This window comes from Eretmochelys imbricata, chromosome 14 (assembly GCF_965152235.1).
Source record: "Eretmochelys imbricata isolate rEreImb1 chromosome 14, rEreImb1.hap1, whole genome shotgun sequence".
NCBI lineage: Eukaryota > Metazoa > Chordata > Testudines > Cheloniidae > Eretmochelys > Eretmochelys imbricata.
Window position 1 is genome coordinate 16851520 of NC_135585.1, and position 119568 is coordinate 16971087.

The 119568-nt window shown below is 47.6% G+C and overlaps 2 protein-coding genes, 2 long non-coding RNA genes and 2 other non-coding genes across 8 annotated transcripts; 3 read left to right on the forward strand and 3 right to left on the reverse strand.

Annotated features, from left to right (window-relative positions):
• Nucleotides 1–11628: 11628 nt before the first annotated feature.
• Nucleotides 11629–19340, forward strand: LOC144274835 (uncharacterized). 2 transcript variants are annotated; one of them, XR_013347966.1, is made up of 6 exons: nucleotides 11629–11695; nucleotides 12135–12210; nucleotides 14525–14668; nucleotides 16316–16401; nucleotides 18179–18321; nucleotides 19270–19340. It is a non-coding gene; the product is annotated as an uncharacterized LOC144274835 (long non-coding RNA). The 2 variants fall into 2 exon arrangements; XR_013347967.1 differs by having other exon boundaries at nucleotides 19273–19340.
• Nucleotides 14352–14429, forward strand: LOC144275340 (small nucleolar RNA R38). Its single transcript, XR_013348019.1, has one exon. It is a non-coding gene; the product is annotated as a small nucleolar RNA R38 (small nucleolar RNA).
• On the forward strand, nucleotides 16141–16217 carry LOC144275339 (small nucleolar RNA R38). Its single transcript, XR_013348018.1, has one exon. It is a non-coding gene; the product is annotated as a small nucleolar RNA R38 (small nucleolar RNA).
• Nucleotides 19341–21750: 2410 nt separating the features above from the next.
• ST6GALNAC2 (ST6 N-acetylgalactosaminide alpha-2,6-sialyltransferase 2) lies at nucleotides 21751–49457 on the reverse strand. The gene is made up of 10 exons (XM_077834315.1): nucleotides 49348–49457; nucleotides 31830–31922; nucleotides 29511–29568; nucleotides 27669–27843; nucleotides 25500–25665; nucleotides 24375–24513; nucleotides 23836–23939; nucleotides 22872–22955; nucleotides 22343–22442; nucleotides 21751–21918 (listed from the first exon to the last, which is right to left on the reverse strand). Exons 1-10 carry the CDS (start codon nucleotides 49455–49457, stop codon nucleotides 21751–21753), a joined length of 1197 nt encoding a protein of 398 aa, XP_077690441.1.
• Nucleotides 49458–66492: 17035 nt separating this feature from the next.
• Nucleotides 66493–83160, reverse strand: ST6GALNAC1 (ST6 N-acetylgalactosaminide alpha-2,6-sialyltransferase 1). 2 transcript variants are annotated; one of them, XR_013347957.1, is made up of 9 exons: nucleotides 82616–83160; nucleotides 77030–77198; nucleotides 76105–76276; nucleotides 75337–75472; nucleotides 73616–73719; nucleotides 72510–72599; nucleotides 69888–69987; nucleotides 68186–68859; nucleotides 66493–66550 (listed from the first exon to the last, which is right to left on the reverse strand). XR_013347957.1 is itself a non-coding variant. In XM_077833887.1 (8 exons), exons 1-8 carry the CDS (start codon nucleotides 83132–83134, stop codon nucleotides 68689–68691), a joined length of 1461 nt encoding a protein of 486 aa, XP_077690013.1. In that variant the 5' UTR covers nucleotides 83135–83160; the 3' UTR covers nucleotides 67594–68688. The 2 variants fall into 2 exon arrangements, 1 of the variants encoding a protein (XP_077690013.1); XM_077833887.1 differs by lacking the exon at nucleotides 66493–66550 and having other exon boundaries at nucleotides 67594–68859.
• Nucleotides 83161–102612: 19452 nt separating this feature from the next.
• On the reverse strand, nucleotides 102613–112107 carry LOC144274480 (uncharacterized). The gene is made up of 2 exons (XR_013347886.1): nucleotides 111647–112107; nucleotides 102613–110346 (listed from the first exon to the last, which is right to left on the reverse strand). It is a non-coding gene; the product is annotated as an uncharacterized LOC144274480 (long non-coding RNA).
• Nucleotides 112108–119568: the final 7461 nt, after the last annotated feature.

Genomic DNA, 119568 nt, shown 5'->3' on the forward strand with positions numbered 1-119568 from the left:
TTTGCTGCATAACTGTGATCTTTCCAGCACAGGCTAGGCATTGAGACTGCTAAACCCATTTCATCCTGGGGCTTAATCAAGATTTGAACCAGGTCCTTGAAAGTAAAAAGCCAAGTGAGTTAAATTATGGTGCTTCCACCACTTTGCATCCTGTGGTTTACCTATATGATTATTATGTGTATAACCACAGCATCTAGGAGCCAGGACCCCATTGTGCTAGGCGCTGTACAAACACACAAGAAAAGACAGTTCTTGCCCCAAATTGTATCTGTTAGTAGCTCAGGTGTACACAAATGTGCATTGGCAGTTCTGAGCCACTACCTGGTGGGGCGTGCAGGCTGGAACCAAAACCTGTTTTGGTGACGCTGAAATGTCAATGTTGTTTTCCTTTCAAAGTGTTCAAAATGGCCTCTCTTTTTAAATTTTTTGTGCTTTCTCTAATTGTTGAAAAATGTATAGCAAAAAGTATCGAAATTGTTTAATGTTTGAAAAATATTTTAAAACTGCACATTTTCCCCCTCAAAATGAAAATAATTCAAAATTTTCATTAAAAATTTCAATTAAAAAAAGCCCACCTTTTTCTCTCGCAAAAAAATCCTTGTTGTTGGGTTGCTGTTTCTTTGTAAGGGGCTCAGGCAGTGCTGTGATGATCACGGATGCAGAGATTATAACTTGAGGGAGTATGAAGTTCTGGGAGGTAAATTCCCATGCAGATCAGGTACACGTGTCCACAAACGCTTGTCCCAGCTGAACCTTTTAGCTGGAGTCTCTCCCAATGTATGGATTTTCTACATGCAGTCTGGGCATTTACCAGCTTGTAATCCCTTCTTTATATTACTGTGGGGCACTCAAATCAATCTGCAGCTTCTCCCACAGTTTAAAAACACCTTAACTCAGCAGCACTGTGGTCTTGTGGAAGTGTAAGGCAGCACAGTCAATGGCTGGGATACTAAACTAACATGCAGGCTAGCTGCAGCCTGTTCCTGACTCTGCTACTGAGTTACTGTGAGCCTTGGGCAAGTCCCTTAATTTCTCCCTGCCTCATTTTCCCTTATTGTAAAGTGGATACAGCAATTCTGACTTCTCTTAACAAAATGCTGTGAGAGCTGAGATGAAAAGTGCTTAAGTGCTACTAATAATAAATACTTTGTTCTTCTTTAGCTCCTTTCACCTGAGGATCTCAACATACTTTAAAACCATTAGCTAATGGTTCACAGCTCTCTGTCCTACAAGGTACATAAAGTAGCATAATCCTCATTTTACTGATGGGGAAGCAGAAGTGAAGTGACTCCCATAAAGCCACGCAGCAAGTCAGCGGCAGCATCTGGAAGAGAGCAAGGGCTGAGAAACCCAGCATGAAGTGTACTGTCTACATCAAGAACACATGCTGAGTGATGATTGTTAGGGACATTATCTCCCTGAGTGAGGAGAGGAGGATGCCACTTCTGAGTTATCCCCTCTCTCCTCACAAGTAAACACGACTGCCATAAAAGATCAACCATCTCGCATAATATATGTGTTCCTCTCCCATCTTCCTTCAGCAGAGAGACTGTTTTAGAGCCAGCTTTTTTGGGGGGGGGGGGGGGGAGGAGAGTGCTTGCAATGTGCAGCTACAAAGGCATCTGAAGACTGTTCAGCCTTTAGCAATGTCAGAGTTATTAGATCAACAAGAAAACAACAATAAATGTGTTTGTAGTTCAGTTGGAAAGAGAAGCACCTGAACTGTCCTGGGCAAACCTCCGTGGATTTGCAGCCCAAGTTTGGTTCATATGTTTTCAGCTGAAATCTGGAAAGAGACGGAGAGCTACTGAGGCATGGAGGCTGTTTCATATTGCAAAAGCTGCAGAGGAGAAGGCTCTTGCACAATTGCTAAGTCCGAGTAAAAGGACAGAGAGGAGACGGGTGAGCAGTGAGTGGTGGAAGCAGGAAGAGAGACAGAGACTCCATTTATGAGATAAGCTGTAGGTGAGTGCAGGGAAGTCTTTAAAGGCAAGGAGGGCGGTTTTGAAGTGGAGCCTTCCCAATGAACAGGAAACCAGTGGTGTGTAAGGATGAGAATGGAACACTTTGTCTGGTCTGCACATGACAGAGTCTGGAGAACTGGGACTTGGGGAGGCCAAAGAGGAGCAATTTGAAGTAATGACCTGGAAAATCCGCCTCCATGTTCCTTACCAGGATAAAACAAACCACCCCCAAATGCCCCCTGCCCACTTTGGCAGAGGCTCTAGGGAAGGCTGGGACAAGGGGTGGGTGTTTCAAGCCTGTGCAGACATCCAGTCCAAGTGGATGTTTGCACTAAACCTGCCAACTCCTGACATCCGCACTGAATTTTTAGTCTCTATTAATTCCAGGCTCCACCATCTGGGGCAAAACCTGTCATGGGTTCATTCTCACTGCCAGCCACTCTCACTGCAAACTAGGCCCATTTACAGTCCCACGTGGCATTGGCTCATTGGGCAGAGCCCGTCACAGCTGCAGCATGCTGGGGAGCAGAGAGGTGCTTTCCTGCAATGCCATAGCTGAGCCATTATGTAGGGGTGTTGGGGGAGGGCTCTCTGCCTCCCTTGATCCCTGCTAGACCCAACGTGCGGGAGAAGGGTTGAGAAAAGATGTCCCACATTCAGACCTGGTGTAACCAAATGTAATGTCTATGGAGTTTCCCCCATTTACACCTGGCCTGAGTTTGGCCCATTCAGACCAGGCTTAGGAGGTGGTGACAAATCCCATCCTTACACCTCAGAGATTAAACTGGGCCATGCCCCAGGGATCATATTGCTTTAGTGGCCACTGTTGATTTATATAGGGCTAGATTATGCCTTTCAACACAGGGCTGAGAAGGAGTGATACATAAGAAATACTCCCCAGAAAACATGCTTCGGAAACACCTCTGTCAATTACAATTCCTCCTTGCCCGAGGGGGAAAATTGTGTGTGTGTGGGAAGTAGTAATTAGCACCTGCCCTATTCCAGTAATAATGCCCCCTACTGCAGTTGCACTGGCCATAAAGTTTGTGCATGGGGTGGGGGGAGGAGGGAGGGAGACCCTGGGTCCATCCATTCCCTTCCCACCTGCCCCCAGAAAGGGGTAAACTGGCACTTCATACCAGGTACTCCCAGGGGCCCAAAGCCTGCATGGCCTGCATAGGTGTGTCATGTCAGGGTGTTTTTTACACCCTGACTCAGGCCCATCGTCCCACTCCCAGTGTAGCCCAGAATATGGGCTGCATGAGCTGACTCTGGCCATCGGGCAGGCGTATGGACCCGAGCACCGAGCGCTCCCCCTGGGAGGCTGAAGAAAGACAAAATAGAATTCAAACCGCTTAGGTTGGACGGGGGATGGGGTGGAGAGAGCAGGCTGGCCTCCCCCACTGGCAGCCTCCGTTCTTGTTTTCCTCTTTTTAGATGTCTGTTCCGAGTACAAAGGGAATTAGAACTTGGCCGATTCACTTTAATTATCTGACTGGCTGCAAATCTCTGTTTGTTTGTTTGAAATCGCTTCCAGGCCCTGACAGGAAAGAATTCCTGCACATTTGAGATAAAGGATGCTGAGATGCAGAGGAGGCGTTTCAGGGTCAACAGACGAAAAGCCAGCCAGTAAACTGAACTGCTGCTGCTTCTCTTTATTATCATTACTGCTATTATTCAGTGCCATTGACGTTGCCGTGGCCTGACACGAAACATGACATGGATGCTAATGATGGATAGCGTGAAATGGACAGAAAGCAGCCTGGGTTTCAAGGGCCAGCCCAGCCCTGACCAGCGTCTTCAGTCTGTGTGGCAAGATGCAATGTATTAATATATTATGCTCCCTGTTTTTTTATTACTCCTTTTCATTGCGTCATGGCTAAAAGGAGATTGTACGCACATCTGGGCAGGTATTGAGCCATCTTGTTTGTTCTGCACAACACCTAGCACACTATGGGCTCTCTAAGATAATTGCTATTTGCGAATAAACTTAGGGCCAAGGTCAAGTTAGGCCAAGGGCCTAACTCCAATTGAAAGCAGTGGGAGTTAGGCACCTAAAGACCTTTAAAAATCTAGCTCTTAGCTTTTAGATAACACTTTCCATCTGTAGAGCTCAAAACAATTGACAAAGAGAAGGGAAGTACACAGATGGGGAAACTGAGGCACAGAGCTGCACCATGACTTTGCCGAAGCTACACAGTGAGTCAATGGCAGAGATGGGGATAGAATGTGGATCTCCCAACTCCCTTGTCAAGTGCCTTCTCCAGGCTGCTTCCCTCCTTGGTGCTGTGCAATACGTACACTTGAATGCTCTGGTCTAACAGCAAGTAGCAGGCCAGGTCAGTGAGTCTCAGAGCCTGGGTCTAGAGCAGCAGGCTGCTGCTTGTCATATAGATGTACCCTGAGATGACAGGGCACACAGGGAAATCAGAGAGAGGAACTTGGTGGTATGGGGGTTTATGTAGCATCCTTCTTGTGGAGAGCCCATCAGCTGTGACTCTGCAGGAGGGATGGGGCGGGGAAGGTGTCAGATGCATTAGGGAGATGTGGGAGAAGAAGGTGTCTGGGCCACAGACACTGGCTTGGATGTGATGGGATGTTATAAGGCACAAGGCCTGAAATGTCATCTGGCAAGGAATCATGTGATGGGTGGAAATTTTGTTTACATCCCTTGCCCATGGAAAACCTGGATCCCTAGTGTTATTGTCCAACAAGTACACATGGGTGTCCCCACTATGTGTATTTATTTTTGTAATCGGAATGATTTATTTGGGATACGTGTCATAATTTACTCCTTCAAAGACAAGCTGCTGTTACAATCTGACCGATATTGAAACCCTGGCTGCCTGGACTGACTGGAACATCCTACATGAAGCTGAAAATTCAAGTGGTCTCTGGCTTCAGGTTGTATCTCAATGCCTCTGTGTGAGCTCGATACAGCCAACAGTGCATTCAGAGGAGACTGCATTCAGGACTAGCCTATGCACTCTTCCCAAAACACAGGGTGGATGCGCAAATGGCTGAGTGGAGCCGCAGCGGGAAGAAGTCAGCAAAATAATAGGCTGGCTGGGTGAATCATCCATTTCTTCTGCTATCTGGTGGCATTTACATGTGATGTGAGGCAGGAGGTCAGTTTCCAGTCTCAGGCTAGGTCTACACTACAGACCTACATAGGTATAACGAATTGTGAAAAAAATCCGCCCCCCCGGAGCATCATAATCATACCGACCTAACTCCCTGTGTAGACAGGGCTATGTTGGTGGGAGCGCTTCTCCCACTGACATAGCTACTGCCTCTCAGGGAAGTGGACTAGCTACGCTGACAGGAGAAGCTCTCCTACTGGTGTAGGAGCAGCTTTGCTATAGTGGCTGCAATGGTGCAGCTGTAGCGTTGTATAAACTCTCCGTAGTGAAGGGCCCAAATCAAAGCCCTGAACACACGCTGCTTTTTGAATCTGTATCTGAAGTTTGCAGCCCAGGCCCTTACTAATATTCCACCTTGAGACAAAGGGGTCCATCAGTCAGTGCACCCAGTTCTCAGCTGAATTCTGTCCTCAGTCAGGCCCCAATTCACATACACACGTGTTTAAAGTTTAACAAGTGCTTAAGTGACTTGATCAAGAGGGATGGATTTAAGTGTGTACTTAAAATTGTTTGTATTTAAGCGCTTTGTTGAACTGGGGCCTGTCTGGTTCCAGGGTGCAATCCAGACCAGTGAGAGGTTGAGTCACCATCTGCCCAGTAACCCTGGGTGCCTCAGAATGCTTTGCTGTTGTAGCTCCCAACCTGGGCCACTTACAAACAACTTAAGAGCATGCAGGTAAGAGCCTGAGTAAGTGTATATAGACACAGCCCTGGCCCAACAGCTCTGACCACAGCAGCCTGTCAGCAGCACTCCAGTCACACACTGGCTTCCACCAGCCTTGCAGGGTGACCCCAACATACCCTCAAAATGTGTGTTCTGCACTGACCCACTCCTGAGCAGTTCAGATCTCAGCAGTCTGTTGCCCCTGTAAGGGGTCAATATGCAACAGTTGGCTACTTTAATTGGAGTTACCCAAACAACACTGAATTAGTTTAATTAAAAAAATAAAACAAGTTTATTTAACTGCAAAGAGAGATATTTTAAGTGAGTACAAGTATACGGCATTAAAGTCAGAAATGGTTACAAGAGAAATAAAAATAAAATACTTTCTAGTAGCTAAAACTTAATAAGCTAGCAATGTTGCTGACCAAAATCTCAAGTCAGGATCCCCTCAAAGTCAAAGGGCTGATTCTTTTGACTTTGCGGGGATGGGGAGGAAGAGAGAGATGGGAAGAGAGAGAAAGAGAGAGATAGGGACAGAGATCAGGAGAGATCCCTTGAGGTGCTTTTTGTCTTTCACTTTTATAGTCCAGTCACCCTTCGAAGTGGATTCTTCTGGGGATTACCCCTCAAAGCAAAGTTTATGCAAACAATAACAAAGGCGACTTTGTAGAGTCTGGTGGTGAAGGTGGCTCCTTGCTCTTTCTTCTCCCCTGTGTATGCTGAAATGCAGATTTGCCTTGTCTCCCACCGTTTCCCCCCCCCTTGCAGTCTCAAGAACTCTGTTTACTACTTATATGTAAACTGAGATAAACACATGTGCTCGTGTCTCTTCCAACCCTAATATTCTATGATTCTAGGAAAGATCTGTTAAACAACCTTTGCTTAGTCAGAGTTGTGTGGGTTTGAACATGTGCTAACAACATCATACCAGGGAAATTCATAACTTTACATAGACTGTTGCTGCACACATTTCACCATGATATTATTGACCAGCAAGTTATTAGTTTTCAAATGAGACCTTACAAGGCGTATTTTGTACAAAGGTTATTACAATGATGTGTAGGATGTGAATATGGGAGTGCTTTCGGTCACAGAGCCTTAGTTTGCAGTATGCCTTGTCCTGTGCTGGTGGGGTATAATTTCTGTCCATTGTGCTCTGGGTTTTGTTTTGTTTTGTTTTTTGTTTTTTTTTGGGGGGGGGGAGTGGCACTTCTTTGTACCACTTGGAACTGATTTGAACCTCCAGAGAATTAGATTTGAGTGCCTCATCTTATGCTTTCTTTAGTACAACTGGGGAACATAAAGGTCTTTCCTCCTCACAGTCTAAGAATTCCTGAATTACAGGGATCTGGCCCCCAGTCATATATCTAAGGCCAACCTGACATGTACAGCAGTAGGCTGAAATCTGAGGACACAAAGAGCAGAGGTAACAAACTAGACTTCCAGTCTGTTCAGCTACGCTGCTTCCCACTTTGTTTCATAGACTCCATTTGTGGATGGCTGCCCACAGGAAACATTTAGTAATGGGGGGCTTTTTTAAAATAAATCCAAATATCCTTTTTCCTAGCCATATATTTAAGCAGGTCACTGCAGTGGCTGGTCTCAAATCAAAATCATGCACTGCTTTTCCTAGCCTCACATACCCATGGCGTTTGCTGCTCGGCAAGATTGTGATGGGCAGGGCTCCGAGATGGAAAGTGAGCAGCATAATTCAATTGATACATTTAGTAAGTAAGCAGAGTTCCCCAGGTGGAAATGCTTTTTATGCTAAAAGAGTGGGGTCAAGTGACAATATTGGAAAGGCAACCTTACCCTGCAATTCTGGGGTGGAATCCTGGACCCATTGAAATCAATGGAGGTTTTCCCCTTGTTTTCAGTGGAGACAGGATTTTATTTTACCCCTGGGATCGAACGATCAATCATCCCTCATATACCTTGCTCATCACCCTGGAATCTGAGCTGGGGATCAGCAGTATCACAGAAATATTGTACCCCAAACTAGAGCTCAAACAGCTTTGTAAACAGTGAGGACTGCTATTAATTTGTATGACTGATCCAGGAGAACCCATTACTTATCTGTTGAAATTGATTAATTTTTGTTTTTTCACAGCACCTAATTAACCTGAAGAACTCATTTGCACAAAATCTTCCAGTGGCCAAGAGCTTATTAGCATTCAGAATAGAGTTAGATATTTACAGTGATGATGACATCCACCGTTGCATGAGACAGGATAGAATTGTGTAACAGATATAAATCCCAATGCTCCGGGGCATAAGCCAACTCCTAACTGACAGAGGTTAGGGAAAATCTTCCCCAATGCGCAGATTAGTCTATAATTGTTCTTTATGGGGTGTCTTGCCCTTCCTATGCAACATCTGGTACTGGCTATTATAGAGTTTTTTAAGCAGGGATAGAATTCTCTATTCAGTTCTATAGAATGGTTCATAAAGCCTACAGAAGGACTGTCATTTTCTATTGAATTCTATGGGGCTTTTCCATACACTGCAATAGTAAGGCAAAGTTCTACCACTGAAGATTTGTTTGACATGTGCGCCCCCTAGAGATGAAGGGAGAGTCAGCATTCTCAAGCAGACAAGTCTTTGCAGATAAGCAATGAAACCTGTAAGATACCTAATGGGTGATGTGCTTAGTGGAAACTCGTTAATTCTAACTTTGTTAAGCCACAAACTCCACTGCTCACACAAAAAAAAAGCTTTCTCTGTCACCCAGCAAAGATTTAAGAGTGGAAGCACTGTTGTAACCAGAGACTTTCTCATTTCTACAAAATAGCCCCTGGAACATTTTCTGCTTCAGTGTGAGTGTAGGAGCTTAAATAATTACCATGAACTACACTCATCTCAGATAAAGGACCTAAGTACATATTGTGGCACTTATTTATTGTGTTGGTTTGCTTACTTGCTATTTAGCAAAATTAATTCATTTGCTATGGGTATCTAGCGATCTATCCTAGGCTTTTACTGCTGCCCATGACTGTAGTATCTGAATGCCTTCCATACAAAATCTATAGCAATAGCAAAATCCCTAATGTGTCTTTGACTCGTCTCTCTTTTCAGGGTCTAAGTTCTTCATGGGGTAGGCTTTTAGTTTTTTTGGCTTTTAAAATTTTTTTATTAATTCACCTTTATTGTTTTTTATGATTGGTTTATTAAGGGTTTTTGTTTGGTTGGCCAGTTTAGGGTTTTTGAGGTGTTGTAATAACTGGGCTGACAAATGTACCCTAATTGTGGGAAAGTGGATAAAAGTTTACAGAATGTTTCAATCACCTATAACGATATATGATGATGGGAAAAGGGGAGACAGAGAGACTGAGTGGTGGGTTTCAGTCCAGCACCTAATAGGCCGGTGCCACATCACACAAAGCACCACTCAGCTGGCACTAGCTGGCACCCTCTGCAGAGAGGTTGAGCATTGAATGGACATGGAGACTGAACTCCAGTCTTATCCCTGGAAATGGTTTCTCCAGGTCAGGTCATTGGTGAGGGTGGGGGGCACTGGAGGGTAAGGGTGAATGGCTGGTGCCCATGCTGTGCCAGGCCTCTGGTTAGACAGAGGGTGACATCCAGAGGCAGTACAGTCATGTGATTTAGTGAAATGGTCTGTGAGACCTGGATTCTATTTACACATCTACCATTCACCTTCTGTGTGACCTCGACTGACTTCACCTCCATTTCCCCTCCCATGCTTTATCTCTCTCAGTCTCTTTGGAGCAGGGACTCTCCCCCCGCCCCAGGGTGTTCGTACGGTACCCAGCACACTACACTATTGTAACATTAGTAATAATTAGGAGGTCACTCATGAGGGCTTTCACCAGCACTATGCTTTCTGGGGGGATGGAGGAGGGGGAAGAATCCTGAGAAAAGCGGGGGGAAACCTCTGATTTCTAATGTAGGGAAGATGCTCAGGGTTTTTCCTGTGTTATAGATTATACACCTGCAGGTTAAAGATAACATCTACACATGAGCAGATAAACCCCAGAGGTTTAGAAATGGATACTTTGTATACTTGCTACTTTTGCTTTTGTTCCGTCTGTTTCTTTTAGAGCAGTATACATTTTGGCTATTTAAATTTTGTTACAATTCATGGGTTGAGTAGGGCCCTAATAATTTTACAGCATCTTTTAATAATAAATGATAATCAGACCACTTATAGAATGTATTACATATTCAAAGTATTATACACACACTTATTAATTAATCTCTAATTAATCCAAAACCTCTAGCTAATTAGCCATTTAAAGTTAAGGCTGGTACTGCCTGTTGGAGATGCAGAGCTCTGTATCAATGCTAAGTATGATCATATTTTTATTATTAATTGTGAAGATTCAACAAACGCCATTAATGACCAGTAATGCTAATACTGTGTTCACTGAGGCACTAGTGCCTGATTCTGAACTCACATCTGTGTAAATCAGGAGAAACTCACTGACATCTAATGAAATCTGTCCATCTATCTATAGTGTACTATTGCTGTGGTTTCTGTGCAGCTGGAGTGGAGTTATACCAATGTGACAGCTGTACCTGTGAGATCAGAACCAAGCCCAGGATCTGAATGTGTCGCATTCTTTATTATTATTTTATTTGTTCTTTGTTAAGTGCCAACAGGAAGCCTGGCTCTGTTCTAAATCCAAAATAAGACAATCCTTATCACAAAAGTGTAGAGAAGACAAGATGTAGTGGGGAATTTACAGAAGGGCGTAAAGAGAATTATTTATTTATGTTATTAGCTTCTTCACAAAAGGGATGAGGCTTTGGGTCTTTCATCATTTAGTCTCACCTTAGCTATCATCTTGTATATGGTATAGTGCTCCACCACTGATGCCAACCTTTAATGCCCATTAGTCAAATTTCCAACAAGCACCAGTGTACTTGCCATCATGGAAAGAGCTCTCCATAATAAAACCACAAAGTCACTACACTGTCCTTCAAATGTTGTCTTAAAACTCACCTCCGCTCTGGTACCTACAAAACACTTGACAGTGGCTAGGCAGCAAGCATGATGTGATCACTCTTTATGACACTAATGAAAATCATATCACTGATGCCTTAAGTTTCCCCGTCTATTTGTTGTAGCCACCTGTTTGTCTTTCATCATATAGACATAAAGTGCAAGATCTTTGCAACACAGACTTTTATTATGTGTTTGTACAATGCCTAGTCCAGTGGTGCCTGTTCCCTCTGGCACTGTGGGTGTACAAAGAGGAATAATAATAATTTTAGAAAGGGCTTGAATGGAGATATGGAGGCAGCTTTGTGAACTCTGCTAGATGGGGCATTTAGCACGGAAGAAAGCACCAAGACAGGAGTCGGAGAAAGAAATTAACCAAGTTCTGCTCTGATTTGTATCCACATTGCTTCTGACTGCCCAGGCCGGGGCAATCCTGGGCAGAATTTGGCCTTCCCATCATGCAAGCTCATTGTTAACAAAGTTAGCAGCTTGCCCCAGGGATCAGTAGCATATAAAACACCCGGGAGACCCAAGTGGGCTGTATGATGGAAACACCGCCATTCCTTCCCTCTCGCCCCCAAGACTCAGCCTCCCTCCTGATGATCACTTTAGATAAGCTATTACCAGCAGGACAGTGGGGTGGGAGGAGGTATTGTTTCATATTCTCTGTGTATATATAAAGTCTGCTGCAGTTTCCACGGTATGCATCCGATGAAGTGAGCTGTAGCTCACGAAAGCTCATGCTCAAATAAATTGGTTAGTCTCTAAGGTGCCACAAGTACTCCTTTCCTCCCTCCAAAGAAACCTCAGAGGGGCCAGACGAAACAACTACATTTCCCACAACCCCCTCTCAGGCTCGCGAGAGGTGAAACGAGACTTGCCCTGGATAGGGCGGGACACTTTCGGCTGTTGCGGTCTGTTCCGCTCGCTGCGGGCCGGCGTGGTGGCTGTGTTGGTGGTGAGTAGATTCGGAGTGTGGCAGGATCCGATGCCATCCTCGGTAACGGTGTCTTGTAGGCAGATACGGTCTCGTGATATGTGAGCGGGTGGCGATTGTGCCTCGTCCCGGCGATGTATCAGTTGGGTTGGTGCCCGGTTAGCGTGTCGCTTTGGTGGTGTAAGGGCTGCCCCGCTCCCCATCAGCCTGTGCAGAGGATGCTTGGCCGCAAGTCCCATGGCTGCTTTTAGCTTGTTCTCTTCCCGCCCCCGATGGTGGAGTGACTAGGGCCCGGGTGCCCCTGTGTCAGTTGGCGCTGTTCCCTCTGAAGCCACTGGCCCAGCTGGGTATGGGGAAGGTGCTGGGCCAGTAGCTTCAGAGGGAACAACGCCAACTGACTGTTGGCTCTGGGCTGGTGATAAGATGCCCTAGTTAACCCCACTGGTTTCTCCTATTGCAGGTCCCTGCCAAAATCATGCACGAGGGAGGAAAGCCCAGCTCCAGCCGGAGAAGCCAGCAGCACCCTGCTGATCCTGGTAAGCGTGCGGCTTAAATGACAGTGCAGGCGCAGGGGAAAGCTGGCAGCTCCCCCTTCCCTGCCTCCGGAAAGCTGCGTTCAAGACTGGGCTGAGGCGCACACAGTCTCCCTGTAATTCAGGTTTAAAACCCACCCCTACTAGATCACAGTGACTTGCTGGGCCTTTGAGTTGTCTCTTAAAAAAGTTTCTCAACCTTTTTCTTTCTGAGCCCCCCCAACATGCTATAAAAACTCCATGGCCCACCTGTGCCACAGCAGCTGTGTTTCTGCATATAAAAGCCAGGGCGGCATGCCACAGGGAGCACTGATAAGTTGCTCAGGCTTTGACTTCAGCTCAGGGCCCCCGGCTGCAGTTTTGTGCTGGGATGGGGGCTTTGGCTTTCTGCCCTGGGCGATAGGGAGTCTAACACCAGCCATGCTTGATGGACCCCCTAAAACCTGCTCATGGCCCCCTAGTTGAGAACCACTGCCTTAAACTACTGTAGGGTTGGTTCTCTGTATAATATGCACTCATAATGGTTCCTGATTCTACCCACTGGGCATTGCTAATGACCTCTGCTAAATGTGTCTGGGGTGCATATATGTCACATGAATGTTAAGTTTCAGAGTAACAGCCGTGTTAGTCTGTATTCGCAATAAACTGGTTAGTCTCTAAGGTGCCACAAGTACTCCTTTTCTTTTTATGAATGTTAAGGTTTGTGATTTAAAGGGACACCACCTATTCAGATACGCTGTTCCAATGACTCCTGTATATTATTGCATACTTTGAAGGGAGAGCTTGAATCCTGCTTTTGTTGCTGAAATCATTTACTTTTGTCTGTAAACTGAAAAGCACTTCTGGTCTTGGTAGCTCATGGGAAGTGTCTGAGAATTTTCACTTCTAAAGGGAATGGTTTTCCCAAGGAACAGAGACTGAGTCTGTTTTCTTCCTTGCTCAGACTTAAGCATTTTATGCACTTCTTTGACACTTTAACAGGAAGTCAAGGTAGGTGAAGTAATATCCTTTCATTGGACCAATTTCTGTTGGTGGAAGGGACAGGCTTTTGGATTGCATGGTGTTCTTAAGGTCTCTTTTGGGTTCCCTTAACAGGGAACGGTCAGTGGGAAATCCAGTCAATATAACAAAGCTAAGTCATGCCAGGTTCTGCTGACTGCTCATGCTAACTACTGTTATACAAAACATGAACATGTAATTGTATATGGCGTGTTTCTCTCCTGCTATGTGGGAGAACTGCACAAACAGGGAAAACCAAGAGATTTTGGAAGAGTTCTTTAAAGTCTATAGGGATCTTTTCATTCACGTCAGTAAGGTTTCAACCATTGCCCTAACTGATTTGGGTTAACAGTAAAGCTAATGATACAATATGCTGCATGTATCTATGATGGACAAAGTAAGCTTTTTAAAAGGTAAAGTCGAACCCAGTTATGAACACCGTAGTTACGAACTGAACAGTCAATCACACACCTCATTTGGAATTGGAAGGACACAATCAGGCAGTAGCAAAGATTTAAAAAAAAGCAAATGCAGTGCAGTACAGTACTGCGTTAAACATAAAATTTCAAAGCTGTATTAAATTTGTTCAACTGTAAACTTTTAAAAAAACAATCATGTTTTGTTCAGCGTTACAAACATTTCAGAGTTATGAACAGCCTCCATTCCCAAGGTGTTTGTATGCTGAGGTTCTACTGTAAATAAACTTTGCCTTCACTCTTTTCATTCCAGCTAATCTTAGGGGGTTCTGGTAATGGTGACACTTCTTCAGAAAGAAGTGATTGATTTCTTTTTAAGCTGACTTTCCCATCAACATGAAGTGTTTCTCTAAGCAGTTCTGGTGTGAATTCTACTACAAAAGCAATACTCTGATACAAGAAAGGTTTGTTTTTGGAGCGAGTGATGAGTTTGGCTAATAAACAGCCTTCATGCTGAACTTGCATTGCCTTTGCACAACACAACCTCCAACTGAAATGTCCAAAATAGAAAATGAATAATATTGAAGCTGCATACTGCTGATGCCACCAGGTGTCGTCGTCACATGGGGTGGAGAGCATGGTAATCAAAGGAACAGATACAGTTAGAGCAGAACCTTTGGCTTTGCATGCGCCAACTTTTCCAGGTACAGGTCTTAACTGTTTTGAAAGCTGAGCAGGTGATGATACAAAGTTATCCCTGTCTGAAAAAGATCTTTTCACTTGTGGAATTGTGATTCTGAAGCTCAGCACTGCAAAGTTGATTTAAGGAAACCCAGAAATGAAAGTTTGTCTGATCATATGTGACTAACCCTAACCCTGTGACCCTGTTCTTAAATTCCCAGGGTGCCGCACCTCTTTCTATTTGGAAATCAAGGATGAGGCTTTTGGATGAGATTATCCCTCCCACTAACTGCCCCCATGAGTCTCTAAGGAAGGAGGTGAAAATTCCTTTCATCAGCCTTGTTTGTCTGCTCATCTGCACAATGGTGAGGCATATTAGCATTTGTCTTCTGCAGTCAAAAAACTAGGTGCCTTTCATTGTTGTTGGGAAATGGAGGCAAGGCTGCTCTATTTAGTGGTTTTGGATGACTATGTTGTGATCCCTATGGCTAATGAGTGCAGATATAAAAGCTCAATAGCTTGATTATTGTAATTACTCCGTCTCTCTCTCCCACCAGTCATGGCTGCTGCTGTGGTGCAGTAGACTCTTGAGTGCAAACCCCTTTGCTTTCAAAGACCACAAGATGAAAGGTAGTGTTCTGTGAATGGGGATTTAAATCTGTCAGTGTGCTAGGCTGGACAGCTGGGTGTTGTGACCGTAAAAGGTGAGTTGGAGAATGGAATATGAAGGGATTAGGTAACACTTCGTGATGGAGACACTTGATGCAGCTCATCCCACAAATATATTTGTTACAAGAATAGAGCTAGTGAAAGAGTAATTAGTTTGTGAATTGATCCAGACTTACACTGAAGCCTTTTTAAGCTTTCTTTGGCTGGAGGGGAGGCATAGATCAGAATCACCAAGTGATGACTCAACAGGGAATATAAAAGCTAAAGGCACCTCCAAAGGATGTGTTAATAGTTTATTTTCCGTATGTCCAAGTGTATTTCATGTAATAAGCCCTCAAATGTCTTACAGAAAGTGCTGGTGGATTCTTCCTGTATGTGTGAGTCCGGGGGGGTTACAACATTTCCACATAACGATTGCCAGAAGCTGGGAATGGGCGACGGGATAGATCACTTGATTACCTGCTCTGTTCAGTCCCACTGGAGCACCTGGCACTGGCCACTGCTGGAAGACAGGATAGTGGGTAGATGGACCTTTGGTCTGACCCAGTAGGGCCGTTCTTATGTTATGTTCTTATGTAGCGCAGGGTGGTCCAACTGGTGTCCCCCAAACGTGTCCACTCCACAGCAGACCTGCTCTAGAAAATGGTGTCCGCGGTGCAGCATGACCTTGCATGCACTGTATGTGACGACACATTGTGTGGAGGACATTGGTTTGTAGAGCACATATTTCTGTGTGTGTCTGGTGGAGGTGCCCCAAAGCTAGCATCCAGCCATGAGCACTGAAAAGGTTGAACCAAGAAGGATGCTGTTGGCTTGAAATATAGTAAATAAAAATGAATGTTAAAGTAGCTTCAGATAATGGACCGTCCCCTTCTTGTCCCTGTCAGTGGGTGGTTTTACAGCCTTGTCTCTCATGCAGGGGAAACTGACTCTAATCACCCAATGTTGATTGTACAAAGGGCCCAAATTGGGAGGGGGTTGGGGAAGTGGTAGACTTTTTTTTCATTTTCGTAACTACAGGTAACACTTTAAGTTGGTGTCCCAGAAAGCAAGGATTTATAATGAGAAATCTTGGGGTGTGGATGCCTACTCTTGAGTGGGTGACAAGTAAACAGCTACAAAAAGAAAGTCCTTTGGCCTCCTGCTGGGCAGGTCTCTAGCCTGAGCGCTGAGCTGGTGATGATGAGTTATCCCTGTCTGAAAAAGAAACCTTCCTTTGTGGAATTCTGACTCTCTGAGGCTCAGCACTTTCACATCTGCTTTAATGAAACTAGAGGATCAAAGTTTACTTTAAGGACTACTATGATGAATCTTTAACATGTGGCTTGTACTTGCATTCACAGGATGCAATGTGTCTTCCACCCACTGATCCTGCACTAAAGAAAGTGCCTGTCTCAAGCCAGGGGCTGGTAACTTTGACTGCAAGCTGGTAAGGAATTGCTAGAGAAATGTTTGCCTCGGTGCCTTGTGAGAAATCCAAAGGCTTTCTGGTCAGCAGGGGTGGGTCATGGTGTGCAGAGTGCTGATTTCTTGAACCTATTCCTTGCCAGGGAAGCATAGGAATGTAGTGGGTGATCCTTAGTGTGTTCAGCTGTTGCCCTCCTGAGCAGATTGAATCCTGTCTCTTAGCAGGCTATAACCTGACATTTTGAATAACAAAGGGCTGAGGAAATGATGGTCCAAGTGTTGTCGAAAGGAGCAGAACTCAACTTGATGTTGATCATACTTTGAGTCTAGTTTTCCACACATTCCTCCTCCCTGCCAGTTGCTTAATCTTAATGATCATATCTGCGTTATACCTGCAGTGGGAAAGGCTGAAACACTCTGCAGAGCTCTTCAAGTGTATCCTAACTAGGTTTTCAGTCTGCTTTTCTGTCCCTTGAAGCCTATAAGCCAGTGATGTGAGTTATCCCTGTCTGAAAACTCAGCTGTGAGGGGAAAAACAAATATTCTGAGGCTTTTGAACTCCCCCCCCCCCCCGGCAGTTTATTTTCTTACCTTGGTGACCTTTGTAGAAGATTAAAATCTGAAAGACAAGATAAAGGATAGGCTGTCCTTTTAGTGTCCCATGTGTCTGTGCTGAATCCTATGGGGCAACCATCACAGCTTTGTTCTTGGTGAAATCCTATAGAACGTGCACTCCGTGACATTTTCCAGGAACCACCCTTTTTTGACATAATGGATAAATGGAACCCTTAAAAATAGGCATTGCCCAGTTTAGTGTATTCTGTAAAATCTTTGGCAAAAAAAGAAAAAATTGGTTGTGGATTTCATGTGTGACAAAGGGTTTTTTAGAGACACTCATGTTGCTTGTCCTGGCTAGTGGGAGAATTTGAGACACGTTTGTGCTTAACTTGAGTGACCAACCTTCTGTTAACCTACAGTCTGGTTTTTGCTGGTTACCTTGACCCTGCAATAACACTGTCATTGTTTCTGGCCAAACGAGCTTTGAAGCTTGTTCTGTTGGCAAAATGCTGATTTAACTAATTCTAACAGGTGGGGAGACGTATAGGTAAAACAATGGCTATAATAACTGGATCGTGCCTTCTGTGGTGTGTCTCTTCCTATGGTGTCAGTGAAATCATGATTTGATGGGACATCAGAGGAATGTACTCCTGGAAGCCAGGATTTGGATCAGTCCTTAACTACTTGTTTATCTATGTGCTGTACCACTAGCATGTCAGAGCAAAACCAGTGTTCTACCTCCCCCCTACACTTGGGCCAATAATTACTTCCTATCCCAAAGCAATAGTCAGCAGCCAGATTTGGGATAGTGTTTGTTTCAAGTGCATCGCATAATGCTCTCTTCAGTACGCTGCCCTGTTCAGTGCAAGATGCAAAGTCATTGCTTTCTCCACAGGGAACACAAGAGCCCTACTGTCCTTTGGTGACACTTTATTTCTCCATCCCCAAATAACACCTTGATTCTTTTATGAAAACAATAAGAGTAATAGTGTTGAGAGCAAGAGGATTTTCTTGCTCTCGAGGCTAGAGCAAGAGACTGGATATCAAATCAAAGATTTGCATTCTATTTCTGACTCTGTTACTGACTTGCAGCTTGACCATGGTCAAGTCACTTAATTTCTGTAGCCCATGTCACAATGAGGAAAGAGGAGAACTCATACAGACCTTTTTAAGCACTCTGAGATCTTGGATTTAAAAAAAAGAGTTTTCAAATGACTGACAATTAACTGTGTTCTTTCTAGCAACACACCGTAATCTAAACTTCAACAGGATTTGAATGTGTGATCGATTTTGCCGGAGGTCCTTGTAACACGTGCATGGTTCCCAGATCTGAAATGAATTGGACAATGGATCCAAAGATAACAGAACTCCTCTAGGCTTGGAGGTTGGTATATGGGATGGGGAGGAATATAGTAGAAAAGCAGTGCATTTGTTTTAAGTGTTTGGTGTTTGATATGCGGTAGATTTGCAGTGAATTCCTGTACAAAACTTTCTGTTCTGTCATGTGGATTTTTAATGTCACACTTTGGCACAATGTCAGCATTTGTTTAATTAGAAGGCATAATTTATTGGGTAAGAGAAACTGGAGCTGTCTGCTCCCAGGTTGCAAGTAAAACAAAAAGAAGAGAGGGGCTAGAAATAGAAAATTTTAGAAAAGTAAACAATGTTCAGTACTTGTGGAGATTCAGGAACTGGTTCAATGCAAATCTTATTTGCTGTATCTAGGTAGCAGCTGTTTTTTGCAGACTTTGCATGTCAGTTGACTTTAAGTCTCTAACTTCAGGATGCTGCTGCAAAAGAGGGAGAATGATCTGAAGCAAGGTCTCAGTCTGTCTCGATATAGTCCTTGTTGATCATTAGTTCTCATTTGGTACCTGATATGTGCTAGTGAAGTCACCTGTGGGCAACTGCAAGATTTCCTTTTTGCTGTTGAGTTTAACATAGCTCCATGGTGTCTGTTAAGGTGGGAATGGGTCTTAGACTTGAGTGCTGCTGAAAAGGGATGATTGCTTGGGGTGACAGGAACATGGCTCCAGGGAGGCTAGCTGTGACGTTAATAGATGCAAGGCTATTCCTGTCAAAGTGCAGGTCTTTTATCATGCCAGTCAGAACTGGCCTGTCCATCATTTCAGTTAAGTCTTGCCAACCTCCTCAAACAATCATCTTTGTATTCCTGGTAAAATAAAGATGGAAGTCTCTTTTGTATCCTTGGCGCTTGGCCACCTTCCCTACTCTGATTTTTTTTACAATAGATTTGACAGTACAGAAGAAAAGGGCTTGTTAATGTCTCTCTCCTTACTGACTAGATCCTGTTCTGTTTTTTTTCCCCCAGCAGGGCTGGCTGGAGAGAAAGAGAGCTGTCGACCAAGGAGGTTTTATCTTTCAGAAATAAATAATAAAAAATATCCAGTGTCTGAGTTTTGGTGATGCTCTAAACTCAAAGATAAGTGAGTCCAAACAGCCCTTTCACCTGTGATATGTCAGACTCCAGTCTATACTATGACTGCAAGGTGAAGGGCGAGTCCCTCATTACTAAAAGAGGCTACATCACTAGGCTATAGAAAAAGCAAGTACCATGCAGCACTTTACAGGGTTTTGAGAATGTAAGACCCTCCACACTGGGGCTTATGGCTGGAACAGTTTTCAGACTTGGTTACTGCTTTCCATGACTAGCCTACACCTGCAGAAGGCAAGAGACCTGCTTGCACCAGTAGGGTATAGTAGAACTGTTCCCTAACTGAGCTAAAGTTCTAGATCATCCACAGTGGGCACTGAGGTGGACTTGGACAATTCACATCTGTCTCAGTTCCCCCATCTGTTCATAGAACCATAGAATATCAGGGTTGGAAGGGACCTCAGGAGGTCATCTAGTCCAACCCCCTGCTCAAAGCAGGACCAATCCCCAGTTTTTGCCCCAGATCCCTAACTGGCCCCCTCAAGGATTGAACTCTCAACCCTGGGTTTAGCAAGCCAATGCTCAAACTACTGAGCTATAACATGTATGTGCTTTATAGGTATGGAATGAGTCAGTGTGAACACTGCTATTTTCTGTATTTTACAATACAGAAAATCAAACCTGAGACCAGACCCAGTGGCACAGCTAGGTTGAGTTTCTGGGTATCCTGACACTTAGTCTTGTACCCTAGCTGTTCTCCTTTACAGTCTGCAGTGCTGAGTGCTGTTCTACAAGGATGACTTGGCCAAACCAGGACTAAACTATTTTTAAATGTTAATTCTTAGGCTCAGAGCAAAGCAAGTGAGTGCTGAGCCCCTGGCTGTATGTGTTAGGATCACTTCCCTCAGCCCTTGCCACTCACAGAGTTCAGAACTGTTCATCCTCCCCTCCCATATAGAAATTCACAGCAGCAGTACTCCCAGGTCAGACCCCTCCCTCTGAACCCTGTGATCCTCTGCTGTCCATTCACACTGTATTGCTGCTCTGCTTTCTGTGCCAGCCTCTGCCAGTCATATTCTACCCCCTTCCTTCACCCCAAGCGAAAACAAAAGAAAACATAAAAGATCATTCAACATTTATGCAATTATACAAAGTGGGAAAATGTTTCAAATTACACTCCTCCACTGTGCTTTAGCATCCATCCATCACTAGTCATTACAACCTCCCTGTAGAACAAAACCAACCTGTTGCTGATCTACTCTTTCTAGTTACATGTAATTAACTTACAAAATGTAGCTTCAGGGTAAAGAACTTTCCCTCCTCACTGCAGGCTAGTTGGGCTTTTTATTTAGGTTGATGAGGATTTAGTTTTAAGTAATGGAGTGGTGGGTTCCATCCACCTGTACTAGGGCTGGGGGCCTTCCTCTGAATGTACACAGGCCCCCTAGGTTTGCAATGCAAAAAATGCCCAGGGTCCCATCTGATCAGGTCCACCTGCCCCCAGATTGCTGCAGGGGCCTAATTAAGCTGTGGCAACCCCACTTCCATCTGTTTGAGACCCTCTGTTGACATCACAATGTGGAGTGAAAACCCAAGGAGTGTGGCTGAAGCACAGGTGGGAGAGGGCAATCAGCCTCTGCTGTATTCTGCTAGCGATGGGAGCTCTGTCTGGAAAGTAGAGTGTTTATATGCATGTGGTGGCTGCATAGGCCTTCATACAGTTATGGCTGCCCCCCCCAGGTCTATTGAGGAGCAATGTCAACAAGCTCCATCCAGGTCTCTTCAGCTATAGGATTGTGGCTGTGATGTGTCCCATCATGAATGAGTTTGAACACAGAACAAATTAGGCTTTTCAGGGTTGTGGCAGACCCTTGTGATGGAAAGGTGGAAACAGCAGGCGGGGTATTTTTCACACCCAAGCTCTGTGCTCAGCATGTAACACTTGAAGGCGATGGGAAGCTGGAATTTGCTGGTGAGCGAGCATCTTCTCAGGGCCATCACACCCCTTTGAGAGACACACATTGAACATTCGGGCTTATTGCTGCTGAAATCCCCTTTTCATTTCCCAGTGTCAGAAGTTGCTCCCCACAGGTCTCTTATTTGATGGGAGGAACTGGGGTGTGTCTGGGGTCTGTTGTCTTGAGCCAATCAGCAGGTTCCCTAGAAAGAGACCTCACCACACTTGCTTTGCCATCTCAGCAACACCTGAGCAGAATCCTCAAGGCAGCACCCTCGGCTCGCAGAAGGCAGCCTTGCAATTCACGCAATCTCCAGCTTGTAAGGCTGGTTTTGGGTGAGCTCTCCGTTTGCCACCTTTGCCCATGAATTCTGGACGGCCCCTGCCAGGGAGAAGGGAGCCCTTGGGGAAGAGGAGAAGGACTACTTTTGTTACAGCAAGAAGGGACATGCCACCCAGCCTCACCGCTGATACAGCTTCATGATGCCTGCCCTGTGCAGGCTCTTCCACAGCTCCGCCTCCAGCAGCATGTCATGGTTGGCATAGAACACCAGAGGCTTCTTCTCCCGCTCGTAGTAGTGGTCTGAAAACTTTCGGTAATTGTCCGTGATAAATCCATAAGCACTGACCTGCAGACAGGGGGAAAAGGGTAACAGAACAGTTGGGAGGTGGGATCAGTGCCCAGCCTGTCCTAGGCAGACCGGACCCCGGGCTTCGGATAAGGAGTTACCTGGTCAGTCAGACGTTGCTGGAGTAGCTGTGTGGGGCACAGTGCTGCCCCATGTACCTGGTACAGCCTCAGTGCTATGTCCTAAATGGTACATCCTGGAAGCCATGTGGCACACTGGAGCAGGCACCATCAGTGAAATAATTCATACCAGGTTGGGGCTCATGTGAGCTCTACCCAAATATTTCTGGGTCCTACAACAGGAGGGTTAAGAACCAAGCCAGGAACATGCTTTAACTCCACCCCACACTCATTCCATCAGCCTTTATTCATGCTGACCAGCAGAGTACTAGGCACTGAAGAAAGGTAGCCCTGAAGGCTCTTACCTGGTCACAGGTATGTAGAGCTGTCAGTAGCATGAGGGCACCAGTACTGGGCATGTACAGATACCCATACTGAGTATTTATTATTTCAGATCTCAGAAATCTGTAACCAAAGAGGGATTATAAGAGGTGAGATCAGTGAAACAGAGAGAGATGGGCTGCACTGAATCCCAGTGAACAAGGTGGGTTGCCGAGGAAAGGATGAGACTACATGACAGTGAATGGAAACACAGTGGCCTGCAAGAAACTGGATTGGCTTGCAATGAATAGGAGCACGTGGGCATAAATCCAAGATGGATCACAGTGGGTTGGGCTCCAGTGACGGGGATGTAATGCACTGAGTGGGACTTGACTGCATTTCAGACTGAGTGGGGGAAGACTGCAGTGAACAGGTGGGATTGAGGTTGGAGGGGTTTGATTGTGGGGCAGGCTTCAGTGAACAGAACTGGGGCAGTTCCAGAGCTATTTGCCGAATAAGCTGAAGTGTTTTGAGACAATGTTTTCCTCAAAGGTGGTGCCTGGTTTTTCTTACCTCGCTGTTAGATAATGTATGAAATCTGGGTGCAGCAGCTTGAACTTTTTTGCAGATGTCTCTGGTCCAAAATATGTCCGCGGGCTGTGGTGGGAAGATCAAAAGGAATAGTTTCATTTCAAGTCAGTATTTAGACAGCTCAGTGTTTATATTACAACCTGAAAAGAATCTGAATATTTAGACTGACCAGTGGTGCCGGTTGTCAGCAGCAGAGGTATCAGACAGAGAAAATATTAAACAAAGAAAAAAAATACAACTCCCTGGAGCGCAGAGTTAACACTTTTCCTCTGAGGCAGAAACTCAGAGAGACACTGAAGAGCTTTCATTTTTATTATGGACTTAAGGTTGCAGCCAGATGTACAGTGTAAGCCTTGTTTTGATTCTGCTCCCCTCTAACTTTGCTTACAAATGAAGGGTGCTTGTGAAAAATGATTGTCATTAATAGAAGGAGGAGAATAATTTGTGTGCAGAGATTTTCTGCATTAAACTACTTCTGGGTTGGGCGCTGGGGAGGTCTGGGCGATACTTTCAGAGCTGCTTCAATCAGGGTTGTGAAAATGAGGTGTTGCTGAGGCCTGAAGACAGAGCAGAGAGAGGAAAGATGGTCCAGTGTTTAGGGGACGAGCCTGAGATGTGGGAGACCTATGTCCCTGCTCTGCCACAGCCTTCCTGTGGGACCTTAGTCAAGTCACTTAAGTCTCTGTACTCTAATCTGTATAATGGCCCTTCTCTCAAAAGGGTGTCGTGAGGATGAATACATATAGACAGTGAGGCACTCAGATACTGTTGTAATGTGGGCCACATAAGTACCTTAGAGAGGGCTGAGACACCTTTGCAGAAGGCAGTATGCACTAATGCTGTCTATGCTGTAACCACCCTGCAGCTGGAGGACATCCATTGCCCAGTAGCATTATGCCTGAGATGGCTCAGGGTGGGCAGAAAGCAGGTTGGAAGCATTACTCACTCATCGCCTCTGTCGTACCCCTCTTGGACACGGCTGCCCAGTATGGCTGACTTCAGCATGACGTAATCGCGTATGTCCGAGGGGATGAAAATATACCGCAGGTCCTGCAGCAGGGCGGGAGGCACAAAATACATACAATGCTTTGGTGTAGCAGGTGCTACAATGTGACATCCTGTCACACCCTCAGCCCCACTTAGATGCAAGAGCCTCATTCACAAACGCAGGGCAACTAAACATACACATGTTCTTTGGCGGTAAGATTGAGTGTGGAGAGTCATGGACACCCAGCGCTTCTCAAACATGGAGGAGGTTTCTGGTGGAGCTGAAAGGAACCAGGGAGACCTCACAGGAAGAGTCACGGATTGATGGTCTCAGGGTCTCCTGCACTTTATGTGGGTTCTAAGGTGGTATGTGTCAGTGGCCAGCAAGGCCAAGATGGTCAGCAAAGCTCCATCCCTCAGCGGGTGTTGCCACGGCCTGCATGACTCTCCAGGTCCAATCAAATATTTGCACAACACCTCCCAGCCCTGATGGCTTACCTTGGACTGGGGTATCTGGGTGAAGCCATACTCTCCGTAGGCGATCAGGGAATTCTTCATTGTGTTCACCGTGAAACCATAGAAGGATATCTTGGTCCCGACGTCATCTTCAAAGCCTTTGATCACAGCCCCATTTAGCCTGTGGGTGGAGAAAGGAGAAGACAAAGGCTCTGATTAAGGACTGGTCTTTCACCACAGAGCACTAAGTATGATTCTCCCCCATTGATGCTGCTACTAATTGGGGTTGTGTGCCAGTTTACAGCTGTAGGGTTGTTACCTAAAGTCCCTCACACCTTATTACACAGGGATAGCACAGAGGGCCACACATGCAGTTTGAAAGGCCTAGAGTCCTGGTTCAAGTTCCCAGCAGGGATGACTCATCCCTCATCCTTCTGAGGTAGCCATGCTGGGTACCATGCAGTTATTGTATGAGGAGAGACGGGAGCGTCACTCAGATGGGATGCTACAAACTGAGGTCTCTCTCGCTTGGGCAATAAATATCTCACAGCCCCTTTACAGCACCAAGGATTTGCTCTGGTGTCCTTGGTGTACATTTCCTCTCCCCTCACTGGTGTGCAGAGTGCTATACTGATGTCTTCCCTTTGGCCGAAGTGCAGGTGCAGTCTTGGAAGCACCGACAGCGGTTACACCTTCCTCCTAATTGCACAAACCCTACCCTGTGGGCAGATAATCCCACAGGATGAGGCTGTGCTGGTACAAAGTGACTGGAACGTGCCTTACAATGGGGCATCCAGGAAAGACCAAAGCAGCCTGAAAGGGGAACTGTGGGATAGGGATTTGCCATATGGTCTCTGTTAATGTCAAATAATCTGTTGGAGCATCGGGGCCACATGACAAGCTATCAAGCAGCATTGCCCACAATGGGCAGCAGTAATAACCATGGCTGCAAGAGGGCATGAAATGTACAGCCGGAGTTGCCCTACTAAGAATGCCCTGGGACCCCATTAGACCTGCCCACTGTTAATACACAAGATCTTTAAGCAGGATCTTCTGCTAGTTAAGGAGCAAAACAGCCCCAATGACCCGGTCCCTGTCAAAGGTAAGTGCCCCTGGTTTCCTCAAACTACAGCTCCCAGGATGTGTGGGCTGCTGAGCTCTCCATACCTGAAAACAAAGTCATGGGCATCTATCTCCTTGCCTTGCCGGGATCCATTGAGAATCCCTCCATTCCCGACCACGGCGCAGCGGATGCAGCCTTCAGGGAACCTGGCTTTGTCGAACAGCCAGCTGTTGGCAGAGTCGTTGAGCAGATGCAAGGCGGAAGCAATGGCTGCAGATCCAGGTAAGAAAGAGGCTAGTCAGCACCAGCCTCGTATTGCAAGAGCAGAGGTGCAGGTGTCTACAAGGTCTAAACTGGGCCCAGCTCAGAGCTCAGCAGCCCCGACTTCCACCGGCTCCCCGGCCCTCCCTGGGTGTGTCTGGCTGGCTTGGGAGCAGTGTAATGGTTACCGTCGGAGTCATGGCTCTTTGCGGTTGGGGCGTATGGAGCTCTCTGCTCTCATTGCCCTACTAGGGGTGCTGAGACAGAAGCAACCCTGTCCTGTCCCTTTCAGGCACAACTCTTCGCAGCTGGTGCTGCCCACACAGCCCCCAAATGCCTCCGTTGTCACCTCACCATTGAGGCAGTCGTGCTGCTGGCGGCTGGAGAGGTGCAGAGGGTGGGTGTGGGGTAGGAAGGGAAACAATTCCCAGCAGCCAGTCGCCAGCAACAATGGAGCATGTTGTTTGAGAGCCTTGTGGTTTGAGTTAATCATTGCACAGACACTGGGACCTTTTATTCAGGAAAATGTCACAAGATGTTGATTTCAGCATTTCCTAACAGTCCCCTCCTGCTCCATGAGCTCTGACTCCCCGGGGAGGAGGGGCTTTAGTTGAAAGGTATTTAATTCTCTGGTTACACAGCAGGCGTTTTAATCAAGGCCTAGGCTGTAGGATGATCTCTACCCAGCCATGCCCATACATGCCCCTCTGGCTAATCTCTCTGTCTATGTGGCAAAGAAGTTCGTAGAACAACCAGTGCCCAGCATTTCCAGCCTGACCTGAGCCTCTTGTCAGAGATCACGCTTTACCCTCAGAGGTGGTTTGCCCAACCTCCCCCACTCCCCTCAGGCACAGGATGAGATGGCTGCTCTACAGAGACGCAGGGAGGAGGGGAAATCTTAGTGTAACCACTTGGTTTGTAAATCTGCTGCCTCGCCCCACTCGTCTCATCCCATTCGCCCACCCCAGCTGCCCTGCTCCCCTCCCCCATTGCATCCCGCTCTTCCAACCCAGCTGCCCTGCTCCCCCCTCCCATCCCACTCCCCCACTCCAGCTGCCCTGCTCCCCTCCCCCATCCCATCCCACTCCTCCAACCCAGCTGCCCTGCTCCCCCCTCCCATCCCGCTCCCCTACCCCAGCTGCCCTGCTCCCCTCCCCCATCCCATCCCGCTCCTCCAACCCAGCTGCTCTGCTCCCCACTCCCATCCCATCCCGCTCCCCGGCCCAGCTGCCCTGCTCCCCTCCCCCGATCCCTCCCCCCATCCCAGCTGCCCCGCTCCCCCTTCCCAATCCACTCATCCACTCCAGCTGCCCTGCTCCCCTCCGCCATCCCACTCATCTACTCCAGCTGCCCTGCTCCCCACCCATCCCGCTTGCCCACCCCAGCTGGCCTGCTCCCCCACACCCCAGCTGCCCCACCCCCTCCTCCCATCCCACATAGCCACCCAACTCAAAACAGGAAGCAAGTGCTGGTGGAAGGTGCCTGTCCCAATGCTGGAGGAGCAGTTCTCCCAAAAGCTGCAGCATGGGCAGCTTCCCTGCCCATGCGTCTCCATAGCAGGAGCCACTCCTCGAGGTGAGCAGGGAGCTCATGCTCCGTGGCCATGTTCACTCCTTGGCCTCTCTGCCAGTCAGAGCTCATTAGTTTGGAGGCTTCTATGATATGGGCGTCTGCTAGGAAGCTTGCAGGGGTAGCACTGGGATATAGGGTTATGCTGACACAACTAGAACTGAGCTAGGAATTATAGATGGAAAGCAGGGGACAGACGGCTAAGAGAACTGGTGATGAGATCCATAATCTTCCATCTCTACATCACTTTCCTTTCGTTCTTTTATCCAGCCTATTGTATTTATAATGGACCCAACACAATGGAGGTACCAGTCCCAGCCTCGGTTGGCCTCAAGGGAATGTTGTCCCCCACAGATGGCTGTTGGGTAGACTATTCCTGGGACCAGGAATGGGGTGTCTGGCATGTCACAAAGGGGTTTGCAGTGCATCATCACTCCCATTACCTGTGTCGGACAAGCCCTGCCAGCCATATGGGACGCTGCGCTCCTTCAGTCTGTTCCGGGTCTCCTGGGTGACGTGCCGTGCCCACATCAGCACTGGGATGTGGAATCGAAAGAGCTTCCCAAACCTGGGGTCCGCCTTCACTTTTGACGTCAGTGACTGGGGGCATGAGCTGGCCTGAAAGAAGAATGAACCACATTTCGGTCTTGAAATCATCCCACACTTCTCCTTAACACCTCCATTCCTTACCAGGTGCCAGGGAGGTGTGAAAGGGATGCACTCACCTATAGACATCTGCTAACCCCACAGGGAAGTTTTTGTATTTCTCTTCAGCACCTGCAGCTGTTTGAATTATTCGTTATTATTGCGAGCCCTAATCATGGACCAGGAAGGTCCCATTGCACTAGGTGCTGTACAAACACAGAACAAAAGGATGGACCCTCTCCCAAGGAGCTTCTATACATATTGGTCTGAGCATAGGACTGTGAGCTGGGAACTCCTAGATCCTGTCCCTGGCTCTGCCACTGACCTGCTGTGTGACCATCGGCAAGTCACTTCCCTGCTCTCTGCCTCAGTTTCCCCATCTGTAAAAGAAGCATGGTGATACCCAATTCACAAGGGGTGTTGGTAGAATCAGTTAATCAAAGCTCACAAATCACTTAGAGATGAAGAGTGCTCTATAAACAGTAGCAGTATTGTCTCCTCCACAGACTTAGAGGCTTCCAATACCTTATTAATGATCCCTCATCACAGCTCAAATGTACTTTCTTGGCTGATTTTAAAGCTTGAAGTCGTAGCCAGACCAAGCATGTCCATGGAAAGCATGAATACAGGGTTGAGGAGCTGAGCACTAGATAGATCCCATCTACAGTGGCCAGGCGAGCCAGTGTGAAAGCCATGCAAAAGCAGAATTCTAAATGGGGTTTTGCCACAGCTTGGCAAGCCAGTGGAGACGGGTAGAACAGTGGGCCCAATGGTAAGCAAGAGCTGCAGGACTAGGTACTGTGGACCAGATCCGACTCCCACTGACTTCAAATGGCACTGGAGCAAGCTCCTGCCTTGGTAGAACACTGATGTTCCACCACTGTTCTACCATAGTTTGGCTGGTATGAACAGTACAGACCTGGGCTTAGCACTTCCACACGTGCTGCTTAACACTCCTCCTCTTCCACCCACCAGCTATGACTTCTTGCTTATTTATTTTCACTGGGAAGGTGCAGAGAAGGCCAGCTCCTTGCCAGTCACATCCTGGGCAAAACATAATACAGCTCACATTCAACTCCTGCACTAGTTCAGTGCCACCACGCAGGCTGTCACTGGTATAGCTGTTTGGATTAAAGAAGAGGTTCCCCCACCTTCACCCCATACTACAGCTCTTCTGAGGTTCAGAAGAGTTTGGCTTGCTTTTTTATTCATATCTTTCATGTTCTCGCTTCCTTGGGTTCCACCCAGAGCTGGGTTCTCAGGCACAAACATGCCGTGAGGAAAGTCATTGGCATCCAAAACCAAATGCCTGTCTCTTGAGAGTCCCAATCCAGTTTGGCAGGCCCGGGAGGTCTGGAGAGAGCTAATGAGTGGCTGAAACTCTGTCTGCTTCTCTAAACCAAACCTCTAACCTTTTCAGAATTGCCTATCCTTCCTGCAAATCTAGGATGACTCAGTCTCTTAGGAGAAGTGCCATGGGGTGTGTGGGTGAGTAAGTCAAATACCTTTCAAATAAACAGACCTTATTTTCAGAGAACATTTTCCCTTCCTTTCTTTTCCCAGACCCCAAACTGACTAAAAACTTTGGAAAGACAAGGACAAAGTGATGAGAATGACAGCGCTAAGCATATGCTTATTACCTGTTCCTTGGTGGGTTTAGCCTTGCCAGGCTCAGAAGAATATTTAGATGGCTTCCCTCTGGAAAAAAAGAAGAGAAGAGCTAAATATTCCTTTTGCACTGAATTTCACTTGTGTGCATTTCTCTTTCATGTGCGGGGAAATCATAAGAAGATCCAACAGCTTCTGCTGTAGCTCTTCCTATCCCTCATACTGGGATTCCTGATGGTCTAATGGTTAGTGAATCGGAGGCTGGGAGTCAGGAGACCCGGGGTTTAGTCCCAATTGCAATACTGGGTCAGTGTGTGACCTTGAGCTAGTCACTTTGCTCTAAGCGTTCAAATCTATGCACTAATTTTGCGCGCCTTGGGTTTTGGGAGCCTAGTTTGAGATGCTCAGCGATTCAGAGGTGAGCCCTTGTGACTCCATTTGCAGTCAATAAGGAAGAAGATTGGTCCTCTGGTTAAGGCAGTGCTTAATTTGTAATGAAAGAGGTGCTGGGGCTCAAGCCATTGTTTTGTTTTTGTTTTTGTTTTTTTCCATAACTGATGTGGCAAGCCCAGGCACAAATTAAGCACTAGCTTAAGGCACTAGACTGACACTGTGATGGCAGCCCACCTTTATCCCATAGCATGGCCCTTTAAACTTTTGGCCACCAGGCAGATGTATGCAGAGACCTAGGAATAGGAGACATAGGGGGATGGAGTCCCAGGAATAAGTAGTGTCTGTGGGGCAAACTTGTTATTATTTCTTTAAGGGCCTGGGACCAGAAGCCTTGCAGAGTGGGTGAGACAAGGCTCCTCTCCCTCCCAGCCAATTGGGATGAGCTTTGGGAAGGGGACCAGCATATATTCTGCTGCCTCCCGCAGAGCGGGGGCAGATGAGGCATTAGCTGGAGCCTTTCCACCCCTCCCTCCCACACACACACAAAGGTGAAAGGGCAGATGAGGGGGGAAAAGGGACAACTGAAGGAGAAGCCGGCTGAGGACCTACAGCTGGCTTGAATGAGAACCTAGCTCTAGGAGAAGAGCTAAGGGGAGAGCTATTAAATGCCTGAGGCATAACCCAGCTGCCAGGGAGTGGACTTGAGGGAGCATCTCAGCGGATGGCTGGGAAGAAGACACATGAGGAAACTGAACTACAGACAGAGCAGGGGCAGTGGAGTCTGCAGCCTTGTGAGAGAGGCTGACAAACAAGGCAAAGGCAAGAGTAGCGGTGAGGGATTATAAAGAGCAGCGTTTAGCTGCCCCACGCGGGTCCCTCGGCTGGAACCCAGAGGGGCAGGTGGGCTGGGTTCCCTCCCCAAACAAGAGAGGGAAGTACAAGCCTCGGCACCAGGAGTCCCAGATGGGGACGGAAGGCTGGGCATCATGGCCTGGAGACTCTGGGTTTGTTTTGTTTGGACTTTTCCCTTACCCCTGGAAAGGGCCAGAAATGGAAAGGGGACCTGGCTGGAGGGCTGAGCCATGGAATCTGCCCAGCAGCAAGGGGCATGACAGTAAAAAACCCCTGCCACACTGTGGCCTGGCACAAGGGGGGGATGGTGAGCGTGCTCTGGCACAGGCACTCAGGAGTTATGGATTTTGTTACTGCCTCGGCCGACTGCCCGCCGTTACTGTGGGCAAGTCCCTTAATTGTTCTCTGCCCCGGTTCCCGCTGTAACTTGGGGGTGACAGCCCCTGTCCATTTAGGCTGAAAACTCTGTGGGGCATCGGTAATGTACAGGCCTGGTGCGGGCTCTCTCCTGGAGGTCAATGCACCAGGGGGAGGGGTGAAGGTGAGATGGGCAGCACAGCCTGGGGGAAGAGCAGCCCTTCCCCCCTCACCAAGGAGTTAGATGAATGGAAAGAAATAAACCACGCGGTGGCCAGTTCCCATCCAGATAGCACGGAAGGCTGTCACCAGGTGCCTGGGGTCCCTTGTGAGCTGAGGTGCTGACCTCCTTCCAGTCCAATCACGGGAAAGCAGTTGGGAGTAAGCAAGCCCCTGGCTGGCAGTCTCAGCACAGAGGCAGGGGACTAAACTTCCATCCCATCCTACAGATGGGCCTTCGAGGGCTGGGTTGGGGGCATTGGCAAGACAAGGTAGAAGCTGGTCCTGTTGCTGCCTGGTCTGGGGATACCTAGAGGGCTTTGCTGTGCAGAGCTGTCAGCCCAGTGCCTTCCCCTTGCATAACCTTCACCTGGGAAGGAAAACAACAAAACCCAGCGGTCTGATGCTGATGGAACCATCCCCTGTCTAGAAGGCCACAGTAACTCCCCTGCCCCTCCAATGAGAACAATCAGCAGGGAAAAAACATGAGAGATGGCAACTAATTTCCTCCTTATCCCAGCACTACTCACCTGACCATGCTGCTTTCTCCTCTCAGGTCATGGCTCCCAGTATGTCGGGACATCCCTCCAGGCACCAACAGCAGTGACTCTTGCTGCAGCAGGCTAGAACAGACCACACAGAGAGAGCCTCAGGGGGGAAGAGAGGTGCAGCCAAACCATCACCTCCCGTGTTTATCAGGCCTCCCCGTCCCCTTCAAGTGAGAACAACTGAGCACAGGAGTACCAGCAGCAGCATAGACCAGTTGTGTAACAACCGGATTCATGAGACAACCTGAGATCTGATACATCTGAACACGGCCTGGATGGGCCAAAAGGTAAGGGTCTGAACAACCCCAACAGTGTCTGTTTCAGGTAGAGGGGCACTAGACCTGCAAAAGCTGGGGGGCCCTATGGAAAATTCAGGGGCCACTGGCTTGGACAGGCTCCCTGTGACTTGGGTGCTACATCAAACCAGGGGTTTTCCCTCTTCAGTGCTGGGCCCTCAACAGTTTTGCCCATTGTGACATGTACATCTTCTAACATGAGACATGCAGGGAACCAATCTATCCTATAGCACTGTACAATACACCCAAGTGAGGAACTCCAGGCATGCCAGAGGAGCATGAAAGGTGTATAGTATTTTACACCATTAGCCGAGCATTTAGCACCTTTTATGTCTCCAGCACTTCACCAACATTAACTAATACCAAATTGATGAGACCAATGACGGAAGTTGGGGCAATCTGGGAAATTCAAGGGGTCAGATTTGATTGTTTTATTGGAAAAAGTGGGGACACTGGACCATCCTGCAGGTTCCTAAGGAGCCATTCACCTCCGGGAATAAGTCCTTAGTAGAGCTGGTTAAAATTTGGAATTTCCATCGTAGGGGAAACTCCAAGATTCCAAAACTTGGTTTTGTCCCGATCTTGGACAAAAAGTCTCTCAAAGAACTTTTTGCAAAATGAAATATTCTGAAAATATTTCACTCTGATCTTATCAAAATGCTTCTTTTAATATGATATCAAAGTCAAAACAGCACAAACAAAACACATTTTGATAACTTCCCAGGAAACATTAGACCAAATTGGAACATTCCCAGGAAACAGTTTGATCTTTGTCCAATCAGCATATTCCGATAAAACTGTTCTAATCAGGCAATTTCCGACCAGCTGTAGTCATTGGCATCTGATGGCTATTTCACGGCCCACACGAAATGAGTGGGTGGGTCTCAGAAGAGTTCCTAGTGGGCACATGTCCACATCTGAGAAACTACCCATTCAATTTGCCCAAAGTGGGCATTCTCAGAAGAGAGGCTAAGCTGTTAATGGAGAGGCCAATGGAAACTGAACTCCCCTCCTGCCCCTAGTGGGGTCCCCACACGCAGGAGCACTGACAGTGTGGCACAGGGGAAGCTTGTACCGCTGCTGTCCATGCTGTAACTGTCCTGTGGGCAGACAGCAAACCTCAGCTTTCATGGCTGACACCCTTCACAAGCAGAAACGCCCCCTTAAAAAGAGAGGCCACAATTCCAGAGAACCAGTCTAGGTTTTTCTGTCTTTTTTGGTAGCTGAGAACAGAAGCAAGTGGGCTAGGACAGTGTCCTGCCTTTGCCCATGGCTGTGTCTGCTGGGGGTGAGTCTGAAGAGGAGGTTCAGGAAGATGAGGTCATGGTGTTTGGAGTCAGAGGCTGAGGAAAGGAGAGGCGTTTTAGGCTGGGATTCAGCGAGCCAGCTTCGTGACCGGTATTTATCATTCAGCAAAAAATGTCCCTGTTTAAACATTAACTGTGGCCCATCAAGACAGTGATGCAGGGAATGAGAGACAACCCAACCCCCAAAGGGCACACAACAGGCCAGCCCAGGGTGGGGTGGGGTTAATCTGGCCTTAGCCAGTGCTAACCAGCAGAGAAGCCCCTGGTGTTCCCTCAATATGCTCTCCCTGGAGCAGCGAGAGAAACGGGCCTGCTGGCGTTTCATTGACCCTCAAAGGCACAGTAATGGGCCTGAGTGGGGCTCAGACATGCAGCTTTGCTCCGGCCCTGCATCCCCGGCTGCATCTACACTGGCAAATTTAAGATCCGTAATTACCACCAGTGCAGCTGTAGTGTAGACAGGGCTCCTGTGTATTTAGCATCGTGGCATTAACCATGTTCTGAGCAGGTCTAGATTCTAGATGACAGAACAGTAAAGATGCTAGCTCCTGGGCTGCACTAGTGCTCTTGCTGCTCCATCTGGGCTAGCAATGGAGCTGGTGCCAGACCAATTCCCAGTTTACACAAGGGCCCTGGAGACCTGGGTTCAAGCCCTGGCTTGGGATGTTAGTGAGGCTTGTTTGTGGTCTCTGCACCACGTTGCTTACGACCTGGGACTCTGATCCTGTGAGAGACTGGGCCCCTTCCACTGAAGTCATCATGCTAAACCCAGGGAGGTACTGAGGACTCATGGCTCCCACTGAAGCCCACGGGAGTGGAGCGTGCTCTCACCCGCTCAGGATTTAGCCCACTAGAAGTCTCTGTTATTCTGTGCAGGCACAAAGGGCAATGGGCTCACTGCCAGGTGGGTCGAGATGCCATTGTCCTGGAGTTCAAAGAAGCAGTGACTAAAGTCAACAGTAAATGCAGATCCAAATCTGCCCCTGTGCTCTGGAGAGATGCGTGGCAGTGAAATGGAAGCTCCATGCCAGCAGCTGGGTGCAGTGAGCTGGAAGTCTGACTTTCCTAGGCCCTTCTTTCTATCCCTTCATTCTGTCCTCAGGCCTGAAAGGTGAGGGGAGTGGTGAGGGATTATCTCCCTGACTCTGCCCCACTGAGAAGGGGCAGCAGCAATAGGTGGGAGTGGCGCCCCCTACAGGTTCATAGAATCATAGAATATCAGGGTTGGAAGGGACCTCAGGAGGTCATCTAGTCCAATCCCCTGCTCAAAGCAGGACCAATCCCCAACTAAATCATCCCAGCCAGGGCTTTGTCAAGCCTGACCTTAAAAATATCTAAGGAAGGAGATTCCATCACCTCCCTAGGTAACGCATTCCAGTGTTTCACCACCCTCCTAGTGAAAAAGTTTTTCCTAATATCCAACCTAAACCTCCCCCACTGCAACTTGAGACCATTACTCCTTGTTCTGTCATCAGCTACCACTGAGAACAGTCTAGATCCATCCTCTTTGGAACCCCTTTCGGGTAGTTGAAAGCAGCTATCAAATCCCCCCTCATTCTTCTCTTCCACAGACTAAACAATCCCAGTTCCCTCAGCCTCTCCTCATAACTCATGTGTTCCAATCCCCTAATCATTTTTGTTGCCCTCCGCTGGACTCTTTCCAATTTTTCCACATCCTTCTTGTAGTGTGGGGCCCAAAACTGGACACAGTACTCCAGATGAGGCCTCACCAATGTCGAATAGAGGGGAACGATCACGTCCCTCCATCTGCTGGCAATGCCCCTACCTATACATCCTAAAATGCCATTGGCTTTCTTGGCAACAAGGGCACACTGTTGACTCATATCCAGCTTCTCGTCCACTGTAACCCCAGGTCCTTTTCTGCAGAACTGCTGCCGAGCCATTCGGTCCCTAGTCTGTAGCGGTGCGTGGGATTCTTCCATCCTAAGTGCAGGACTCTGCACTTGTCCTTGTTGAATCTCATCAGATTTCTTTTGGCCCAATCCTCTAATATGTCTAGGTCCCTCTGTATCCTATCCCTACCCTCCAGTGTATCTACCTCTCCTCCCAGTTTAGTGTCATCTGCAAACTTGCTGAGGGTGCAATCCACACCATCTTCCAGATCATTTATGAAGATATTGAACAAAACCGGCCCCAGGACCGACCCTTGGGGCACTCCACTTGATACCGGCTGCCAACTAGACATGGAGCCATTGATTATTACCCGTTGAGCCCAACAATCTAGCCAACTTTCTATCCACCTTATAGTCCATTCATCCAGCCCATACTTCTTTAACTTGCTGGCAAGAATACTGTGGGAGACCGTGTCAAAAGCGTTACTAAAGTCAAGGAACAACACGTCCACCGCTTTCCCCTCATCCACAGAGCCAGTTATCTCATCATAGAAGGCAATTAGATTAGTCAGGCATGACTTGCCCTTGGTGAATCCATGCTGACTGTTCCTGATCACTTTCCTCTCCTCTAAGTGCTTCAGAATTGATTCCTTGAGGACCTGCTCCATGATTTTTTCAGGGACTGAGGTGTGGCTGACTGGTCTGTAGTTCCCAGGATCCTCCTTCTTCCCTTTTTTAAAGATGGGCACTACATTAGCCTTTTTCCAGTCGTCCGGCACTTCCCCGGATCGCCATGAGTTTTCAAAGATAATGGCCAATGGCTCTGCAATCACATCCGCCAACTCCTTTAGCACTCTCGGATGCAGCGCATCCGGCCCCATGGACTTGTGCTCTTCCAGTTTTTCTAAATAGTCCCGAACCACTTCTTTCTCCGCAGAGGGCTGGTCACCTCCTCCCCATGCTGTGCTGCCCAGTGCAGCAGTCTGGGAGCTGACCTTGTTCGTGAAGACAGAGGCAAAAAAGCATTGAGTACATTAGCTTTTTCCACATTCTCTGTCACTAGGTTGCCTCCCTCATTCAGTAAGGGGCCCACACTTTCCTTGACTTTCTTCTTGTTGCTAATATCCCTGAAGAAACCCTTCTTGTTACTCTTAACATCTCTTGCTAGCTGCAACTCCAGTTGTGATTTGGCCTTCCTGATTTCACTCCTGCATGCCCGAGCAATATTTTTATACTCTTCCCTGGTCATTTGTCCAATCTTCCACTTCTTGTAAGCTTCTTTTTTGTGTTCAAGATCAGCAAGGATTTCACTGTTAAGCCAAGCTGGTCGCCTGCCATATTTACTATTCTTTCTACACATCGGGATGGTTTGTCCCTGTAATCTCAATCAGGATTCTTTAAAATACAGCCAGCTCTCCTGGACTCCTTTCCTGCTCGTGTTATTCTCCCAGGGGATCCTGCCCATCAGTTCTCTGAGGGAGTCAAAGTCTGCTTTTCTGAAGTCCAGGGTCCGTATTCTGCTGCTCTCCTTTCTTCCCTGTGTCAGGATCCTGAACTCGACCATCTCATGGTCACTGCCTCCCAGGTTCCCATCCACTTTTGCTTCCCCTACTAATTCTTCCCGGTTTGTGAGCAGCAGGTCAAGAAGAGCTCTGCCCCTAGTTGGTTCCTCCAGCACTTGCACCAGGAAATTGTCCCCTACACTTTCCAAAAACTTCCTGGATTGTCTCTGCACCGTTGTATTGCTCTCCCAGCAGATATCAGGGTGATTGAAGTCTCCCATGAGAACCAGGGCTTGCGATCTAGTAACTTCCGTGAGTTGCCGGAAGAAAGCCACGTCCACCTCATCCCCCTGGTCCGGTGGTCTATAGCAGACTCCCACCACGACATCACCCTTGTTGCTCACACTTCTAAACTTAATCCTGAGACCCTCAGGTTTTTCTGCAGTTTCATACTTGCACTCTGAGCAGTCATACTGCTCCCTTACATACAGTGCAACTCCCCCACCTTTTCTGCCCTGCCTGTCCTTCCTGAACAGTTTATACCCATCCATGACAGTACTCCAGTCATGTGAGATATCCCACCAAGTCTTTGTTATTCCAATCACATCATAATTCCTTGACTGTGCCAGGACTTCCAGTTCTCCCTGCTTGTTTCCCAGGCTTCTTGCATTTGTGTATAGGCACTTGAGATAACTCGCTGATATCCCTCTTTCTCAGTATGAGGCAGGACCCCTGCCCTCTCGCGTGCTCCTGCTCGTGCTTCCTCCCGGTATCCCACTTTCCCACTTACCTCAGGGCTTTGGTCTCCTTCCCCCGGTGAACCTAGTTTAAAGCCCTCCTCACTAGGTTAGCCAGCCTGCTAGCAAAGATGCTCTTCCCTCTCTTCGTAAGATGGAGCCCGTCTCTGCCCAGCACTCCTCCTTCATGGAACACCATCCCATGGTCAAAGAATCCAAAGCCTTCTCTCCGACACCACCTGCGTAGGTTGGATATCCAGTCTCTTTGGAACGACAGTGCTCACGGCAGTGATTTTCAGTCCAGGAGAACCACACGGGGAAAATTGGGTTTATTCACATTTGCCGAAGGGAATCCCACCCCCTTCCAGAAACATATGCTTCCTGGCATGGCACGAGGAGATCCAAGCTCGGATAGTTCTGGCCCTCCATACCAGCCCTCTGACTTAACATGGCTCCCAAAGTCACCATGGTAACACGACCCAGAGCAGAATGGGAGGTCACTGAGGGGAGGGTGCAGCCTTGGGGTTCCTTTCTTTAAACTACCTACTGTTCCCCTTGGGGTGAGAGGTCACCTGTCAGTAGATCACTTTATGGCAGGAAGCCAGTTGTCACCTGCTCACTGGGGCTGCCCTCTCTGAGCAAGGAGAATTTCTCTGCAAACAATAGTCTCTTTTAGTCACCAGCTCCTGGCCTACTGGATTATTTTCTTTACTCCTTTGCAATTTGAAAAAGACTCATGTTCCTGCTGAGTTTTTTTTTAAATAAACAAACCAAAGAAAGGCCCAGGCCAAATCCCTGGATAGAAACACACTCAAAAGTGGGAAGAGTTCAGTCAGATCCAATATTGAAATCCATGGCTGGCTCCTACATCTATAATGGGCTGAAACTAAGCCTTGGTGTGGACAGCATCCAACTTGAACTTCTCAGCCTCTCCAGTATCTTTTTCTTCCTTAAGCCTCTCTTGGGAGTGATCAGAACAACTCAGGATTAGCTATGACACATCTGCACATCAGCCCACGGAATCCAGCAGCCAGTTCCCGCCACTGGCCAATCCCTCATGTTTCCGATGGAGATAAAAAACACACTTGGGCAACTGTGCAATGCTGTGCCATTTGGGAGGATTCCTACCCTGGAAGCACAACAGTTAACCATCTGTACCACACGCTCAGGTTGCAGATCTACTCATCAAGCCTCCCAGACCTTTTCAAAATGGAGCCTACGTATGTGACTCGCTGACTCCCTGTGAGAATGAATTCCAAAGGCTGAATCTAGGCTGCTGTTCTGCAGGCTCCAGCTAGACTGACTGCATGGGTCCCGCAGGGTGTTGGTACATAGCTGCTGCCAAGAAAGAACCACAGACCTTTGATAGGAGGAGCAAAGGGCATATGCCCTCCCAACCGCCCCATCTCCACCACTCTGTCCACAATGACACCTGTCAGTATATCAGGATCACCTTCAAAACAAACTAAGCCTCAAAGCTGATCAAGGCTGTGCAACAGAGTTGGGGTAATGCCCAGACTGCTCTGAGCAACTGCTTTGACTTCCATGGAAAACCGCCCTCATCCTGAAACCTCTCCGTAGGAAATCGGAGGGCTTACAGTACCAGGTGCTCAGATTGTGTGCGCTGTGTGCAAGAGAGCGATGGATCTAGTGGATGAGAGCTTGCCTTCCCGAGGCTGCAGGCCACCTGCGTACTTGTACTTTCAGAGGCAGGAGAGATAAGTTTACAGCAGCTCCACATTCCAGCCTGCCAGCTGGGACCCCTAAGAAAGGGGAGAAGAGGTTCCTATTCATCAGCAAACAGAAGGTTCACTTCAAAGCGACTCCCGTGGCAGTCTCTGTTCTGGATGAAGGGGGCCATCTGGGGAGGGGATGCGTATCATGAGGTGCCTATATTAAAATGCCTTACTGTGGACGAGACAAGAAGCATGCTGTTAGAGACATTGTCTGAGGAGCCTGGGACAGGTAGAGGCAGGCGGATAATGTAGCCTGCCTCCTGGCCCTTCTTCCCAGGTTTCTGTATGAAAAATGCCAGAGCTCACTCCCGGATTGGGTTTCCAGATAGCTCCACCAGGTTCCCAGGATGTACGCCATTCCCCAGTGCCCTCTGCCTACTTACCGTGAGACCTGGGGTGGGTTCTTGTGTGCCAAACAGAGCTGAATGCACAGCTGCAACCACTGGGGAGCAAAGGGATGTGGCCCCCTCCTTTTGGCCTGCTGAGGGGTCCTCCTTAAACACTGTAATGATAGGGTTGCCTGTAGTGTCACTAAGGATGTCACTTTCGCAGTGGCCTCCTTCCTCGGAGTGAAATCCCTCTTTGTTTTCTAACATACAATACAGGCTGTCTATCTCCTGTGATATCTAGGCGCTGTTTCAGGCTGGGAAAACTTCTGATTTAACTGCTGATCAAACCAAGTGCATGTTTTCCTTTAACCAATGCTCCAGTTGGTGAGGAAGCAAAGATGCTAATTACTGAGCAGCACAAACATAGATCTTACCAGCATTGCCAACACTGTCCTTTCCCCGCCCTTTTCCCCTGTCTCCCCCTTCAAAGAAATCTGCTTTGTCTGCAGTTTGAGCTTCTTTCTGGGCTGAATCTCAGCGAACCTGGTCTCAGCCAGCCACGAGGAACATGGCTCATTCCTGTCTTTTTACCAGCTTAGCTGTTTCCCCCGGCTCCCCCATCGCCACCTTCTGAGCTGCTACTTTTCACTAACGTTCCAGTGGGCTCATGACAGATGGTTGTGCTCTAGGAATTACTCTGGGGGAGTTCTCTGGCCTGTGCTATACAGGAGGTCAGACTAGATGATCTGCGGATTGGTCTGGTACAGCTGGCCTGAATGGCTCTGAACTGGAGGGAAGGAGGAGTGAGTTCTAGTCCCAGCTCTGCTGCTAACCTGCCGTTTGACCGAGGGCAACTTTCTTTCTCTTTCTCCTCCTCTCCCTGCGTTGTCTAATTACATTGTGAACTCTTCAGGGCAGGGATGGTGCCTAACTGTGTATTCGCACAGCACTTTGCACAATGAGGCCTGCAGACACTACTGTCATCTGAATAAACTAATGGTGGACCTGTGTTTCGCTTGATACCTGGCAGTTCAGCAGGCGTTTTTGATTCCCTAACAAATACAGTAATGGTGAGTTGCCTTTTTCCCCAGTATGCCTGGCAGGGGTTGAGGACTGCAGCCCCCTTTTAGCTGAAGTTCCCAGCACTTCTGCAGACCTGAAGCAGCAATGAAATGATTGTGATGCTTTCAAGGAGGTGGAAGATGTCCACAGCTGGCATAGTGGGTTGCAGGGTTGCAAAGTGGGCAGCAGAGAACAATCTACCGCTTTGGGTATTTTGGGAGGAGAAAATGACACAGAGTGGAGGTTTGGATTTGAAAGGTAGCCCTTGTACATAGACAGTAACCCCTTTTCATAAAGATTTCTTGTCCTACATACTAGCCTGCTCTTTCTAACTCCCTACGTGCATATTTACACATTCTGAAGGACTCTGGATTGCTGAACAGAGATTGGAGAGAATGGAATGGGCTATGCAAACAGGCTGGTACATGGTGGGAGGAAGGGAAAAAAAAAGACTTCTGATAAGCTACAGGGGAGGCTAGGGTGGAGGAGAGATTGAGATGAGGTCCCAAGTAGGGGTGCTCTAGCAGTGGCCTCTGAGGAGTTCTGGGTCTCTCATCGCCCAGTGGTGAAGATTAGTTTATGACATGAGCGGCCAACGTGAGCCTGAGAAGGAGCCAGAATTTACCAATGTACATTGCCAAAGAGCCACAGTAATATGTCAGCAGCCTATCAGCTCCCCCCGACTCCAACCTGCAGCGCCTTCTGCCCGCCAGCAGCTCCACCAATCAGTGCCTACCACTCCCTCCCCATGTCTCCTGCAATCAGCTGTTCCACGGTATGCAGGAGGCTCTGGTGGGGAGGGGGGAAGAGCGAGGGCATGGCAGAGCAGGGGGTTGAGCACTCCCTGGCACATTGGAAAGTTAGCATCTATAGCTCCAGCCCCGGAGTCAGCACTTATACAAGGAGCCGCATATTAACCCATGAAGAGCCGCATGCAGCTCCAGAGCCACAGGTTGGCCACCCCTGGTTTATGACATTACAGGGCTTTGGTCTGCCCAATCCAGACCCACTACAGGCTCTGGATATTTTTGGCTGACCCAGCGCACGTTCACCCTTGTACGGAAGGAGATTCCTGAGAGAAAGTTTGCCACCTTCAGGCAAAACCTGGAGAAAACCCAACCTGAGCCCCTGCCACCTTCTTCCTCAAGCCTCACCCCTCTGAGACACAGCTCACCCCTGACTCCTCTGCTTGGCCTTTCCTGATGTACTCAGGCTCTCTGGCAAGGCCTCAGCTTCAGGCCAGGTGTAGGCACTGCGACTACATCCGCACTTCAAGCATATAATTTTCAGTTCAAGGAGATAGACTGGTACTAGCTCTGATTGAACGAAAAATAGAGCACGGCCCCGGCAAGTAGGGCTAGCAAACCTGAGTAACTGTATCTGAGTACCCGTCCGAGAGCCTGGATACACACTCAGAACAGCTAGCCACTCTCACTGCTGGAGCGGCCGTGGCTATGCTCTATTTTTAGCACGCTGGCTTGATTGGAGCTACACCGGGTACGTGTCCTTGAACTGAGAACAGCCCCCCAACTCGAAGGGCAGATACCCCCTGGCGCCTTTTGTGCGGCATGCACCAGGACTTACACTCATGGTGCTGGATTCTTTCCGATTCAGTGATGTGGACCAGATGAGAAACAGGTGCCAAAGACGCTGCTGCCTAGCAACCCGATGTGGGGGATGCCGTCAGCTCCAAGATGTCACCTGCTGGTGACCACATCAAGATGGCAGCTGCTACTGGCAAGCATGGAGGGGCAGGGGTCCCTCAGGACACATAGGAACAGGTCTGAACACTCAAAAATTAGTTATCCTGGTTAGAAACTGTCACAACACGTAGCAGGGTTAAAGTGGCTCTATCCACTTCAAGCCCATGCCTGAATCAATGCCACATAAAGTTAAGCATGAATTGAAAGGCCTTGCTCATGCAGAGCCTTCAGTTGATGCCATCCTCCTCGTGGCTGAAGTACAGAGAGGATAAGAGACCTGCTACTGGTAGCAGCTATGGGAGCTCGCTGTGAAGAGGCAGAGAGCTTTTGGAGCTACAGGAAGCATTCTAGTCTCAGCTCCCCACGTGTGGGTATGTGATCCAGAAAGCAAACTAAATAAATCTACCCTGCCCAAAGAGGTTTGCTCGTTCCAAACTGTCTGGGAAACCAAATTATACCTGTATAGTTTGTTCATAGTGAGGTGTCCATTGCAAAGGGTGCTCAGAGGCTAAAGTGCAGGGCAGCTGTCCAGCTACTGCTGTCCTTACACAGCAGGCTGCTCACTGGTACCATGCTTCCTCAAAGTGCAAGCACTGCGGGCCCATCAAAGCAGGGGTCATTGGTGGAATGAGTTTGGAAGTCTTGGGCCGGCAGCAGTATGTTTTTGTTTGCTGAACGGGATATGCAGCGGCAAACCACAAGGTGGGTCTTGGTTGTATTTTAATCAAGCACATGAGGCCCCCAGTGGCTGCAGCGTCCACCGCTAGCCAATCGATGGAGCACCTTCGATGGGTTCTGGAGGGAGCCCAGCTCTCCACTGTGACTCCAAGGGGAAAAGGGAGAAATTCACAGTGCTTTCTGGGGGTGATCCATCTAGTTCCCCACATGGTGAACTATCCAATACCCAACATAATTTTTAAAAAATTCCCCATGCTCTATAGAAAGTGGCTGATAACCCCTGTCAGTCATCCCTGCCTGTGTTATAGGAGCACAGGGATGGTAGCCAGAGCTGCTCTGCTCTGCTTTGAAGTTCTCACCCCCGAGCTGCTCCTGGGACAATGCCCTGAGACCACAGAGAGGTTGGGCCCAACAGCAAGGCTTTCCTCAGGTTCTGTATTGTCAGCCAGTCCACTGGAGGTTATACGCTTACATTTAAGCATGTACTTAAGTCCCATTGAAGTCACAGGGATGCTTCTTTGAACTGCGACCATTCCTAAGATCTGTCCACTCCCAGTCTCTGAATGATCCATCAGACACAGGTAGTCAAGTCACCAGTGCTTAGAAATAGTGTGTCTACCCCAACCCTGCCAAACTGTGATCAGATATTGTCTGGGAGGCCTGGGAAAGGGAATTTAGTTTATCTGAGACTCCCCACCCTTCTTTCTCACACTCTTTGTTTGCAGAGATGATAAGATCTGAATCTCTGAGGCATATGTCTGTGAAACAATTGAGTGGCACAGAATATTTTGTTCCCTTTCTCCAAGAAAGGTCCTGACTAAAAAGAAAGATCGTCCCCTCCCCTCTCCAGACATCGCATTCCAGGGACCTTACAGTATGTGGAGTTATAAAGAGCTTTAAATTCTGTACAGACCATTCCTGCTAAAATAAGGCTTAAGGCATATATGTACATCTGACTGGGACGCTACTGCAAAATGCAATCAGCTAAAAAGTAGAGTCAGAGGAGCAGAGTCGTGACATTCAGAGCCGGAATCAGATCTGCAGTCGACTGTTCTCAAAGCTGAAGAGCCCTGGTCTGGGCCTATCTCTGATCAAAAACTTACATGTTTCAAGAGAAAGGCTGGAAAAATCAAAACAGGTGGAAAAACTTGCAATCTGCCAACAAACCAAGTAACACATGTCTCTCTCCCTCTACTTACCTAGTGTAGGATTTTCGCAAGCACTCAGCATTGGCCTTGATGTCAATGGCAGCAGAGTTAGGCCAATCGTTTTTGGAAATCCCACCCCTATGATTTTTCTAAGGCTCCTGGCACTGGGAGATCTAAGCACTCCCAGTGGTGATTAAGCACTATATGGTGTCAAACCAGCAGTTTAAACTCACTGGGCCCAATTCATCCCTTTGCTTGCACAGGCACCGGTGCAGGGACCAAGGGAGAGAGAACTTGTGCCTGGCCTTTTAGGGGATCACAAGGGCATGTACAGGCCCCAGTGCTATTTAGAACAACTCTTTACCAGCTGCCCTACTTTGCATGCCCCCTCCCCTCCCTCCCATAATGGTCACTATGGCCCATGGCAGGGGTGCAGAAGTGCCCAGGTGCAGACCTGCCCCAGTCATACCAGTTCATGCTCCAGGACACTCCAGCACCCAGGGCTGGTGCAGAGGCTCCCTGCAGTAGGGGGGAATTCCCTGAAGTGTAGGGGAATTTACACCTGGCCTTCAGCCCCTCTGCCACAAGGAGCTGTGGCCCAATTTTAACTGGGGCCCACTCCCTCCAGAAAGTTATTTTTCCTTTAATGGGCTCTCCCCCCCCCCCACAGGCTTCCATAGGTAAGTAACTGTTGTCATGACTGTCAAAGGGCTTTGCAGACAGGAGTCGCTCCAGCTTCAAGCTGACTTGTGAGTGACTTCTCTGTCCAGGCCCGGGGCACAGCTTTGCAAGGGACTTCCACCCCATCAAAGGAAGGTTGTTCCCATCTGTTCTGCCTTCCACTGAACCCTCCCCTAATTCCTAGCATTCCTGCAGCAGGGACAGTGGAAGACAGATTAGCAAGAGGTGGTGGCTGCAGTGTTAAAACATCTGTGTTAAAACACCCCTAAGTGGCAGCTTAGGAAGGAGTCATCCCATCCCCCCCTTGGGGTTGCTACTACCCCAAAAGCTGTGGGTCAATCCTGAACCTGGGTCCTTCATCTCTAGCTGGAGCAACAGAGCCCTCCCACATACCAGCTAAGACCTGATTCTTAGAACAGACCCTGCCCCCTCCCTCAGGCGAGGAACCGCACCCACTTCGCTGCAAGAGCATGGGGAGGGGTTACTCAATCAGGGCCTAAGCTGAAGGCTACTGAAGTCAATCGGAGCCTTTCCACTGTCTTCAGTGGGCTTTGGATCAGGCCCCTGGTGCATTCCTGGAAAGACAGGTGGTTCTGGGCCACTTTAAATTCAAGGTATTTACTGGTGGAGTAGCCGTTTGTTAAAATGCTGCCCCCAATAAGAAGAGTAGGTTTGGCAGGGGCAGTGAGGCTGCCTAGGGAATTAGGAACCTGACTCTCACTGAATTCCAGTGGGATTTGGGGGCCTTAGGCTTGTTTGAAAATCTCAGCCTCAAGCCCGATGTATTTTATTCAGAGCTTGTCAAACCCTGAGGCATTCCAGGATCTCCTCAGGCCCTGTATTGCCAGGGTGCCTTCCTGTGTGATGTGATGCCTCACATGCACGCACACCTCTGCCGGCAGGTCACTTCCTTGCACGTTGCTGCTGAGCTAAATGATCATGGGGGGAGGCCATGACCTAAAGCAGTAACATCAGGGCCTTGCAAGGCCTGCCAGGAGCTGCGGCCACTCCAGATTCCCTGTCAGGGCATCACGTTGAAAAGTCATGACGTCACCACGTGATGCACCGAAACACTACTCTGACCTTGCGTCTGCTGGCAACCCTTCCTGGGACCCTTCAGTGTCCCCAAAGCATGCAGGTGGGTTGTCTTAATAGCTCTGGAATCTAAAAAGATGGCATTTCCTATGGCTCATTTCCCCATCGCATTCCCTGTAGATAACTCACTTGTGAGCCCGCAGTGGAACTCCGCTGCCTTAAGCACACACTCAGGGGCTAAGCAAATCCACAGGAGAGGGAGCCGAAGCAGGGCCTTCTGGAAAAGCCCTTGCTCTGCAAAGTGCTGAGCACCTGCTGTGAGATGTGGCACTCCCTCCGACGGCTGCCCACCCCTTACAGGATCAAACTGGTGGAAAAGGGCAGGCGGAGCTATGGAAATGTCAACCATCTTTTCCTATGTGCTAATAATTAATGACAAGGTTAATCATTCCCATCCTGCCAACACCGGACATTTCTAAGTACATCATTTGGAAAAAAAATTAGGAGCCAGGCCTTTATGTTCCATGAACTCCTACGGACTTCGGCATATGAGATTCTGCACTGCTTTACACCCTGTGCAACTGTCACCCATGGGTGAGTGAGTGAGTGTGTGTTACAGGTCCCCCTCCATGCCAAGCCAGAGGATTGCACCTGTAACAAGTAGTCAAGGAGCTTGAGCTCAAGAAGTAGAGGCACTATCATATTTGGATAGTGTGGCATTTTACATCCACTTTGCACAGGTGTGATCAGCTGTGCAAAAGCACTGGAGAATCAGACTCATGGAGCGGAAGTGGGCATGTACATAGGTACGGCTTACATGTATGGAGCACTCTTACCTGGAAGGGTCCCAAACTACACACTAAACATGAGACAACAGTGAAATTCAGCTACCTATAAAATGAAGCAAGGCAGCAAGCTCATCTCCCAATCTTGTAGGTAGTGCAGGAACAGCATGCTTGCTTTAAACTGGGATTGAGTTCTGTGGGCCTGGCGCTTGGCTGTACAGACCGAACAAACACAACACAGCCCCTGGTTATAGAAATGGCCTTGAGGTCAGATACAGATTGACTTAGATTCATGATTCAAGGGAAGTAATTACAATCCAATGGAGTGCACAGAGATAAGGAATTTGGTTCCATGTCTCTGATTGTATCGTTTGAATTTAGGGTTAGGGCTTTTGATTTAATATGGGGTGGCAGGTGTTGCTGTTTTGTTTAGAACGTATGGGGGTTAATGACCCAGGCTGGCACTTTGAACCTTGTTTTGGGATTAGGATTTTGATTTCACTAATATATTCCTCCTTTTTAGCATCCCCACTGCCCCCCGGAAGCAGCTCTGTCCAGTGGCTATGGCTCTGGACTGGGGGTCAGGAGTCTTGATTTCTCTTCCCAGCTCTGACACTGATCCTGCTATGTGGGATCTTGGGCAAATCACTTCACCTCGCTATGCCTCTGTTTCCCCATCCATAAAATGGGGACAATAACACTTTCTACAGCACTCTGTAGGATGAAAAGCTCTATACGAGAGCCAAGTTTTCTCCTTCTTGCCTCCTGATTACTAGATGTTGTTGTTCAGCACAGACACAGGAAGTGTGCGGCCGCCCCACAACTTGTTCACTGCTGCTTGACCGTTAAACAGGGCTGCAGAGAGCAGCAGAGGCAAAGAGGTTTCCAGCTCTGCCACTTCCCAGCAGGAGAAGGATTCGCAGGAGTAGAAATGCATATTAGGGACGGAGAATTTAGCAGAGCTTTGCTAGACGACGGCTAGAAAGGAGGGAGGGTGTGGATCATGTCTGAGATCCTCTGTAATATCCAAATGAATCCCCAGTCCCTACAGCTGGGCGATTCCCACTGTCTTTACATCAGGGGGTAACCGTGTTAGACTGTATCCACAAAAACAAATAAATGCCCAAATAAATCTGTTAGTCTTTAAGGTGCTATTGGACTCCTTGTTGTTACTGTATTTACATATAGCACAGAAAGATGCTGGCACTAGTACCAATCACAGACTCACTTTGCAGGATGATACAGTAAAAACCATCACCCTGAGTTGCTTGTTACATCCACGCTCTTTACATCCATCTACTTGACCTAAGGCTGCGTGGTACAGAGGTGAGCAATGCTCCCAAAGGTAAATGCAAGTGCAAATACTGCGCAAGCTTTGTGATCCTCCCAGCAAAGCAGGATGGATTATGCCCCTGGAAGCAAAATGCCCTGCAGTGAAACTCGCCTCCCACATGCATGGCCACTACATTACAAGCTACATTTTCACAATCTGGGTTGGCAGTGGATGGAACCCTCCTAGGGTCCTTTCAGGGCCTGGCGGCTGAGCAGGGTTGATCCCAGGAGATTAGGAAATGGTGTCCATGAAGTTTTGCAGGTGCTGGGAATCACTGCAGGTCAGTGATCACAAGGTGCCATAGTGCTGGGGGCCAGGCCTCCAGTGGGTGTATAGCAGCACTGCTCTATTGAATTCAGAGGCCTGCATCTCCAGCTGGGATAAATCAGCCTCAGCCCATTGAAGTCCAGGGTCCAGATCTGCAGCTGGGGTAAGTCAATCCGTGTAGCTCTAGTCTAGGTCACCGGAGCTATGCTGATTTACACCCGCTGAAGCTCTACGCTGTGTGCATGTGGGGCTCAATCATGTAAACCAATGTAAATGGAGGGCTCTCCGCACCTTGCAGGTTTGGGCCCAGAGAGAGACCTCTGTGCAGCACGTTACACAGCCCTTGGCCAAAACATCCTGAGGCTTGACAGAAAGCTAAGGGCAGCCAGAAGCTTGGCTTATCCCTATGCACTTAACATTCCCTGTCTTTTTTACTCCCAGCCCCTTGAGGCCCAGATTAAAATGCCCCTCTTCTCTCCTGCCCTTTGCTGCCTGCCTCACTCTCCAGGGTGGTGTTTTCCACTCTGTTGTCTCCATGTGTGCCCTTTGCTCTCTGTGTGTCCCTCCTTTGCTCCATGTGTGTGTCCTTAGCTGTGTGTGTCTGTCTTTCTCTCCCTGTGCGTGTCTATCTGTCCTTCACTGTGTCTGTCTGTCCTTACTCCTTTGCTGTGTCTGTCCTTCACTGTGTCTGTCTGTCTGTCCTTTGCTCTGTGTGTGTGTGTGTGTCTGTCTGTCCTTACTCCTTTGCTGTGTCTGTCCTTCACTGTGTCTGTCTGTCCTTTGCTCTGTGTGTGTCTGTCCTTCATTATATGTATCTGTCTGTCCTCCCTTCGCTCCATGTGTGTGTTCTTTGCTGTGTGTGTCCGTCTGTCTGTCTGTCCTTCGCTCTGCGTGCAAGTCCGCTGCCCCGGCCCCGCCGCAGAGCATGTGTTGCGCGGCTGCCTACCGCAGGACACGATGTTGTAGCCAGAAGTTCTCCGGAACTGTCTCTTCCCGTCCGCTGTGAGCTCCAACCCCCCCGCCGCCGCCGCCTTCGCCTTCGCCTTACCTGGGCTTCGGGGGAGCCTGCGTGTCTCGGTCGTGCCCACACAGGAGCACCCACAGCGTTACCGCCGCCAGGAGCAGGAGGCAGAGCCGCGCCCAGCGCGGAGCCCCCATCCCGGGGCGAGCAGCCTGGGGCGCCGGGCAGAGCCGCGCCGCGCCGCCGAGCCTCGCCCCCAGCCCCCGGAGCGCAAACTCCGGCCCCCGGCGGGCGTGGAGCGAGGCGGGCACCCGAACGCGCCCAGCTCCCGGGCGGCTGCTTCTCCCGGTGCGCGCCCAGCCCGGCCGCTCGCTTCGGCCCCGCCCCGGCCCCTCCTGCCCTGCCGCTCTCGGGGTCCCTCCGGCGGGGGAGGCGGCACGGCGCGGCGGCGCGGGGCTCGCTGAGCCATGAAAGCGCTTCGAATTGGGAGCCAGGCGGTCAGCGGGTCCGGAGGGAGGGAGGAGATGCCATTTTCGGCCCCCCCCCGAGGCTGCTTCTTACAACTGTGCAGCAAATCCAGCAGCCTCTCGAGCCTACGCCAAGGCACACCAGGGTTGCACTCTCGGGCCCGGGCGCAGGGCCAGACGGATCTCCCGGACACTCAGAGTAACCCCGCTACTCCCAGCTCCCCGAGCCAATCCTTGGAAGTGGGCGCTGGGGTCGGTGAGCTCAGAATCTGGCCTGGCAGGTGCCCAGTGTCGCCTACCCAGGCTCACCCACTCAGGGGTGTCTCTAGTGTAGACATAGACAGAGAGAGACAGGATGGGTGAGGTAAGATCTTTTCTTGGACCGACTTCTGTGGATGAGAGAGAGAAGCTTTGGAGCTACACAGAGCTCTTCTCCAGGTCTGGGAAAAGTACTAAGCCCTGGTCTACACTGCAGACTTATATCGGTAAGCGTTCACGTCACACTCCCCATCAGTAGCCAGGCTGGGGAAGCTAATGATCCAACCAGCAGACCAAATTCGGTGATGAATCCTGGTGACGTGCCAGCTGAGGCATGTTGCACATATGCTAAGAAGAAGGGGTGCAGAAAATCCACACCCCTGAGCAACATAGTTAGACCAGCCTAACCCCCAGTGTAGACAGCACTATGTCGATCGGGGGGCTTCTCTTGTGGACATAGCTACTGCCTCTCCAGGAGGTGGAGTACCTACACCGACAGGAGAAGTTCTCCCATTGGCATAGGTAGCGTCTTCACTAAGCGCTACAGAGGCACAGCTGCACCGGTGCAGTGTTGTAAGTGTAGACAAGCCCTAAGAGCATCACAGAGAAATACAAGATTGAACAGATTGTTTAGCATAAGTAGTTAGCACATATTCTAAGGGACAATTTGAGGTGAAGTGGCCCATTAACACCCCTGTAGTCATAGGACAAAAAGAGGAGTTAGTGGATTACAGATTGTTGTAATAAACCATAAATCCAGTGTTTTTTAAGACCATGATTTTTAGTCTTATGGATTTAAGCTCCCAGGCTTATAGGTGCCGGCTCCGCACCCACAGAGAAAAATTAGGGGGTGATAAGCACCGGCAGCCAAGCTTCCCCTGCCCACCAGCATCTCTCACCTGCCCATGGCTCTGTTGACCAACTCCTCCCCCTCCCTCCCAGCGCCTCCCGCCCGCTGTGAACAGGAGCCGCTGTTTCATGGCTTGTAGGTAGCTCTGGGAGGGAGGGGGAAGAGCAGGGATGGGGCACGCTCAGAGGAGGAGGCAGGGAAGAGGCAGGACAGGGTGGGAAGGGCCGGGGGGGCTTGGAGGAAGGGGTGGTGTGGGGGCGGGGCCTGGTGTGAAGGTGGGGTCGAGCACCCCTCGACTAGAGGGGAAGTCGGTGCGTATGCCCAGGCTGATCTTTTGAAAGTGGTGTGCAGGTTTCCTTTGAGGAAGAGGCATAATAAGGCAGATAGAGAGATCGCTTTGTGACAAGTATTAACCCACAGGTGACAGGGTGTTTTATCATTTTCCTCCGTGAGTTCATTTGAAAGTGTTGTGATTGTCTCGTTTCACCTACGTAGTTGTTATTGGGGCATTTAGTGCACTGGATAAGGTACACCCCATGTTGTGATAGGCAGATATAGGACCCAGGGATGAGGGATCTTGCAAGGTATGCTGTGGGGAGTGTTGATCATTGTAATAGTGGAGATGTCTGCAGGTTTTGCATCCGTTGTTCTGGCAGAGTCTGGTGCCTCTTTGAGTTGGTGTGTCCTGATCCGTGGGGAGATTGCTTCTGATGATAAGGTTGGGGGGGGGTTGTTTGTAGGCCAGAAGAGAGGGTTCAGGAAAGATTTATTTCAGGATGGGGTCCCCATCGAGTATGGGTTGTAGTTGTTTGATGATACTCCATATGGATTCAGTGTGGTAGGTGTGGTGGTAGGTAACAAGTAGTGGGTTGAGGTCAGACGGGGTTTTATTTCTGTATTGAAGCAGGTTCTCTTGGGGTATTTGGGTGGCCTGTTCCATGATGTGATGTACTCCTCTGGTGGAATGTCCTTGTTTGGTGAGGGCAATTTTGAGTGCACTATAGTTTATTTCCCCCACTTTTTCCTCAGAGCATATCCTGTAGTATCTGTGTGCCTGGCTGTCGATAACAGATTTCTTGGTGTGTTTAGGGTGGTTACTGGATCTATGAAGGTAGGTGAGGTGATCCATGAATATCATTGTTTGTAGCGTTCCTTTGTTGAAGCTGATTATGGTGTCCAGGAAGTTGATGCTGGTTTGGGAGTTTTCCAGAGAGAGTTTAATGGATGAGTGCTGGTTGTTGACGTTGTGGTGGAAATCTATGAGGCAGTTGAAGTCGTCTGTCCAGAGGATGGAAATATCATCGATGTATCTCAGGTATATCATTGGTTTCATTGTGCATTTTTCCAGAAATTCTTCTTCAGGGAGGCCTATTTAGAAGTTGGCATGTGGGGGAGCCATCCTAGCACTCATGGCTGGTCCCATGGTTTGGACAAAGGTGTTTGTTGTTTGAATGTAAAAAAATGTAAAAAAACGTAAAAAATTAATGGGTGAGGATGAAGTGGATGAGTTTGGCGATGTGTTTGGGGTGATGATATCTGAGGGTTGTCCATTGTCTTTAACTATTTGAGGCAGGCAGCTATGTCATCATTGTTTATACATTTACACAGATGCATATAAACACACTGACACCTGAGGAAGTTGGCTGATGTGATTGCAGAGCCATTGGCCATTATCTTTCAAAGTTTGTGGCGATCAGGGGAGGTCACGGATGATTGGAAAAAGACAAATATAGTGCCCATATTTAAAAAACGGAAGAAAGAGAACCCGGGGAACTACAGACCGGTTAGCCTCACTTCAGTCCCCGGCAAAATCATGGAGCAGGTCCTCAAGGAATCCATTTTGAAGCACCTGGAGGAGAGGAAGATGATCAGGAGCAGTCAACATGGATTCACCAAGGACAAGTCATGCCTGACCAACCTGATTGTCTTCTATGAAGAGATAACTGGCTCTGAGGATATGGGGAAAGTGGTGGTTGTGATATATCTTGATTTTAGCAAAGCTTTTGATACAGTATCCCATAGTATTCTTGCAGGCAAGTTAAAGAAGTATGGATTGGATGAACGGACTATAAGGTGGATAGAAAGCTGGCTAGGTTGTCAGGCTCAGTGGGTAGTGATCCAGGGCTCGATGTCTAGTTGGACTGCCCCAGGGGTCAGTCCTGGGGCTGGTTTTGTTCAACATCTTTATTAATGATCTGGATGTTGGGATGAATTACACCCTCAGCAAGTTCGCAGATGACACTAAGCTGGGGGGATAGGGTCCAGAGTGACCTTGACAAATTGGAGGATTGGGCCAAAAGAAATCTGATGAGGTTCAACAAGGACAAGTGCAGAGTCCTGCAATTAGGAAGGAAGAATCCCATGCACTGCTACAGGCTGGGGACCAACTGGCTAAGCAGCAGTTCTGCAGAAAAGGACTTGAGGATTACAGTGGATGAGAAGCTGGATATGAGTCAACAGTGTGCCCTTGTTGCCAAGAAGGCCAATGGCATATTGGGCTGTATTAGTAGGAGCATTGCCAGCAGATCGAGGGAAGTGATTATTCCCCTCTATTGGGCACTGGTGAGGCCACACCTGGAGTATTGTGTCCAGTTTTGGTCCCTCCACTATAGAAGGGGTGTGAACAGATTGAAGAGAGTCCAGCGGAGGGTAACCAAAATGATTAGGGGGTTGGGGCACATGACTTAGAAGGAGAGGCTGAGGGAACTGGGGTTATTTAGTCTGCAGAAGAGAAGAGTGAGGGGGGATTTGATAGCAGCCTTTAACTACCTGAAGGGGGGTTCCAAAGAGCATGGAGCTAGACTGTTCTCAGTGGTGGCAGGTGACAGAACAAGAAGCAACGATCTCAAGTTGCAGTGGGGGAGGTCTAGGTTGGATATTAGGAAACACTGTTTCACTAGGAGGGTGGTGAAGCACTAGAATGGGTTACCTAGGGAGATGGTGGAATCTCCATCCTTAGAGGTTTTTAAGGCCCGGCTTGACAAAACCCTGGCTGGGATGATTTAGTTGGTGTTGGTCCTGCTTTGAGCAGGGGATTGGACTCGATGACCTCCTGAGGTCTCTTCCAACCCTAATCTTCTATGATTCTATGACCTGTGCACACATCCTAAATTTTGTCTTTGCCACTCATCACCTGCTTCAGAGTAGCAGCCGTGTTAGTCTGTATCCATAAAAAGGAAAGGAGTTAGTCTCTAAGGTGCCACAAGTACTCCTTTTCTCATCACCTGCTGTTATTTAAACCTAGAAACACCCACAAACGCTCATAGAGACTTTCTCCCAAATGCACCTGCAGTCTTTCTCATGCATATGAATAGGTGCTGGAACTAAGGTTGTGTGGGGTTCTGCAGCACCCCCTGACTTGAAATGGTTTACATTATATACAGGTTTTAGTTTAGTTTTAGTGGCTCACAGCACCCCCACTACAAAAATTGTTCCAGCAGCCCCGTGCATATGCACTCTCCATGTGCATGCTGGTATTTAAAACACACTAAAAGGTAGAGCTTCATATTCACACTTTTTCTGAGACACATACACTCTTCTCACAAATTTACATAAGCCATTTCCCACATACACGGATCTAGGAACAGCAACCGAAACTCTCCTTGACACTCATACACATACCTGCAAATATACACATCCACAGAAACTTCCTCAATGCACAACACACATTCACATCCTCATGCTCTGATTAAAGCTAGTCAAAATATGAAAAATAAAGTCAAGAAAAATGTTTAAATACTTTTTCATTTTTCAAAATTTTTTGTATCCAAAAATATATCACGATTTTTGTCATAAATTTTTATCAAATCAAACATTTTCATTTATAATTTGTTGGTTTCCATTGTCAAAATAAGAAATATCTTACAAGTGAATTTTTTGGCCACGGTGGAATTTAATTTTTCAATTATACAAATCCAATTTTGACAATGACTTATTTTGAAAATGGGAAACGATAAACAATCAATGAAAAATGTCAACAAAAATAAAAGCAACAACAATTATTTTGCAAAAATAAAAGTCACGGTCTTCAAAAAGATCGGGTGCCCCACTTGGTAAGGCAACTCCCATCTTTTCATGTGCTGTGTATTTATACCTCCCTACTGTATTTTCCACTCCATGTATCTGATGAAGTGGGTTTTAGCCCAAGAAAGCTTATGCCCAAATAAATTTGTTAGTCTCTAAGGTGCCACAAGGACTCCTCGTTGTTTTTTAGTAAACATACAGATACTCCACAAACTCTCCAGAAACATTCAATCCATGCGCTACCATCCATAACACAAGCAACCACACTGAACATCCCAATACGCACATGTACACACTTACCTCTTTGTTGCACACAATCATTGACACATGGTCACACACACTCACCCTCATCCATTCACTACTGGTGATATAGCAGCTGCATCATGATGTTGCTTTGCTTTGTTGACTACGTGAGAGCTTTGCACAGCACGGATGGGCAGCTTTATGGAGAGTCACAAGATGCTACTGCGTTCCTGAGAAACCAAGAGTTGAGGGAGCAGAGAAGCCTTACAAAGGGGCTAGATGCCATATGAGACTTATGCAGCAGAGAAATTACCCAGATGTTTGTATGCATGCCTGGGAGATGACAAAGAGGCAGATTCAAGCCCTATACTTAGAATGGTGCCTCGATATCTGATGGAACACTCATAAAAAGTTATGTAGAGCTTGTGTTTGCTGATGTTTTTGAACTTATGAGAAGGAGTTCATACAGAGCAACGAGAATGCAGCAATCCATTGAAGGCAGAGTGCATCACTCTGAAACGTGGAGGAAAATTACAGGGATTAAGGAATACCTTGCATAGTTAATTATATATTTTCTAGATGGGTATATGGTCCGATTCTCCTTTCCGTTATGCAAGAATAAATCAGGATGTCAATGGAGTTACATCAGTATAAAGCAGGTGTGCCAGGAGAATCAGGCCCGTCGTATAAGAGGTGCATTTTCAATAGAGTTTCTAGCAATCCCTGACAGCCTTTCATGATCCCCATAGCTGTGATCAGTTCTCTCAGTAGATAGTATCATTTTACTAAAAAGAAAAGGAGTACTCGTGGCACCTTAGAGACTAACCAATTTAGTCTCTAAGGTGCCACGAGTACTCCTTTTCTTTTTGCGAATACAGACTAACATGGCTGTTACTCTGAAACCTATCATTTTACTGATACTTCCCAGCAGGAGCTCCAGTCAGAGGGAATCCAGCTCCCACTTGAATGCACAGGAAGAGGGCGATTGCAAGTTGTTGCACAGTGTATCCTGATATTCTTTGAAAACAAGTTTTGGTTAATTGAATATTGGAGACTGTTACATTTTTAAACAACTGAGCTGTAGCTCACGAAAGCTTATGCTCAAATAAACTGGTTACGCTCTAAGGTGCCACAAGTACTCCTTTTCTTAATGTACCTTGAAGCAGTTTGGAACCCCCTATTTTCATGTGTCTGCAAATGGGACATTCGTTCCTTGAGCCCTACGCGCTCTCGTCAGATTGTCAATCTGGCAGCTCCCTGTTTGTTTGTTAACAGAGCTTGGTTTATGCAGCCTGTTCCAAGTAATTGTGTGGACTTTGTTAGGACTTAGATCTAGGAAATGACATAGCCTTGGGTAAAAATGATACTCGCTGTTTTTCTTCTGGATTACTACTTCTTTTGGGCTAGGATGCATTATGCCAGTGTCCAGAAATTAAGTGATGTTTATCTAGGAGCTGAATAAGTGTAAAATTTTGAGCACTAGTCTCTTAATACTGAAGTTGCCACATAAAAATTAATCCAGGAAGAAGAAATCGAGATAAAAAATAGAGAGTCTCGTTTTTGTCCATGACTTTTTATTGGAAACAAAGCCAGTGACGTTGCTAGAGAGAGAAAAACAAGAACATTTTGCATCTTGTGGCTGTTGGTAGCAAATTGCTGCTGGAAAGCTCTGAATTCGCATGCTGCACGGTGACGCGTCATCACACTGGGGGAAGGTGATCTCCATACATCACCCAGAGGACTGTGTGTGGATCCAGTTTGTTCAGCAGAGACAAGAGGTGCATTCAGCCAACTGCAGAAAATTTGGTATGAGGAAATCTCCCTCCAGATCAAAATCTGGAGCGATGGAGCTTGTGTTCTGTCAACCTTGCTGTAGAAAGCAGAGCATATGGTGCTCATGAAGGCAATGCTGCAGCATACTGACAGATTCGATAGCAGATGTCCCGGGAGGCTTATGCAAGGCCCCTCAATAGCACACATGAGGAGCACAAACAGGGGAAGATGTGTCTAACAGCCCATTGCCAGCTCACCCACCAGAAAAGGGGCATGCATTTATGGGTGGAAGCATCCTGCAAAACACCAGCCGGAACTGAAAGCTAGTTGGGAGGGAGTGGATTTCAGGGCTCCATTCCATCTCAGCTGGGGCTTTCGGTGTTACTGCAAGATGAATAATAATGAAGAGATGATTATGGGTCACAGAGATCTGGCAGTCATCAGCACATGTAAAACGCTGACTGCTAATAAGAGCTCCCATGTGTTCCAAGGACCTGTACTGATTGCTGGCCTTTTGGCTGGATGAAACATCAAGTCTGTGTTTGGGTTGGTTCCCTAGCTTTCTGGGGTGGATTTTTACCAAAGTGACCAGACATTATGGATTCAGGGACACACTGAGCATGAAGATCATTAGTCCCAAGTGACACTATTGTAGTGACAGTGGACATAAAGGGGAGCAAGACCTAATATGCAGGACCTGAGCTGCTCAGGACAGTGCTGGACTGCTCACAGGCTGCATTAAAAGCATAAGAGCAATAATAATACTTTGCATTTCAACAGTGACTTTCATCTGAAGATTTCAAAATAACATAACAGCATTAATGAAGAACCCCTCCTGAGTTGGTAGGTATATTTTTATTATCCCATGTTATAGATGGAGAAAAAGGCTTGGAGCAGTAAACCTGGTGAGTCAGTGGCAGAATGGGAATAGAACCCAGGAGTCCTGACCCCCCCGGCTCCTACTCTTCCGTCTGACCTCCAATCTAGACAAAACACCCTCCACACTAAAGAAGACGGCTGGTCCGGCAGTGTAGACCTGGGGATGGGAAGTCCTAATCTTGTCCTGGGTCTTATACTGACTCCTTGGGGAAGTCATTGAACATTTCTCAGTTTCCCTATCTATCGAATGAAGCTAATATTCCCTACCGTGCTGAGGGCTTGGGAGGCTTAGTTAATCTGTGATCATATGCTGAGTGCGCCAGCTGTACTAACGCCCTGTGAGTACTGAAAAAAAGGGTTAATGTTTGAGGAGGAATGTTTTCTCTCTCTGACCATTCAGCCAGCCTCGGAGCCAGAAGAAAACAAGGTGCCCATGATCCAAAGGTGTTTTGTACTAGGGCTGTCGCACAGAGAATGTTATTTACTTCAAAACACCCCCAGTGGATGGTTAGATACAATTCACACTTCCAGTGCACAAGGCCTGAGGCAAGGCAATGGAGGTGGCTCTTTCTGAGAAGGCTGGTGAGAGGCTGCTAATTGCACCCATTACCATAGCATCTGAGCATCTCTCAATCCATTGGTCCTCAACGCCCATGTGAGGGAGGGAAATCCATTGGAGAGTAGTGCACTCAGGCCCAGAGAGTCGGTGTGTCTTGCCCAACATCGCACACCAAGTCTGTGGCAGAGCAGGAACTGGAACCCAGATCTTCCGGCGCCTAGGCTGGGGCCCCCAGCACTGGACCATCCTTCCTCTCTCCTGGGTGTCCAATTTCCATTGAATTTCAGCGGGGCTTGGGCACCTCACCCCTTACACTGAACATCCCAGCCTTGTTAGATAAATAGAGGTTGTCGGGGCTCTTTCGCTTCCTAGGTGGTTCATGTCTCCGAGACATTTGGGTAAGAAACATCCATTAACCCTTTCCTTTGTGAATTATCCCGGAGCTGCTGGACAGCAGTGGGCTGCGGTGATGTTGTTCTGAAGCACAGAGGTTCCAGGGATGCATGGTGTCCAGGAGACGTGGGGGCATCTGCCTGAGGCTCCTGCATCCCTGGTGTGCTTGGCAGCACACAAGTGGTTAACAGCTGTGTCAAACTACATGTACAGGGGCTGTGCCCTTAGCTCACACCAGCGTGAAATGCTGACAGAGCCATGGGAGGTTAAGTATAGATGGGCAGCTGGGGGCCTTAATGCTGAATTTCCTGTCTTTTGTTGGCTTGTGTCACAGGCTGCCCAGAGAATCCCTCCAAACACTCCCATCCCAGATGGTACTGGGCACAATGCACCACATGAGGAATTACTATAACCCACATCTGTGGGCCCTTTGACCCTCAAATAAGCTAAACACACAGCCTCAGGGCCACTCCTCAGGCAGAGACATCCGGGAAGAGATGGGCTGTGCCCTAGAGGGCAGGAGGCTCGGGGGATGTCTCCTTCAACAGCACCTTGACTGCCCTGCACTGCAGAGCTGTAGATCCACTGGGGGTTCCCCTGCTCTGCCCCAGGTCACAGCAAGGACTCAGGAGGACACGACAGGGCTCTTTTATGGAGCCCAACAGCCCCGCTCACTGCTTCTGACAGTAGTTGCTCTTGACCCCCATGAGGCACTTTGTTGCCGACCCAAGAGGGGCTGGGAATACTGGCTTAGCACCACCCAGGGGTGGGGAGTGCTGCATAGCTGGAATGGTGTGTGCTGACTGGCTGGTTTCACCCCATCCGCACTCCCCAACCCAGATTCCCCTCCAGTAGACGTGTCCTGATGCTCCTCTCCATGGCATGGTGCAGAGGGGAGCAGGATGGGGCCAGCTCCCTCCCCCGCCAAGGACTGCAGAAGGGGGAGCTGCACCTCTAGAATACCCTATTCCCCCCCCCCCAAGTACTGGAGAAGAGAGTGGGAGCGAGGGGATGCATGGGCCCTGCCCACCAGGCCTCTCAGCAAGGCGGGTAGGGCACAGAAGCTAAAGCCAGTGGCAGCATGGGCCTGTTAGCAGGAAGGAAGGACACCCAGCCATCCACACAGGGGTCATCCATGGGCACAAGCCAGAGTCTGTAGGGTTTTCCCAGCCCCACCTGTTCCATGCTGCCCCCAGCCCCCCCGGGACATGGGCTTTTAATTCTGCGAATTAGACCTGGAACAGCTTTGGTCACATGCCTCTCCCTCCCACACGATTCCCCGTGGGTTGGCAGCCCGTGGCCTTGGATGAATGCTACCACGTCGGCGAGCCAGAGACGGCAGTGTGCTATTTAAAGGCCTGACAGGGAGGAATGCAGATCCTTCCCCATGGCTGTGAGAAATGCTGCCAGCAGGGAGTAGAAGGCTGTGCACTGTGGTGTGCGTGGCACCCATGCCAAGGGGCAGGAGCAAAGCAAGGGCAGCCCACTCGCCATTGCAGAGCAGTGAGGGGTCTTCACTTTCCTAGCCAGGAATCAGTGCGTGGTGACTGGCAGTATGGAGCTTTCAGCACTGACAGAGCCCGGGAACCAACACGGGGCCTCCTCCAAAGCTGCCACCTACAGTGGACTCTTGTCTTCCCAAGTGTAGTGATACCTCCGACAGCAGAAAGAAGCTTTCTCTGGCATCCACAGTGCAGTGGGACATCTCAGGGCCAGGACACAGCGGGAGCTTACCTGTCTAAGGTCCCTATTGCTGTGGTATCTGAGCGCCTCCCAACCTCTGGGGTATTTATTCTGACAGCACCTCTGTGGGGAGGGCAGGGCTGTTAACAGGGCTATTAACAGCACTGACGGGGAACTGAGGCACAGGGAGGCTAAGTGACTTGCCCAAGGTGACACAGGAAGTCTGTGGCAGAGCAGGGCATCGAACGTAGGTCTCTCATGCCCCAGGCTAGAGCCCTAACCACCAGGCCATCCGTCCTCTCTGAGAGCTTAGCAGTCCAGGCCCTGGGCAGTTCTGCAGCAGAGAATGGGGATTTCCAAAATGGGCTTTCCACCTGCTGTGCATCTCAGGTGCAAAAACAGCTCACGTCGCCTGCCCCCACTCCCAGTATTACCTGCCCGTTATACCCCAGAGGGACATTTTCAGGGGGATATTAACTCAGTGGGCCAAATTCATCCCCAGTGGACTTATGCCAGAGATGAATTTTGCCCAGTGTGTGAGACGTCAGAGTGATAGATGCATAGCTACAGCCTAGTTAGCTACCTAGGTATAAATCACCCATTTTACAGAAGGCACAGAGGCTTAAGCCAAGGTCACACAGCAAGTGAGCAGTACAGCTGGGAACAGAACCCAGGAATCCTGATGCCTGGTCTCCTGTGCTAACTCTAAAATATTAGACATACACCCATTGGATTGGAAGCTCTTTGGGGCAGGGACCAGCTGCCTGTCCTGTGTTTGTACAGCACCTCGGACAATATACATACTAAATATTATTTAACATGTATTAATTATTTGTCGTGTGTGTTGCAGAAGAACCTCAGTGCCCTACAACCGGCCCAGGGCCCCACTGCACTAGGTGCTGGATAAACATAGACCAAATAGCTGGGCCCTGCCCAAAGATCGAACAAATAATAAACAGAGGCTTCCCTGGTGGTCACATTCAAACTAGAAAGATACCAAGCATCCTGGGGTGGGGAAAGTTCTCCTACAGCAGGGGAACCTACCGAAATCTGCACTAGGATCTGACCAGTGCAGGGAATAGTCAGAGGCTGTTAATTCCCTGGGCATAATTCCATGAGGGAGGAGTCTCTGAATTAACCTAAAAAATGCACTCTGGACCCTCACAAAGAAGTGCTTGCATTACATGTTTCAGAGTAAAAGCCATGTTAGTCTGTATTCGCAAAAAGAAAAGCAGTACTTGTGGCACCTTAGAGACTAACCAATTTATTTGAGCATAAGCTTTCGTGAGCTACAGCTCACTTCATCGGATGCATATATCCGATGAAGTGAGCTGTAGCTCACGAAAGCTTATGCTCAAATAAATTGGTTAATCTCTAAGGTGCCACAAGTACTCCTTTTCTTCTTGCATTACATGGTGCTGCAGCCTAGTACCATAGACTCATGGACATGTAGGGCTGGATGGGAATACACGAGGCCCTCTAGTTTCTGGTCCATTCCACCCCCATCACACTGAGGCAGGACCTCGTCCACCCCTGACAGCTAATCGGGTCTTAAAAGTACCCACTGACCGGGCTTATCTGGCCCTGGGGTGCCGTACTGTGGTGTATCTTGGGGTATCACATTGCACTGTCGTACTGGCCAATGCTATCATCAGTCATATTACTACAGTGCTGTTGAGAGCTGCTGCCACGGACTGTCTCACCATATTATCGCAGCCCTGTCAACCCTGCGTGGAGACAGACCTGAGGAAGATTTTCTGACTGGAGCTCACTCATACTGGGCTGACCCTGGGCACAGAGTAAGGCCATGTCGACACTAGCAAGCTTACGTGACACAGCTGTGCCGATGCAGATCGCGTATGTAGCCATGCTAGGCCAACGGGCGAGCGCGCGCGCCCATCGACATCATTAAACCACCCCCCCCACGAGCGGCGAGAGCTATGTCACGCTGGCCACACGGGCGTGACGGTCGGTGGAACGTATGCCGCTCAGAGAGGTGTTTTTTCACACCCCTGAGTGTAGGGCCGGCTCCAGCTTTTTTTTGCTGCCCCAAGCGGCGAAGAAACGAAACAAAATAACCCGATTGAGCTGCTGCCGAATTGCCGCCAAAGACCCGGACGTGCCGCCCCCAACAACGGACGGAGTGCCGCCCCTTTCTATTGGCCGCCCCGGGCACCGGCTTCCTTCGCTGGTGCCTGAAGCTGGCCCTGCCTGAGTGACATGAGGCCTATTGACGAAAGCGCGCATGCAGCCATAGCCTTAGCTTGCGTCACAGAGTGGCGCATTGCACCGCACTGTGCTAGCCAGTCCACCACAACGCACCGTTATGCTGCGTAACAGCAGACCAGGTTGAGCGGCACATGCTGGCCGGTGGGCCTGATCCCTGGCTGCCTGGCACCTTGTGTTGCCATATGGGCCGTCACTGTGCCAAGTAGGTGTAGGTGTGCAGTGCAACCTGCCGGCTCTCACTCTGTTTTACTCTCACTTTCCACGATGAGAAGGGTGTTAGGCCATAGCGGAGCTACTCGGTATTTATTGCTAATTTAGCCTCTTTGTTGCCTAGTGAATCATTCACAAGTGGATCCTGCAGCCTTTCAAATGGGTTGTTTGTTTGTAACCAGTCACCGAATCCTTTGGACAAATCAGTTCCGCCCAGCCAATTGTGTGTTTGAGAAATGGTCACTTCACATCCTCTCTGCTGCCCTTCCCCCACCCTACTCCCTAGCTCTGCTCCCCGTGCCTGCTGGACTCTGCCCCTGTCCAGCCTCCTGTCCTGAAGAAAGCGTAGCTGATGGTCTCCAAGGAGCTGGCAGATTCTAGTGTCTGATCTGAGTGATTTTTTTCAGATGAGGTCAGGCCGCACATCTTCAGTATGTGTGCTAGCCTCAAACACACGGCTTCACCCCTGCACAGTTCAGGACGGGGGTAGCAGGTGGGGCTGCAGGTCAGGCGTGGGATGCGTTGGCAGAGCTGTGTGGGGTACGCGGGACCGGAATAGCTGCGCTCACTGCAGGGGGGGCTCGGGGTGCATTGGCAGAGCTATGTGGGGTTTCAGGACTGGAATAGCGGGGGTCACTGCAGGTGAGGATCGGGATGCGTTGGCAGAGCTGTGTGGGGCATGCAGGACTGGAATAGCTGAGGGCACTGCAGGTGAGGTGTCATAAATATAAAGGGAAGGGTAACCACCTTTCTGTATACAGTGCTATAAAATCCCTCCTGGCCAGAGGCAACATCCTGTTACCTGTAAAGGGTTAAGAAGCTCAGCTAAGCTGACTGGCACCTGACCCAAAGGACCAATAAGGAGACAAGATACTTTCAAATCTTGAGGTGGGGAAGGGTTTTGTTTGTGCTCTTTGTTTACGTGGTTGATCTCTCTTGGGACTGAGAGAGGCCAGACAGAAATCCATCTTCTCCAACCCATCCTAATCTAAGTCTCCAAAATTGCAACCAGTATAGGTAAGCCAGGCAAAGCGGATTAGTTTATCTTTTGTTTTATGTGAATTTTCCCTGTGTTAAGAGGGAGGTTTAATCCTGTTTTCTGTAACTTTAAGGTTTTGCCCAGAGGGGGATCCTCTGTGTTTTGAATCTGATTACCCTGTAAAGTATTTTCCATCCTGATTTTACAGAGGTGATTCTTTTACCTTTTCTTTAATTAAAATTCTTCTTTTAAGAACCTGATTGATTTTTCATTGTTCTTAAGATCCAAGGGTTTGGGTCTGTGTTCACCTGTACCAATTGGTGAGGATTTTTATCAAGCCTTCCCCAGGAAAAGGGGTGTAGGGCTTGGGGGGATATTTTGGGGGAAGACGTCTCCAAGTGGGCTCTTTCCCTGTTCTTTTTTTAAAATGCTTGGTGGTGGCAGTATAGGGTTCAAGGCCAAGGCAAAGTCTGTACCTTGGGGAAGTTTTTAACCTAAGCTGGTAAGAATAAGCTTAGGGGGTCTTTCATGTGGGTCCCCACAACTGTACCCTAGAGTTCAGAGTGGGGAAGGAATCCTGACATGAGGATTGGGGTGGGGCACCTAGGACTGGAATGTCTGGGGTCACTGCAGGTGAGGATTGGGGTGTGTTGGCAGAGCTGTGTGGGGTTTCAGGACTGCAATGTCTGGGGTCACTGCAGGTGAGGATTGGGGTGCATTGGCAGAGCTGTGTGGGGCACCCAGAACTGGAATAGCTGGGGTCACTGCAGGTGAGGATTGGGGTGCGTTGGCAGAGCTGTGTGGGGCACCCAGAACTGGAATGGCTGGGGTCACTGCAGGTGAGGATTGGGGTATGTTGGCAGAGCTGTGTGGGGCACCCAGGACTGCAATAGCTGGGGTCACTGCAGGTGAGGATTGAGGTGCGTTGACAGAGCTGTGTGGGGTTTCAGGACTGGAATGGCACCTTAGCCCTGCACTGTGTGGCCAGAGCTATGCGGGGTCCAGACCAGGAGGGGTGCAGGTTGGAGCCTCCGTTGGCAGAGCCTTGTGGACTGGCTCGCGGGGGAGCTTACACTTACGTCCTTCCCCATCCAGCTCTGTCTGTCTCTCATGTGTTAAGGCTCCTCGTGCTCATCCATCTTCTCCCCACCATAGCCACAGTGTACCCCACATTAGCTATGGCGAGGAGACACGGGCTGATGTGAGCCTTGTTGGGGAGGACGGGGGTCAGGTGGTGAGCTGTAAAAAGGGAGGATTCCTGTCTTGTGCCTGCTGAGAAGGGTGCCTGAGGCCCAGTGTTGGAAAGGCCCCTGGGCACCAGCCGTTTGCAGTGTTCCTAGCCCGGTGCCCTGGATTGCCCTTGACTCAGGCTGGGCCTTGTGGCTAATGCTTTTCTGGCCCTCATTGGTGACTGTACCCCTCCTCCCCTCACATACCCTAATCCCCTCTTGCCAGCAGAGAAAAGAAAGGAGGGAAGAGAAGAGGAGGAGGGGAGGGCAGGCGACAGAGAAACTTCTTCCAACTTCTTGGGAATAAAAAGGCCCTATTCACTTTGAAGAATAACAGCGCAGAGACGGTCACCTAGCAACCTGGAGCAATTCGGCATGGCCCAGACACTGCCGGTAAGGAACAATGATTCCTTGCCACCCTCCTGAGAGCTCAAAGTCTGGGGGGCCTTCCCAAGAAGAGTGGGGCGGGCTGCCGGGGCTGGGAAAGCCAGGCGTGTTCAGCATGAGAATGGGCTTCCTTTGAGAATGGAAGATGAGATTGTCCCAATCAGCGTGCAGGGGTGGGGGGTCAGGCCGAATTCTGATACTGATGTAAATCAGGGACAACTCCACTGGAGCTATACTGGGTATAAGAGAAGAGAGTCAGACCTGCGGGTCTAGTGGTATGCTGGCATCTTTGGAGCGATATCGTCTGTCCTCACCTGCGCCCTACACAGCCCTATTTCAGCCTCATCTACAGGGGGGAGGGATTTAAACCTTCTCTTCCCTCCTTCTGAATACACACCTGGACTATGGCGGCTGATCTGGACTCCCTGCGCTGAGAAAGGAAACACCTTTAAACCACTTTGCCATCAGCACATGGTAAAGTCCTGCGTGGTACAAGCAAAGCCTTGATTTGCACTGGTGGAACTTACCCCTGCCTACGCTTGGCTCGAGGGTGGGCTAATCCCAATGTAGACAAGGCCAGTACATTTCCCCCACGCCCAGGGTAGATCCAGACAACTGAGGGATTACTGACAAACAGGACCCAGTCACAGTACCCTAGAAGGGCTAAAGGCATGATCCAAAGCTCATTGAAATCAATAGAAGTCTTTCCATTAACTCTAGTGGGCTCTGGATCAGACCTTTAAAGGGTCAAGCTGGATAGGTGCAGCTTTGGTGTGCCGAGAATTGTCTCCTTAGAGCAGCTTTGGGGGCTGTGCAAAACATTCACAACAGCTGACACTGCACGTTTCATCGCAACTCCAATGGGGATCCCAAGGGTAGCTGAGAAGCCCCAGGGAGCCGCCAGCAGAGGCCACACCCAGCCTTCATAAACACGAATAAATGGTTTGACAGACCAAGGTGTGAAGCTGGTCACCCTTTGTAAAGCATATGTATAAAAATAGTGAAACAACTCTGGGTCGAGCTGGCCAGATGACGGTGACAATTTGCGTTGCCAAACAGATCTGAAATTCCTCCCCTTAGAACTCAGGTGCTTCCCTCAGTGGCATTTCCGTGGTCCTGCAGAACGGCCTGGTAAAGGAAAGTCATGTCACTCGCAGCCAGAGTGTTAATAGGAACGTCCCCACATCCCTGCCCCTCCCCCCACCAATTTCTGCAGAGCATTAAAGTGGTTGGGTTTGCTGGAGCGTGCGTGTGGGTGAGTGAAATAAACACGTTTCTCTTGAGGTTGCAATGAGCAAAAGCCTCCCTAGCCAAAACACAGCTGCGTCGTTCGGCTGCAAACCCCGTCTAGCGTATAGCAGGTCCCAGCTTTGCCGTCTCTATATGACACTCAGCGATGAGCGGTGGGGCAAGGAATTACCACAATCGTTTGCCTTGAAATATCTGGGAGGTGCTAACTTCTGTGAGTGCCTGATCCTAGGAGATCCTGAGCGTGTCTGACAAGGTGCTGAGCACCTCAACCGCCCATTAGAACAGGACTGGGCCCCAAACGAGTGAGGACGATTCATCAGATGGGGCCCACTGACTGCAGCAAGAACAGATCATCTTACCCCGCGCACCATTCACCGGCGTAATTAAGCCACCCCCAATGAGCAGCGGTAGCTATGCCGGTGGGAGAGCATCTCCCACCAACATAGCACTGTGCAAACGAGTGCTTTTGCTGGCAAAGCCTATGTCGCTCACAGGGGTGCCTTTTTCACACCTCTGAGAGACAAAAGTCTTGCTGACATAAGTGCTAATGTAGATGTGGCCTAAACGTCTAGAGCTAAGAGTATTATATTGATAATACAGCGTCATTCTCTAGGATCTTCTGCCAGAGGAGCTCCCAGAGCTATTCTGCTAGTTCAGCCTCGTAAGTAGAGCTGGGCAAAATCTTTGGGCTGAAACTTTTCTTTGCTAAAAAAAAAATGCAGGTTTAGGTCAACTGAAACATTTCGCGAATTCGTGTCAAACTCACCAAATTGTTTTGGTCTAAAAAAGCAAAAACAAACAAAAAAATCCCCCAAAACAGAAACAGATTTTTTCAGTTCAAAACAACTTTTCATTTAGAATTTTACTTCATGTTTTTAAAGGTTAAACTCAAAAATGAAACACAATATTTATTGCTGGGTTGATGGGAACATTTTTTCAACCTGAAATAAAATGTTTTTTTTTCACTTTTTTCAGTTTGCTGAAAAAAATATTTTTGTTTCAGGTCAAACCAAAACAATTTTCGGCCAGCAAGCCAAAAAGCCAGTTATTGATGCAGCCCTAGTCACAAGTCCCTTAAGAAAGAAAACCTTTTTATACCCATTTTACTGACTATAAACCAAGGCAAAGAAAGGATATGTGACTTTCTCAAGATCACAAGGCAGAATCAGGAATTGAACCCTGGAGTCCTGGTGCCAAATTCCCAAGCACTAACCATTAGACCACATTGGTAACCGCCTGGAAAAAAACTAGCCCCATTTCGATGGGAGCAGTCTAATTGCACACAGGCAAAAAAGAGCTAAACCAGAGTGGGACAATCAGGGCTGGATCGACTTGGGCTGAGCTCAGGAACAAATCCCCCTCCCCAAAACAATCTCCCACCAATTACTCAGAGGGATGGATGGGGACACATGAGCTTCAGCAGAAGAGTGGGGAGCAGGGCAATGGTTATTCTGTGGGCTCAAGCAGGGGTGTTAAATGGGACTCTTGATGCACCATGCAATTGGGGCTCACCACAGCAGTCCAAGCAGACTCCCTGTCCTCAATGACTGCTGCACCTCTCCCAAGAAACCCAGCTGAATGCCAGTTCCGAACTCCATTGATATGTCTGCTGCTAGCAAAAGGCTTCTAGATGGAAACATTCAAGATCCCTCCAACTTGGAATCCTCTCTCCCAATGACAGCGCTGCAAACCAAAGAACTGACAATGACTTTTGTAGCCCCTAGAGTAACAATCAGCCCTGCACCGGCTACATGTGTGGTCTGAGATGGGAAGGTCCTTGCTGTTTGCTTAGTGCTTCTTTCCTGGCCTGTTGCCGAGGTGCATGGGGTGCATATTACTGGAACCAACGCCCTGAGACAGAAGATTTCCGTGCCAAAGAATTAACATACCTTCATGAAAAGAAGTAGAATATGACTTGAAGTCAGGACGCACCCCTGCCTTTCAAGTTTCTTTCCCATATGACCCTTTTGCCAGAGAGGGTCAAACTCTCCAACCAATGTCCCTTTGGCCCCAGGTCAGGATCGCTGGTAGAGTTTCATGACATTTGCATCGTGGAGTTTTTTCCACACCCTTCGCTCCAGATCGAAGTCATGATTGGTGTAGAAGATCAGACGTTTCCGCTCCTTGTCATAATAGTGATCCGAATACTTCTGGTAGCCATCTGTGATGAAGCCATAGGCGCTCACCTGGAAAAGCCAGAAGAGTCCAATGGGTTAGAGGGCTTCAGAAATGTGGAAGTCCGGGGCTGGAGGGGTGGGGGAAACAGAGCTTGGAGGGCATGGCTATCAGAGAGGGGAGCTGCTTCCAAATGGAGAGGTAAGTGTGGGGTCCCTGTAGCTGGGGCAAGGGGCAGTTTGCCTCCCAGATTGTTGTATGTAGGGTTCCAGCCAGACCAAGCTAGGAACTTTCACTCCAAAGATTGTCCTTCTGCTCTCACACCAATGCCTTGGAAGTCAGGGGAGTTACGCTCCCAGCCGCACAAGTGGAGGATCAGGTCAGGTCTTCTTAACCCATAGGGGTGTTTTTGCCATTTGTCTTGTCCCCAAGTCACTGGGACACTTAGACTGTCTGCCACCAGGTCAGTCTGCAATGTAGTTCCTTAACTGGCCAACCCAGGTGCTGATGCATGACTCGTACCATGCCCCTTCATCCCATTCCTTCCCCCGTCCTTGAGCATACCCAGAGGCTGAGTGCCTTTCCCATGGGTCTTTCAGGAATATGATCTTCCTGAGACAATATAATCAGGAGACTTAAATCTTCAAGGAGTAAAATCCTAGGTTTGACAGACAGGTCTGTTTTGCAAGAAGCACCTATCCCATACATTTTTATTATTAGGCCCCATTGTGAGTTCCTCACTCAGTTTTCACAGAGTCCAAACTCTCATTGTTTATGAAGCTTATAATACATTTTTCAGATGGAGAAATGGCAAAGTTAAGGGCCCCTGATTTTCCTTAGTGCTGAGCACTCACAACCCCAAAGGAAGCCCACAGGAGTTGCAGGTGCTCAGTGCTTTTGAAAATCAGGCCCTAAATGACTAACCCAAGCCCAGAGAAGAATTCGGTGGCAGAGCTGGATTAGAATGGAGTTCCTGGCTACCAGCCCCATGCTCAATCCACCATACAAGCTCCCTCTCACCAGCTAGGGACTACGGGACACTGCCTTTTGCCCATCCCAGGCAGTGTGGTGGGGATCAGTAGCCCTCTGGAGCCCTTACCCGGTCACAGAGATGGAGGGCAGTCAGCAGTAAGAAGGCCCCTGTGGTGGGTCTGTATAGTGCCCAGTAGGACTTATCCAGACTTTCGGATCTCAGAAACCTGCAGCAGGACATAAGAAGGAGGAGCATGGTCTCCAGGTGTGATGGCTTGATTGGGGAGGCAGCCTGTCCCTCCCCCTGTGTCTGATTCATGATGCACACATTCTGAAGGCCAGTGCTGCCCACAGTATGTTGAGCATTTCAACATTGAGATAAGGGTCAGCCAACCTTTGATTCAGGTTTGGTCCAGTGCTTAATTTGTGCCAGGGCTTGCCAGGGCTGAGCCTTGGCACATCTAGGCTTGGCAGTTCATAGCCCCGGCACCTCTGGGCTTGCCGCTTCAGTTATGAAAGTACAAAAATTGCTTGAGCCCCAGGACTTCTTTCATTACAAATTAAGCACTGATTTGGTCCAACCACAAAATCAGGCCAGACAGCTGGAAAGTTGGGGGGTCTCTCTCACCCACATGCACCTCCACCCCTCTGAGATGCTGCACTCCCAGAGGCAGATTACGGTTTCCTGGGGCCCTGAGGCAGAGTAAGTGGGTGGCCCTCTCCCCACCCCTTCCACCTACAGTCCCCCCCCATGACCCCCACCCTTTTGTGCCTCTTCCCCTGGGCCCCATCCCTGTCCCACCCAGCGTCCCCCGGATTCTGCCCCCCCCCCACACTGTGGCCCCCAACCCGTTTACTCCTTTTTGCCCTCCCCATCACGTGGCCCCAAGACCAGAGAAGCTCTGTCCCTGTGCCACATCAGGGCCTCAGCAGGAAGAGTGAAAGCTCCTCCAGTCCCAGGGCCGCAGCAAGGATCCGGATGCTGGGGCTTCCCCCTCCACTCCCCGTGCTTCTGCGGGGGGACCAGGGTTGGGGCACTGTGGCTTCTCCTGCCCCACCTGCCTGGCGCTTCTGCTGGAGTGTGGGTCGGGCATGGGAGTTTCCCCTGCCGCCCTGTTGCTTCTGCCAGGGACAAACTCGGGGGCGGGGTGTGCGGGTACTGGGTCTTCCCCTGCTGTCCCACACCTGCTACCAGGGATGGGGTCGGAGTGGGGTGTGCTGGGTCTTCCTGCATCCCGCGGCTTCTGCTGGGGAGCAGGGTCAGGACATGGGGGCTTCCCCACCTGCCTGGCCGCCCAAGTTCTGGGCAGTGGATTTTTTCTGGGAGCCCCCAGTTGACCAGTGCCCCTGAGCATGGGCCCTGTGATTAATTTGCCACTGTGCACTCCAACAAGCCTTGACTCATCCTGACTCTGGGCTCACTATGTGCTTCTATAGAGCTCAGAATTACTCCCCCAGTTGCCTAACAGGACTTACCGTCCTTTCCCCGCACAGAGGGGTGGGGTGTTTGTCCTGAAGATTGGGTGAATGAATAGCTCCATGATGCATGGAGTCCCATCAGGAAGTACCACCTCTGAAAACAACATGGGACTGCCACACATGGCTGCAACAATGGTGCCCCATCCATCAGAAATACTGGCTTTGTGGGGCTGGTGTCTAAAGTTGATCTCATCCATGACGGTATGATGCACACACACACATAGGGAGTCTCCTGGATAGCATTTACGGGGCGTTGCACTGGTCAGGTATCCCATGATCCTATCCACTTGTAGGACGCAAAGAGCAGTTGTAGAAGAGGCTCAGAGAAGGGGAATGAAAGCTGTTGGGGGCCCTGTGTGTTTTGTGTAATGATGCATTGATCAGAGACACGAGATAGGAAACAATAAAGTTCTAGCACTCTTTAGCTTGGAAAGGAGCAGAGTCAGAGGAGCTATGGCTGATGTCTGTAACATAAAGGATGGTCCATTTGGGCTGCAGTTTGCCTTCCCAGGATCTAAGCACAGGTGGGCACTCAAAGGAATTGAAAGGCAACATGTTTTGAAGGGGGGGGCAAAGGAAGTAGTTTTTCCTACACATGGAACCTGCTACGTGTGGACGTTACCACGGCAAATCACTCTGTAGGTTTCTAAAAAAGATTAGACAATTATAAAAGAATAGCAGTGGCAATCACACTAGTTAGCGTAGTAATAAAAAATTATCCATCCTCATCCTTCAAGACATAGAATGCTGGCAGGGTCAGGAAGAAAGTTCATTTTAGGGGGTTTATGGTTTCTATTGAAATATCTAGCACTGGCCTCTGTCAAAAGCAGGACACCAGACAATTTGGCCCTGATCCTGCAATTTGACTTCAGAGGAACTCTGCGTGGATGCAGGGGTTCCACCTACACTAATCCATTGGCAGGATCAGGGCATTAATTTGTTCTGATGGGCCAAATTCAATACTCTTTTCTCTTGTATGTTGAAAAGCAAACTGCCCTGTAGTCATTCCGTCTCCGTCTCTCAGCTTCTTATGGGTGAAATCCACTCCTTGGTAGAGGGCCAGCATGAGTGCTAGACGACACTGAAGTTCTGCTTAAGTATTACTTGTGTTTGCTCTCTGTATGTGAGTCAATTTCACCCACTATATGATTGGGATTGTGAGGCAGAGGGCGGGGATGAAAGAATGAAGAAGACAGAATCCAGCAAGCAGCCTTTCAGAGACAGTCTGACAAATGGCACTCGCCATGGCAAATAACCCCCTGCTACTGACCTGTTTTTCGTGTATCTGAGGAAATCAGGGTGAATGACCAGATAATTGTCCAGATTGAAATCCTTACTGAATCTGTCCCGTGGTCTGTGCCTAGGGAAGGGAATGGAAATAGGTGAGTGCTCTAACCACACATTTCACTTTGTGAAAATAATCAGGCCCCATCATGCACGCTGCTAAGAGATGAAACAGACAGAAATTATGCTAACTTATTCTGGAGCATTTCCCAGAACAGCGCAAAATCTTCACCTTCTTGTAGCTTTATAATATAAGCAATTTGGGGCAGGGGCCATCTTTTCATGGCATGTGTGTACAGGAATTAAAACAATGGGGCCCTGATCCCTCAATGGGGGATAAAGGAAAAAATAACAACAATAAAGATGTGCCCATAATGGGTTTTTCATGTCACCGGCAGCTCTGAAAAGCTCAAAGAAAAAATTCAGATAGTGTCAAACTGAAACTGAATTTGTTTTAGAATTTTCAATGCATCAAAAAATTTATAAAAATACTAGTTTGGGGTTGAATAAAATGTGTAGATTGACCCAGAAGGAAATGGTTCATGTTGATGTTGAGATATTTTCCCCCTTTAAGTTAAAATAAATAAATGAATATGGTTAAAGGTGAATTCAAATCAAAAAGTCAAAACGTTTCATTTTGAAAATGTCAAAAAACATGAAATAAATGTTTCCACGTTTTCAGATTTTTCCTTTTTTGGTTTTTCCTCAACCAAAACAATTTGCCCAAATCTGCACAAACTTGGGAAATATTTTGGTTGACCCAAATCTGCAGTTTTTTTGCTGGAAAAAAGTTTCAGTTGAAAAACTTCACGCAGCTCTAAACAGCACATTTCATTCAGGAGAATCACAAAGTCTTTTACAAGCTACTGATGTACAGGCTGCAGCATTCAGACACCCATCACTGACATGCAGCCACTTCAGGGGCAGCATGTGACGGCCGTTCCTGCAGCAATGCACAAAGGAGCAGATGGGAAGTCTGACTTCTCCAAATGAAATTACAAGGGGAATTTTTCATGCAGCTCTGCACAAAGGGAGGTGAGGCTGCAGCAAGCTTCACTATTCAAGGACAGGGTATATGGCAGCCTGTTTTACCCATACTCATCCAAAAATCCCTTCCTGACGTTCTTGTTCAGCAGGAGAGCCTTCAGCCACTCAAAATCCCTGGTGCCCTCCAGGAAGTGAAGGTACTTGATCTCCTAGAAAACCCACCAAGGAAGAGTTAGTGGCTGACATGAGAGGGAGATGAGCATTAACAATTAATAGCAAACAAGAGCCCGGATTCGCTATGATTCTTGGGCACAGAGCCAAGGTCACCTGTTGCTAATTATATCCCCTGGAAACATATTAAAACAATGTTTCATTTAGAAATGTAGCTAGATTTATTATAAAGAACAAACAAACAAAAAACAGTAAAAACCACCCCAAGAGAAAATGAACAAAAATTGTTTCAGGTCGACCTGAAACTAGTTTTTGGGGAGATTTTTCAGTTTGGCCACAGAACTGAAAAATCAATTGTTTACTCAGCTCCAGTCATGACCCTGATGTCTGTTCCCAACCCCCAGACTGACAACCTCTCAAGTCAGTTAGAAAAAATTAGATTCGATTGAACTGAAAAGTGATCCAAGGCCAACTTCCACCCCACAGCTTCCACTGGATTTTCCCCAGTAACCCAGACATCGGAGCAAAATTCAGTAATGTGATCTCACACCTGTATGGCATATTTCACCTCGAAGGTGCCCAAACCGCTATACAGTGATCAGCTATGAACACAGATCACATCATCCACCTCTGGGATTAATTACAGTAGCTGTTTAGCAGCCTACAACAACACTGCCTAGTGCTTTAGAATAGGAAGTGAAGAACACTATTTCAAACTGAAATTGCAGGTGGGTGGATAAGTAGATGAAACATAATCCGGGCATGACACTGGGATTAGTGCCTAGCTCTTGCCAAAATAAATGTAAATAGATGTTTAATGACCACAGATGGTCAGGGCCTCAGTATGATGTCTCCTCCCAAAGAGGCACATCCAGTATCGCATGGCACCCTACCACCATGCCAGGTCATGGCTGACTCAGACAGAAGAGCGATCCAACATAGCTTCTCTACAGCACTTGAGCGTTCCATGAAGACTTGCCATCCAAGTATTGACCCAACCCATCTCCACTCAGCTAAGGGAGCTGACAAAAATCACAGCACAAGGTGGCTGCAAGCCAAAAGCCTCTAACTTGGAGTGATATAGGGCAGAATGGAGTTGCATTAATGCCAACAGCTGGAACAGGTCACGGTCTTGAGTTGGATCCATGCCGTGCTACCGGCCGGGACAGAGGCCATGGAAGTGAGGAGCGTAGCAAGCCGGGGGTGCTTTGCTTTACTGTGTTGGCTGGCTCAGAGCATTTCCACAGCACACTGCAAAACAACTAGAGCAACACAGCTTAGTGCAGTGCTCAGAACCCTGGGCTACCCCCCCAGCACTCCTAAGCCCAGCTCCTCCAAGGTGCCTCACTCAGTGGGAGTTAGGACCCTAAATACCTTTGTAGATCTGTACCCTCACACCTAAGTTGGGCTAGTGCAGCACCAGTTTGGCCATAGCTACTTGGAATGACTCAAGTGTCCCTTGCCAGTGTGGACACTTGACTGGGCTAACTCGGGTTCCCAGACCCAGGCGTCCAGACCTGGGCTAACTCTGCTGTGACCTCAGATGCTACCTCTGCCCTGTTGCCCTTCACATGGGTCAGGATCAGAAACGCAGGCCACAGGCAAAGCAGCACCTTGCCAAGGGCACGTGTACACACGTCACGTGCCTGACTTACTTTTCCCATTGGGATCTTGCTGAATTTGCTCCCCAGCGTCACAATAGAGGCCACCAAGGAGAAGGCTGTGAATCCATAGAAGGACGTTTTTGTTCCCACGTCTTTTTCGTAACCTTTGATCACGGCCCCACTCACCCTGGGCCAGAAAAATCAAACAGAATTGCAAAGTCAGCAGCGTATTGGTTGAATCACTGGGCTGGCATTCACAGCAGGACTGGGGGAACTGGTTTGGCCAAAATAACCTTGAGCCAAAACTACCATTGAACCTGAGCCACCTAGGAACCACCTCACACTCTGGGGTGGACAGCCACAGCGGGAAATGAATCCAGATGGAACCTTCCCTGAGGCTCAGAAACATGCTGTTCGCACTTTGTTTTGGACTCCCACCCCCATTTTCACTTGCAATCTCTGCACTTGTGGGTCCCAGTGTGGCACTGGAAGTGACACAATACCACAGCCACAGCTATACTTTTTTGTCCCAGCCAGAAATAAGACGACCTGGGAATAGCATAATAAAGCCCGTCCCTATGAGATTTCCAGTCTGAACTACAGACCAGGGAGGTTTGAATAAGGTTGAGCACAAAGGTTATTTAGCCTTGGACTTTGCAGGCCAGTAGCAATGATTTGGAAACATGGTTAAAACATGGCTCTGGAGTTTTTTTGTGGGATCATCTCTGTAAAGGCAGTAGACGGGTGTAGAAGGAAGTGGGGGGATAAAGAAAAGTGCATGATGGAGAAAGGAAAGTAACAGGAAGCTGCATCTCTTACCGGAACACGTAGTCATGGGAGTCGATCTCCTGGCCCATTCCAGAGTTGTTTAATATCCCACCGTTCCCCACCACGGCACAGCTGATACAGGTCGGCCTCTGCCTGGTGTTGTTGGCCAGGAGGACCTGCTGGTAGGGGTTGGGTGGCAGCATCGTTATGACCTCCTTCACCACTGAAACACAGACAGGTGGTTTTCCATCAAGGAGGATGAGTGAATGGGGCATTTTGGGAGAGCTCTCAGGCTGGGAAGGGATCACAGAGAAAGTGCCATATGTGAACCAGCCTGTGGGCTGTCTAGCTTGTTATCCTGTCTCTAACAGCGGCCACATGGGATGCTCCAGAGGCAACACCTCCACATCTTTGGAAGGCAACAATACACCATGGAGGGAAATTCCTTCCTGACCCCAACTGGCAATCAGTTTATGGCCTGGAGCATGAGGGCTGACAGCTCACCTAACTGTTATCCTAACTAGCATGGCTGCTGCTGCCTTGCCTATTGGCATACTTGCCCATACCTTCTTGGATACTAAATACACTATTTACTTCAAGAGTCCCTCAACTAAAGGAGCCATCAAAAAAACACCATAGTCTTTGCAATTCACCACTGCATTGCTCTTGTTTGACTTCAGTGAAATGCCATGACTTCAGTGGGGTTATATGGGCGTAATGCAGTGGTGAATTAGGGCCCATGCCTCAGAATCAGCACAAAATTGGGAGCTGATGGAGGGGACTAGCCTGCTCCAGGAACTGACAAAGAAGTGGAAGATACCTCCCTGTCCCAGCAGGAGGAACCAGTGTTTGCCCAATGAGGGTGTGTCTCAGCTCGGAAGTTCTGTCCCTGCACTTCAAGTGGGGAGAGGGCACCTTGTGAGCATCAGGGAGGGAGCAGGCCCAGCCCAGCCCACCATCCCCCTGCCGGACTCACATGAGTAATTCATCTCCATAAAGCCGAACGGTGGTTTGAAATGCTCCAGACGTTCCCACTCGCTGTGATTGAAGTGTCTCCTGTCTATGAAGAGTGTGATGTTGGGCAGGAAAAGGTCCCTCAGCCAGGCAGACTTGGTGGCTTTGGCCCTCACGGCATCGGGGCAGCGCTGGAAGCACAGAAGACAGGGTTGCAAGGAAGCAGACTAGGGTTACATGATGGCCACCATCTTGGCCGCCACATCAGGGACTGAGCTAGGGCCTTCATGCTGCAGCAGCTAAGAGCCAAAGTCTTCCAGACGCAGGGTGAGCTAGAATACCCACCCACCCAGGGGCACTTGTGCTTGTCTCGGAAAAATGCCATTATGGTTTTATGATGCAGTGGCTGACCAGGTCTTGCTGAATGGGCTTGCTGCCCCCTGCCCTGAATGAGGCCTCCATGGCCTTATGCTCCTCGACACAGAGCTCATGCCATGCACAGCTGGACGTCCCCTTGCACGAGCTCTCAATGTGCATATCTTCCCAGGCCCTAACCACACCTCCTTTCCTTGGAGCCACTCCCCACTTCAGCCTCCCAGTCAGTCACCGTGGTGCACATCCCTTTACGGCTGCTTCCACTGGGTTACATGCCTCCCTGCTTTCTGCATCTCTTCCCACAGTGCAGGCAGCTGTCAGCTCTGAATTAACCCGTTTTAAAAACTGAAGATAAAAGCATCACTCCCTTCAGTGTGCTTCTACTTGCAATGACCAGGAGTCACCTGTTTGCGTGCAGTAGCAACAGAACCCTGCACCTGATCAATTCAATCCTCCCCTACTGTTACAGGCAAAGAGCAGCTGTGGCCTGGCTGATCTTGAGCACAAGCTGACTATATGGCTGTTTGCAGCACTGCTCTTTCAGAAGTTGCATCTCATGCAACTTGCAGGCCAGCCCTTCCTTATGTAACCCACACACCTCCTGAGTGTGATGTTGGGTCCCCTCTAGTGGCACCGAGACCACTTACAGATTAATGAGTCTGCTCTACAGCCTTAGCTAAGGGCCACGTGGTTTTTAGCTCATGCAGTAGAGGCTCATGCATTTAGCTTCAGTAGGGTTGCCATACGTCTGTATTTTCCCGGACATGTCCAGCTTTTTGGTTCTTAAATTGCCGTCCGGGAGGAATTTTTAAATATCTAAAAACGTCCAGGATTTTGCCATTATTATTTTTCCCCAAAGAAGAGTTGATCATTCAAGAAAGAGAGTGAATGTTGATCATTCGAGAAAGAAAGTGAATGTTGATCACTTGAGAGAGTGCCCGCTTTTCCCCCTAGCTCCCAGTGCTTGCACCGCGAAACAGCTGTTTTGCATGGCTGGGAGGGTGGAGGGAGGAGGGGGAACGCAGTGCACTCAGGGGAGGAGGTGGGGCCGGGGCGGGGATTTGGGGAAGGGGGTCCAATGGGCAGGGAGGGGGCGGAGTTGGAGTGGGGACTTTAGGGAAGGGGTTGGAATGGGGGCGGGGAAGGAGTGGCGTTAGGGTGGGGCTGGGGGGAGTGTCCTCATTTTTGAATGTTCAAATATGGTAACCCTAAGCTTCAGCGGTTCCCTGGTTTGATTCCGCCTACACCCAGCTCAATTCCTCCTTTCCAGCAAGTTAGGGCCCTGGGCTTAGGAGGCTGCCTTAGGCCGGCATTGTAGCAAATCTCACAAGCCACATCAGCCCTTCAGGCTGCACTTTGGGCAGCTCAGCAAAGTGAGTGCTGATTGGCAGGAAGAAACTTCCCAAAATCTAGTTACTTCCTGCAGCAAGTTGGCTTTAAGCCCCAAGCTTCCGTGTGCAGCTCCACATCCCTGAAGCTTTACAGCCTAGTCAAGGATTACTGCAGTACACAGTGGGTTGAGTTCTGAGGCTATAGCATTGACTGGAAGAGTAACTAAACTCTGCACAAGGCAGTGCGCTAGTTAAAGGCACCTTAATGCTTGTAGGGCAGCTGCTCAAGCCTCCCCTGCATTCATGCTCATCGGCACTTTTCAGCTACGCAGGGAAATCATTGCGACATACCCTTGACTGTGAACGCTGCAGGCGTTCTTTGGAAAGCTCATGGAGGGGCCACAGACGCTCACAGCCAGACGCTCACAGCCCGTCGCCTTCGGATCCATGAGACTCCCACCTCTGCCACCCAGCGGCAGGTCAACAAACCACAAGGGAGATGTGTTGAGTCTAATCCATGGGTTGGCTGGAGTTACACGTCCCCTTTTGTGGCCCCTCCACACAGAATGTGAGTCTGTTACTCAACCATCACATGAACATAGGGAAAAAACTGGATTGGGTGGCTGCCTGGAGAGTTCTGTGTCTGTGAGATTTTCACCCCTGGTTCTGCACGCTGACAGCATCTACTGTCCAAGGCTCCTCAGATAATTTCACTAGCACTATGGCCTCACTCCGCTAATGTGAGTTATTGTTATTTGTATTAAGGTAGCACCTAGAGATCAGTGCCACTAACACACAATCAGGCAACCGCTGACCCCAAAGAGCTTACAATCTAACTAGTCAAGATAGCCAAGAGTGGGAGAAAGGAAGAATTATTATCCCCATTTTACCGATGAGAAAGAGAGGTGAAGTGACTTGCCCAAGGTAACACTGAAAGTCTGTGGCAAAGCTAGGCATAGAACACAGGGCTTCTGAGCGCTACCCTCATTTAATGGCTATAATCACCAGAGCCTCCTTCTTCTTGAGTTAGATGAGTATTAAGTCATGTTACAGGTGGGGAAACAGAGACATTGAACCAGTATGAGCTGGACTTTCAGTGGTGCTAAGCACCCACAGCTCCCATTGATTTCAGCTGTACATTCTGAGAAACTCCACTGCCTTCCACTGAGATCAGACTCCAGCCTGGTGAATACTGAAGGCAATGGGGACAACCACGGTGTGTGCCAGTGTAACACCGACAGACCCCAGTCGGCGGCGGGATCGAACGTGGGGCCTTGGGAGCTTAGTGCATGAGCCTCTACCGCATGAGCTAAAAGCTAACTCACTCTTAGCTAAGGCTGTAGAGCCGACTCATGTGATCTCTCTCTTTAAATGGTCTCGGTGCCACTAGATGAGACAACACCACAAGCAGAAGGTGTGTGGGTTCCAGCAGGTTCCAGCTACTAGCCGCCTCTGTGCACAGGTGGATTTCCTGAATAGCTTTGAAAGCTGCAAATGAAGACTAATGGTCTGGCAGAGGCCTGGAAGGCATCCGCAACCCTCTGAGCCCAGCAATAGCAAAGCAGGAAGGACGGAGGGCAAAGCCCCACTTGACGCTGCTTCGCCAACAGAGGAAACTCTGCGCTGTGTGGGCAAGCGCTGCCAGTCTCCTCTCTTGTGCTAACGAGGACACACCTAATTCTATTTGCTCGGTTTTTATGAGTGCAGCGAAGAGAACGGTGCAGGATGTTCCTATAGGCCTGCTGCCATTCATACAAATACTGTATCAACAGCAAAGTGTTGTTTAACCTCTAGCAGTTTGGCCTCTAGCGACTCAGGTCTTTCCTTCTTTGCCGGCAGCTTCATTACACTGCTCTAGCTTTAGAGCTTGTCACAGCTCCTAAATTCACACAGGGCCAGTGTGGCATAATAGGTGGGTGGATGATTTCTAGGGGAAAACCCAGTGAAGCAAGATGTGCAGGAGATGGTGAGTCAGTAACAAGCACTGCTTCTCCCCTGAGACTCACTATCGGAATCTATACATCCTTAGGGGCTGAGTGATGGATCATATTTTGGGTAAAAATGACGAGCAGTCCTTGTGGCACCTCAGAGACTAACAAATTTATTTGGGCATAAGCTTTCGTGGGCTAGAACCCACTTGAAATCTAAAATTTGAGGTCCCGACATGTGTTCATTAAAGATCCCCTGACACTTTTTGTAAAAGACTCTAGGGATGTCATCCCCCCTGTGCTGGCCAAAATCCAACGTGAGCAATTAAGTTCTGCCTAGTGAAATTTTGTGTAGTTTTAGCTGAATAAAGTGTCCTTAACTTCCTGTCATAACCTGCTACCCAGTGTCACTTTGTGCTGGTCTGCCAGCCGCTGCTCTCCACCCCAGAGGGGGCTGTATTGGAGCAGTGGGCACCGTGATTTCTATGGGGACAAAGTTAATACTTTCATTTGGGGATCCATTTGTAATCCAAGAATCCCTTAATAACAACTGGCAAGGCGGGTTACAGGATCCTGATTCTGGTATGTTCATTCTGGTTCCCCAAAGAATGTCATGGGAGTTCTTACTGGTCATTCATATCATTGTGACATGTATGTACAGATACTGTTGGAGTTATGTACATGTACTGAAAATATGTTTTAAAGTCTGGATCAAGGCGGAGCTGACAAGCAGGCTTTTTGTCAGACAAGGGATGTTTATTCACTGGGTTCGCTGTTGAAAAGTAAATTAAGTACTGTCTCATTCACAGTGGGTCTCCCATCCCCTGTCTATGTTGAAAGATTATAAGAATTTCAGAAAGGAAAACACAGTGCGGGAAGAGAACCTTATATGGAGATATGCTTCAAAGGTTTGCTGGACTATATTTGGGGAACAAAAAAGACACCCCAGCATCCTGCACCTAGAAAGTAAATGGGCAGTGTATTTACATTCATGAAAATGTGATCACAACCAGATTTGGTTGGAAACATTGCAGTAGACTTTGGGTGAGATAAGACTTCTTTAGACAGGAGGTTAGCCTGTTAAGTTTTGTCTCTATGATTTTGTTTTATGTGTAACCTTTTGTTTCCCTCATCCAGAGGTGAAAGTAAGTCGATATGGTCCAGTATGGTGTGCCGGACCGGACCGGCTTCCCCAGGCTGGCGATTTAAAGGGCCCAGGGCTCCCTGCAGTGGCCGGAGCCCCGGGCCCTGTAAAGCACCACCCTAGCCCTGCCACCGCTACCCCGGGGCTCCGGCAGCCAGGCTTGGGCAGCAATTTAAAGGACCCGGGGCTCCTGCCGCTGCAGGGAGGATTTAAAGGGCCCAGGGCTCCAGCCGCCACCACCACAGCAGCAGAGCTCCGGGCCCTTTAAATCTCCGCTGAGCCCCAGGACTCCCAGCCGCCTCTGCAGCTGGGAGCTCCGGGGGTGATTTAAAGGCCCCGGGGCTCCCAGCCGCAGCCGGAGTGGGAAAACAGGGATCCACCAGGCAGTACGCTGGGGCAGAGGGATTTATTTCTGGTGGGATAGAAGAGGGATGGGGGGGAAGGATTTCTTTCTCTCTCTTTTTTTTTTTGCAGCAAAATAAGGACTGCCCCTCCTAAATATATACAATTGGCCTGTGTCAGAGGCTAATCCCAGGGTTGGGCTGGCAAGATGTGTTAAGGTGATATATATATCTCAAAAGTTATATATTAAGCTTCATTGTTTTGAATGAAAGGCCAAATTCCGTCCTGCCTTACAATCCACACATGCCTCCTTCATTTGAGCTCGGGGCAGCTCCTCTGCATGTAGCTACCTGTCCATGCCAGAGGCTAATCAAGAAATCCATGAAAATAGGTGACTTGGAAAAACTAATGTGGAGGCTAACAAGGAGGTAGATTTATAGGAGACCATCCAGCTGTATACGTGGCCAGAACACATAGTAATCGCTTACCGACTGTGGGGCTGAACTGTCCAAGATATAGCGGTCCTCAAAATCCCACCGAGGCTCGGACTTGAAATCGGCAATCCTCAGCCTTCTCTTTTCTGCCACTGTAGGAGCCTGAGTCGTGACATTCTGCATTGTGGGAGGGGCTACGTTCTGCATCGGGAGGCTGGGATGAACCTTGCCTTTTGTAGTGGGTCTCAGCGCACCAGGCTTAGTTGACACAGGGGCCTTTTTTGGTTTTGGTTTTGCTTGGTCTTGGGCTATGGTCTTTGCATTGGCTTCCTTCCCCTTGGGTGCTGGTGGGGCACTCTTATCCTGAGTTTGCATCTTATTGGATGCTGATATTACATTCTTATCCTCTGCTTGCTCCTCCGTGGCCTCTCCTTTATCTGATGCCATTCTCTTAACCATATCTTGCTCCAGCCTATTGCTGTCTGTGCCCAGTATCACATTTAGCTGGCTCGAGGAATCCCCTTCAGCGGGCACAGTGTGGAGCTTGCTCTGTTGGATGTCCCTTTCTGGCATTTCTTTGGCATGTTGCAAATAAATGAGTGGCCTAAATGTAATAAAAAAAAGGCAAATATACCACTATACCAGTCGAATGAAGCCCCCTCTATCCCCTCCACCACATTAATGGCTATCTTACCCTCCAAGCATTTTATGACACTAGTGAGTACAGCAATTGCCCTCTCTAGGGCTCCACTTTTTTAACCTTCATTGAGTTTCCGCAGGGAATTGTCATTATGCTTTGCTCAAAGGACACCTGCCTGAACTTGATCTTGTTTGTGATTTAGCCATAAAATGGTTATTCAGCATCTTGGACCCATCAGACATGAAATCATGTGATTTGCCCCCCTCCGCCTGTGAAATCAATCATACGTAATTCAGACTATTACACAGGTGGTTTTTGAAATATTAATGACCGTAGCTGGAAATCAATGTAGAGGAAGGGAGGAACCTATTTGCAGCTAGGCACAATCCATGACAATCATCCTAGGACACTGACACATCCCATATGAAAGAGACAGGACTATGGTGTAGTAAGCAGAGCAAAACCTTTATTCAGGATACTGGACAAACACTATATCTGCAGCCCACTTGCTCTCCAGCTCGCATTCTCGCTGAGTAATGTTGATGCACCTCACAATTCCCGGCCAGAATGGGTCTGACTCCTGGTCCAGATTTGGCATCCATGGACTAGATTGCTCACTATACTGCAGGCACCGCAGCTTTTCAATACTTAGAAGAACAAGCACGATGTTGGGAAGAGGTCGTCTGATGTCTAGAAAGACTTCTGTGCGGGCTGCAGGGATACTAGCTACACACCGCTTGACCGAACAAGGTGCAAATGTGGGGGACACTATGGCCCAATTCTGCAACGCTGGATGTCCCCTACTCATACTGAAGTCAATAGGAGGGGACGGTGCTTAAGACATGGCAGGATGAAGCTCCATGTGTGACCCAGAGCCAAAATCAGGGACACAAGGAAGTGATTCGAGTAAGGTAAGGTCAGAATGAGGTGAGATTTGTTCCTGTAGTTTAAACGTCACTTTCTATGCAGTCTGCATTTCCGAAGTATGGAACGCACAGCAGTCTGATTCAGAGAACAGGGACTGCTCCTTCCTTGCAGACTGCAGTGACTAGGGACCTCTACTGAGCTGGTGCAGAGCACAGATAAATGCTTGTTTTAAAGAGAATCATCAGTAGAGCCAAAATGTATATTCGCATGCGATCCGCAAACAAGGTACACGGATGCGGATAGCCCCCGATTTGCAGGGCTCTAGCAATCAGTCCCAATGTGACCAGGTACATCCCAGCCTCCCAGTGAGCTCAATGGAATGTTAGTGGGCAATAGCAGCAAGGCAGAAGGAAAACAACAAAAGGGGATGAAGACCCAGCACCAAATCCTGCCCTTTGGGGATTACAAGTGAAAACCCGTCTTGCATGTGTACTACAAATGCTGTGCCAGCCCAGGGCAGGGAGTAGCAGCAGCTGGATGGGCTTGTCATACAAGGGATCTCCAGCCACCTGCAAGCAATGGGGCAAAGCAGCTTCAAAGTCACAAAGCTTCATCTTTCACACAAATGGGCTTCAGGCTGCTGGCTCCACAGCATGGGTCTGCCTCTTCCTGCAGTTTCAGTTTCACTCCAGGTTGACTGTCACAGCCGGCTCATGGACAGCCAGACCTAGTGGTCAGAGCCAGGGTCCACAGTCATGAGACAGGAGTCAACAGTTGGTCATGTCAGGATACTGGGATATCAGAAGCAGGAGACAAAGTTGAGATCAGAACCATGAATCGGTAACCAGAGTCAGGCTGGGTCAGAGGCAGGAGGCAAACTGAGATCGGAACCACAAGTCAGACACCAGGAGTCAAGCCACGTTGGAATGCCAGGAAGCCAAGCCACGGGAGCAGGAGCGGGAGGCACCCAATCCAGAATAGGGTGACTCTCAGCTGCATGGACAACTTCCTGTTCCTGTGCTGGGTTTATGTAGAACCTGTGGACCAGCCAGGACCTCCAGCATTCTGCCAGTCAAGTTCCAGGCCTGGAGTCCTCTGGCAGGGTTCAGCTTTGGCCCTAGCCACTGTTAGCAGGTCCCTGGGAAGCAGGTTGGAACTTACTGGCATCTAGAGTCTAAGAAGACCCGCAGTTCCTGATGCTGACCAATGAATGGCCTGAAGTCCTACGGACTTAGCAGCATCGAGGCAGCTGAGCGGGTGGATGTAAAGATAGCAGGCCACGTTTTCAGCTCATGTGAATTGGCAAAGCTCCACTGACTTCCTGGGGGAAACCCAATGCGCCTCAGAGGTGTAACGCCTCCTGTAGCTACCCACCGTGCAGAGGCGCTTGCCTACTGCACCCTCCTGCAGGAAGGCAGCCAGAGTGCATGGTGTGCTCATCTGTCATTTACCAGCACACACTGGAACTGCAGTATGCAATAAAAAAACCCCATAGCAGTTAGCTACATATACCGCACATTACAGTACCCTGCAACAGGGCACATGGCTGGCATCCTGGGAGGAAGGCAGAGATGGACTCTAACAAGGTCACTTTGGCACAACCCACATCAAGTTTGCATTAGGGCAGTGGTCAGGGGCGCTGGAACAATTTGTACTGTGGGGGTGCTGAGTGGCATTGAACCAAACTGGAAACCCTGTTGATGATGGAAACCACTTGAAGTCAGGGGTCCTTTTGTGGTTTTTGAAGAAAAATTATCAAAATAAAAATTTGTGGGTTTTTAAAAATGCATAACAGTTTTCGTTTTTATTTTTGGAAGATTCCCTCACAGTTAACAGTGTTACTTTCTCACACATTTTTATTCCCCACCCCTTTTAAGTGGAAAAAAAAGTGAGGGTTCTCCCCCCACACACGTTCTCTAAAACCCCCTCCTCCCTCGAGATCCTTAAAAACCCTTAAAAAGCCAAAACATTTTTTTTTTTGCACAAATGAAAAGTAAACAGGAAAACCAACAAATAAAACAAAAATGACTTTCTGTTTTTTGACCATCCGAGATTTTTGCAACGTGTTTGCAAAGTGCTTTGAGCTCCTGAAATGGAAGATTAAAATGGGGCTAATCCTGGCCCCCACAATGCAGGACTACAAGGCTCAGAAAGCTAAGTTACCATGGTAGTTCCACGGTTCACATGGGGTGTCATGTCACGGAGAGGCTATGCAGGGGGACTCCACAACATCTGTGCAGAGCACTGATCCATTGATCTCTGCACTGGTGCGGACATGGGATTTGCAAACTATACACTGACATTTGCTTTTAAAGATATATTGATTTTAAGGAAACATTGTTCCATGAGGCTTTACTGTATACAGGTAATAACTACCTGGGTTGTATGTCAGATACTAGTGCAGAATGCTTCTGTCTTTTGGCTCGTCAATCCAATGGCTTCATACACACGTCATTTGACATGCAACAGGGAAAGGGACACATCAGCAAGTCCCCAGGAATTTTAGAGGGGTTACATTTTTTAAAGGTTTGAAATACATGGTATTAAATGCCTACATTTTCAGAAATAGCCTCCAATACAGTGTGAGCATAATTACATCCATTTGGAAGCCCCACTGCCTGATTTACAGATACAACCAGGTAATTAGGTCTTTAAATGGATACAGCTGTAAGTGCCATTATTTCCACCTGCAGTAATGGAGGCTGGGGTGATGCCCAGCCAAAAAATCAGAGCCAAAATGTTTAAGTTTTTCTTTAGAAAATCCACTGTTGTCTGCATGCTTTCGAAAGTGACAGACAAGCCTTGTCCACATAGGAAAGTTTTTTGGTATAAACTAAGGTGTGAACTGAAATCAATATAATTTTACCAGTATAACTTCCATGAGGATACAGTTGTTCCAACATAAACCATCTGTTTGATAGGAGAGTTGGAGAGGGCTGAGGGTTTGCATCCCATAGGGATGCAGGGGTGGAAAGGAGTTTCAGGCGGTGACTGTGGGGTTGATTTCCTGTTGGGATGATTATTTTAATGCTGCTAAGATTATATTTGGCAGCTTGAGCCCTTGGACAGGAGTCTTTTTATCATCTGAAATCTAAAGAAAAGAAATAAAAGTGGGTTTTTTTGGTTTAGTTTATCTTGCTTATGGGTTTTAAGGTAAACCAAACAAAGCCATACTTACTCTGGAATAAGAGTGTCCACATGGAGGGTTATAATGAGGTCAGTTTAAATTCACACCTTAGGTTATACTGAACAAACTTCCTAGCCCCGTCATTGAACTTAACCCAATACCTCTTCACTTCCACAGTGAGGACAGATCTTGGTGGGTTAAGCTGCATGGAACAGTTCCTTTGGGAAGGATCCTACAACTGTACTGCTGGGTTACTTTCTATAATATCATTATTTGCATTATATGAGTGCCTTGATTCTGAATCATACTTTCCTTTGTTTGTTTGTTTGTTTGAGAGATTACCAGTATAATTTTGGCTCAAACTCCAAATCAAATCAGTTTGCAGAGCAAATGTTATGATTCAGCTGCCCCAAACCTAAAGGGGCTCTTTGCATCTCATTCTGCACAGAGGCAGGGTTCTTCCCCTGGCTCCCGAAAAGAACTGAATTTGGAGAGTGGCAGAGTTGGCTTGGATGGTACTTTAGCCCTTGAAATGTAGTCTGCATGCTTGTTTAGATTAAGGAAATTTGCACTACCTGTATATTGATTCCCTACTTTGCATGAGTGCAAAGTGTTTGCATTAAGGGTTTGCTTTGATGCAAATTTCCCTAGATTAGACAAGTCCTGAATTAGAGGTTTTAGAAAACATTAAATATATTTTATGCATAAATAACAATTGTATTAATGGAATATCTGCAGTATTTTTGATATAAATAATGTTTTAATTTAATATTTAGATATCTATAGTCAAGAGACATGATGATATACATAATGTACCATCTTTCTTGTACCGATATTACTCAGATCTTGCTTTCTAGCGCAAGGTTTTGGGTGTGTACACACACACATCAGTATACAAAAGAAAAGGAGGACTTGTGGCACCTTAGAGACTAACAAATTTATTTGAGCATAAGCTTTTGTGAGCTACAGCTCACTTCATCGGATGCAAGAGCTGTAGCTCACGAAAGCTTATGCTCTAATAAATTTGTTAGTCTCTAAGGTGTCACAAGTACTCCTTTTCTTTTTGCGAATACAGACTAACATGGCTGCTACTCTGAAACCTGTCAGTATATAAAAGATTTCACACTTAGAGCTAGAGAGATTGGAGAGAGTACACTACCTGGATAGTTTGTCTTAGAAGGAGCTGGATCTCTTACCTGTGAAGACATTTTTCTGAAAAGCCGAAGAAGGAGCTAAAAGAGACAACGAGGAACAGAAAGACTGTCACAAAAATGGGCCAGAAGATCAACCGGGGCACCTTCACAAATCTCCTTCGGAGAGATCGCATGGCCTCGCTTTAGGCAGGACTGGAGCTGTTCCCCTTCCCTGCTACAGGTGTACTGCACAATGAACAAGCAGGCCGTGTGACTCCTTAGATATCCCTGGCTGGTAGGTGCACACCCCCTGTCCCAGCATGCAGGGATGGTAATAAATTCTGCATGCTGAGCTTTCTCTGCCAGAACAGAAGGCTGGGTGTTGGTTTTTTGGTTTTTGTTTTTTCCATGCCAACACTGTAGCAGCCTTGTGAGGATTCTGTGGGCTTGGCCGGTCCGTGGGCAAACACCTATTGTTCAAACTTGCTTTGCCAATGTTTCTTGATGGTTGATGTAAAATAAATACCCCCTTTCAATCTGTTTCAGGCAAAAACAGGAGCAAATAAAAGCTCATGTGAATGACGAGGTTAACCATAGCTACACTTAGAGACTATTTTTCAGAACAGCACCTAGCTGTGGGTTTGGTCAGTCCTAGTGATGTCTATATTATTACACTAGTGCTTGGAAGCGCCAACCACGATCAGGCCCCTGTTGTACCAAACACTAAACAGACACATAGTAAGAGACCATCCTTGCCCCCCAAAGCTCAATCACTAGATACATAGATGCCAAGGCCATAGGTCTGACCTCTTTATAACCCAGGCCATAGTTTTAAACATGATCCAAAATGACTCATAAGCAAGTCCAAAGTTAAATCCATTATAAGGCATCAGAAATTTGATTGTTAAAGTGAATTTAGTACTTGGGTAAAGTGCCACATTAACAGGCCTGGAGGTGGAAACTTTCTCTTCCTCTCGAGAGCAGGCACAGTTTCAGTGGTGGCAATGCAAGCTTCCCCCAGCCTCCCCCGCTGGGCCTACCAGTCAGACTGCTAATTCAGTAGGTCCAGCTGTGGGACTGGGGTTTGAGCGATGGGCTTCTGTCCCACTGGGGATTGTGTTGAACGTCCACCTCTCCATTTCATAGAGGCCGCCGCTGAACAACAGCTTGTGATCACAACTGAGTTAGGCCACGGCTGGATTCGAATCTGGGTGGCCTACGGCAGAAGTGAAAAGGTCTAGACGGTGCTAGCACTCCCATAAATCACCCCGTTGGGCATGTTAAAGCCATGAAAGTCCAGGTCCCTGAATGGCCGGATCCAGCTTGGCACATTTGTGTTGTGAAGTGTCAGATTTTGGTGGGTCCCCTGTGCAAACATGCCAAGGTACAAAGACTGAATAGAATTTCTCCCTGTCGGGCCCCAGTGATAGCAACAGTTTAGAGGGTGAGGGGCTGGGGGAAGGGATTTGTTTTACCATTATAACAAAAATACTTCCTCCTAGCAATGGCCAAAAAGCAAAGTCAGCAAGCTGGTTACAACTGCCTCTTCCTGGGAGTGGTTGTATCCTGGTCCTGAAGGATATATGGATGTGTAGCTAAGACAACAGTATTCACCCTGTGAATTCGAAATGAAGGAGGAGTATCTGAGACTTGATACAATGGGCTGGGGCCATTATCTTCCAAAGATAAAACCATCTGCTCTTTGGGATGTTGAGCCACATGGAGAATTATCATCTCTGGCAGGGGTGATTTAGCAGTTTGGAAAGGGGGAGTGGTGAACTCCTCCCGAGTTAAGGAAATCATTCCAAAGCTGTTTACATTTTCACAGGGGAATTTTAACAAGAGGCCCTCCCTGGTGCAACACTGCAGTTAATCCAGGTTTCATGGCTGTACTGCCGAATATGTGGCACGCCTAACATATCTCACAAACTTTAGGAGAACAACACTGCACCGCCATGCTTTATCAAGGCATCTCCAACACTTTTCTAAGACACTAAAATGACAAAAACTCTGTGTAATTATTGAGCTGTGCAATCCCCTTCTCCTCCCATTTTTGTGTGCCCAGATCAGGTAATTTCCCACACTTTTACTCATTTGGGCATGCAGCCACCGAATTTTCATATGCAAACAAGATGCTTTGCTGTTATAAACAGGAATTACCAGAGTTTGCAACTCTCACTTGTTGCACTTGGCTTGCACAGTCCTTTCAATGTCTTGGCCAGAGAATCTTGTGTATTTGCACTGGTGTTAATGACCCTAGCAGCTGCAAGGAAATAGAAAATCAGGTCCATTGTGTGACGGACCTTTCTAATGATATCTCACAAGACCCATCTTGCATAAAATAGATCTTAGGCTATAATCATGTTCTAACAATATTTCCATGAAGCAGATGGGGTGTAGTGTCACACATTGCTCCTTTCAAACTCATGCACAAGTCAACCTAGTCACAGCTCTCCATTTACACAGTAGTAACTCTTTGCCTATAAAAATTGCTCAAAATGGGATTGATCCAGAGGGCTGTTACCCATCCCTCAGCTCCATTGACTCCACTCTGAGTTCCAAGTGCATAGCACCGCTAGAAAACTAGAATCAGCTTGAAAGCTTGTTGTGTTATCATAATACTCCTAACCATGTAAAGGTCTAACACAAAAAGCCTTGGAATAGCACTGACAAGCAGATCTTTATTCCACTGATTCCCTGCCATGCAGTGCACAGGCATTTAACATTCCCACCTCCCAGCCTGCTCATGGAGAGGCGACTTGAACCCGAAGAACCATTCATTTGCTTTTTAAAAGAATGACTTACGGTATATTCTCTCAGGTGAGACACTCTCCTAATTATTCATCAGTCCCCCAAGAGTCGACTTAGATCTCGATTCCACACAGTGTGATATGTGGGCAGACTACGGCACCTGTGCTCAGTGTGGCTCCATCCCCACCCAGCCACTATGCAATCCAGCATAGGGGCCTTAATGATTAAATACAAAATACAGCTTCAGTTGTGAAATACAGTCATTAAACTCCCAGGGCCAAATTCATCCGTGATGTGACTCCACCAACTTCAATGGAGTTACACCAGAGACCAATGGGGAACATCCTCACAGAGTCAGGTTCAGAATGAATTCAGCTTCTGATTAATTTTTGCTGTGTGATGCTCTCTCTTGCCACAGATTCCATCAGATATCTCTCATCCCCTGTATGACAACCATGTTACCCTAGTTAACCTCTTGTACAGGGCTATGATACATTTTGTATAAAGTATGCCTTGTGAGGTATCATTCAAAAACTCATAACTTGCTGATCATTATTATCCTGATAAAATGTGTGCGATGACATTGCATGTAAAGGTATATGATTCCCCTGTACAGTATTACTAGACATGTTCTGAGTCTACAGAGAAGCAGACACAGACCAGTTCTGCAGAGACAAAAGGCTAGCCAACGCCTCAGCCAGGTGTCAGCAAAATCAAATGGAACATCACCTGGTTAAGTGGCCATTCTTTGAAAGGAAAGAGGATGTGGGTGAAAAGCTACATCTTCACAAAAAAACAGCTAGGGGTTCCCATCCACACAGACTTCCTGTCTCCTGAATCTCAGCTGGAATGATTCTTGAAGAAGAGAAAGGACTAGAAGAGGAGAAAGGATGTGTCCCATTTGATTTGTCCCTTTCTCTCTACCTGGGACATCCACACTTGAAGACCAAAGGAAGCAGCTTTGGAGTTGAAGAGGGATCCGGTCTTCCTTCTTGCATATGTACTTCAACTACATTGTAACACTGCTCCTGCAGAAAAAGTCCAGTCCTGCCAGCTGCTGATGCCTCCTGCAGAGTGCCTCCTGTCAATGCCTAAGTCTTTCAGTTTATTTATTGAGGAATTATTGGGTTACTTTTACCAAATAAAGCACCTTTAAATAAAAAGCCTCTTAGCCCTACCCACTATAGGTGGCACTCTGTACACTGCAGATGCTCTTAAAGTGCATCTCTGCTCTGAAAATGCCTCAAAAATGGCATTCTGGGGCTCCACGTTTATTGTGTAGCAGTGCCTCTAGCCTAAATGGGTTCAGCTTACAAGTCAAATGATGTTTATTCTAATCGCCAGCTCTGCAAACTCCAACTAGAATGGCAGATTCAAGCTGGGCTCTTTGCCTTGTGCATTGTCACCAACTCCCGCAGGCCAAATTCTGCCCTCAGGGTATGTCTACACTACGGAATAAGGTCGAATTTATAGAAGTCGTTTTTTTAGAAATCGGTTTTATATATTCGAGTGTGTGTGTCCCCACAGAAAATGCTCTAAGTGCATTAAGTGCAGTAACTCGGCGGAGTGCTTCCACAGTACCGAGGCTAGAGTCGACTTCCGGAGCATTGCAGTGTGGGTAGCTATCCCACAGTTCCCGCAGTCTCCGCTGCCCATTGGAATTCTGGGTTGAGATCCCAATGCCTGATGGGGCTAAAACATTGTCGCGGGTGCTTCTGGATACATATTGTCAGGCCCCCCTTCCCTCCCTCCCTCCGTGAAAGCAAGGGCAGACAATCGTTTCGTGCCTTTTTTCCTGAGTTACCTGTGCAGACGCCATACCACGGCAAGCATGGAGCCCGCTCAGGTAACCGTCACCATATGTCTCCTGGGTGCTGGCAGACGCGGTACGGCATTGCTACACAGTAGCAGCAATCCATTGCCTTCTGGCAGCAGACGGTGCAGTACGACTGGTAGCCGTCTTCATCATGTCCGAGGTGCTCCTGGCCACGTCGACTGGGAGCACCTGGGCAGACATGGGCGCAGGGACTAAATTTGAAATGACTTGACCAGGTCATTCTCTTTAGTCCTGCAGTCAGTCCTATTGAACCGTCTTATGGTGAGCAGGCAGGCGATATGGATTGCTAGCAGTCGTACTGTACCATCTTCTGCCGGGTAGGCAAGAGATGAGGATGGCTAGCAGTCGTATTGTACCATCTTCTGCCGGGCAGGCAAGAGATGAGGATGGCTAGCAGTCGTACTGTACCATCTTCTGCCGAGCAGCCATGAGATGTGGATGGCATGCAGTCCTTCTGCACCGTCTGCTGCCAGCCAAAGATGTAAAAGATAGATGGAGTGGATCAAAACAAGAAATAGACCAGATTTGTTTTGTACTCATTTGCTTCCCCCCTTCCCCTGTCTAGGGGACTCATTCCTCTAGGTCACACTGCAGTCACTCACAGAGAAGGTGCAGCGAGGTAAATCTAGCCATGTATCAATCAGAGGCCAGGCTAACCTCCTTGTTCCAATAAGAACAATAACTTAGGTGCACCATTTCTTATTGGAACCCTCCGTGAAGTCCTGCCTGAAATACTCCTTGATGTAAAGCCACCCCCTTTGTTGATTTTAGCTCCCTGAAGCCAACCCTGTAAGCCGTGTCGTCAGTTGCCCCTCCCTCCGTCAGAGCAACGGCAGACAATCGTTCCGCGCCTTTTTTCTGTGCGGACACCATACCAAGGCAAGCATGGAGGCCGCTCAGCTCACTTTGGCAATTAGGAGCACATTAAACACCACACGCATTATCCAGCAGTATATGCAGCACCAGAACCTGGCAGAGCGATACCGGGCGAGGAGGCGACGTCAGTGCGGTCACGTGAGTGATCAGGACATGGACACAGATTTCTCTGAAAGCATGGGCCCTGCCAATGCATTCATCATGGTGCTAATGGGGTAGGTTCATGCTGTGGAACGCCGATTCTGGGCGTGGGAAACAAGCACAGACTGGTGGGACCGCATAGTGTTGCAGGTCTGGGACGATTCCCAGTGGCTGCGAAACTTTCGCATGCGTAAGGGCACTTTCATGGAACTTTGTGACTTGCTTTCCCCTGCCCTGAGGCGCATGAATACCAAGATGAGAGAAGCCCTCACAGTTGAGAAGCGAGTGGCGATAGCCCTGTGGAAGCTTGCAACGCCAGACAGCTACCGGTCAGTTGGGAATCAATTTGGAGTGGGCAAATCTACTGTTGGGGCTGCTGTGATGCAAGTAGCCCACGCAATCAAAGATCTGCTGATATCAAGGGCAGTGACCCTGGGAAATGTGCAGGTCATAGTGGATGGCTTTGCTGCAATGGGATTCCCTAACTGTGGTGGGGCCATAGACGGAACCCATATCCCTATCTTGGCACCGGAGCACCAAGCCACCGAGTACATAAATCGCAAGGGTACTTTTCAATAGTGCTGCAAGCTCTGGTGGATCACAAGGGACGTTTCACCAACATCAACGTGGGATGGCCGGGAAAGGTACATGACGCTCGCATCTTCAGGAACTCTGGTCTGTTTCAAGAGCTGCAGGAAGGGACTTTATTCCCCGACCAGAAAATAACTGTTGGGGATGTTGAAATGCCTATATGTATCCTTGGGGACCCAGCCTACCCCTTAATGCCATGGCTCATGAAGCCGTACACAGGCAGCCTGGACAGTAGTCAGGAGCTGTTCAACTACAGGCTGAACAAGTGCAGAATGGTGGTAGAATGTGCATTTAGACATTTAAAGGCTCGCTGGCGCAGTTTACTGACTCGCTTAGACCTCAGCGAAACCAATATTCCCACTGTTATTACTGCTTGCTCTGTGCTCCACAATATCTGTGAGAGTAAGGGGGAGACGTTTATGGCGGGGTGGGAGGTTGAGGCAAGTCGCCTGGCTGCTGGTTACGTGCAGCCAGACACCAGGGCGGTTAGAAGAGCACAGGAGGGCGCGGTACGCATCAGAGAAGCTCTGAAAACCAGTTTCATGACTGGCCAGGCTACAGTGTGAAAGTTCTCTTTGTTTCTCCTTGATGAAAACCCCCTGCCCCTTGGTTCACTCTACTTCCCTGTAAGTTAACCACCCTCCCCTCCTCCCTTCGATCACCACTTGCAGAGGCAATAAAGTCATTGTTGCTTCACATTCATGCATTCTTTATTCATTCATCACACAAATAGGGGATGACTACCAAGGTAGCCCAGGAGGGGTGGTGGAGGAGGGAAGGAAAATGCTACACAGCACTTTAAAAGTTTACAACTTTAAAATTTATTGAATGCCAGCCTTCTTTTTTTTGGGCAATCCTCTGTGGCGGAGTGGCTGGTTGTTCGGTGGCCCCCCAACCGCGTTCTTGGGCGTCTGGGTGTGGAGGCTATGGAACTTGGGGAGGAGGGTGGTTGGTTACACAGGGGCTGTAGTGGCAGTCTGTGCTCCACCTGCCTTTGCTGCAGCTCAACCATACACTGGAGCATACTGGTTTGGTCCTCCAGCAGCCTCAGCATTGAATCCTGCCTCCTCTCATCACGCTGCCGCCACATTTGAGCTTCAGCCCGCCACTTACTCTCTTCAGCCCGCCACTTACTCTCCTCCCGGTCATTTTGTGCTTTCCTGCACTCTGACATTATTTGCCTCCACGCATTCATCTGTGCTCTGTCAGTGTGGGAGGACAGCATGAGCTCGGAGAACATTTCATCGCGAGTGCGTTTTTTTTTCTTTCTAAGCTTCACTAGCCTCTGGGAAGGAGAAGATCCTGTGATCATTGAAACACATGCAGCTGGTGGAGAAAAAAAAAGGGACAGCGGTATTTAAAAAGACACATTTTATACAACAGTGGCTACACTCTTTCAGGGTAAACCTTGCTGTTAACATTACATACATAGCACATGTGCTTTCGTTACAAGGTCGCATTTTGCCTCCCCCCCACCGCGTGGCTACCCCCTCGACCCTCCTCCCTCCCTGTGGCTAACAGCGGGGAACATTTCTGTTTAGCCACAGGCAAACAGCCCAGCAGGAACAGGCTCCTCTGAGTGTCCCCTGAAGAAAAGCACTCTATTTCAACCAGGTGACCATGAATTATATCCTCAGGAGAGTGAGATAACACAGAGAGATAAAGAACGGATGTTGTTTGAACGCCAGCAAACATACACTGCAATGCTTTGTTGTACAATGATTCCCGAGTACGTGTTACTGGCCTGGAGTGGTAAAGCGTCCTACCATGAAGGACGCAATAAGGCTGCCCTCCCCAGAAACCTTTTGCAAAGGCTTTGGGAGTACATCCAGGAGAGCCGCGAATGCCAGGGCAAAGTAATCCTTTCACATGCTTGCTTTTAAACCATGTACACTATTTTAAAAGGTACACTCACCGGAGGTCCCTTCTCCGCCTGCCGGGTCCAGGAAGCAGCCTTGGGTGGGTTCAGGGGGTACTGGCTCCAGGTCCAGGGTGAGAAACAGTTCCTGGCTGTCGAGAAAACCGGTTTCTCTGCTTGCTTGCTGTGAGCTATCTACAACCTCCTCCTCCTCCTCATCTTCTTCGTCCCCAAAACCTGCTTCCGTATTGCCTCCATCTCCATTGAAGGAGTCAAACAACACGGCTGGGGTAGTGGTGGCTGAACCCCCTAAAATGGCATGCAGCTCATCATAGAAGCGGCATATTTGGGGCTCTGACCCGGAGCGGCCGTTCGCCTCTCTGGTTTTCTGGTAGGCTTGCCTCAGCTCCTTCAGTTTCACGCGGCATTGCTTCGGGTCCCTATTATGGCCTCTGTCCTTCATGCCCTGGGAGATTTTGACAAAGGTTTTGGCATTTTGAAAACTGGAACGGAGTTCTGATAGCACGGATTCCTCTCCCCATACAGCGATCAGATCCTGTACCTCCCGTTCGGTCCATGCTGGAGCTCTTTTGCGATTCTGGAACTCCATCATGGTCACCTCTGCTGATGAGCTCTGCATGGTCACCTGCAGCTTGCCACGCTGGCCAAACAGGAAATGAGATTCAAAAGGTCATGGTTCTTTTCCTGTCTACCTGGCCAGTGCATCTGAGTTGAGAGTGCTGTCCAGAGCGGTCACAATGGAGCACTCTGGGATAGCTCCCGGAGGCCAATACCATCGAATTGTGTCCACAGTACCCCAAATTCGAGCCGGCAAGGCCGATTTAAGCGCTAATCCACTTGTCAGGGGTGGAGTAAGGAAATCGATTTTAAGAGCCCTTTAAGTCGAAATAAAGGGCTTCATCGTGTGGACGGGTGCAGGTTTACATCGATTTAATGCTGCTAAATTCGACCTAAAGTCCTAGTGTAGACCAGGGCTCAGTTACACCTGTGCTACCCTGCCCGCAGTGGAAACTCAATTCACAGTTCTAGGGCTGATGCATCAGTCAGACTAGGGTCCTGCTCCTACCCCACAAGGCCAGGTTGGCTCTGCAGGGCTAACAGCAATAAAAAGCAGTTAAGTCACTAAAATCAGCATGTGGAAATGACACATGCAGGGAGCAGAGCTGGTGAATGAGAATGTGCCATTTTCATTGTCCCTTTCCTGACCACAACTGCACTTAAACTTGACTTTTAATAACATACTTTCCAGCACTACTGTTTAAGTAACCTCAAGGGTGTGCTTTTGTCTCTAAATCACCCTTTTCTCTAAATGCACATATGCAACTGTTTGTAGTACTGCCTTTGTGTATTTTGTGATCAAAGGCTGCATAGCAATCCATGCACACGAGGGGGCAGAGTTAAGGACATTAGGGGAATGTTTGTTGCTGAATGTCCCAACTCTTGCGTAACCAAATAGTCAACTTTATTGCATTAAGGTAGAGCTTTTATTATTTGGGATGTGTGCTGTTTTTATTTATGTATTTAGTGGAGGGAGATGGGAAAGGAGATTTGCACTAATGGGTGAAATCTTGGTCACATTTCCCAGCATTCATATCCCAGCCATGTGTTGGCAAGTTTCTTGGGGGATGAATCCCTCCCCCTGCCACAATTCTTTCTCTATCCCCGTGACATTACACCCCATATTCTTCATAGATATATGATTATGATATGAATATGGCCTAAGATATATTTTATGCAAAATGGGTCTTGTAAAGTATCATTGGAAAGGTTATGATTTACTGAATGTGATTATCCAATTTGTATGCATGTATCATTTTTGTATCTGAAGTTAGGGAATATTGATTATAACAATTACAACTGTGTGTGTACTTGGAGAAGTGCCCATCAGACAGTACGCAATCAGCCTTAATCCATTGGGCCACCAGATAGAGACAATGAGTCTTTGGAGATGTGGATCTCCCATCTGCTTGGAGTGCCTTCCTGTGGACATTGCAAATAAACCTGGTTTCATAGTTGCTTTGACACTGCAAGATCACCAGATACAAAATACCACCTTGGCCACTGCTGACTGGTATTTTTCCTCTGTAGGGGGAGGGGGATCAAACAAACGTTTCTCACTTTAGGTAAATCCTTTTTAAGGCTGGGACGGGGGTTCCAGATAAGATCTTAAGCTTATTATGCATGTTTTGTTTTATTTGCTCAGTAATCTGCTTTGTTCTGTTTGCTATCCCTTATAATCACTTAATACATTTTTGTTTATTATTAAACCCAGTTTGTACAATCTCTAGCTGGGGGGCAGGGGAGAGAAGAAGTGTGCATCTCTCTTTTCATAGTGAGGGAGGGAGAGAGCAAATTTTTATGAGCTTGCACTGTACAGATCTTTCTATACAGCGCATGACAGTATTAGTTTGGGTTTATTCCCCAAAGTGGGTGTGCATGTGAGTGCTGGGTGAATCCTCTCACACAGAGCTGACTTCAGTCTGTATCTGTAGCTGGGTGTGGCCTGCTCCAAGAGGCTGGAGAGCCTAATTCAGCAAAACAGGGAGAGGGAATCAGGAGGGGCTCAATGAAACCTCAATACATCAGGTGGCATCCTAGAAGTGGGGTTGAAGCTGTCACACACACCCCTTGCTCCTCCCAAGTATGGCTATCCTTTGGCCCAGAAGGGAGAATGGCTGGTGGATCTGTGTGGTCCTGATCCTGCCCTCTACTCCTCCCCCTATAGGGGGACAGGAAGAACACCTGTGTAGCAGAATTATGCTACTTCCACTGTAGCCTTTCAGGACCCCTGATAGCAGCAGAGGCCAGGACTTGTCTCAATATGTTTATCTAGAACAGTGACCTGAATGGGTTCTTTCTCAGGAAGTTTAATGAGAAAGCTGGCATGCAGCCTGCAGGTGGTTTCACTACAACTATTTATGAGTTTTCAGTCTGACTTGAGGTATTACAGGTACAGTAACTCCCTGTGCAAATAAGAGGGATGACTTGCTGAGCACTGGAGCCTCCAAAAAAGCCCTCAGCAAAGTACTGGGTAGTACTCACCCTTTCTCCATCCCTATTGTGCGGAGCCCACACTAGAGCAGACCATGGTGCTCTTCCCCACAGCAAGATCCTCACTATGAGGTATCTACCAGAAAACAGCAACTTATCCAGGGAGTCCTTTGCTTGGGTGCCACCCTCAAGCTCAGTCCTCTTCAGGAAAGTAGAGAGTATTGCCCCTTTCTGCCACAGGCTCATGTCCACTCTATGTGGAGTTATGTCTACACTAGACTTCTTTCCTTTTGCAATTTCCCAACATTACTATTGCTGGGGCCGCACTTTTGGTGGCAGCAACAGTGAGAGCACTAGTGCAGATAAAGATACCAGCAGCCACCAGCTTATCACATTGTGTAGACAATCTCTGAGCAGTGCGAGATGGCACAGTGCTCACCATGCTGGTGGCCACCCAAAGCCCTGGCCCCACAAGCCCTCCCATCTAGTAGAGCACCACTGATGGGAAATTTTACTGAGAAAGCACTAGCCATCTTTTTTCTGTAAAGTACAACTCTGAACCAGGACCCTTAGGTACTCACCCTCTGTGTTCAGGGTAAATGCAACTTTTCTAACTTTCAAATAATGGAGTCTCCAACATGGGAATTTCTCTGAGGTCCAGACTGCATGGCCCAGAAGCAAAAGGTTGTAGCATAGCAAATGTTTTGCCATGCCCTGCCACTGCAGTAGACCCACTAGTCTTCTCAGCTACATCTACAACCAGATGGTTTCCTCACTGGGTTGCTTTAAAAATAAGTAACTAACAGGGAAGACGGGTGGACAAGATTTTTTTTTAAAATCAGGACTACAACCACCACATTTAATGAACTTAGACAAGAGCTGGGCCCAAACTTTCAAAACAGTCTTGTTTTCAGCCTTCCTCTGTTCTTCTATTCAACACCACTATCACAACAGTGGTACCTTCCATTGAGACACTAACAAAAACTGAGTATCAGGATCCCAACAAGGACAAATCAAGGCCAAGGGACAGACCAGGAGCAAACCTGAGGCAGGGTGTAGCCGAGGAGTTTGTAGTCAGGTCCAGGCCAGGGTCAATACCAAAGGTCAGAGTCTGAGTCAGGTGGTGAAGTCCAAATCAAGCCAAAGTCAAATCAGGAATGTAAGAGCAAGAAGCAGGAGCTATAGAAGATCTGCGCTGGACTACATCTTCCATGATGCACCACTTTCCTGCCCTCTTTGTGCGGAGGAGGGGCTGCATCATAGAAGCCCCAACCATGGTGCATCATGGGAGACGTAGTCCAGCCAAAGAACCTAAGCCCATATTGGAGAACAGGAATTAATTCAGGGAGGATCCATAGGGTGTTTTATACAGGAGGTCAGACTAGATGATCACAAAGGTTGCCTCTTACCATATGACTACAGATAGGAGGATAAGGCATCCAACTACAACTCCTATGAGGCACCACTATTTTGAGTCAAAATATTTGGAGTTTTTTACAAAAAAAATCAACATTTTCTACCAAAAATCTCCCTTTCTCATTGACTCCTTCCTTCCTGCCCCCCCCCCGACATTTTGTCAGAATGTTCAGTCGAAGGCCAAAAAAAATGTTCAACCAGCTCTACTTCATGTAGATATTTCTCAGATCTCCATGGCTCACTCTGTTACTATTAAGCAGAGCATCACATCTGTGCACTACACTCAACCAGGATCACATCACCACATCATGCCAGAAAACAACACAGCCAACTGACAACTGTTTCCAAGTGCAAGGTGTTATACCAATAAAATAAAAACCAGCAGGATCTTATTAAAGGGAAAAAGGCAAAATACCACATTTATTGTGACTACAGAAAGAATCATAGTAAGCAGTTAGTTATAGTTATAACATTCCATTCAATCTCCTATTTATTCACACATTCATTCATTCATTCATTCATACACACACACACACAGGTTCTGTAAGGTTGTTATCATAGTTACCAGCCTTAGAGTTGCTCATGCCAAGCCACTGGCCAGGTGGCCTGGACATGAGGAGGGAGCAGGGCCTTGTCAGATGCTCATCTGATGCTCCTGGAAGTTGGTTTGCAGAATCAGACCCCCAAAGTTCTCACTTTTTAGAGTCTATTTTTATAGGAATTTCTTCCTATGCCAGTCTATGGGAATTGCTGCTTCATGCTGTTGCTGAATCAATCAGCAGATAGCACATTCCTGACGGCTCCAAGATGTTATCTTGTTCTTTGGTTCTCCCATTCCTGAGGCTGTTGGGTGGATTCCAGTCTGGCCTCCTGGGTGGGTGGGGGGGGTCCTCTGGTTATTTCCACTTGACGCCTTCTTCAGCCGATGGACACTGGATTCTTAGGCTGGCACCTCCCTGATCATTCAGTTATTATCCACACCAAGCATCCATCCACATCCATCCTCTATCTCTATTTTAATCACAATTGTTAATTCAACAAAAGGGTGGGGAGTCTCTGGGTGCTGTTTCTGTTGTTAGAGTATTGCTTTGAGTCTCTCCCTCTCTGTGAATTGCTTTGAGAACAGACTCTGTCTTAGAATGTACTAACACAATTAGCAGCTTGCAAGTTTCACACATAGAGGGAGAGAAACAGTACCAAAAACCAAGAGACCTCTTAATTAGTAATACCCTGGAATTTAAACTATGGGGAATCAAACTCAGTTGTGATTTTAATACAGAACTTCTTTAATATGATCCAACAAAGGGAGCGGTGGTGGTGGTGTGGAGATATTCTGAGTAAGCATAACCAACCATGGCTAGCAGCAACCCAAAGATCTGCTGTGGAGAGAACCAAGCGCATAGCTATTTTGCCACCACAGCGAGCACATCTCAGCAGCTTCCAGAACCCACACCCACCTTGCAGAAAACAGTCTTGTCTGAGCAGAGAGATTACATCTTTAAACTAGCCCCACCAGTCATTCCATCACTCATGAGTAACTGCAAAAACACATGCGCATTCAGAATTCACAGGCAGTCCTGCTCTCTCCTGTACCTGTAACATCTCCTCCATCATTCATCTCCATAATAAATCCATCAATTCCCTCTCTGAAAGGTATACCTGTCACCGTGCACTGCTGGGTTGTGACATTTCCCTCTTTGCTAGAACTGTCCTGGCTGTAGCTGAAAGTACTATATCATACAGGAGCACCAGATTTATTCCCATTTGAAAGGCCACATTTAAAAAGAAAAAAAAAGACCCTGTTGACGTGAAAGGAAGGATTTATTTAAGTTTTCAATATACATTTGTCAGCTCCAGGTGATTCTGGCTTAGGTGATACAGTCAGAAAGTTAGAATTCATGTGTTAAGACATCCCAGGATGGAACTCTTCCATTGAGTCTGAAAGGAATATGCACAAGGTGAGAGACTGAAGCAGAACAGATTCTGATCCCTTTTTCTATCTTGAATAGGGCCTCATTCCCCAGGACTCCCATTGAAGTCCCTGGAGTAAGGAACTACCCCACATAAAAAAAGGCAGCAACCTCTTAACACCGACCCCTATTTGTAGCAGTCTATCGTCAAATCCTGGACAGATGCAACCTTTACACCTCCTGTTATCTGTTGCAGCCATACCTACTCACTATTTCGTCTGACTTCATAAGCTAGAGTCAGGTCTGGCTGATATTGGCAGGGGAGACCTTGAAGAAAAACCCAACATGCTGAGAGAAGAGTGCTGGTGATGCAGTATGTAGCACTCCGCCTTGAGTCAGTACAGAATCAATGCTCTAGCACAGGGGTGGCCAACCTGAGCCTGAGAAGGAACCAGAATTTACCAATGTACATTGCCAAAGAGCCACAGTAATACGTCATCAGCCCCACCCCCGCTCTTAGGGCCTCCCACCCACGGGCAGCCCCGCCGATCAGCACTTCCCCCTCCCTCCCTATCAGCTGTTTCATGGCATGAAAGAGGCTGGGGTGGGGAGGAAGAGTGAGGGCATTGCAGGCTATGGGGAGGGGGCAGGAAGGGGTGGGCTGGGGGGAGTGCCTGTGGCAGAGCCAGGGGTTGAGCAGTGAGCACCCCCTGGCACACTGGAACGTTGGCACCTGTGGCTCAAGCCCTGGGGGGTTGGTGCCTATACAAGGAGCAGCATATTAACTTCTGAAGAGCCGCATGTGGCTCCAGAGCCACAGGTTGGCCACCCCTGCTCTAGCATGCTGGCGGAAGAAACTATGCTACAAGTACCACCATCTTTAGGATGTGCTGTTTAACCAAGGCCTGTATCACTTCTGGTCATCACAGACTCAGAGCATCTTTCTTTTAAACTAACATCCTGACCAAATTTCAGTTTGGCTAATCATCAACAGCCCAGTTCCAGCAACTGGGAAATAGGTAGGACTAGAGAAGCAGAAATAGCTCACACTACAGTTGCATCTGGACACTATTTTTTTTTTTGCATCCTTTCCTAGAAGTCACGATAGCATTGCTGTGCACTGCTAAATAGCTCCACCTTCCAAGTTGCAGATACAAGCACCCAACTAAAATACTTTAGGATCCGTCCAGAGAAAGAGTGCTCTATGAGCTAGTCTTTCCCCATTTTTAGTAAGACAGAAGTGAATTAAGTCACATCAACAGGATTTTACCAGGACATTAGAACAAGTCACAAGTACCCATCTTCAGATCCCCTAACTTCACACATGAGTGAGGCTGTCTGACCCCGCAGGGGGAAAAACAAACAAAACTCAACTGTTGGGCTTTGGCTAAGCAAGGTTCCCTCTGCAAAACAGGAAATAATATAATGCATAGCAAGCTTTTCTAGGAGGATTCTGGGCTAACTTACTGCACCTTAATGATCCTGCAAACATACACAAAAGCTCAGCAATGCTCACATTTGAGGGAAAAGCTTCCATGTTAACCTTGAGCTACACCACATTACTTTCTTCTTAGGCACAATAATATCTGCAAGTAGCTTAATTTAAAACAAAAAAACAAACACACCAAGAAAACCCCAACTGGACATGTTGCTGCGTAATCACTCAAAGGCTGGAATTGTACGAGGATGATGAGGGCAGCTGGTTAGGGCACTAGCCATTTTCATCTATACTAATCAGAGTCCAGCCAAGAGGCTCTGAGGAATTTTGGTTAAGAGGCAGATCACAAAACATGTGGGGTTGGAGGGTGTGAGCTACATTTGAAATAGAAACGATTTGCACACACTTCTCTCTTCCCCCCCTCCCATTTTACCTCTTTGAAATAAAAGACTTGAAATAATCTTTGTTTTGAACTGCACAGGAACCTTCAGAATTAGAATAGTGAAGCATGCACACAGTGACAGTACCATCCAGTGGACTACCAAGTTATTACCAGTGCATTGTTTGGATTGTTTCTGATTTCTCTACGGTTGCCGGCAAGGTTCAATTCAAAGGATAACGCAGCTGAGCTGTGACAAAAGGTAGGAGAGCACCTAGCTAGATTTCACTGCCTGCTGGAAAATCCATTTGCGCTACCTATTTCCATCCTTTTCCAAGTCATGTATGCATGAATTGCCTTTTAACAAGGAGATTTACTTTACAGCTAGGGCTCCACAGGCATTTCGCAAACAGAAGCTACCACGGTCATGAGTTAAATCAACATGTATTCCTGATACATGTCCCACTCCCACAGTCAGCGCTGCCAGTTTTGGGGCTGCAGTGAGATCCTATGGGTTCCCTTTCCCCACAAGAGAAGGTGATTGGCTTCTTCACATCTTCCCCTTCCTAATGCCCCCCGTAGTTTGGTCTATTATATAAAAACCACAGTCACGGCCAATAAAGTCAACAGGCTGCTGCCAAGAGAAAATGCAGATTGTTTTATGTTTACCGGCCTCTTTGGAGATGGAAATAAGGAAGAGACACAAGGACTATATACAAGATATTTATCTTTTATTAGTTTTTTTTTGTCATTTTCAGTACAGTTTGGCAGTTGACAAGTGCCAATGACTGGGAGCATTCAAAATCTGAAACACATGATACTTCCATTTCCTTCATACCCATAGAACGGTTCACCCACAGCCTTCCCAATCTACTACTGTGGGGAGAAAAGCACATGGAAAGGACAGGATTCCATTTTACCTGTTGGAAAAGGGATGCCCCATAGTTGTGGATACTTATTCCCAGATTTTTCAGCTTGGAATGGTCTCTAGTGTGCACCCATCCTTCTCACCTGGAAGTTTAACATTTACATTATGGTAATGCTTAAAAGCCACAACCAAGTTGGACCCCATTGTTCTGGGCACTAAAATGTAAGATACAGTCCTGGGTATAGTCTTAAGAACGGGGAGTCCAGAAGAGGACTGTTTTTCAATGGAAGCATTTAATATTTCTAAGTCAGCATACACCTGGTTTTTGGAAACGCCAAGCACCCACAACTTCCATTGGTGTTGTGGACCCTCAGCACCTCTGAAATGAGGCCCTGTAAATATTAGGCTTCTTAATTAACAGCTTTCACAAAGTTACTATGTTAAGTCTATAGTGGATATGAACATTAAGTTTCCACTAGATTTTATTGAGACAAGTTTGTTATTTAACAGGCTTCATTTTGTGATAGACTATAAAGTTCTCAGAGGTTAAACTTGTGTCATCATGACTATTTTGCACAGGGGGCTGGATACAAAAACCAAGTGCAGAAGACAAGATTGAGTACATCTCATTTTGGACTACAGTAAACAAAAGCAAGTTTATCTCCCTAAGCACATCAATGCATAGAAGGTAAAGGTGGAAAAGACCCATTAGAATATCCCAGCGGTCTTCTTGCCAATTTCTGATTATTCTCTACATATTGCAGTGCTTTGCCTGGCCTATTCTTAAGTACTAGTGCTTCCACCTCTTCCCTTACAAAACTATCCATAATCCAAAAGTGTCTCACAATCCAGATTTTTTTCCTACAATTCTGCAAGTTTCCCTCTCAACTGCATAGTTCTATCCTTATGCACCTCACTACATAAACTCATCTCAAACAATTGTTAACTCACGTCACCTCCCCCTTAGCTGTCATTTGTAAAAGCTAGACACACTTACCTTTTAATTTAAGTCACACCCTCTCGCACTCTAATCATTTGCATTGTCCTTCTCTGAACTCCAACCAGCTTGCTGGTTCTGAGCTGTCTAAAAGTGAAAGGGCCATTTCCAGGTGCAGCTGCACTGGAGATGTGTAAGAGAATGTTGCAGCCCAAATTGCACTGGCTTTTTTTTTTTTTTTTTGGCGCAATCACATTAGAAAAACCTCTTATCTGAAGTGATGCCCATCACCACTTCCAAGCCTCTTTCAACATTCCTGTTTTTCTCTGCATATATTTTAATCGTTGCTCCTCAAGGATATTTAGCTAGACTAAGTTCTTTGGGATACAAGTTATTATTTACTATGTGTTTGTACAGGGTCAAATTTTTAAAGTGCAAGTGACTTAGATGCTCAAGTCCCACTGATTTCCATTGAGACTTCAGCTCCTAGGAACCTGTCTCTTTTGGGACTTAAGTTCGGTTGGAAGCTTTTCCCTTTAGTGTATAGTACAATGGGAATCCAATCTGAGTTGGGGACTCTGTTAGGCACTACTCTAATGCAAATAATAAAATTGCTGGTGTTCAAGTGACATTAATTTTCTGTATTTCTAACCTATGTTCCATTGTGTTGTGTGTCTACTTCCCCATCAATCTTATGATCTCAAGCAGCACCTGCCTCTCAATAAGAAACAGGGTTCAGATTGCTTCTCACCTGGTAGAAAACCTCTACGTTCTGCACCTTAGCTTCGCCCTGCAGAACTCGGAATCTTTTGCTGTTGCTTGATACCCAACAGATAACTGGGCAGTTGAGATATCTCATGAATTCTTAGGTCTTGCTGTCTTCCTGTTCTGAATGTCTGTAGTAAATGCCCACAGTTCTGTTAATCATCCCTTGCATTATCTATACTCAAACAATTCCTTTCATCACACTTGATAACTTGGTGGCACCCTCCCACCTTCTCCTGTACAGATTAGTCTCCTCTTTACTGACATTCTAGTTCTCAGAATCATCCTGAATTTCTGCTGTGCCAACTTCATAATAATTGCCACAATTTAATCTCCGTTTTCTCTGCACCTGACATTTTAACCCAAATTCTGCCTTACATTATATGTTCAGCTCAACCCACAACCTTAGCACTCGCTTTCTGGGGAACACACTTGGATTCACAGTTTGGGATACATGACATCTGCCAGAAAAAAAAAAGCATTCCTATAAATAGGAATGCTTCATTTTTATCTTTTGGACTTACCTTGAACGTTGTAGATTATTATTACCCAGTGTTGTTTCCACAAGTGTAGTCTGGAAACGTGCATGTCCCCATGAGCTAATAACTTGGCTCCTCCATTTGACATTGAGAGAGGACTTACAGAAGAGATCATATCCACAAAATCAGTCATAATGCATATAAGTCTTATCTTTGAGGCAAGAAACTAAATCCAGATAGTTGATAAAAAACTAAAGATAAACAGAAAAGGAGGACTTGAGGCACCTTAGAGACTAACAAATTTATTTGAGCATAAGCTTTCGTGAACTACAGCTCACTTCATCGGACGAAAGCTTATGCTCATATAAATTTGTTAGTCTCTAAGGTGCCACAAGTACTCCTTTTCTTTTTGCAGATACAGACTAACATGGCTGCTACTCTGAAAAGATAAACAGCAGTCCTAATATTTTTCCAAGGACTGCCCTGTTCAAACCTCGCAGTGATCAGCAATCTTCTAAAAAAACTAGACAGATAATTTTATAACCTTAACATTGCAGCATCCAAAAAGGTTTTTTGTTCTTTCAATCCTGGTGCATTCCTTCTGCCTTGTCAATGCATGAGTCTTTGGCACTGATAATAATCTCTTAATATTGGGGAAAAACAAGCGCTGCTTTTGCAAATTTTTACAGATTGTGCTCTTAGGACCCTGGAAAATAGGAGTAAAATTGGATACGGTGTTTAGGAGATATGTTGCATCTGAAGAAGTGAGGTTTTTATCCACGAAAGCTTATGCTCAAATAAATCTGTTAGTCTGTCCGGTGCCACCAGACTCCTTGTTGTTTTAATAATAAATAATAATAATAATAAAAAAAAGTGATCTGACTTCTTGAACTAATTTTAGCTCACCATAACTCCAAAATGGGTTGGCCTAGGAACTCCTCATTGTTTTAGCTTGTTGTATCTTAGTGAGAACTGCTGCCTTTGATTAATTCTGAGGAACATATTAGTGGAAGTTATTCAAAATACCATCCACCATTCCTTTTGCATTAAATGCAGATAGCCACAATGAGAGAGTGTGGGAGGGAAGGCAGCAGGTAGGAAACAAAGCGGTGTGACCTACGGGAAGAAACCCATGTGGAGCACTCAAATGCGAGTCTAGAACTGAAAGAAAGCCACATGGCTACATCTACAAGGGCTCCTGCTTTCTTTAAGGCCATATGCCAGCAGAGTACTACTGCATCTCTTCACTGAAATGGATTATATTCAGAAAATTACCCAGACAATGCCCCAAAGAGTGCCTTACTTTGACCCCCTAGCACAGACGCATAATTACTGTACCTAGAACTACAAACGCAAGACTAAAAGTTAAGTAGCTTACATGAGCCACAGCATGCAGATCACACCTTCACACTGGATACATTTGTACAAAACGAAACCCATGCACTCCACAGCTCGGCAAACAGGAGCAGATTTAAGATGTCTGCAGCCACTGGCTGTGAACTTAGTCCTCATCAAAACCATCTTCATTTGAAAGCCCTGCATTAAAAGTTCTCCATCTTACACATTAAGTACAACAGGTGAAGAAAATGGAAGTTTGGCATGATACAGGGGTAGAGTTAAGGTTCCTTGAATGGCCACAGATGTGCATTCCCACACTTCCAAGTTTTCTAATTCTAGGCTTTCAAACGCTGGTGATTTTAATCAAAAGAACTCCCCGTTTAAAAAAAAAAAAAAAAGGCCTGCAAAAGGAAGAGCAGGCTTATATCCTGAGATTACTACAACTTTTTCTCATGCCCTACGCTATTTTCTTCTGATAAAATGCATTTTGCAGAGATCAGTTCAAACTTGATCACCCTAATCTCCATTCATTGCTTGACAAAGTCTAAATGGTTAGTTTCAGAGAGCAGCCAAACAAAATGCCAAAATGTTGTTCTGGGTATTTCTTACCTAGTGATCCAGCTGCATTCTCCTCTAACAGGCAAAGCTGCGGTTGACTGTTGGTAATTTGATCAAACTGATAAGGAAAGTTGGGACTGTCTAGTTACCTCAACACAGACTAACACGGCTGCTACTCTGAAACCTGACATCATCTTATATAATTTATGGCCAGTAGGCCACAGCTTTGACAGCACAATTGTACTAGGACCCTTTCAAGTTTTAGGGACAGATTCTCTGCTCCTGACCTCTGCCTTTGCAGCACTCAGGGAGTGCAAATCCACACAAGTCCCTTGCTCCCAAATCCCCATGTGGGAGAATCTTCAATGTGCAAAGAGTTCCTGTATCTCTCGCTTTGCAGCCCCAGTGCAAAGGAAACATCACTTGCAGGGAAGGGGAGAATCTTAAGGGGCAACACTCCAGCAGTCCCTAGCCTAAGGGTTACTCTAACTTGCATCAGGATTGAGGGAGAGAATCAGAGCGCCAATCACAGTTTTCTGACAGCACTCCTTCTGCTGCACCTAGCAGATCACCACAGCAGGAGTCTGCCCCTTAATCTGCCAGGATTAACTCCGGATTTATAGTATAGCACAGTTATTCTGAGGTCAGGAATATGTACATTTTATAACTGTGAACATCAAAATAAAGTTGCAGCCCTCTATTGTCCTGGCTGACATCTGTCCAGTTCTCATTCCAGTATGCCATCCAACAAGATACATTACTGGGGATGGCATGGTACATCTTGCACTGCTCCAGATGCAACTTTCTGTGAACAGGTCTGTTTCTAAAGCTGTCAGTCCAAGCGCTTTCCAAGGGTATCACAGACTAAATTGACATAAGAGGAAAAAGAGATAACAGTTTAGCCAATGGCCATCTCAAACAGATTTACCTGACTGTGGGCCTGATCCAAAGCCCACAGAAGTCAAACTCCACTAACTTCAATGGGCTTTGGATCGGGTCCTATGCATGCAGTAACCCTGTGACAGGCTGTACCCCTATGGCAATCTTTTTACAAAGACCATGATATATTTTGTACGAAGTATGCCTTGTGAGGTATCATTTGACAACTCAATCTGCTGGACATTATTGTCCTGGTAAAATATGTGTATCAACATTGTATTGTAAAGTTATAAGATTCTACTGTATAACATTGCTGTAACATGCACCAAGTTTAGAAAGGTTTCAGAGTAACAGCCGTGTTAGTCTGTATTCGCAAAAAGAAAAGGAGTACTTGTGGCACCTTAGAAACTAGCCAATTTATTTGAGCATGAGCTTTCGTGAGCTACAGCTCACTTCATCGGATGCATACTGTGGAAACTGCAGAAGACATTACATACACAGAGACCATGAAACAATACCTCCTCCCACCCCACTCTCCTGCTGGTAATAGCTTATCTAAAGTGATCATCAAGTTGGGCCATTTCCAGCACAAATCCAGGTTTTCTCACCCTCCGCCCCCCCCCCCCCCAAACTCACTCTCCTGATGGTAATAGCTCATCCAAAGTGACCACTCTCCTTACAATGTGCATGATAATCAAGGTGGGCCATTTCCAGCACAAATCCAAGTTTAACCAGAACGTCGGGGGGGTTAAACTTGGATTTATGCTGGAAATGGCCCACTTTGATTATCATGCACATTGTAAGGAGAGTGGTCAGTTTGGATGAGCTATTGCCAGCAGGAGAGTGAGTTTGTGTGTGTGTGGGGGGGGGGCGGAGGGTGAGAAAACCTGGATTTGTGCTGGATTTCCACAGTATGCATCCGATGAAGTGAGCTGTAGCTCACGAAAGCTCATGCTCAAATAAATTGGTTAGTCTCTAAGGTGCCACAAGTACTCCTTTTCTTTTTGCAAGTTTAGAAAAGCAGGCACAAACCAGTTCCTCAGAAACAAAAGACAAACCAGCAACTAAGCCAGGTAGCTTAAGTCAACAAAGTCAAGTAGATTATCACCTAGTTAAGTGACCATTCTTTGGCAGGAAGAAAGGTGTGAGAAATTTACATGAAATGGAAAACAGCTGGGAGTTCCCATGTAAACAGACTGGCTGCCCCCTGAATCCCAGCTGGAGTTGATCTTCAAGGAGGGGAGAAAGGTACAAGAATAGAGAACACACACACACCACAAATTACCTCTCTCCTCCATTTCTCTATGCTCATGGCAGGAACAGCAGCGTAAAAGACACCCCAGGTTGGAGATCTGAGGGGACACAGCTGTCCATCTGTCCAGATTGTACCCTGGATAATGTCACAGGTCATCACCAAGGGCATGGCATACCCATATTCAGTATCCTACAAGTAACTGTTGCATAGACAAGGACTATGGGACAACTTGGATTCCCTATGTAGTTTCCAGGAAAATAGACTATAGCAACAAAGCCAAATATCTGGATATATTTCTTTGCATATTGTCTTTGAAGATCAAGCTATTAAATTGTCAGCAACAATCAAACAGAAGTGATACATACAGAACACACACATATATGCACTAATAATGATGTTCCGGTTTTCTTTTCTCTATATATTATTGATACTTACCCTTCTCCGTAAAGTACTTTGAAACCTACAGATAAAAAGCTCCATGTAAGTTTAAGTATTATTAGACATTCAAACTATATTCTAGACTTTCCCAAGTAAATGCAAGCATTCAACAAAAAATTTATGCTATATATCCATGGGAAAGTGCATCTTACCAGATAAGATGACAAAGACTTGTTCATAAATAGAAAAGAATACAGCAATTCATAAGAGTAACACAAACTTGTTATTTGACTCTGTATAAACCAAAAGAATTAAATTGTATTTGCATACCACTTCTTACCTCTTCTTATGAGGCTGTAACACACTTACTGCATCTTACCAAAGGCTAATGTTATTAACTCCATAGAAGTTCATTAATATAGGTAATTTTACAAGATTCAGTGCTCTACAACAGCAAAAAAGTGGTGGCAAGCCTCTTATTTAGGAACTTAAATTTAGGCATCCAGTTTGAAAATTCTGGCCTAATTCAGTAACACTGTCCTTTTCCCCACATATGTTTTGTATGTAGCTAATACTTCTAGGGAATCAGTCTTCCGTTAAACATTCAGAATGGAAATACATTGCATTTGAAAGTTCCATTTAAAAGGTTAAATACACCCAAACCAATGACAATGTAACCATGGGCAGAGACCAGAGCTGGAAAGTTGAAGCCACCACTGGCCTTTGTTCCCTGTGCTAGAGGATCAATTATGTTATTGAGATGTCAGAACTGTCACCTAGACACAGCAGAAGGTCAAACTACATGACCTAACAGCATCTCTAAGGCCTGACTGCCCTTTCAAATCTGTGCAAGTCAGGAGTAGCTCCATTAAAGTAAATGGCGTTTATATCAGTGTAGAGTGAGACAAGTATCACACTGCCCTCAATTTCTTATTTTAAATTCTCTGCTTGGCCTTTGGGGAGGGACAAAAGAGAAGTCAACAAATAATAAAATAATTTGTTAATGCCACCTGACAGCCAGAGCATCATTCATTAGTATTTATTACAAATGATCTACCCTTTAAGGGGAATGGTCTGATCATGCTGGTTTGAAAAAGGAGCAGAGAAACAAAGGGTTAACTCCTTGAGAATCCCATTTTTCTAGGTATGTATATCAAAATGATTGTAGTAGCTCAGTACCACATGCAAGTTCTAGCCAAGACTAGATCAAAACCAGAGGCTGGTACAAGCTAATAAGTGAAAAGCTACCACAGCATTTACAAAGAAATACCGTATAATTGCTTTCACTACAATATTAATCACTATGGAGCACTGACATTTAGGCCTATAAAGCCTTATTCATAGAGCTACCAGGCACAGGCATAGGGAAAAGACTAGGAGTACTTGTGGCACCTTAGAGACTAACCAATTTATTTGAGCATAAGACTGGCACTCTAATTGCTACATTAAAAGTTTTACTCAGCACTACTCTGAAGTTTCACTTCATACTAAGAAAAATTAAGTTGTCTGACAAATTAAATTTTAATTACATTTTCATTTCTGAGTGTCGCTGACAGACATCAAGAGTGGCATTGTGCCAGTGCCATTACAGAAACCAAATAGGGGTGAAAAAAAAATTTGTAAGCATGCATCAGTCCTACCTGAAAATCACAGGAATGCCAGTGTATGTTGCTTATAATCTTTATGAAGTAGTAATGAATTTTACTTAAAAGTCCCCCACAATGGTAACAGCTCTCCCCTCCATGTTAACTTTCGGGTTGCAATGCAAAGCAAAATGCATGCAAGGTTCTGCTATTCTGCAGAAAGCTAAACATTGGTAGGCACTTCACCAAGGCATACAAATATATCACAGCTTTGAAGAGAACACAAAAATCATAACTTTATTAATGTACAAAAGGGTACAGTGTTGTTCACACTACAAATACGTTCCTCCTACAAAAATGCTCAACAACTATGTATTGCCAATTGAAAGAGGTCATCAGCCAATTTCTCCACTCTTGGGAGATTCTGGTATTATTATAGCCTTGCCTTAGAGAGGTGCTCTGTAAACCTCCTAGACCACCCCAGATTTTCCACCTCACGTCTTCCAAAAGATGCACAGGTAATGGACAACTTTTCTTCTTGCCCATTTCTGGCAATTAAGCTTATGGTATTCTAACCCCCTTTTGTCCCCATTCCAGACTCCCCTGCAAAGATAGGAAGTCGTGGAGTTACTGCCATTCCCAGTCTGATGACCTCTCGGCATAAGCCACTTAATAAACAAAATATACACGTGTTTTTGCCAGTATATCATCAACAGCGTTATTCTGATCCCTCTAAGCGATGACTTGTAGGCTTAACACAAACACAGGGAAAGAATTAGATGGCATTTCAACAGTCAGCTCTTTGATCGCTGTTCATATAAACGATCTCAAAACAAGAAAAAGTTTCTCACTGGATCCTCATGAGAAAATTTCCACTAGTTATGTGTTCTTTATAGAAGTACAAAAAAATAAATATATATATATATATATATATAATCCCTAGCTACTGGGCACTTAATATCTTTAACATACCCCTTGAGGTAGGTAAATGGGTAAATTTGAAATGGGACTACGAAATGGTAAGATGACTTGTTTGCAAGTCAGCATCCAAGCCAGTAGTGTGCTGGAAGGTAGAGTCCTTGAGTATAGCCAGAAATTAATGTGCTATTTGAGGACAAATTGCAGAGCAACTGATGGTGAGGAAGCCAGTTTTGTCAAAACCTCTATTGCAGAGCAGGTTACAGAATCAGTGTCCTGTTACTAGTCAGACACTAGATGGAAGCTAGACTCAAATGAGAGTGGGATATATGATACTTGTAAGCCCTATGTACCTAGTGTTAACACAGGATTAATCATGAAGAGCAAGAGAAAGACAAAAGGAAGTGCAGGTCCTCTACTCAAAAGGGAAGCAGAGCGAATAACTGACTACATCAAGAAGGCTGAGTGTTTAATGCCTATTTCACTTCAGTCTTCGCTAAAAAGGTTAATAGTGTGAGTATCTGGTCACAATATTAACAAAGGGGAAGGAACGCAAGCCAAAATAGGGAAGAACATGTTAAAGAACATTTAGATAAGTTAGATGTATTCAAGTTGCTAGGTCCTGATGAAATTCATCCTATGGTACTTACGGAAATAGCTGAAGCAACCTCATAACCATAAGCAAATATCTTTGAGAATTCATGGATACTGGGTGAATAACTCAAAGACTGGAGAAGGGCAAAAATAGTACTTATCTTTAAAAAGGGGAACAAAGAGGACCCAAGGAATTATAGACCAGTTAGCCTAACTTGGATGTATGGAAAGATACTGGAACAAATTATTAACCAATCAATTTGTAAGCACCTAGAAGATAGCAGAGTTATAAGAAACAGCAAATCATGCCAAACCAACCTAATTTCCTTCTTTGACAGGGTTACTGGCCTAGTGGATGAGGGGAAGCAGTAGACATGATATACCTTGATTTTTAGTAAGGCTTTTGACACAGACCCACATGACATTCTCATAAGCAAAACAGGTAAATGTGGTCTAGATTAAATTACTATCGGTGAGTATACAACTGATTGAAAGACCATACTCAAAAAGAGTAGTTATCAATGGTTTGCTGTCAAACTGGTAGGGATGAATCTAGTGGAGTCCCACAGGGGTTAGTCCTGGGTCTGGTCACTATTCACGATTTTCATTAATAATATGGATAATGCTGTGGAGAATATGCTTATAAAATCTGCAGTTGACACCATGCTGGGAGGGGTTGCATGCACATTTGAGGACATGATTAGAATTCAAAACAACTGAAACTTGAAAACTGGTTGAAGTTAGAATCCACAGGACATTAGATTTCTTTGCTTGTCTCACTCGACCTCCACCTTTTCATTCTGAATCAGCTGCAGTGCACTCTCTGCTACAGTTCCTTGCCATTCCTCCATTCACTGAAAGTCAAGTAATCTCCAGAGATGCAAGGTGGGTGAGGTAACATCTTTTATTAGATCAACTTCTGTTGGTGAGAATCTCTCTCTAACATCCTGGGATTGAAACCACTACAACGACACTGCATACAAGTAACCTTCAGCTCATAGCATGACTTCTTTTGACAGTTAGCAGTTTACATTTCCTGCACCTCCAAATCCAAACTGACTAAGATTTTCTGTTATTTAGTTACTGCTTACAGATCAACATCTTCCCTGCCACTCATTCACTGTTATGGTGGTAATACCACAGTGACATTAGAGGCTGCAAAGTACCCCAGTCATGTAAGCAAAAAAGAAGTGTCACTACCAAAGAAGAACAGAGGAAGACCGAAGCGCCAATGTGGAGATGGGGAAGGGGTAGCAGTGGGAGGGGGGCAGGAAGAGTCGGCAGTGTGCCAGGTATTCCCTGCTTTTGTTGGAGGATTCCTTGGAAGCCTCAGATGTGAACTTGGAGTTCCCTCAGTCCATAATTTAAGATTTATTTAACTCAAACATTTGAGAATCCATTAGGAGAAAATAGAAGTGTTAACAAAAACAAGAAATATTAAACAGTCTGAATAAAAAAAAAAAAAAAAAACCCAACAAAAACCATAATTAACTGAAAAGAGGTAGCCTGGCTTCTCAAATGTCCTATTCCTAATTTTTTCCAGTCACCCATCATCTTCTAGGGGTGACAGGGATCTACAGAAAATCATAGACTCATTTCTACTTCTCCTGCACCATCATATGTATATCAATCTCTTTAGGGTTTTTCTCCCATACATCATAAAGAAGCAGGAAAAAAAAAACCACACAAATGATCTTCAGACTACTTCTAAAGGTAAAGCATCATTCCCTGGAACCCACAGTCTCTACATCTTGTGTGGCCGCGGAGTGCATTATATGACTCCGTAGGCTAAAGCCCTCCCACTCCACTCACCTGGTACCATGCTTCTAATGGGGGACTCTGGTGGGAAAAATGACAACATGGGCTCCATATTGTAGGCCTCTGCTTGTTCCTCAGATCCCAGGGGGTTGGGCTTAGGTTCCTTTATCCTATGAATGGATGGTACAAGGTTCACTAAGGTTGTGCGTTCCTGGCTAATGGGCTTCTTCTTTCTCTTGCGTTCTGTCACAAGTAAGGTGGGGGTCCAGGTGAGTTGCTGTGGCTCACTGCTCTTGCCACTTGTGTCTCTGCTCCCGCTTCCTAGGTCCTCCTCAGAGGAACAGTCCACTTCCAGTTCTGTTTTCACTACAGCCACTGCCACTGGGTCGAGCCAGCCACTCCCACCAGCTGCTACCACAGCCTTGAAGGCTTTCTAAAGGGCTGGACTATGGTTGTCATCAGACCAGGGCAATTTGAGGAGCTTGGCTTCCGGAGTCCCACACACAGGGATGTTGCTGTTGTGCCTCTTTGTGGCTGCCATTGAAACCACAGAACCCTTGAAGGCCAACGTGCTGCTGCTGTTGGGCTCCACTGTAGATACAGATGTCCCACCGTTGTCTTGGCAGTGGGGTGGCCGCCCGTGACCCAAAAGAGGGAGACTGAATGATCTCATTGGCCACCTTCGCCGTGGGACCCGTTGCTTCGGAGCTTGAGGCCACGGACATCGCCACAGGGCCTGAGGTCGCTGTGCTCCCACCGGCCGCCTTCGCCTTAGGTTGCTGCTGTCGTCGCCACCGTCAACGTCCCACCAGCCACCTTCATTGTCGTCTCCACTGTGCTCCCGTCAGCCTCCTTCACCACAGGACCCAAACCCACCACCACCCTCCCAGCGTCCACCTTTGCCATGGGGCCCGGGGCTACCAGGGTCCCGCTCCCACCAGCCACCTTCACCATGGGGCCCGAGGTTGCCGCCGCTGCCACTGTCACGCTCCCGCAGGCCATCTTCACCGAGGGGCCTGAGGCCGCCGTCTCCGCTGCGCTCCCGCCTGAGGCCGCCGTCAGTGCAGAGCCCGCCGCGCTCCCTGCCCCCCCAGCCATCTTGGGGGTCTGCCGCTCCAGCCGCCTTAGCCGTAGGGCCCGATGCCGCGCTCCCACCGGCTGCTTTCGCCTTGGGGGCGGCTGCCGTCCCTGGCCGCGGCCGCCATCCCCGCTGCCGGCCGCTCTCTTCCTGCGAGCGACTTGCCACGGCTGCGGGCACCGGCCCTGGAACGGGGCCCGGGCGGCGGGGGGGGCAGCGGGCCCCGCGGGGCAGGCGCCAGACCCGGTTACCTTGACGCTGCCGCCGCCGCCGCCTCAGCTGCCAGTCGCTGAAATCTGAGAGAAGGGTGAGAACTAGCCGCGGGGCGGGACCGGGCGGCGCCGCGCCAGCCGCCTAACGACCTGGCTTGGATTTACACAGCCGCCACTTACCCGTACCCAGCCCCACCATCTTGACACTGCACATGCGCACAACGCGCGGGGCGACATCGGCCGCTTCCATCCGGCCATTTCTTGGGCCCCCACATGGCAAGTATGAAGTTTAGAGCGATAATATCGGGGAACCATCCAGATGTTACGCATGCGCAAAGCACGAGCATCAGTCGCCAGCCCCGAGTAGGCGCATGCGCAGAGCGCGCGTTAGGCGTTGTAGACGGCTCGCGCGCGGCGCGTAACGGTTCTCGCAGCCGCTTCCGGAGGTAAGACATATTTTCCCTGTCCGGGGCGGCTCTGCGAACACGCATGCGCTGTATTGGATTTAGGGGCTGTTCTAGTTGAGTCGTTGTCCTGTTGCGCAGGTTGACTACGGAATCCTGCCAGGGACAGTTCAAGCCAAAGTTACAACTGAGTTGGGAAAGGGGAGCCAGTCACTCCCTGGGATGGCTGAGAGTGCCTTCGGTCCTCCCCCCGTGCATACCTGCCCCCGACGGCATCTTCCCACAGCCTGTGTGATGTTGGGGCGCCCCGGGGCCTCGCAGGTCGGGGTTACCATGGCAGCAACTCAGGATCTTAGGCGGGGTTGCCATGATGACAGACCAGGGAGTCTGTTCCCATGGCAGCCAAATGGGGTCTTAGCTGGGGATTCCCATGGCAGGGTCTCGCTGCGGCGCTTAAGCAGGCTGCATGTTTAGTCTGTGTGTTTGCCATCGCCCTGTGTACAATCAGTTGTTTCCCCTACCTGTTATTGTCATTCATCGTTTATATAGTGGCAAGGCCTAGGAGCCTCAGCTGTGGATCAGCTTCCCAGTGTGCTAGGTGCTGTACAAACATAACCAAAGGAGGGTTCCTGATGCAAAGAGTTTATACAGTCTCAGTATAAAATGAGATCAGCTAATCAGTTTTTTCCTTGCTGAAAACTCCTTATCAACATCAGCACAGGAGCTGAAAAAAACATACAATTTTTTAATGAGTTAAAAAAGAATTGGGGCACACGCTTCAAAGTGGTTGCTATAGTGGAATCTTGGCTCTTTTAAAATTTAAATTAAAAGTGCCGTTTAACTTGTCATACCCTACACAGATACATTTCAACAGTAATATCCAAATTAAAGGTGGCCTGTAGATTTAAAAAGAAAAAATCTGTAATATTGAATCCGCAACCTGTCAAGTGGGACTTGCCATTCCTTGAACTCCCATCTCTGGATTTCAGGGCTTGCCAAACAGGAAAATTTACCAGCATTACTATAC

Excerpts from the sequence above, each read along its gene's own strand:
- ST6GALNAC1 (XM_077833887.1), bottom strand. The coding sequence starts at position 83,134 with ATGCCAGAAAGGGACATCCAACAGAGCAAGCTCCACACTGTGCCCGCT. Across the intron at positions 77,199-82,615 it reads ACAGTTCAGCCCCACAGTCG|CGCTGCCCCGATGCCGTGAG; the intron begins GTAAGCGATTAC and ends CTGTGCTTCCAG. Across the intron at positions 76,277-77,029 it reads TATGGAGATGAATTACTCAT|TGGTGAAGGAGGTCATAACG; the intron begins GTGAGTCCGGCA and ends TCTGTGTTTCAG.
- ST6GALNAC2 (XM_077834315.1), bottom strand. The coding sequence starts at position 49,457 with ATGGGGGCTCCGCGCTGGGCGCGGCTCTGCCTCCTGCTCCTGGCGGCG. Across the intron at positions 31,923-49,347 it reads CAGGCTCCCCCGAAGCCCAG|CCTGCTGCAGCAAGAGTCAC; the intron begins GTAAGGCGAAGG and ends GGTCTGTTCTAG. Across the intron at positions 29,569-31,829 it reads GGAGAAAGCAGCATGGTCAG|AGGGAAGCCATCTAAATATT; the intron begins GTGAGTAGTGCT and ends CTTTTTTTCCAG.